The sequence below is a fragment of the Manis pentadactyla genome, chromosome 6, assembly GCF_030020395.1.
Source record: "Manis pentadactyla isolate mManPen7 chromosome 6, mManPen7.hap1, whole genome shotgun sequence".
Taxonomy (NCBI): domain Eukaryota; kingdom Metazoa; phylum Chordata; class Mammalia; order Pholidota; family Manidae; genus Manis; species Manis pentadactyla.
The window spans coordinates 64,261,850-64,367,649 of NC_080024.1; the positions used below are offsets into that span (position 1 = coordinate 64,261,850).

General features: G+C 36.9%; 1 protein-coding gene across 2 annotated transcripts; it reads left to right on the forward strand.

The window, feature by feature from the left end:
- Nucleotides 1-1,730: 1,730 nt before the first annotated feature.
- Nucleotides 1,731-92,778, forward strand: SLC25A12 (solute carrier family 25 member 12). 2 transcript variants are annotated; one of them, XM_036879124.2, is made up of 18 exons: nt 1,731-2,014; nt 2,951-3,004; nt 16,814-16,956; nt 24,520-24,635; nt 33,008-33,147; nt 46,627-46,773; nt 48,914-49,052; nt 49,714-49,807; nt 50,373-50,457; nt 61,936-62,017; nt 63,264-63,422; nt 66,506-66,558; nt 66,805-66,885; nt 85,908-86,048; nt 87,877-88,015; nt 90,497-90,655; nt 90,781-90,871; nt 92,145-92,778. In XM_036879124.2, exons 1-18 carry the CDS (start codon nt 2,003-2,005, stop codon nt 92,341-92,343), a joined length of 2,034 nt encoding a protein of 677 aa, XP_036735019.1. In that variant the 5' UTR covers nt 1,731-2,002; the 3' UTR covers nt 92,344-92,778. The 2 variants fall into 2 exon arrangements, with proteins under 2 accessions (XP_036735019.1, XP_036735020.1); XM_036879125.2 differs by lacking the exons at nt 1,731-2,014; nt 2,951-3,004; nt 16,814-16,956 and adding an exon at nt 29,223-29,326.
- The last annotated feature ends 13,022 nt before the right edge of the window (nt 92,779-105,800 follow it).

Genomic DNA, 105,800 nt, shown 5'->3' on the forward strand with positions numbered 1-105,800 from the left:
GCAGGAGCTGTAACTCTTATGGTTTTGTATTCTTTTCAATACTTAACCTATTTCCTACAATACGTACTTTTAATACCTTTGTCCATTTTATTGTTTATTATATTTGAACAGATGAAAAATCTAGCAAAATTTACATTTAGGAGAGCTGAGTTCTTCTAGCTTCTTCTCCACATAGCAGCTTTATTTAGTTTAAAATTTTATCATCTCCACTGCAACTAGATTGACATTAGTGAAGTCCTTGAACTTGCTCAAAGATTGACTATTTTTTATCAAGAAATTTTTATTGTGGCTTGGTACCTATACCTATGAATTATTATGGTGGGCTCTGTTTAAATGTAATGTTTTCTTCTCTAGGAATTTTCAGCCTCACCCTAAATTTTTACTCCAACAGTATGGATTTGGTCAACAATGTGTTCCAATAGAAAATAATCCCTTCGTTTTAAATAAATGCCTTCTTTCTCTCAAGTATTTTTATTCAGTCTGAAGGAGTTTGGGCTACTAAACAGATACCCTTCTCTTATAAAGTAACATGAAATAAACATCTTGAGATTCTCACTTAGAGAAACTTCATAAAGTAAGAGAACAGTATCAGGGACATACAGTACTAGTGGAACAAAATATGAATTTGTAAACCCTTATGTATAATCGCAATGTTGAAAGAATTTTGAACAGATTGAAGAAGATGTATTGATGGTAGTAAAATCAACTGCAGGAGAAAAGCTCATTTTAGAAGTACTAGCAATGTAGCATTCCTTATGAATGATTTCCATTTGCCATTCTTCTTTCCTCATTTCTATTAACTTGGATACTTACCACAAATATTATGATTAGAGAGAGTAGAGAAAACTGAAAAACCTCCTGTGTGGTTCAACATTGGAAATGTGAAAGGGGCAAGAGAGATTACAGAGCTGAGAGAGATTACAGAGCTAAGTGAGATTAAGACAAATCTTGGGAGTTTTTAGCCTTTTTTTTTTGAGGGAGCATGCTTGGTTTCAAGACACACACACGAAAAAATACGGTTATTAGGGTTGGGGAAGTACTGACCATCTGTTAGTTAGGGCCTATAGGTTAGGGACTATATGTTATTTGTTTTTGTATTCTTTACAAGCAGGACTGTGTCTGGCATATAATACATGCCCAGTAAACGTTTGTTGAGTGAATCAGTCTGTGGCTCAATATAGTCATAATGGCATAATACAATTTTGAGACATTTTAGTTCTAGGTAGTACTACTTCTTAGGATGGGCTGGAAATGTTTATGCATGCTCAAGTAGGGCCAGGATTCAGTGCCAGCCCTGTCGAAAACAAATGTATTTTTTTTCCCATATGCATGTGTATCTACACCTCTGCCCAAAGGATTTGGAAGACTAGGAATGTAGAGTCTACTAATAAAGCTTTATAATCAGACATGAAACAAAAATATTAGGCATATACATTTTATGCCAACTTAGGGTCATATTTCTCAAGTTATGTTTACTTAGGTTTTCCCTGGAGTGAGTGTTTTTCAATCTTTTTTATTGTCAGTATTTGCCATTAGTTGAAATTCATTCATTTATCATTCATTTATTATTATTAATGGCACATGTTCTTTTATCTTTCTAAATCTTGCTCATCTAGGCCCCAGGCGTTCCTTTAAGTCTCAGGGTAAAACGACTCTGGCCAAAGTCGGTGCCCAAAGCCACACCCACTAAGAGGCCTTAAGAAACCTGGGGCTTTACTGGAGGGACTCGGCGGCCCGCCACCGTCGGAACCCCACGGCTGGCACTCCAATCTCCGCCGTGGGTGCCGCGTCCCCTCCCTCCGCCGCACCCGCCCTCGGGCCAGGCTCCTTCCTGGCCGGGACCCGGGGCCGCCTCCGCCCCGCCCGCGCCCGGCTCCTTTGCGCGAGGACGCGCGCGGCGCCGGCGGGCGAGAGGCGGGCGCGGCCGGGGAGGCGGCGCGCGCGCGCCCTGACAGCTCGGCCCTGCTCGCTCACTGGCTCGTCCCCGGCTTCCGAGCACAGCATGGCGGTCAAGGTGACTCTAACTCTCTACAGCTGCCTTTACTGCATCAGAGACGTACCGGGGACCCTGCTTCCAGCCCCTCACCTGTTTCCCTCTCCTGCTCTGCCTGGCTCTTGGATGGCGTGTCCTGGGGCTCCAGCGCCCTGGCTGGGAGAGCTGTGCGGGGCTTGGACCGGAGAGAGGATGCCCGGCTGGGGGAGGGGGGGGGAAAGGGGGATTCTGAGTTGGAGGGGCTTGTAAGGACCACGGGTCGGTGAAGGAGGACGAGTATCTTGCCCTAGGGGCACGGGATTGCGAACCCGGAGTTGGAGGGCGTCAGAAAGGGAGTGGGGGGAAGGGGCCTGAAAAACCAGGGATACCAAAGGCGTCTGTGTAGTGCCGTGGGGGAGGGAGCGAGTCACCGAGTGGTCTGGGCCCCAGAGGGGCCGCGGGTGCATTCGTATCTACACCTCTGCCCAAAGGATTTGGCGTTTCTGCTGCAGGTGGAGGAATGTCGAAAGTATTTGGAACCGTCTTAGCAGCTTTGATGTTTTAGGTCGGGTGGAGAAAGAGGGGCACAGAGATAATTATATCTGGGTTGCTTTACATCGTGAAGAAAGGTTGCTAGGCGAGGCGGTGCGGTTATTTTGGGTGTTCAACTTTCCGGGTGCTCTGCTCTCGCGGGCCTCTGAATTGAAGGTGGGTGGGCTGCGTGTTGCTAGATAGGGTGATCTTCACTGCCTTCCCTTTCCGACCCAGAGGAGACCTTGTAGACTTGCTGTATATCTTAGGCTCTTCGCACCTGTCTTTTTACCCTATGTAACAGATCTTCAATTTGACAACTGTTATCAAGATTAGTACTTTTGGTTGGTTGAAACTAAATGATTGTTAGCATCTGCGAACTCTAATCTGAAGAGATTATGTGGTTTCTAGTGCAGCATTAACTGACTTTTTTTCTTTTTCTTACAGGTGCAGACAACCAGGAGAGGTGATCCTCATGAGTTAAGAAACATATTCCTACAGGTAAATTGGCTTATGTTGTGTGTTTTTACACTGGGAGAAAAAAGAGGTGTAAGTCTAGTACTTTTCAGGCCTTAACTTTCAGGAATGTTCTATTTTCCTTTATTCTTAAAAACATGGCTAGATAATATAGCTTATAATTCTTGTTTTATTAAAGTTTGAATAAAGGTTTTTCATTTTATTAAGGTTTTATAAAATATTTTCATCGTTATTTTTTTTACATGACTTAAGACATGGAAGAACACTAAAAAGAATTTCCAGTTTCCTTTAAGCACTGTGACCAAAGTAAAGTTTTAAAATGTATTGAGACTCTTGTGTAATTGATAGGTGTGGTGATTAAAATTTTCCTTGAAAGTTGCATGTTTATAAAGTTTTCCTACCTATAAGCAATTCTTTATGTAATTTGTTACAGAGATAAGAATATAATAGCTGTTCTTAATTTGTGTGTGTCTTTTCTCCCTCCCCTTATTTATATTATATCCATAGCTTTTGGGATTTTGTTATAAATGTTACTGTCTGTGATTCTTGCAAAGATCTACCTTAACCTGTAAGTTTTTAAGGAACAGTGAATGGCTGTAGACTTAAAAAAAAAAGTTGGCTTAGTTTTTTGTTTTGCTTTCTTTTCTTAAATTTCAAAAGTTCCTCATGCACGAAATTGTACTTAAGTAGATGCAAAGGGAGACAAGCTAAGGTGTTCCACTAATAATGTGTTTTTCTCTGAAAACTTTTGAGAACTTTCTGTTCTGGATGTGGGTTCTTATATAGAAACTTTGACCTTAGGCAGGTCCCTGTTGGGTGTTAGTTTTCTCTGTAAAATGAGAGGTGATCTCCAAGGTTCCTTCCAACTCTAAAAGTCTATGATTCTATATTAGGAACAGATTCTAACATATGCTGATCAGCCTGGAATAGATAACATTTTTATCTGAGACATGCGGATTGCTTAAGTTATTGTTGGAGAGCAGACCGCATAGGTGACCATACATATGTATAGTTTTTGGAAAAGAGTTAGTGAAAATGGGAGTCTTAAATATAAAATTTGATAAAGGGAAGCACCATTTCTGACACAAAAGTAATAGAAATGCTCTATTTATGGCTTGTAACTTTTATTTTTCATAAGTGTTCTTGAAAATAGCCAAAAATATGTCAGTATTAACCAAACCATATGATTATACTTAATTGTTTTGTGAGTTCATGTAGTATAGTTAATTTTATTTTCTAGATTAAGGAGGCATGGAAGAAATCAGTTGGAATGATACATAATTTAGTGAAAAGTTCACTAAACTAGGTGACAGGAGCACTGGATTCAATTCCCAGACCTGTCTCTATCTGGTTGTTGTACTTACAGGCGAATTATCTGGCCTTCCTCGCTGCCTCTTCTTTGTGGGACTCAGTGGGGTGCAGTTCTTCCAGCTTTAAAATTTCTGTGGAAAAAAATCTGTGATTCTGTATGGATTTGGTTTTTTGGGGAGAGAGGATGGATGTACAAGGAAAGAGCTGGGACTATGCCTAGCTTTTTGACAACTTTTATTATCTTTTTATGCATTATTTTGATGATCCCCTTATTATATTGAAAATTTGTGGAATTCATAACTGCATTCAGCAGTAAGTATAAAGCATTGACCCAAGAATTATTGATTGATAGGAGAGAGAACATAGACACATTCAGGAAGGCATAAAACAGCTAGCAAGATACAATATAGATAGTTTAATCAGTTTGAGGACAGTTACCAAATAACAATAGATTTTTTTATTCCTGTCTTGAATACTTCAGACTACAGTTATTTGAAGCTATAGGGCATTATTTAGAAACAGTTTTATTTTAGATGCATATGGCATATTAATATTTTAGAGATAATAGTAAACAAAAAATATATCCTAACTGCATACTTCTTTAGCACTTATTTACCTAAAAATATTTACTAAGGACTATTTACTGTGTGCCATGCGTGTGCTTGTACTTCATTTACTAGTAGACAATAAGTTGATTGATCAAAGAGAAGGACTGAGCCAAGACTTCAGTGGTAATGGGCCTGTGACTAGCTCCTCTCTGAGACCCATTCCATCTAACAGTTTGTGGTTGAGGGAGTCAAGAATAGTGAGGGCAGATGCATAGCTTCTGGTAGAGCAAATTGGTTTACCTAGATCAGACTGGTAGTATAGTAATAATGGCAATAGCTAACATTTATTGGTCATTCTATAGGGTGCTGGGTATTGGCCTAGTGCTTTAATGGCATTATATTAATTTTCATAAAAACATTAGATGGCAGTGTTAGTGTCTCTGCTAAATAGATGAAGTTAAATGACTTGGTTAATGTCACTTAGTTCATAAGTAATAGAGGCTGGAATCAAATCAAACTACAGTACTCATACTCCTAACCTTTATGCTATACTGCTTGTGAAATCTTGAGATGGGCTTATTTTTGAAAGCTAGAGGTATGTGAAGGGCTAGTAACACATGTTTGTTAAGAAGTTAAAAAAAATCTGGTTACTTGGGTGATGAAAAACACAAGTGCCTTTACACTACCTAGAGCATTTGGCCAAGGGGTTTGGATTTAAAACAGTAGCGGGGCACTGTGAGTTTCTGAGTGGGCAAATTAAAGTGAATTCTGGCAGCTCTTTGCATATGTTGGATAAAGTGTGGAGAGGTTGGAAGTGAGTAGAACCATCAGCTAAGAGGGTATTGAAATAAAACGTGTGGGAGTGGCTGAGGAAATAGAAAGGAAGGACAATACAGGGACTTTGTAAGGGATGAATCTGTTGAATTTGGTATCACATATGGAGGTAAAGAAGGAGTAATGAGTCTGGCATCTTTAGAATAAATGCTAATTGATAAGGCGTGTATTTGGGGAATTTTGGAGAGGAGAGATTTAAGTTTGGTTGGTAATAAATGTGTCCCAGTACAAATGCATACAGGTGTGATAGATGAATCCTTGTGGTTAGGGGGATTAAATATAAAATAAGCAAGAAAGGGAGTAAACAACTTATTTATAAGTGGTATCTACAGTTGAGGTGGGAAGGAAGAGGAGAGCAAGGGAAAATGGTCCCATGGGAGTTTAGAGTTTCACAAAAAGAATATAGTCAAAGACTAAAACATAGATTTTTCTGTTATTAAAGTAAAAGACTTCAGAGAAGATTTAATTTTGAAGTTTAATTTTTGAGTATAATTGAAAGTTCTTTTTTATAAAATTTAGATCTTTGACATTAACTGTCTAAATTCAAAAATAGTTGGTATGGCTCAAAAGTCATTTGTTTTGTAAACAGCAAAATATTCCTGTTTGAAAGTGCTAGTGTATCTTTGTTTAATGGAATTATGTGAGCAAGTTTGTGAGAAGAACTTTGTAAGAGTGAAACAAGTATTCATTTGAGTATAAGGAAATAAGTTTATTTTTTCTGTGTTTATTGCTTCTCAAATTTTGGTGAGCTGTATTTTCTGTTAGCTAAACAAAACCAATATTTACTAGGATTTCTTTTTCTGCCCCCAAGTTCATAAAATTGAAGTATAACAAATGAATTCTTACGTATTAGAGTGCTATAAATTCACAACCAGTTGTCAAGCTAAGATTTTACTATTATTACCTTTACAACAGTCATTTCTTGATTATCTCTTTCTTCTACCTCTTTCACCCACACACTGTCATTGACCCAGTTTTGCTGCATCAGAAGTATACAGTAGCAAAAGGCAACAATATAAGGAACAAAGAGGGGCGTGAGGTGAGGACAACAGGAATGTCACAGGCTGTTGTAAGCCTGACAAATTTCAAAATGAACAGTTAAATCTGGTCTGTGTTTTGTAGCAAAGTAGGTTTATCAAACTGTTCTAAGTAAATGATTTTTTTCAAGATCTTTTTAGTTGATAGACTTTGTTCATTTATCAGTGTGTTTTTGTATGGTAAAGGCAATACCTGTTGAGACTGTCCCGTTATGTATGCTAGACCAAAAGTATACTGCAATCTAGAACTCAGGTATTATTTTGATCCTATTTGATTCTATTTCTCATTATCACCAATAAAACATGGAGGATCATATTTCATATAAAATTATGAAAATGAATATTTTCCTGTCTTGTTATTTTAGATTAGAGAATAAGTAGAACAGGTTGCTAATGTAAAGCAAAGAGTGATTCTTCCTTAGGATTTTTATGATAATGTATTAATTTTTAATTGAAAGAAATGTCCTTTGATTCAATCAATATTTGTTTACATATTATGTATTTACTTACTTTTGACAGTAACCTGGGGCTAAGAAGGGGAGTAAGCAGGGCTTTTAGCAGGAGACCCTTCCAGTTTGTTGGAATATACATAAGGGCTGTTTTTAAAAGCATAGGATATATTCCACTTATTAAAGTTAAAATAAAATTATCAAGTATTAAAAAAATGATAATACCTATTGAAACTGAATGTGGAGAAAAAAGATGCTCTCATGAAGTATTTTTGTGTGTCAGATATGTTGTGTGTCAGATATTGTGCAGAGTGTTTGTGTAGTGAAAGGGCATGCATTCCTGACTAAACTTGGCTTCCTTTAGGAGTAGGAGCAGTAATAGTGAAAGACAGCATGAGGATTAGCTTCATATACTTAGCTCTTGCCTTGGTTTATGTCTTCCACTTCCATTGTTCATGTAATTCATTCTATATGGGAAATGCTCTGTGTGATATCTATAGTTACCTAATTTTGTGATGTTGCCATTCAAGAGATACTAAAATTGAAAGAATGTTAAGATCTGAAAATGTCAGTTCATCTCAGTCTGAACAGTTATGGGAAACAGTTTGTTTTGACTCATACTACAGTCACACGTTGGATTAAGCAGAGGTGAAGCTGCCTAGACCAGTTAGGACTGATCTCCTGGTAAACTGAAGAATATTGGAAGCAACCCCATGGAAATCTTGATGTGGAGAAAGATGAAGAGTTAGAATAATAATTAATTTCATGTTGGGGCAAAAACAGAAAAAATCAAGAAGAAAGGAGGGATACTAGGATCCTATACTTTTCAGTGTTTCTAAGTATTTTAGAATAACTCTTTCAATATGCATTAGCTTTATAATTTCCAAGTAGTTTGGTGTTCAAGATCTCATTATTTTCACTTACAACAAGAGTTTACAACTGTCTTTCTGTAACTTTTTGTTGGCTAGAGAAAAGGCATAGAGAAGCTATGTATTTTGCTTAAGAAATCGCAGCTAGTTAGCAGTAAACAGTACAGGGAATTAGAACTTGTTTTCTGACCCTGGTTTCAGTATCCATCATGCCATCATCTCAGAGCTATTTGAGGGCAGATACTATTTTTTTTTTGCTAGTACCAGGCATAGTGCCCAGCACACAGTTGGTGCTTAATAAATGTTTTTATGAATGTGAAATAACCTGATTTTATTTCAGCAGATTTTTGGCTTAAAAAGTAGTGATTCTAGATATATTACATATGTATGGTTTTGGTGTACATACCTGAGAGGAAAATCTTTTATCTTGATACACTATAATTTTCAAAAAATAACCAGCTTTCTAGTCACAGTAGATCAAAATTTTCCTATGTAGTCTCTGGGATATCTTTTTTAGAAATATTTAAAAAAAGGTCTGCTTTTGAACCTAACCCATTTAAATAGGCAATTTGTATCATTTAGACTTTCTGGGTTTTTTACTCATTCTTGTCATTGAATTTTAAGTTATCCTTTTTTTTCTTACCAGGAAATTTAGGGTTGTGTAAACTTTGTAAAGTCTACTTTATAGTAAACCTCTGATATAGGTTGACATTCTAAAGGTCACTTAAAGTTAAAACTCAGTAAATTGTGAAGGAGTTACTACTGTCCAGTTTATTCCAGCCAGGTGAGGCCTTGGTATGCTGATTTGTTGGCTTGTAGGCAAAACATCTCTAAATAATATATTCTCATTTGGAGCTGGAGATAGTTCAGAGTAAGTACAACATATATCTGTAGATGAAACGCTACCATCCTATACTGGCCATAATTTTGGTTAAATGTATAAAGATTCTAATCTTTCATTAGGATCCATTCTATTTCTCAAGCTTCAGAATGTCAAGGCTTTTTCAAGCATATGTGACCTATACTCAACCTAAATATAAATATTTCTGGAAATGTCAAAGCTATGTTCACTTTTACAAGTATTTGAGTTGTATTTTGGAAAAAGTTTAATCAAGCAAATAGAACAACTATTTTTGTTCAGATACTGTCAGCTACTTCTTCTGTCTTTCATGTGTCCTTGACTTCTTGCCCAAGAAGGATTTACAACTGCTTAAGAGACGTCTTTGAAATGGCAAATGATTAACTCTAAAGTTATTTGGAGCATGGATTCAATATTTAGTTAATTTCATTTAAAATCATTTTAGTTCACCCTTTGAAGTGATAAAAACAAAATGGAAATGATATTATGAAACTACTAAATTACTTGATATGAAATTTTTAGCATAAGCATTAGCCTAGGAGACCCAGAACTTTATTTTAATTCCTTTTTTTCAATTTTAGTATAAACACGCACGCAAGTCATTGTGATTAGCAGAAAGAGATCTCAATAAGGCCACCTAACCTTTTCTTATTTCTAGCCTTATGTGTTACTTTAGACCATGTTTACATTTTTGGGTTTGATTGTTGTCTAGTCATTTAAAATAAGCATTCATTAAAACAAATGGGTCATTCTTATTTTTAAAGTATTTTAAGAAATACTTTTGTTTTAAATATATCACCCATTTTTGAGGAACCTGTGTTTCTTTGTTAACATAAAATGTTTTAGCATCTTGATGGACTGTGGGTAGATTCTAGTTTCAGTTCTAAACTCCTTCTGTTTTGTCTGTTCAGGCAACAGGCTCACTGACATTGCCAAGTAATTGTCCCTAATTTAATGAGTTAATTAGTTAAATGTTTCCTGTAGAAGTCAAGTACTGACTCTTTGTGGATGAGAAGACTTGTGTTTTCTTCCTCTGAGCTGTCCACTTTATTTTTCATTTAAAATAAAGTTAAAATAGATGAGGAGGGTTGGGGAAAACACTAGCAAAATACCTCAGGGTAAGCGATTCTCTGGCATCATTTGTAACTCCAGATACTGGCAAAGCCTGTTCCATTGCATGTCAACAAAAGGGTTTGTTTTCCTTGTTGGCTGCTGTGTGCTTGGTGGTTGTGCTAAGGCTGCTGTCTATTTCCTGTTAGTTTAAAAGTCAAGAACATTATGAAACCCTGGTGATTCAGTAAGTAAAGTGTAGTTTGAAGTGTGTGTGTGTGTGTGTGTTGTGTGTGTGTAGTGGTGGTAGTCCTGGCAATCAAATTCAGGTATTAGTATTAGATATTAGATACCTCTGTGGCAAAAAGAAATGGACAATTGTCAAATTTTGTTAATACTGTAAAATGTTTTCATATTCTCTCTTTTGAGAATCGATATCTTCTTATTAAAGAGAAAAGTCAACACTGAAACAATTGTGGAGAGAGAGAGAGAACAAAGATCACCTTTACCCATCTCTAGTATTTTCTTATTTTGTATTTTGTGTTTAGCTCTACCTTCTTCCACAATTTTCACAGGCATCACGCCGAGGATTCCTTGTCAGAGGACATGAGCATTTTTATAGGTCTTTAAAAAAAAAAAATGTGTGTGTGTGTACATATATATTGCTAAATCACTTCAAAAGTACTGATTTGAAAAAAGTAAGATGTAAAGATATACAATAAATAGTATGTTATCATTTGTGTAAAAAAATGGATAAGAATATTCACATATACATATGTGTGTATGTATATTAGCATGAAATTTTATATATATATATATAATTGTTTATGTGTAAAACATCTTTGGAAGGATATACGAGAAATTGATTGCCTCTGGAATAGGGAATTGAATGACTGGGAACAAGGTGGGAGGAAGACTTCATTGTATATCCTTTTGTACCTTTTGAATTTTGAATGCTCCAAATGTAACACTATTAAAATCATAAATAAAATAAAAAGCCATTAGCAATGGGTGAAAGTAACCATTGTTTTTCATTTTCACTCCCACTGCCTTGGCCCAGGCCTCAACCTCTTTCCCCTGGATTTTTGCAGTAGCCACTGCTTGATCTCCCTGCCCCCATTCAGTTTCTCTCTTCTCCAGTCCGTCTCTCACATTGCCACCAAAGAGAATACAGGTCAGTCATCCCTCTCTCCTCCTCTAGAATTTTTAGTGTCATCCCATGGCCCACAGAATAAAGTCCAGACTACTCAGTTCAGCAGTCAAAGACTTTTACCGCCTGGCCTCAAACACCTTTTCAGTCTCACCTTCTTCTACGTGTCTTGGTATACTCTCTCTTTTCTAACATTTCTGTCTCCAACTAATTCTCTCCCCTCCCCTCCCCGAAAATATATTTTTTAAATTCCTGTATTTGTTCTTTTATTTTTAGCCTGAAATACTCTTTCTTTCCATTTGCAGTTGAAATTGAGTCTTAATGTTCAAGGCCTATGCCAAACATTACTTTCTCCCTCCTGCTAACCCCATCCCACCTGTCCTTTGTTTGAGTGAATGACTTCTTTTTGGTTCTCATACCACATTTCCTAGATGGCTGTTTGGCATCACATGTTTGTTGTTGACTTGTCAGTCTCTTTACATTCTCTTTTTAGACCTCCTTGTGTTGATTCTTCTTCTTGGTAGTAGTGGGTGGGCCCCCTGACGTGCCTTTCCCTCTCCTTCCTCCCCTTCACTCTGGTGGTTTTCTGATCTTGGTAAAATGTGTCAGAATATGTTATACACTGAAGAACAAGGAGGAGAAGGAACAATTGACGGGAATTGGCAGAATCCACTATTAGTATCAATACTATACATTTTATTTTTTCTTTATCCTATGTTTGCATAATTACTGTTTTGTGATGTCAAAGACTTGTTAACTTTGCAGAGGTGTGATACATCTTGAGCCCTGGGGGGAGAATGGAGTTGTGAAAGGACTCATAGCGACTTGGTGGCAGAGCCAAGGTTTAAACCCAGGACGCTTTCAAGCATGACTTTATAGCATGCCTGGAGAATATGACTTTATTTTGGGGTGGCATTTGTTAGGTGCTTTTGGTAGCATCACCTAGTAAAATTATGTCCACCATGGGCTACTTTTTGTACAGGCTGATAAAGCATTTCCTGTAATAGCCTCTGTATGTTTTTCAGAATATGACAAAGGAAACAATTTTTATTTAATTCTCTCCTTGTTGAAAGAACTGGTGGTTTAGTTAGATTCACAAATAAGAACATTGGAAATGCTTAACCAAAACCCAAACCAACAGTCCTTTGCTCTGATACTTCTCATCCCTGTCTTGTTTCCCAAAAGCAACCACTTGTAATTCTTTTGGCTATTTATTTTGGTATTTCCTTTCATTTTTATATACTGTTATTTCTTGGCATTATTGACTTTCTGTTACAGTTGTTGAGGACTTAGCTTCCTTATACTACTTCCCCATTCTCCCTCAACTCCTCTCAGAATAATTGTTACTAAATTAATATTTGGTATCTCTATTATTATGACTATAAATGTTTATTTTGAGGCAAGTCATATATTTCCTATTTTTGTGCAACAAAATACATTCAGAATTTACTTTTTCATAGAGTTAAAAATTTCCTAACATTTCATATTCTTAGTAATTTGTGTACTTATTACCAAATTCATTATTGGATCACAAACTTAACAAATACTTACTGAGTGCCTACTATGTACCAGGCATTTTTCTTGGTGCTTGGGATACATCAGTGAACAAAGAAACAAAGATTCCTTTGTTGACACATTGTAGTTGGAAGATAGACAGTAAATGTAATAAAGAAGTAAAATATATTGTATGTTAGAGCAGAGCAACTACTCTTCCAATCAGGAGATTATAAATACAGATACTTGTATCTATATACAGATGTACGGTTGTAATTCTAAATAGGGTGAAAAGAGTGGATCTCATTGAGAAGGTGATAAACTCCTCCCAGTGTTATTTTCTACATAGCCAAATGCCTTGGATAACCTGACATTTCATTTTCTCCAGTGTCTTTGCTTCTTGGAGCCTCTCTCTGTCCCAGCCAGACTAGGTATTTGTGAAGTGCGCAGGACAATTGTCCTGGGATTTCCCTTGGCCACTTTCCTAGGTTGGATCATCTATTACTTGGATCCCATATTTTGCTCTTATTTGGTTCAATGCCCTCTTTATTTTTTATTTTTACTCAGGTATTGTTACGCTCAGGTTTCACATGAGCAACAGTTGTGGTTACTACATTTCCCCTATTATCAAGTTCCTACCACATACCCCATTGCAGTCACTATCCATCAGCGTAGTAAGATGCTATAGAGTCACTACTTGTCTTCTCTGTGCTATACTGTGTTCCCCATAAGCCCCCCCTATATTATGTGTGCTAATTGTAGTGCCACTTAATCCCCTTCTCCCTCCCTTCCCACCCATCCTCCCCAGTCCCTTTCCCTTTGGTAACTTAGTCCATTCTTGGGTTCTGTGAGTCTGCTGCTGTTTTGTTCCTTCAGTTTTTGCTTTGTTGTTATACTCCATAGATGAGTGAAATCATTTGGTACTTGTTTTCTCCGCCTGATCAATGCCCTCTTTTTAATGGAGCAATTTCTCCTATAGCTTCCTGAGAAAAAGGGTACATGAAGGGAAAGTATTGACAGCATGGATCCCTCAAAGTACTTTTACAAAACTACCCTTTCAACTTGTTGAAAGTTTTGCTCCATTTAGAAAATAGGCAAAAATTATTTCTCTTAGAATTTTCAAGGCCTGCACTGTATTGTCTTCAAGCTTCCAGTGTTTCTGTTGAGAAAATATGGATGCCATCAGTCATAATTCCTTATATGAGACCTGTTTTTTTCTTTTTGAAAACTGTACGATTTTCTCTTTATTCTGATGTTCTGTAATTTTATGATGATGAGCCCTGGTGTGGGGTTTTGTTTAGTTTAACTTTCTGTGCTTGGCACTTAGTAGGCCCTTGTATTCTTCAATTCTGAGAAATTTTCTGATGTTACTACTTTGATAGTTGACTGAAGTGGCTAAATTGATCAACTGCAACCCAAAGAGGAGGGCTTTGTTTGTTCGTGTTTGGTCATGCCATGGTACATAACACTCTTAAAATAATGAGTCATTTATTTGATAGGTGGGTATTATTATTATATTTTTAAAAATTATCAACATATTTAGTGAAGACCTAATACCCATCCTCCTTAAAGTTTTCCAAAAAGGAGAAGAGGAGAGAATACTCCTGAACTCATTCTACAAGGCCAGCATCACTCTAATACCAAAACCAGGCAAAGACACCACAAAAAAAGAAAATTACAGACCAGTATCCCTGATGAACATAGATGCAAAAATACTCAACAAAATATTAGCAAACCAAATTCAAAAATACATCAAAAGTATCATCCATCATGATCAAGTGGGATTCATCCCAGGGATGCAAGGATGGACAACATTTGAAAATTCATCAACATCGTCCAGTACATCAACAAAAAGAAGTACAGAAAACACACGATCATCTCTTTAGATGCTGAAAAAGCATTTGACAAAATTCAACATCCATTCATGATAAAAACTCTCAACAAAATGGGTATAGAGGACAAGTACCTCAACATAACAAAGGCCATATATGACAAACCCACAGCCAACATTATACTTAACAGTGAGAAGCTGAAAGCTTTTCCTTTAAGATCGGGAACGAGACAAGGATGCTCACTCTCCCCACTATTATTCAACAGAGTTTTGGAGGTCCTAGCCACGGCAATCAGACAAAACAAAGAAATAAAAGGCAATCAGATTGGCAAGGAAGAAGTCAAACTGTCACTGTTTGCAGATGACATAATATTGTACATAAAAATCCCTAAAGAATCCACCCCCAAACTACTGGAACTAATACCTGAATTCAGCAAAGTTGTAGGATACAAAATTAATACACAGAAATCTGTTGCTTTCCTATACACTAATGATGAACCAGCAGAAAGAGAAATCAGGAAAACAGTTCCATTCACAATTGTATCAAAAAGAATAAAATACATAGGAATAAACTTAACCAAGGAAGTGAAAGACTTATACTCGGAAAACTACAAGACACTCTTGAGAGAAACTTAAGAGGACACTAATAAATGGAAATTCATCCCATGCTCTTGGGTAAGAAGAATTAATACTGTCAAAATGGCCATCCTGCCTAAAACAATCTACAGATTCAATGCAATCCCTATCAAAATACCAACAACATTCTTCAACAAATTGGAAAAAATAGTTCTAAAATTCATATGGAACCACAAAAGACCCCGAATAGCAAAAGCAATCCTGAGAAGGAAGAATAAAGCAGGAGGGATCTTGCTTTCCAACTTCAAGCTCTACTACAAAGCCACAGTAATCAAGACAATTTGGTACTGGCACAAGAACAGACCCATAGACCAGTGGAACAGAATGGAGAGCCCAGATATAAATCCAAGCATATATGGTCAATTAATATATGATAAAGGAGCCATGGTTATACAGTGGGGAAATGACAACCTCTTCAACAACTGGTGTTGGCAAAACTGGACAGCCACATGTAAGAGAATGAAACTGAATTATTGTCTAACCCTATACACAAAAGTAAACTCAAAATGGATCAAAGACCTGAATGTAAGACATGAAACCATAAAACACTTAGAAAAAAATATAGGCAAAAATCTCTTGGACATAAACATGAGCAAATTCTTCATGAACATATTGCCCCGGGCAAGGGAAGCAAAAGAAAAAATGAACTAGTGTGATTATATCAAACTAAAAAGCTTCTGTACAGCAAATGACACCATCAGTAGAACAAAAAGACATCCTACAGTATGGGAGAATATATTCATAAATGACATATCTGATAAGGGGTTGACATTGAAATTATATAAAGAACTCATGCACCTCAACAAACAAAAAGCAAATAAGCCAATTTAAAAAATGGGCAGAGTAGCTGAACAGACACTTCTCCAGAGAAGAAATTCAGATGGCCATGAGGCACATGAAAAGATGCTCCACATCACTAATCATCAGAGAAATGCAAATTAAAACTGCAATGAAATGTCACCTCACACCAGTTAGGATGGCCAACATCCAAAAGACAAACAACAACAAATGTTGGCAAGGATGTGGAGAAAGGGGAACCCTCCTACACTGCTGGTGGCAATGTAAACTGGTTCAACCATTGTGGAAAGCAGTATGGAGTTTCCTCAAAAAACTCAAAATAGAAATACCATTTGACTCAGGAATTCCACTCCTAGGAATTTACCCTAAGAATGCTGCAGCCTAGTTTGGCTGCCCTTTCATCTTTCTTTGTCTTTCTCATATTTCTTCTCTTACATATATACATATGTTTAATTGAGGTAGAAGTCATATAACGAAAAATTCAGCATTTTAACCATTTGAAACTATATGATTCAGTTTTTTATTTGCACTGTTGTATGACTATCATCACTATTTAATTCCAAAACATTTTTATCACTCCCAAAGGGAAACTTCATACATGTTACAGCAGTTGTTCTCCATTTCTTCCTCCTCCCAACTCCTGACAACTACTTTTTTACTTTCTGTCAGTATGGATTTGCCCACTGCGGACTTTGCATGTGAAGGGTCATGCAGTATGTGGCCTCTTGAACTTATAATGTTTTCACGGTTCATCCATGTTATAGATTTGTCAGTTCTTTACCAGTGTTCTTAAATCAAGCTCTGGGTGTTTGTTTTTTTCACTGTCCAGAGAGAAATTCTGCATTCATTATCCTTGTTTTGGTTTGAGATTGGCTTTTAATTTACCTTTTTATAAAACATTTGTTAGCTACAAAATGATGTTGAATAATTTAAATTTTTATGTACACGTTATTTATTTATTTTCTAGTATGCCAGTACCGAGGTTGATGGAGAACATTACATGACCCCAGAAGACTTTGTCCAGCGCTATCTTGGACTGTATAATGACCCAAATAGCAATCCAAAGATTGTGCAGCTTTTGGCAGGAGTAGCTGATCAAACCAAGGATGGGTAAGAACCTTTACACATCTTTTGAAAACTAATGTTCTGCAATATCTTATTAAGAAATAGGAAAACTGTAAGTTTACCTATGACCATCTAGGTCTTTAATATTAAGAAATCACGCCTTTTCTTAGAAGCTTATAAAATGTTATTTACTGCCATTACCAAGGATTTGGCATAACTAGCATTTATTTCTTTTATTTGGAAAGACAGTGTCATGTGAAGAGGTACATTTTATGTTGAATAATCTAAACAGAATGGTCTTCAGATAACTTAAGTGTATTTCACTAATTCATTGATTATATAAATATTGATCACCTATTAGGAATTGTTCTAAGTGCTAGAATTATATTATATCCATGAATAAAACAGTAAACACAAAAACAAAAAGGAAGTTAGAACTTGTTGAGAGGTTATAAGTGCTCTGAAGAAAAATAAATAAGGGAAGAATTTTGAGAGTGGAATTTATTCACTTATATGTCTACTCATGTATTGATAAATCGCCGTTTGCCAAGCACCTTTGGGTCTCAGAAATACAAACAAATAAAATGGGGATGGCTGGCCTTAAAAAGAATCTCATGGCTTAGAAGGAGTATTAGTAAACAAAGAAAAAAGTAATTCTTCAGGAATGAGGTGCTTTAAGAGAAGTAAGTATATGAAAGGTACAAAGGAGAGAGATCTGAAAAACCATGGTTAATGCTGTTTAGGGTGGTCAGGACAGCATCATAGAAGAAGCAGTTCTTGAGTGAAATCTGGCTGGGTGAATAGGAGCTTGCCTGTGGTTGGGCAAAAGGGAGGAGAATTCCAGGAAAAGGAGAAGCAGGGCATGTGTGTGTGTGCATGTATTTTGGGGACTGACAGCAGAGAGGCTGTGTTATAGTTGCCCTGGTGTGACTGTGGCATCACTTTATTGCTGTTGGAGTCATGGCTAGAGTGGAGCTGGAGCGTCTGTGTGCTAAGCTTTGACTATATCCTGTGGGCTCGTGACTCTCAGCTTGGAGGTATTTTTAGCCTAGCAGTGTATGGCACTGGCAATACAGAAATAACAAGGTACATATTCCGATAGTGTCAGTTTACTCAAATCGAAGGGGAAAAGCACACCATTTTTATATTGAAATCATATGACTGTATCATGGAGCAAATGGAGTATTTTTATTACTTACAAAGAAAATGTTGCCATGTTGTGTGACTTCCAAGACACACCCCTGGCCTCTCAGGGCCCAGGCTCTTTCTTCCATCTGTAGAGGTGCTTTGTGATAAATATTGTAAAACTAGGCAGTAAGGAGTCTTTAAAAGTTATTTCTGTTACTACAGATACAGTCAGGTTTGAGAAAAAAGGTAGGTTAGAGTAGGATGTGACTTGCTTGCTGCTGGGTTGTTTAGGAGGCTATTGTTATAGTTAAAGTAGAAATGTTGGTATCTAAGTTCTTTGAGTCCAGGGTTAGTACTGTATTCACTTGTGTTTTCTCACAAAATCTAGTGCAATGCATAAAATGTGCCCTAAGTATTTCATGTCTTGGAAAGATTTTATATAGTTCATCAATGGTAGATTTTGGGGAACTTGTACATATTTTGTCTTGAGTCTAATAAGTTACTGTGGACCATTTTTAGTCTTTGGGTCTCTCAATAGTGATTAGACAGTAAGACATATGAAAACTGTATTTAGTCAGATTCCTTCTTCAAAATTATTGAAAGTAACATATACATTTAGCTCTTTTAGAAACTAACAGTATTTATTGTCATTAACTGGGTCAGACACTTGTTTCAGAGTATCTGTCTTTCCAGATGCTTCCTTTTGTGACTGTCTGCTCTGTCCATCTCAGTAGTGTATCTTTGTTGAAGCTGCCGGTGGTTCTCCCAGACTCAGGTGTGTTTTAAAGTGGGGTCAAGTGGAATCAAGGATTTAAGTTGCCAGAGTGGAATAGGGCAAGATGGGTTTTGGCTAGTAAGGAATCTAGTAATGTTGAGTAGTGTTTAAGAAAGCACGCAAGCCTGTTTCTTCTTAAAGGTAAATCTGTTCTATTTCAAAATTTTAAAACTTTGCTTTTTTCTCTGGAATGAGTCAGGCTGGGATTGGGTAGAAATCTGATTCATAGAGTTAAGTCATAAAAGTTTTAAACAAGTTCATGAGACGTACAGATTATTTCTAAAAGCAGATAAAAGTGAATTTTTAAAGAAGCAAAGCAATTCTTAACTTCCTGTTCATGGATGGTCTTCAGAGGTTCCTGAACTTGCTGAAATATAATGCAAAGTGAGTCAATTTGTATCTGCATTTTTCTGGGTAGAACTTCAAAAGGGTCTATGACTTCAAAAAGGTTAAGTATCATTGTTAAAGTTTCCTTAATACTTTTAATTCAAGATAATCAAAGATTTGATTATTCCAAGATACTTATTCCAAGTAGTCGAACGTCCTCATTTTCACATTTGAGGAGAATGAGGCCCGTGAGGTTGATTGACTTGCTCAATAATAAAATTAGTTCACTTAATTTTTACTCCATTTTTCTTCTTGTAATCATCAAAAAAAACACCTCTCCTTTCTCTTTTTCTGTTTCCCACCCTTTTACCCAAGAGCAGTGATCAGCCCCAAGAGGTATTCCTTGGTTCTATTGTTTTTTGATGATGAGTCCTGAAATGTGTGTAACTTGAAATACCATCACCTAATATTGTATAATTATCTAAGACCAAATATGAATTAACAGAACTGTTACTGACAAGTTTAAATGATTAGTCAGGTATGAAGGAAAAGCTGGTTTAGGAGTCGTCAATACCATGCCCTTTTATGCTCTGCTCACCTGCTGTGTCCCCTGTCCCATGTTTTCTTAGCATGTAAACTGTCTCCGTATATTCTTCTTCCCCACTCCCTTTCCTCTGTTAGTAAAATAAGCAGGGGTGTTTTGATATAGGTACGTGCTGTGGAGAGCCATGTAGAAACAACGTTGTATGTTATAAATAGCATGATGGGTTGTCTAAAAGTAAAAGCCATTAGCCAAGTATTATTTGTGAGATTGTGGCTTAAACTTTGAAGTTCTGTTTATATAATGAAAAGCAAAATGATTTTATGCATCAAATGCAGATCTCTGGCTTTATTGTGTGATCTAACCTAAAATATTTAGACAGTTACTTGTTTGATACTGTATCTTCCAGAACCATACTTTCTGTATTTAGCTCTAGTCAAAATTTCATCTGGAGGCTGTAGTTTATAATGTGAAAAACTCGTTTTCCTCTCTTTTACTTTTTCACATGTTTTCCTTTAATATTCTGCATGCATATAAAAACATTTTTATGCAGAAATCCTGGTTGCTTTTAAAATTTCAAAATAAACAATAATAGTTTGAAATTTTATTAGTTTCCATTCAGTAAATTGAAAAGTAACTTTGTAGAAAAATTTTAAAACATCAATTTGATAAAATATTAGTATTTCAAATTGATACAATAAATACATGTTCTTTATAAAAATTTAAATAGCAGTTATATAAAAGGTAGAGTGCTCCTTCATCCTTATTAAAAGAAAAACAAACTCTTAAAGTATGAACTAAGCAGTGGTTTCTTCCCTCCGGTTAGTGGCTGGTGGTTTGCATTTGTCCTGCTAAAGTCTTGATTAGGTCCTTCTAGCAATAGGAGAATCCATGGCAGGATAAAGGGAAAAGAGCTTTAAAAATCACTCTGGAAAATGTTTGCTTTATGGCAGCTGATAAGCAAACTGTTTCTTGCTTGCTGAAAAGTATTGTTACATTATAATGTATGAAATGCCTTGAACTAAAAATAGATAAGGAGCATATTAAAGAGATTCAATGGCTTCTCCTCATCCCAGCATTTCCTCCCAATATTTTATTATGAAAAATTTCAGACATTCAGGGAAGATTAATTTTACAGTAAACATCCACATACCTATCTCATAGATTCTGCCTTTAATGTCTTCCTATACTTCCTTTTTCATGTATCTGTACCTCTTTGTATCAATCCACGCTGTATATGACAAAGTTTAACTCTGAGTATTACCCTAATACTTTCTTATAGTAATTGTCTACTTGCTATACCAGATGCCCTTTCTGTTTTTCAACTGTAACTTTAAATTTGGGGTGAGGGACAGTGAGGTAAATGCGGAATTGAAGGCAGAAGTTGAGGATCTTTGAGCAGGCATGCTGAGTTGCTGAGTGAGCAGATCACCTGACCTCTTTGAGCCTTCTGGAGGTCCTTATATCTCTGAATGAGTATATGATTTGCCTTTTGAATATAATGAGGGACAAAATTTAGATATTTAATAACATCCATGGAGTTTATTAAAGTGCTACTTAGTTGGAAAATACACAACAAGAGTCTCAAATCTGCAGGGGCTGGATGTGCATAATGGATGAGCCTTAGTCTTCTCTGTAGGAGATAGCTTTGGCTTGATTCCAGGGGGCTGGTGCTACCTGGGACCATAAGCCTGTTGCCCAAGCTTGCAATTTAATAAGATAAACCAGAAAACCAGCTATTTATGTTAAGTTTTATGATTTCCTAATGTTGGCAATTAATGTAACTTAAAAACAAATTTTAGCATGCCAAGGAAAACACATGGGCCAAATTCAGCCTGCCAGCTGACCATTTTTATGACCTTTGCTAGTTAAGGAAAAAATCTTTGACCTCTTCTAATAAATACAGAACATTTTACTACTGAGCATAAAATATGGTTTAAAGGTACATATTCTGTATTTCAGTGTAACTGTATTTTTGATGTATAAATTCTTAAGACTTGTCTTGGAAAACCCATGATGTTATGGGTTTTAAAAATCCATCAGTAGCCTACCTCTGTTTAAGTTTTATTCTTAAAATTATTCTTATAATCTTATAAAGTTTATAATCTCATAGTTTAAAATATAAAATATGATTTTATAAATTTATGAAATTTCTCTTATAAAAAAGAGTAAGGCTAATTCTTCATTATAAAAATTTCAGAAACAGATAATGTAGAAAATGTATCAGAAATATATAATGTAGAAAGTGAAGTTCTCTAATTCCTCGCATAGATAATTACTGTATTTGTGTCATACATTCTCATACTTTCAGACTAACCATACCATTGATCTTTTGTTCAAAGCGTAAACCCACATATTACTCGTTGTGTTTTAGGTGTATGTAGAAAGTCATGATGATACCTGATATGTTGTAACTTCATTTCCTTTTATTACCCTAAAATTTGTATAATGATAACTACACTTTGGAGTTTTACCCTGTGTTTTAGTAGCTCACCAATGCCTGTGTTGTAGTACCACATGTGGCCTGATAATCAGTTTTGACTATGAGACTGTCCCTCCCAGGATTTATTAGGTACTCAAGTTCATAATTTCATCAAGGATTCTTCAGCATGGGTACAGTGAAGGCATGTCTTCAGTGCCCTGGATAACGACTCTACAAAGACTTTCCCTCAATGAAGGGCAAAGGCTAGTGTACATCATTGCTTTGGATATAATGTAACTTGTGTAATGTAAACATATTTCAAAGTGTTTTAAGCAATAGAAAATGAAACTTTGAATGTAAAATGTGTCTTAGATGAACCGAGGCATAAATAAAATGCAAAATGTAGTTGTTTTCCTAATACCATGTTGGGAAACATGTCTTTCTAAAAAGTCGTGTATTCTAAATTGAGATTATTCAATAATATTTATGAGTTCCTACCCTGAATCAAGCCTGTGCTCTGTGACCAGCCTACCTTTTGGTGGGGAATTAGACTTTAAACAATGAGTTACATAATTATTTTAATTAGAATTCAAGGGGCAATAAAAAAACCACAGTGGGCTACTGTAATGGTGTAAAGGAAATCTGAAGTCATATGGGGATTCTGAGATGGTTCTCCTGAGGTAATGAGATTTGAGCTGAACTATGTAAAGATTGAGTACAAATTAAATGGGCAAAAGTTTGGAGATGGTGGGATCATTCCAAGGAAAATGAATTGCTGAGTGATGGTCCTGAGTAGAAGGAGCATGGATTGTTCTAGAAGTTCAGAATGAGTAGGCTGGAGTCAAGGAGGAAGGGGGAGGTATGCAGAGGTCAGATCCTGTGGGCCTAGAAGTCACGTCAGTCTGTTCCTTTAGACAGGGTGGTTGTAAATGAATCATTCAAACCAGGTTATTTGAGAATAAAAATGTGGCAGCCTCTACTGCAAAGAGTAAAACATTTTATAATGCCATTTCTTGGATACTAGCCACTTACCAATAGCAGTGATATGGTGTGGAATTTTTGTTGCAAGCTCACTATGGAAGATGTGAGCTTCTAAACTTGTATGTGACAGTCCCATGAGATTATTGAAGGCAATTTCAGTGTAATTTAGCCACTGGCTAGTTTCACAATCCTGAGTATGTAGGGTTCAATAAACTTTAGTTTTCCCCACTTTTGTTCTGAATTTTCCTTAAAATTTTTTTATTATTGACATTTCAATCATATATAAAACAGGGAATAGTGTACTGAATTCAATATTCTCTTCCCCCATTTAAAATAATTGTTAAAATAATTACTAAATTTGTTTGATTTATATCTCCACCCATTCCTCCATCCTTTGGATTATTTTGAAGCATATTCCAGATGACATATTTTGTCTGTAAATGTCTAAGTGTGTAACTCTTAATAGATAAGAAAAATTACCAAAAACAAAATAAAAACTTCCTCAGAAACACTAACATTGATTTGTCAATGTCATCAAGTATTTGTGTTATATCAGTATTTCCATTTCCTGATTTTCTTATAAATTAAGAAAAAAATTCTTTTACTTTCCTTGAATGAGAATCAAAATAAGATCTGTATCTTACAGTTAATTGCTGTATCTCTTAGGTCTGTAATAGGCTGTCCTCCATATCTTCTTTAAAAGTTGTTTTTCTTACAACTGCAGAATGTTTGCCCTTAAAAGAAGATTGTTAAGTGATAAATGAAGTTTGTGAGGCTGGCCCAGTCTTTAATTGCTAAATCTGGTAGCTACATATAGATAACTGCTCATTTAGGAGCTAGTCAATACGTGAGCTATTAATTTCCTAAAAGGTTTAACACGGATAAAATTAAAACAGTTTTCTATAGTCTGCATTTTTGCTGATTGTGTTTCTGTGGTGATGTTTAACATGTTCTTTCTCCTTTGTATTTTCTGTAAATTGTTGATTATGAGTAGTGGTTCTCAGCATGGTGGGTGCTACTAGCATCTAGTAGGTAGAGGCTAGGGGTGCTGCTAAACATAAAATGTACAGGAAGCCCCCACGACAAAGAATTATCCATATTAAAATGGCACTATTGAGGGCCAAATTTGAGAAACTATGATTTAATCAGATTCAGGCTTAATTATTTTTTATATAGCTTTCTCTCTTTTTGTGTTGCTGGGAGCTATTGCTTATTGCCCAGGTATATTAATTTATTAGGGGTTTATAAAAGGGATATATTCTAATTTTGTCATTCCTCTTTCTTTATTATCTGGAATACCTTTATAAAGAGAAATTCCCCTTTGTCAATTATTTGGTTACCCTGAGCTACAGTTTATGCAATAAAGGCATGTTAAATACCTGATGTTTCTCCTTTCTTCACCAGCCAATAACATTTTATGTTTTTAAATTCTAGGTTGATCTCCTATCAAGAGTTTTTGGCATTTGAATCTGTTTTATGTGCTCCAGATTCCATGTTCATAGTGGCTTTCCAATTGTTTGACAAGAGTGGAAATGGAGAGGTCACATTTGGTAAGGAAAAAAAAAGATTACAAGTGATAAATGAAGTTAGTGAGGCTGGCCCAGTCTTTAACTACATATAGATTGCTGCTTATTTAGGAGCTTCTCAATAAGTGAAGTGTTAATTTCCTAAAAGGATTTACACAGATAAAATTTAAATGGTGTTATTTCCTGCAGAGCTTTAGACTATTGCAAACAATTAAGGAATCTAGGAAAGCTGTTGCTTCAGCTCATTGAATCACTGACACGTTCACATTGCTAAAATAGGTGGTATAAAATGTTCTTGTTCTGGGCCAGCCTGGGCAAATTCTTTATGAAGTAGACCATGAACAACATCTCATTCTTTAAAGGATTTCATAGAAAGTTCAGAACTTTTTCTGTAGCATCTTTGGAAAATTGCTACTGTTGTCATTTTAACATTAAGAGTGGAATGAAGGAGAGAATTAAGGCAAGAATAGTTAGCATTCTCTGAACTCCCATTTTGGATTTTGGATTTTAGGAAACAAGACTAGAATATTAAAATTTCCATTTGAATTGGATGTAAAAAATTGATTTAAATCCTTTGATAGGCACATATCACAATACATTGTCAATGTTGCATGTGCATAGGAACCAGAATTTCTAAATGTAGCGATCGATGCGCTAGTTTTTAAAGATGCTTATTTGCCAAAATTAGTTTGTGTTTAGTAAAAGTATTAGCTAAAATCCTGCAACAGGCTTTCCAATAAAAGCAGTGTTTTTGAGGACCTTGACCCTTCCTCCCTTTTTTTTATATTTGGATTTTTAAAATTGTGGTAAACCAACACATAAACTTTACCATGTTAATCATTTCTAAGTATACAGTTGAGCATATTCATATTGATTTGAAACAGAGCTCCAGAACTTTCTTATCTTGTAAAACTAAATTTTGAGCCTACTTTATGGTACCATTTGGCATCAATATGTGGTAGAGAATCTCTAAAATCAGGCTTTCCCTGAACCACAGTGCTAAATATTTATTCACTGTAGTGTTTGTTATAAAACAAATAACCTTTACTTAAACCTAAAGGAAGAAGTATCACTGCTATGGTAAGGATGTTGAGAAAGTACAGGTATCCAGAAGGACTAGAGGTGCCTTTTCTGTGATCTTAATGGGATGGTGTTGATTGTTTCCTTCTCTCTGCCCACTGACCCAGGTGTTTTCTGTATAAGACAATTTTTCCAAATACCTTTGCAGAGCTCCTTAGGTTTCTATATGTTTCTTGGGATTCTCCCGGCCTTGGAGCAAGTTCTGGTCATTCTGCCTCCTAAAGAATGCTGAATTTCTTCAAAACACCTAGATTCTATAAAACCTTTACTATCTCATCATTTGGCATTAACTTTATACTAGGAATAATGCTGCATATTTGATTTTCAGTAGATCATCACACATGCTCATATGTCTCACTTCCAAATGCAGAGCAGAAATACTTGGGAAATGCTGGGGACTTTGTCCCCTTCCTGCCCTGCTTCTCTAGTTTTGAGGATATATTTTTTGACAGATTTTCTTAACTAAAAGTTAAATGCTTGGGAAATAATATCTGTATTAGTGACAGTGTACTTGGGCTTTATAATGTATCCATTGTTAAAGAATTATATTTCCCAAAACCAAATTGTAATTTATTTTGTTCCTTCTACCTTGGTATGATTCCTTGTGCCTCGTCCATTTGGTTGCTTTTTCAAATTTCTATTTTTAAAAATAAGTCACTCAAGTTAGTTCATCTAATAGATTAACAGTAGAGACTCATGCCATGTTGATTACTAGATTAAAATGAGTGTAGGAAGTAGCTGAGTGGTTAGTTGAAAGCTTGTAGTTATTAGATTCCAACTTTAGCATTTTTATAATTTTTTTGTTTTTCCCTCAGACTGTGACTTTATGAGTTAGAATTTCAAGAAAGTATAATTAGGGTTAAGAGCAAAACAAACCAGTTTCAGTTTTATAGCATCTGGTATGAACTGAAGAGCATGTAAACCCTCCACATTCCCACTTTCATTCTTCTCCATAATCTAGAGATAGGAAGATTCCTACAGAATAAGGTAAAGCTGAACCCCTTCTAGCATTGTTTCTGGGATCCCCAGCCAGCTGCGTGGTTCCTTGACGGTGCTCACTCTTTTCCTGGGGACGTTGGCTGTTTCCCCTTCCTCCCCTGCCTCCCTAGTTTTGAGGATCCATTTTTAGCCAAATTTTATTCACTAAAATGAAAAGTATCATAATGAGGGAGAGAAAATATCATTTTATATTCTTAAGAGGAAAAGCATTGAAACTGTTAGAGATGCCATTTAGTATGATTTTTAAGGTCCACTCATTTCAGGCTATATTCAGGACTTTGGAATTTCAGCTTAAGGAATTAATTAACTTGGAGTTTATTTTTATAGGATTTTGGATCTGTGATAAAGGTCAGTTTTAATGTTTGTACCCACTTAATAAAGTGAATTGTACTTATGTATTTATAGACACACGTTTAGATAAAAGGTAAATATAAATCTATTCTAACTCTAAATCATTTTCACCAAATGGCCTTATGTTTTCTAGTTCGAAGCTCATTTAAAGTATAGTTTTCTCTTGTGCACATCAGGTGAGAAAGGTGGGAGAGAGAGTATTGGATGCAAGTTGTAATAGTGTGGGGAGACTGTTATGCCAACGGTATCTCTCATGGACTATAATGATGATGTTATCTGTGCACTTGTATATATTCTCATCTATGCTTTTGTTTTTTTAGATATGCTTTTTATACACATCAAATTATGTATTTGAATTGTGTGCATCTTTGCACGTGTTTATATAAGTAGCAGTACTGAACAACATGTACTTGAGTGCTGGACAAGTTTTTTTTTTCATTGTTGGAGATGCTTCTACTCTCAGGGAAAGGGCTTACTTTGAGACCTTGGCAATCTGTTTCAGAATATACAAGCTCAGGAGAGGGTTCTGGAGTTTTTAAAGGAGTGAATGAAACCATTAGTTTCCTCTTTGATGTTCCTTTAATAAAACTTCTAATGCATGCTGTGGATAATTACTTTTAATGGTTTGTATACCTGTTAACTGCCTGGTGGCATGAGCCTTATAAAGGCCATTGCATGACTGGTGTGTGCTAGAAACAATGTTCACTTCCCTTGGTCTCATTGTTATCCACTAGTGTATTGGGTATTCTGTTTGGTAGAATTAGGCTGAGGTAACCTAGATAACCAGTTATACTACATTGTGTTGTCAATAGCTGCTATAGATTTGTCCCAAATTAAAAATAATAAAAGCCTTTTGTTTTAACAAGGATATAATCATTCTAAAACAAAACAAAACAAAATGAAACCCAAACTCTTATCTATTAATTAACAAATGAATATAAAACATGTTATATATTCCAAGTTTCTTATTAAAATCTCATCAACATTGGGTTCCAAAGTGTTTGCCTAGGAAATGGAAACTCTCCACGTGACCTATTCCAAGGGTATATCATCATTCTTTGACTGTAGAACCCTCAAAAAGCAGGGATTTCTTTTGATTTTGTATTATGTTTGGCCATCATTATGTATGACAAATAAATTTTCTTCTGATTGTGCCTCTAAAATGCACTCTTTTTTCCTAAATGGAAGAATTGATTGGGGTGATGTAGGCATGATCATTGCTATTATTAAAAGGTTCAGGAAATGGAAGTCTATATATGAAAAATGTTGTACCTTCTGTCAGTGGAAACGAAGCTCTAGACATAGAATAATATGACATTCCAATGGTAATAAATATCTAGTTTAATCTGGTAAGAATTAGAGCTTGACCTGGGCGTTCAAATTAAATCAGGAAGAATTTGTGAGACTCCTTTCAGATATCACAGAAAAGGTTATAGTAATACTCAAGATTACTGGACTAGCTTAGAGTTTGAGGTAAAAAAAGGATATGGTGTCAGTTTTGATGCCATTTGGTGATAGATTGTGCAGCATCTCATTTCTTTAGTAACAGATGCCCTTTCAATGTAAACTCACCTTACCTGAGAAATGGGCCTTTACATGTATTTGGCAGCAGGACTGCTCTATTGGCTGATTGTGCAGTAGTCCCTTCTGGAGGTAGGTAAAGGGTTAGCAGAAGTGCCTGCCTGCAGAGAGGCAGGTGGTCGCCCGGGAAGCTACTGGCCCAGCTGGAAGTAAAGCCTAGAAGTCGGCCAGAGTCGACGTGCCACGCCGGCTGGGATGTCCTCCTAGAGCTCCCGTTGTCAATCTTTTTTTGTTGTTGCTTGTTTCCCTTTGTTTTCTTTTTCTGGTCTCTTAGTTGTTCCTCTTCTTTCCCCCTAAATTTTCCTTCACTGAAAAACTCTTTACTTCTACAAGTCTTGCCATTGTTTTTGTTCAGTTACACTTAAGGATATTCACTGTTCATAGTGGAAGTCCTTCTAAAAGCCTCTTTGACTTCACTTTAAGAACCATGCAGGTGAAACTCAGCTGTTGAGGACTTTTTCCCCCTGACAGTACATGCTTGGTCTCAAGCCTTTAAGTCGGAAGCAGTGGCTCCTGCTGGGCTGGAATCCCGGAATCAGGATGTTGTGGGCTGATGGTAGGTGGGCTGTGTCACAGGGCTGATGGCTTGTATACCTACAGGAGGAGTTCTCTGGCCACACCGTTGGTACAGCAGCTCCTTCCAGGCTCATTCATGGAGCAGGCATGGTGGCAGTCTTGGAGAAGAGTGCCAGCCCCGGTCAGAGGTAATTTTGTACTGCAGAAAGGTGAACCAGACCAGTAGGAAGCTCCCATAAGGACCAGGGGAAGGGTGAGGGTGGATGAGCTGGGGAGACACAGTGTGGGCTTCTGGGGAAATTACAATCTCTATTAAGACGTATTTACCTAATGTATTTGCTTCAGTGTGTATTTCATCTAGTCCAATCATCATAAGTGACTGATAGAGCTAAACTGACTAATGTTACACATCTGTGAACATTTTAACTTAATCAGACTTGTGACCATTACCTGCCTCCTTGACAAATCATTGTGCTCCTCTCCTGTGAGCAAAGAGAACATAATGACAGGCTACTTTTGTATCTTGCCCCAGTTCCCTTCTGAAAAGAATTAAAACATCACTTTCCTAAGCCCATGCTCTGCAGGAAGTGAAAAAGTGGTCTTTTGTTTTCTATATGTCAGAAAACGAATGGATTCCTATTTCTCTTAGCATGCCAACCTACTACAAAACACAAGATCATGATCTTGCTGCCAGTAAGATGTGACTGCCATATTCCTTTCATCCAGGCCAGAAATACAGCCACTGAAATAGCACTCCAAGGAGTACTGTTTAGAGCTAAAGACCCTTGTTTGCCACTGGAAAGACGGGATTCTCTCTGGGGGAAAACTTGCTAAGCAGTTTCAGTTAGCTGTATTGGGTATATTTGAGATTACTAGGGTTCCCTTTCATGTCATGCAGAACCTGATGAAACTGGGTAAGATAAGAAAAACATCAGTATTTGAGCTATTGCTTCACAAAATTATAGGCTCTTCAGTCCTGGAGCTTTTGTACAACTTTTTTTGATAAGCACACCCTGGTATAAGTAAAGTGGTAGTTATGAATTGGTTTTCAAAACAATGGTTGGACTAATTGTTTCTATAAGTTCTCTGAGTTAGCCTTAGGCAGTTGGTAGTGGAAATAACAGGATATCAGTAGGGTACATCAAGAGGTACTGAAGTAGGTTTGAAATTTTGTTAGTCCTAGAAACTCAATTGTAGCCTGTGACATGGTTAAAATGATTAGAAGCATGGGGGTAGTGAATAAACCACAGTACATAATAATGGTCATAATAAAACCATATGCAAAGTTGTCAACTGACCACTTTGGGAGAAGTAGGAAATGTTCAAATATATACTCATGGAAAATGACCCTTCAATATTTGGGGAGATTACTGAATAATTTAGGCCATCATTTGTTTCATAGATATTCTGAGATCTTATTTAAAGGTAGCTAGGAAGTTTACAAAATAGGATTTTAGTTAAGGTATTATGGAGCTATTTTTCTGAATGCAAACTATACATTGTATTTTTTGTTTATAAATATCCCTTTTGTGATAGCAATTTTCATAGTTAATTAAAATTTCCATAGTTTCACACTTGAGATTCTGATGTTTTCATATAGAGATTCTGATGTTTCATATAAAGGGAATTCTGTTCTACGATTATATATAATGTATCTAGGTAGCAATATGTATGTTTTTTTATCAAATAGTTGAGTTTTGGAAGTTGTGATCTTTAAAATAAAGGTTATCATAAAATAATTTATTCCTTTAATAATCTTAATATTACTAAATTAAATGTATGTAATAATTTAAGTTGTCCTATTTGGCTTTTAAAATTTCTTCACATTTGCTTAGTCTGACACCTTGTTAGGATTTAAAAATAAGAAATCTAATTTGAAATAGAAGTGACTAAATTAGGATCCTAAAAAGTATTGATCTGCCAAATTTTTAGCTCTATTTTTTGCAACCCATTATTTTAATTAATATGAATTAATTCATGTATGTTAATTTAATATTACCATAAACTAACATATTTTACAACTTGTTGATGTTTCATATAAATTTAAGGGTAATCTTTTGTTGGTTAGAAGACAAGATCCCATGTATTGCTATTGAGTTAATTCTTTGCTTTTAGAAACAAAATCCCATTTACTTAATTTGTGTTTATGGAAGATGAAAATAATTTGACATGGTTTGAAAACTCTGAAGTACTGTTGCGACTTAGGGAAGAAAAAATGCTCCCTTCCATTTGAAAGAAAAGACGAGAATCCCATCTCGCCAGTGACATCCAATGCCTTCTTGCAACTTACTGATTGTTGTGCCCTATTCAGAGCTGATGTACTGAGCCCAGACAGGCAGGATCTCTAGTTAGGATTCACACACACACACACACCATAGCAATGCTTTTATCCAGAAAAAAAGATATGTATATACACCACACACACACACACACACACACACCATAGCAATGCTTTTATCCAGAAAAAAAGATATGTATATACACCACACACACACACACACACACACACACACACACACCATAGCAATGCTTTTATCCAGAAAAAAAGATATATATATACACCACACACACACACACACACACACCATAGCAATGCTTTTATCCAGAAAAAAAGATATATATATACACCACACACACACACACACACACACACCATAGCAATGCTTTTATCCAGAAAAAAAGATATGTATATACACCACACACACACACACACCATAGCAATGCTTTTATCCAGAAAAAAAGATGTAAAACTGAAGGGAATCCATTAAACCATTAATATCAGATCCATATCTTGCTCAAAGAATTTGCAGAAATTAGAGAAAATAGCTTAGTTGGAGATTATAAAGCATTAAACTTGTATTTACTAATTCTTTAGTATAATTTATAGCTATTGATGGTAAAACCTTTTCACTAATATAATTGGCTTAAATTTGAAAATAATTTTGTTCTTAAGACATCAGTAAAACAGGCTTCCTGCTTTCTTAATTAATTTTTTTTTTTTGGCATGAGCTTCTAAATTAGTCTATCCAGTCTATGCTTGTTAAAGAACCAGTCATTTGTGAATTGACTTTTATAGTAAGTGTAGAAATGTGTAAGAAAGTGAATGACACTTAGTGCATGAAGACAAGCTGTCAGAGGGTCTGGGTTTTATATTACACCAGGACTGGTTCCTATATAAAAGTTAGTGTACTGTGTTTAGTACTTTATTTAAAAGTGAATCACTAATTTCATTTATCTTAAAACATTTTAATAGTTGAGACTAATAATCATGGTTTTTATGGGGATTTTGAAGTTTTGTGTCAAGACCATATTTTTGACAATATCAGAAGCTTTTAATAAGGTGCTTGCTGCTGAGCTAATAATACGCTTTTGGTAGTATTTCTTATACCTATCTTCAATAGACATATTCAGACTAGTGTGAATGTAATAATCAAGCCTCAATCAAACCATACTTAGTATGACAAATATTGCATTATACTGTAATTTAGGTATTCATGCTTCTGATAAAGGGCTTAATTCGACTCCTTGAGGAACTGGGAAAACACTATTGATTTTATACTGGAATGCAAAGTAGCAGCCATTTATAGTGCAAGATATAAATCACTTCCTAATTAAAATTAAATCAAGAGAAATTAAGAATCTCATGGCCTTATATGTAATGGTACACAATCTTAAGTGTAAAATTATATTTTGTATCAATTGTGTTCCTGTGCATGGGTTTCTGGGCACAAAAAATTGCAGCTAATCTTAATAGGAGCAGATAATATTGACTTAAAAAATTTCTCTTAATTTCTTTCTGTAGGAACTTTGCAGTGGACTAAACTACTTATTCCAGATATAATTTCTTTATTTTTGTTTTCCCTTTTAAGAAAATGTCAAAGAAATTTTTGGACAGACTATTATTCATCATCATATCCCTTTTAACTGGGACTGTGAATTTATCCGACTGCATTTTGGGCATAATCGGAAGAAGCATCTTAACTACACAGAATTCACCCAGTTTCTCCAGGTAAGCATAGGTTTCATAACTGGTGTAAATATGCCGTTCCTTCTCCACCTCCTTCTCTTTTGGTTTTATTAAGTTTATTACAAAAAGTAACAATTCTCTGAGGCATTTCACCCCCATTTTTCATTTCCCACTCTCAGAGATAACTTCTTTAAACTCTTCTACTTGTTTCCTTCAGTGTTTACTTCCATAGCTTTAAATATTAGACTTGTGCTGTGCTTCTACTTTTCAGTTTTTTACTTTTTGATATTTTTTATTGAATTTCAAGTAGGTGAAGCTAGTTTCTTCACCTCTCCTTCTCTACCACAGAGTAGGATATTTTCTGTCCCCACCTCCGTGTAATTATGTCATGATTCTGCTTGGGTCAGTAATTGTATTTGAGTTACTATAATTTTATAGACACTGTACATGACTAAAATGATTACTTAGAGTTTCTAGTTTTTCTTGTTTCATTTTCTATATATTAATACTAGTTCATTCTCAAATTTTGCTTCAGTTACTAAAATCTCATTTTAATATGTTTAAAATATATTAGGTGCTATCAGTTCCATCTTCTTGGAGCTCTCCAGGAGCTTTCTTTCTCTTTTAAAAAAATTGAGGTAAAATTCACTTCCTATAAAATTAACCCTGTATAAGTGCACAATTGAGTGGCATTTAATGTACACAATGTTGTGCAGCTATCACCTCTAATTCCAAAACCTTTCATCACTCCAGAAGAAAATCTGTGCCCAGTAACAGTCACTCCCCATTCCTGCCTCTCTTCCAACCCTGGCAACCACCAGTCTACTTTCTGTCTCCCTGGACTTACCTGTGCTGGATGTTGCATATACAGTCATCCCCCCTCATCCGCGGTTTCGCTTTCCACGGTTTCAGTTACCTGTGGTCAGCCTCACTCCAGGAGCCAAAGGTCTCCTCTGACATAGCGTCAGACGGTCAGCAGTAGTCTAGTGCTACGTCACTCCCCTTGACTCATCTCATCACATAGGCATTTTGTCATCTCACATCATCACAAGAAGAAGGGTGAGTACATTGCTGGTATGATACTTAGAACACATTCTCATAGCTTTCATTATACTATATTGTTGTAATTCTTTCATTTTATTGTTGTTAATCTCTTACTGGAGCTAGTTTATAAACAGCTTTATCATAGGTATGCATGTAGAGGCAAAATAGAGTTTATGTAGGGCTCAGTACTATCTGTGGTTCCAGGCATCCATACTGGGTATCTTGGAACATATCCCCCACAGATAAAGGGGAGACTACTGTAAATGGAATCATACAGTATGATATTTAGTATCTGGCTTTTTTTCTCTTAGCATAAGGTTTTCAAGGATTATTTGTGTATTAGTACTCCATTCTTTTTTAGTGGCTGAATAATATTCCATATGTGGATATACCATATTTTGTCTAGACATTCATTAGTTGACAGACATATGGGTTCTCATCTTTTGGCTGCTGTGAATAGTGCTGTTGTGAACACTGGTGTATAAGTACTTGTTTGAATACCTGTTTTCAGATCTTTTGAGTATATCCCTAGAAATGGAATTGCTGGGTCATATGGTAATTTTATGTTTAACTTTTTGAGGAATCACCAGACTCTTTTCCACAGCCTCTGCACAGTTTTCCTAGAACTTTCTGACCTGCTTCATGTTTGGGGGATGGACATTGTACCTGTTGCAGAGTTGTTAGTCTGTGATCTCCCTTCACTTTTATCCTGGGGAACCCATTTGCCTTTCTGTTAACATTGAATCTCCTGTTTGCTGGATTTCATGTGTTACTTTATTACAGTTTATTTCTGCTTGGTGGAATACTTCCTGAAGGAGCTTCCTGAGGAAAGTACAATAGTTTTTTGTGAGACTTTTCATATCTGAAAACCTCTTCTCTATCATTACACTTAGTTTGGCTAGGTACAGAGTTCTAGTGGGAATTAAATTTTCTTCCTGTGGATAAAATGAGAGTTCCTGTGGCCAGGATTCTCACCTGGCCCTGGTTGGCTAGCTCACTGCACACCTGTGGGCAATACATGGCTGTTAACTCTATAAAAGGAGCTCCGCCCAGTGCTCTGCGTGCTACACGGCAGGGCTGCAAGGCTGCAGGAGAGCAGAGCAGAGGCCCAGAGGACGGCTGTGCGGGACAACTGTGCAGAGAGACCCAGAGGATGGCTGTGTGGGACAACTGCAGGACGCCTGTGCAGGCAGAGAGGCCCAGAGGATGGCTGTGCGGACAGAGGGGCCCAGAGGCAGAGACTGGCTTGCTGCATACAGACTTGCTCTGAGTGAATGGGATTTTAGTGAGTGACCTGCCACTGTGAGAATAAAGTTGGGTATAACCCTTTCACCCCAAGAACGTTTTGCTGTCATTTTCTTTGGTCACACTGAATCCATAGAGAACTTGCCTGGGGCTCAAACCCATTGGCAAGACATTCCTAACTTTGAAAACATTTCTCTTTTGTTTCTAGCTTCCATTGTTGCCACTGAAAAGTTCAGTGCCATTCTCATTCTGTTTTGAAACATTTTTTTCACTCTGGAGGGTTTTAAGATTTTTTTACTTCAGTGTTTTAAAATTTCATGGTGATATTCCTTGGTGGGAGCTCATTTTTTATTCATTGTGTTGGGCATTCAGTGGGCTCTTTTCATTTGAAATCTTCTGTCCTTCAATTCTTGAAAATATTCTTATTACTTCTTTAATTATATTTTCTTCCTTTCTAGAACTATTTAAATCTAGTAAGTGAATGATCCTTTAGTTTTCCTTTCTCTCTTACTTTCCTTCTAAACCTTCTATTTTTAATTTTAACTGTATTTCTAATTTTTGAGTTCTTTTAGGTTTTCTGAATATTCCTTTTTAAGGAATAGTATTCTGTTCTTCTTTCATAGACGTACTATTTTCTCTCACTTCTCCAAAGATTTTAAAAACAGGGTTTTTGTTTTTGTTTTTTAAAAACTTTTCTTCTTCCTGAAGAATGTCTGTTTCCTCCAAGTATCTTTCTCTTTGCTTGGGTCTTTGTTTTTTCATGTCAATGGCTTTTCTCCTATGACTTGTGGTCCTTGGTCCTCGGTCCTCTGCTCAGATTTAGGATTGAAGCTTCTTTGGAGCTCTCAGTTCATGATAGGATGTATAACTCTGGACCTTATTATAAAGTTCACTGGCTGGGCTATTTTATTTGGGACTGTCTTGCCAATGAGTGTCAGCCCTGGTCAAGTTCACTATGGATTCAGTGAGACCGAGGAATAACAATGGAACGTTCTTGGGGTGAAAGAGTTTATTACCCAGCTTTGTTCTCCCCATAATAGGTTGAGCACTGGAATTACTTCTGCATCCAACAGTCTGCAGGTCCATAATCCTCCTTCATCTCTGCCTCTGCCCAGAGCACTTTTATAGTGACTCAGTCAATAGTGACTTACTGCCTACAGGTGTGGAAGCAGTAGCCTAGCAGTAGGCCGATTACATCATCAAGTAATTTACATTCAGGTGAGGATCCTGGCCATAGGAACTTCAATTTTCCCTACAGGGACCCTCTAAGGTCTTTATGTTCAGATCTTTTCCTTTGGATCGGGGAATCATAATAATCATGTGACCTCCCATCTGGTATGTTAGATCTGGCTTTTGATATTCTGGTTGCTGAGTAAGACAAGAGGGTTGTAGGTATCAGCATTCAATATGGAGATGGACTTTCAGTTAATTACCTCTTCAACTGTGCTGTTCTTCCCTACTCCAGAGATCATCTGTTAAACTCTCCAGGCAGTGAATTCTAGTCTGCCAGGGTTGAGAAAGGGCCAGAGGCCTCGCTGTGGTGCAGTAAGACAGGTAACTGCTTTTTAAATGGACTGCCATCTAAGCCACCAGGTTTCAGTTTTACCTCCAGGTGAAAGCCAATCCCCGAATCACTTGCTGGGGAAGTTTAAGGGGTCAGCTGTCTGTTTTTTGGCTTTCTCTACCAATTTTCTTGGGCATATTGAGTCATTTGTCACTTGCCCTTCTGCTCTCTAATCTTAAAAAATAGTTGCTATCTTCTCCTTTCTGTTTTCTTAGTCCTTGAGTTTCTATTTTGTTTTGTTTTTAAGTTTTTTGCTGTGATTGTAGTGGAGAGTAGAGTTTTGGAAGACAGCAGAGTTGAATGTACCAGTAGCTCAGTCTATAGAAAGCCACACTATACCTGAAGCTCTGCTATTTTTACCTCACAGTTAGATGAAACATATTTCCAAGTGCATAAGATCTTTAGCTTTAGCAAACTTCCATTCTTTTCCCTTTCCCTCAGTTCCCCTACCTACCCTTTGATTCCAGAAGCAGATTTATTTTTATCCTTTAAAATACTGTATCTTTTCAGGTGAAGTATCTTTTTAGAGGATCTTTATTTTATCTTTTACAAGCCTAGAGTATTATTTTTCCTTATGAGCATGATCACAGAAAACTGTGTCCTTTAGTTATGGCTGTTTGTAAAGTGCAGTGCTTATTCTAACACTTTCACTGTTAGTGCCTAGCTGTCTGACCTTGTAAAATGCTCATACTTGAAAGATTTCTCTAAAGAGGGCTTGCTCACATTGTTGGTTTTCTTTCATTTAAGGAAGATATTTTACAATATCCATTCTACCCTGGTGTTAATTATACTCCATAAAATGGGAGCTTTATATATGAAACTTCTTTTACTCTTTGTTTTGCTTCTCATTTTGAAGTCCTTAATTTTAATTTTTTATATTTTTTGTTTTGAAATACTTCAAGTATATTTAAAAATACAATAGTATAATGAACCCCCATGTATCCATCAACCAACTTCAACAATTATGAACTATTGGCCAATCTTGTTTTATCTGTACTCTCCACTCTTCCCGCAGTGCATAATTTGGAAGCCAGTCCCATACACTGTTGTTTGATCTGTGGTACCTCAAATATATATCTTTAAAAGATATGTAAGAGACATTCTTCAGAATAGATCACATATGAGGCCACAAAAAGAGCCTCAGTAAATTGAAAAAGATTGTAATTGTTTCAGGCAACCACAATAGTATGAAACTAGAAGTAAATTACATGAAGAAAACAACCCCATAAATACATGGAGGCTAAACAACATGCTTCTAAATAATCAATGGGTCAATGAACAAATTAAAACAGAAATCAAGCAATACATGGAGACACATGGAAATAAAAATACAACAGTGCAAAATTTATGGAACATCACAAAAGCAGTTCTAAGAGGGAAGTACATAGCAATACAAACCTACCTCAAGAAACAATAATACCAAATAGTCTAGATTTACCATTAAAGAAAGTAGAAAAAGAAGAAAAAATGAATCCCAGAGTTACTAGAGGGAGGCACATAATAAAGATCAGAGCAGAAGTAAATGAAATAGAGAAGAATAATACAAGAGAAAAAAAAATAAATGAACCAAGAGCTGGTTCTTTGAGAAAATAAAATAGGCAACCCCCTAGCCATACTAATCAAGAAAAAAAGAGAGAGTACAAAAATAAACAAAATCAGAAATGAAAACAAGTCTGAACAAATACCACAGAAATACAAAGAATTATTAGAGAATTCCATGAAAAATTATATGCCAAAAAATTGGACAATCTAGAAGAAATAGACAATTCCTAGAAAAATACAGCCTTCCAAGACTGACCCAGGAAGAAACAAAATCTGAACAGACTCAATACCAATAACAAAATTTAATTAGTAATCAAAAAACTCCTAATAAAAGTCCAGGATCAGATGGCTTCACAATTGAATTCTACCAAACATTTAAAGTAGAGCTAATACCCATCCTTCTTAAAGTATTCCAAAAAGTAGAAGAGAGAATACTAAACTCATTCTATGAAGTCAGCATCACTCTAATACCAAATCCAGACAAATACACCACAAAAAAAGAAAATTACAGACCAATATTGCTGATGAACATAGATGCAAAAATCCTTAACAAAATATTAGCAAACTGAATTCAAAAATACAACAAAAATGATCATCCATCATGATCAAGTGGGATTTATTTCAAGGATGCAGGGATGGTACAATATTTGCAAATCAGCCAATATCATACACCACAAATTACAAAAAGAAGGATAAAAACTGTATGATCATCTTAATAGATGCTGAAAAAGCATTTGACAAAATTCAACGTCTATTCATGATAATTCATGATAAAAACTCAACAAAATGCTTATAGATGGCACATACCTCAACATAATAAAGGCCATATATGAGAAATCCACAGCCAACATTATATATAACAGTGAAAAGCTGAAAGCTTTTCCTCTGATATTGGGAACAAGACAAGGATGCCCACTCTCACCACTTTTACTCAACATAGTACTGGAGGTCCTAGCCGCAGCAATCAGACAACATAGAGATGAAAGGCATCCAAATTGGTAAGGAAGAAGTTAAACTGTAACTATTTGCAGATGATATGATATTATACATAGAAAATCCTAAAGACTCTACCAAAAAACTATTGGAACTAATAATTGAATTCAGCAAAGTGGCAGGATACAAAATTAATACATGTAAATCTGTTGCATCCCTATATACTAATGATGAACTAGCAGAAAGAGAAATCAGAAAAACAACTCCATTTGCAATTGCATCAAAAATAATAAAATACCTAGGAACAAACCTAATGAAGGAGATAAAAGGCCTGTACTCTGAAAACTATAAGACACTCAGGAGAGAAATTAAACACAAATAAATGGGAACCAATCCCATGCTCATGGATAGGAAAAATTGATATTGTCAAATGGTACCCTGCCCAGAGCAATTTACACATTCAGTGCAATCCCTATCAAAATACCAGTGGCATTTTTCAACTAAAGCAAATAATCCTAAAATTCATGTGGAACCACAAAAGACCCTGACTAACCAAAGCCATCCTGAGAAAGAAGAACAAATCTAGAAGTATTATGCTTCCTGACTTCAAGCTATACCACAATGCTACAGTAATCATGGTATGGTACTGGCACAAGAATAGACTCATATATCAGTGGAACAGAATAGAGAGCCCAGAAATAAACCCATGTATATATGGTCAATTAATATACAGTAAAACAACCATGAATACACAATGGGTAAAAGACAGTCTCTTCAATAACTGGTATTATTGTGCCTGGTGTTACAAGCTTTTGTACAATAGAGGATACCATCAACAGAACAAAAATTCAACCTACAGTATGGGAGAATATATTCATAAATTGTTTCATGATTTAGCTGATAGGAGGTTAACATCAGAAATATATAAAGAAGCCATACACCTCAACACCAAAATTAAATAACCCAATTAAAAAATGGGTGGAGGACCTGAACAAACATTTTTCTAAAGAAGAAATACAGATGGCCAACCAGCACATGAAAAGATGCTCCACATCAAAACCACAATGAGTTGAACCACTGGTGTGTTGTATACTCAGACCAGTTAAAATGGCCACTATCCAAAAGACAAGAAATAACAAGTGTTGGGGAGGATGTGGAGAAATGCGAACCCTCCTATAATGTTGGTGGGAATGTAAATTGGTGCAACCGCTGTGGAAAGCAGTATGGAGAGTCCTCAAAAAACTAAAAATAGAAATACCATATGACCCAGTAAGTCCACTTCTAGGAATTTACCCAAAGAAAACAAAATCCCTGATTCGAAAAGATTTATGTACCCCTGTGTTTATTGCTGAATTATTTATAGTAGCCAAGACATGGGAGCAACCAGTGTGTCCACCAGTAGTTGAATGGATAAAGAAGAAGTGGTACAGATACACAATGAAATATTATTCAGTCATAAAAAAAAGAAATCCTGCCTTTTGCAACAATATTGATGGACCTAGATAGAGGATATCATGCTTAGTGAAATAAGCCAGGCAGAGAAGGACAAATGCCATATGATTTTACTTGTGGAATCTAAAAACAAAACAAAACAAAATGAACAAAATAGCAATAGACTTATAAATCCCAAAAGTGACTCGTGGTTACCATGGGGAGAAAGTTGGGGTGGGTGGGTGGAAAGGGAGGGTGAGGGTGATAAAAAGGCACAAAATTTTCAATCATAATATAAGTTGGTTATGGAGATGGTAGTACAGCATGGAGAATATAGCCAGTGATTCTGTAACATCTTCCTTTATTGACATATAGTAGCTGTACTAGTTGGGGTGGGGATTTAGTAATATAGTTAACTGTTGATGTTGAACCACTGTGTTGTATACTTGGAACATAAGAGTACTTCAACTGTTGACCTAATGTAAAAATAGAAAATCTATTCTTCTAACATTACTTTTGCAGTGAGAATTCTGCCTTGTCTTTAATATAAAGGTCCACATATTCTTTAGTACTGAGTCACATTAATATTACTGAGTCACATTAATATTACTGATTAATAAGCCAGTATGCTTATGGTTGCCACTGGATATCTCTGAGAGGCTAAGACATGATATTTCTAAGAGAATACAAAGACATGAAGGAGGGAAAAAAGGAGTGAAGAAGGGAAAATATATATATGGTAGAGAGTGGACCTGTGTCTACTTCTGATGCTGCTCAGGAATATCCTTTTTGTGGGGAAAACGTTCAACCATATTTTAAGGTTAAAATAAAGACCAAAAATTCCTACTTCATTTGAAAGATGGTGTGGGCTGGAGTTGAGGTGATAGGAAGATGGAGTTAATTAGGGAGAATGATCAAATCAGAAGAAGTGAAAATTTACAAATATGTGAGAATAAAATAACATGCTCCTGAACAATCAATGGGTCATAGAAGAAATCAAGGGGAAAAAAAAACTTCTTGAGACAAATGAAAATGGAAACACAACTACAAAGGGGGTTTGGTGGAGTACTGCTTGTGGTGTGGTGGAGTACTGCTTGGGGTACATCCAGTGCCTTTCTCAGAGGGAAGTTTTTAGTGATAAACACCTACATTAGGAAAAAAGAAATATCTCAAAGAAAAATACTCTACCTTTACACCTCAAGGAATTAGAAAAAGAATAAAGTAGGCCCAAAGTCGGTAGAAGGAAAGAAATAACAAAGATCAAAGTAGAAATAAATGAAATAAAGAGTAGGAAGACAATAGAAAAGATAATGAAAGTAAGAGCCGGCTTTTTAAAACCTACCAAGACTGAATCATGAAGAAATAGAAAATATGAACAGACCAATTACTACTAAAGAGATTGGATCAGTAATCACAAATCTTTCAACAACAAAAAGACTAAGACAAGATGGCTTCACTGGTGAATGCTACCAAACAGTTAAAGAAGAATTAATACCAATCCTTCCCAAACTCTTCCTCCCCAAACAGAGGAGAACACAATTTTTCCAAATTTATTTTATAAGATCTGTGTTGCCCTGACACTATAGGAAAAGAAAATTTTAGGCCAGTATCCCTGATGAAGATAGATGCAACTATCTTCAACAAAATATTAGTAAACTGAATTCAGTAGCACATTAAAAGGATATACACCATGACCAAATGAGATTTATTCCTGGGATGCAAGGATGGTTTAACATGTGTAAATCATTAAGTGTGATACACCACATTAACAAAATGAAGGATAAAAACCATCTGATCTTACAATAGATATAGATGCAGAAAAACATTTCAGAAAATTCAACATCCTTTCATGATAAAAATGTTTAACAAATTACTTGTGGATGGAATGTAGTAAAGGCCCACCACTAACATCCCAGTCAACAGTGAAAAGCTGAAAGCTTTTCCTCTAAGGTCAGGAACAAGACAAGGATGCCTACTCTCACCACTTTTATTCAGAAAGTACTGGAAGTTCTAGCCAGAGCTGTTAGTCAAGAAAAAGAAATACAAAGGCATCGCATCAAACTGGAAAGTAATTATCTCTGTTTGCAGAGGATGTGAAAGTATACACAGGACACCCTTAAGATTCCACATACAAAAAAATGTCAGAATAAATCAATTCTGGGAAGTTGCAGGGTACAAAATCATTATACAAAAATCAGTTGTATATCTACACATTGACAATGAACTATCAGAAGGAGAAGTTAAGAAAGCAATTCAATTTACAATAACAGCAAAAAGAATAAAATACTTAGGAATAAATTTAACCAGTGAAAGATCTATACACTGAGAACTATAAGCAATTGAAGAAGACAGAGAAATACAAAGATACTCAGTGTTCATTGATTGTGACAATTTAATATTGTTAGAATGTGCAGTCTACCTAAAGCAATCTATAGGTTCAACATAATCCCTATCAAAATTCCAATGACAGTTTTCACAAAATAGAAAAAAATCCTAAAATTTGTATGAAACCACAAAAGACCCCAAGTAGCCAAAGCAATTTTGAAAAAGAATGAAACTGTAAGCATCATACTTCCTCAAACTATCAATAAAGCTGTGGTATTCAAGACATTATGGTGGTGGTGTCATGAAAACAGACACATACATCAATGTGCAGAATAAAGTGCCCAGGAATAAACCCATGCATATATGATCAATTAATTTTTGATAGAGAAGCCAAGAATATATAATGGAGAAAGGGTAGTTTCTTCAATAAATGGTACTGGGAAAACTGGAAATTCATATGCAAAAGAATAACACTGGATTCTTGCACCATACAGAAAAATTAACTCAAAATGGATGAAAAATTTGAACATAAGACCTGAAAGTTTAAACCTCTAGAAGAAAACATAGGGGTAAGCTCCTTGACATTTCTAGCAATGATGTTTTTGAATTTGACACCAAAAGCAAAAATAAACAAGTGGGATGACATCAGAACTGATAAGTACACAGCAAAGGAAACCATCAACAAAATGAAAAGGCAGCATGCAAATGGGAGAAAATATTTGCAAACTACATATCTTATAAGGGATTACTATCCAAAATATACAAAAAACTCATACAACTCAGCAAAAAAACCAAAAACAAAACCCAAGTAACCCAAATAAAAAATGGGCAAGGGGCCTGAAGAAACATTTTTCCCCTTAAAAAAAAATACAGATGACCAACAAGTACATGAAAAGTTGCTCAAAGAGGTGTCTGTACTCTCATGTTTATTGCAGCCTTATCACAATAGCCATGGTATAGAAACAACATGTGTCCACAGACAGATGAATAGAGAAAATGTAGTGTGCATACACACACATACACACACAAACTGGAATATTATTTACCCTAAAAAAAGGAGGGAAATCCTGCCATTTGCAACAGTTTGGATGAACTTGGAGGGCTCTGTGCTAAGTGAAATAAGCCAGACAGAGAAAGACAAATACTGCTAGGTATTACTAATATGTGGGATCTAAAAATATGTTGAACACATGGAGAGTAGAATAATAGTGGTTGACAGGGACTGGAGGGTTGGGGAAATGAGAAGCTGGAAAAAAGGTATAAACTTCCAGTTATAAGCTGAATAAGGTATGAGGACCTAATGTATAACACAGTGACAATGGTTGATAAAACTGCATTGTATAACAAATTCACTGACAGTAGAACTTAAGCGGTCTCATCAAAAATATATACATATACATGTGAAGTGATGGGTGTATTAATTGATGGTGGGAATCCTTTCACAGTGTATACATATATCAAGTCATCAAGTTGTACAGTTTAAATATATCACAATTCTATTTGTCATTTGCAGAAGAGAGTTGAAATTTTTAAAAAGTAGAAGTGGGGGGAAGAGGAAACTTTGTCAAATCATGGTAACTGTTTATTTTGTACTGTTTGTCCTTCGTACATATTTACAGTTGGGTTTTAGTTTTTCCACTTGTATTGCTCTTTGCTAGAAAATCCAAATACAGGCATACCTCAGTTTACGGTGCTTCACTTTATTGTGCTTTGCAGATGTTGTGATTTTTACAGATTGAAAGTTTGTGGGAACCCTGCAGTGAGAGTCTGTCAGTGCCATTTTCCCAACAGCATTTGACACTTCATGTCTTTGTGTCACATTTTGGTAATTCTTGCAGTATTTTAAACATTCTCATTATTGTTATATTTGTTGTGGTGCTCTGTGTTCAGTGGTTATGAGTTGCTGAAAGCTCAAATGATGGTTAGCATTTTTTAATTAAGGTATGTACATTGTTTTTTAGACATGATGTTGTTCACACTCTAAACAACAGAATAAGCGTAAATCTAACTTACATGCAATGGGAAACCAAGAAATTCATTGGATTCCTCTTATTGTGGTAGTTGTTTTACTGTGGTGGTCTGGAACTGAACCCACAGTCCCACAGGGTATGCCTGTATTTAGATGTTGAAAGGTAGATATTAAAATATTCAGATGTTTTCCTCATTGTCATTTAATTTTTTAAAGTTAAAATTATTGAAAGATTTAGTAGGTTTGATATACTTGTCTCTAGCCTTCTAATCTAAGAAAAAGTACTTTCAGATTTGTTTTATTGTCAAATACAAATCAGAAAGCCATAAAACAAAGGTATAGCTTAATGAATTATTATAAGACAGACACCTGCTGAGGAACTTTTTAATGTCTTTGAATTACATCAAGATATCACAAGTCCCTAGAAAAATATAATTAAATAAATTAGTAAAATAGTGAGACTTCTACCAAAAGCCATTTTAAATGTCACAAGAAAGATAAAACAACATTGATTTATAGGCTTTCATAAATAAGTGGTAATGAGTTGCAATATTTAATTTTATCTGTGAATATTTTTACATTTAGATGTGAATATTATTTCAAGAGTTGGAAATAGTGTGACAATAGCATCTAATGGCACCATTATTATGTTGTGTTAACAGATTTATTTGGATATGTCATGGGTCCTCAGGGCAGAAATGCTCAAATTTTGACTTATGTATAGTATTTAGGGTATTAATGCCACATTTTATGTTTTTATTGATATCACTTACTACAAAGTTTTGGCTGCTCAGCAGTTCAAAAATTCAGAGAGATCCTAGATTGTTTTAAGTTTATAAGTAACTGTGCCCAAAGCCAGATGCAGTGATAGTTAAATACTGGTTATGCAGTTTGTTATTCATAACTTTCATGTTAGAATTATGAAGTGCTACATTTACCAGTCAGTAGACTTTCTCACTAAATTCCTCAATTTAAAAAATTGTTTGAAAAGTGGTCTCTAATTCTTTGACGGAGAGTGTGAGAGACAGCTTGATTGCAACATTTAAAATTTAAAAAACTGAAAATCAATCTAAACTTTTAATTCAAACAGTACTCTTGGGGGACAAGAATCCCTTCAAAAAGGAAAGAATAAATTACTACTTACTTTAAAGGCTGAAATAAACCTGAAAACATACTCTGTTTTCAGTGATGAAAGGTTTTCAAGTAAATGAAGGATTTTTTTCCTCCTCCCTTTTCTTTGTTACCTTGCTATGATTCATTCTTCTTTCTGAGGAGAAGTGTGTAGTACGTTTTAGGAAAGCATGTGCTTTTCAAAAGAAATTTAAAGTTTCGTTGTAAATTCAGTGCTGTACACTTCATTTCCGTTGCAAATGCATGTAGGGGAAGAATGTTTGTCCTTCTTTCCAAAACATATACTTGGGATGTGCTTTAAGCAATCGAATGCCCTTTTTCTGACTTTACCCTCCAGGAGCTACAGTTGGAACACGCAAGGCAAGCCTTTGCACTCAAAGACAAAAGCAAAAGCGGCCTGATCTCTGGTCTGGACTTCAGGGACATCATGGTCACCATCCGGTCTCACATGCTTACTCCCTTTGTGGAGGAGAACTTAGTTTCAGTAAGTAAAAACCAAGTACTTCCACTTTCTATTTCCTTGAACATTTTGAATTATTGGATCCTGGATTGTATCCCTGGGCCCATCTGACTGTCAACTATTCTAACTTTATACTTGCCTTGGTGGAAGGTAAACAGGTGTGGTTAAGGGAGGTGGGGGTCATGGTGAATAGTTTTTTCCCAAAACATAGCTTTTTCAGAGCCACCATTTTGCTCTCTTATATTTCTAAGTTGTTTATTTCCATTTATGGAGTCCAACTAAACAAACCAAGGGAGTCTGTAGACAAGAGTATGCAATTACTTTTTCCAGTGGGCGGTACCTCTCCCAGATACTAATGCTTTCACCTTGCCTTTTTCCATCCCACCAGGCTCCCAAAGCCTTGCTCGTTGTAAGGATGGCTCCTTCTGTTGTTGCCTGAAGGGTGCTGTTTGCTAGAGGGATCATCACTGGCCTCTACACTGTTTTAATAACCATGGTCATGGCAGAAGGTGCCAGGGAAATATGGGCATCAGCCTCTGTGGCTCACTTCTCTCTCTGCCCCTTCACCTATGCATTCAGTCTGCATGGACCAGACAGTTTTTTGTTATGTCAAACTGCTAATCTCTGTAAAGTAATCAACTGGACCAATAGCAAACTGATGTCATCCACTTCCTCACAAAGAGTGGTGAAACTTTCCTCACTTAACAGTTTTCTTGTTCATACATTGTACTTAGTGTAAGTTTTTGATTGCTTCTTGTTTTAAATGGAGGGAAGCCAATGGGTGCATTTGTTGTTTCAGCTGAAGATCATTATCCCTGATTTAGATGGGGTAGAAAGATCAACTTCTGTTCTTTTTCTTCAGTGAATTTGAACATGGAGCATGTCACTTTCTCCTACACATTTCACCTCCTTGATACCCATCTCCCACTCCCACACTCTCACCTCATACCCAGCCAAAAACATAAAGGAAGGAAGGAAAGAAAGAAGGGGAGAGAGGGAGGGAAGGAGAAAAGAAGGAAAGAAAATCTGAGTGAGAGGGTCATGTTTAGTGCCTTGCAGTGAGGAGACCCATTCATTCTTTTCCAGTTGGGTTAGATAGACCTGCTATTGCCATGGTTTATCTAACACCATTTCATTCCCCTGGAATAATGTATTAAATAATTTGAATCCTGCTTTTGGATCACTTTGAACCAAATTCAAACTAATAAAATACCATCTGTATTTGGGTTAAGGCCTGTTTGTGAGGGGTGGTGAGGGTGGATATATTTGTAGGTAATAGTATTGCCTACACTATTCTTAAAAGACTTTTGTGATTAAGGTTCTCATACTTGTATACCATAAGTGTTTTTTTGAGTTTTATTAGAGAATATTTTCAGTCATATGGGTTCCTCTGACTCCTGGTTTAGAAATTAGACTTTTACAAACTATGAAAAATAGTCTTTTTGGAATTTATGCCCAAGTAGTGGGCAAAGGGAGAAATTACCTCCATCCTGCAGAGTAATGAAAGCCACTCAGTACCCCATCCCCCCAAGACGTTAGAAAGCCTCTTTTGTGCTGTTTCACTGATGACAGAGCTAATGATAAATAAGTCTTCCCTGGATTTGCTCTACATTTTTTGGAGTTTCGGTAGTTGTACCTTTCATGATACAGATTCAGAGCCCAGCACAGACTGTTAAATATCTTAATTATAACAATGGCCTTTAAAAAATAAGATTAGGAAAGTAGATATTGTGAAACAGTCTTAAAATTTAAAGTTACCACTGGTTTTGTGTATGTGGGGGAAAAAGGCAAGTTTAAAAAATGCTTCTTATATTATACATTGATGTTTAGATTATCCAGAGCTAGCAGGAGTTTCATAGTTGAGGATCTTGAAAATCCTGTTTGAATACCCATTGTTTTTGATCTATGATAATTATAATTATTGTTTCTGACCTTATAGGTAGATGAACCATGAAGCCCAACTTCCAGATGTTGCTTTCTTCCTTAAAACCTAAACTACATAGACCTCCCCGAGGGCATGAAATGTTCTGTGTCAGTGTGGTATTGCCTTGTATGGACTGGTGGTTAATCACAGTGAACACTCTCTTGGATCTTCTTTGAGAGAAGTACAGTGTCCGTAAAAGTGTTTTGGTTTTTCTTTAACTTTTTTTATTGTCATTTCTAGGCAGCTGGAGGAAGTATCTCACATCAGGTTAGCTTCTCCTACTTCAATGCGTTTAACTCCTTACTGAATAACATGGAGCTTGTTCGTAAGATATATAGCACTCTAGCTGGCACAAGGAAAGATGTTGAAGTCACAAAGGGTAAGATTTTGAAAATCTGTATTGTTTTGGATCTCAGCATCTTCACTTTTCTTAGTCTAGGCTATGAGGTTGACCTAAGTTCACTACTCTGAAGCCAGATCTAGAAATGTTACCATTTGCATATGTGTCCCTTGGGCCATAATGGTCTCCAAATATCCAGGTGGATCTAATGGGATGCTGAGGTTAGGAATGGAGAAGTGGCTTTGACAGTTTTGAAAAGAACCTTGGCCCAGTCTGTGGAACAGATCAGTGCACTGTGGCAGCAGCTTGTTTATAGTAGTGAGAAGTTGCCACAAAAAGCCGAGCAAGCCTACTTCTTTTGCTGAATTGTACTAGGATGTTTTAGGTGACTGGAGAATAGCCAACTCTTTTATCTGGAGACCAAAATGAATAAGTAAGAGAGAGGATTCTGAAGACATTTTTTTATCTTTGAAGTTAATTTATCTTTATCTGGTTTTCCTGTTTCAGTCATCTTAACATTTTATGTTTTGCCAACTTTTAGAATTTCATAGTTACATAGTTCAACTTCGGCACTTAAATTCAGTTTTAGATTTTTAAAATAATACTAAAATGCCTTTAGCTTCCACATTATAGTTAAGATAGAAGTTTGTTTTATGTGAAGAATCTTTTAACATTTTTAAATATTTTCTTTTTCTTCCAGAGGAATTTGCCCAGAGTGCCATACGCTATGGACAAGTCACCCCACTAGAAATTGATATCCTGTACCAGCTTGCAGACTTATATAATGCCACAGGGTAACTATTCCAATAATTCCTCACAATGTTTATTATAGGACAATTCTGTGAAGCAGTGGTGTGGGCTTTCAGTTCATTTTAATAATAGTTCATTCATTATATAAACTCCAAGAAAGAGCATGCTGTAAAAAAGTCTCCCTTTTACCCTTGTGCCTTCCCTTAAAGGCAACTAGTATTGATCAGTTTTGTGTTTATCCTTCTGAAGGTACTTGCACCAATGCATTACATATGTATGCTAAAGGGATACGTGCAGTATGTATGAACTGTCAACATCTATACTTTGCTTTTGGCAAGAATTATTTCTTTAATTTTAATATGTTTTATTCGAGTCTTATTAAACTTGTATACTCTACATTATTTCTCTGAAGTCTTTTGCTTTTGTTGTGGCAAGCAGGATCTGAAGATTCTTTTTCCTCACTAAAATGGTCTGTGTGAATAGGGAAATCGTACTTTTAAACCATAGCTCCCCCGAACCCCCACCTTTTTTTTCTGAAGAAAGTTGATATTGGTATGAGGAATTTGTTGGTGTCTAACAGTTCTTTCTTTCCCATATATTTGCCTGAAGGCGCCTAACTTTGGCAGATATTGAGAGAATAGCCCCATTGGCTGAGGGGGCCTTACCTTACAACCTGGCGGAACTTCAGAGACAGGTAGGAGGAATTTCATAAGTAGAATCACCTTCAAAAATGCTGAAGCAGTACCTGACAGGATAGAGCTTATGAGTGCTATGAAAATTGAAAACGACTTTCCAGAAAAATACTTAATGCTTAGCTCAAAGATTACCTTTACAGAACTGTTACTCCCATCCTCATAGAGTATTTTTATGGGGTAACTAGATTTGTTTGTGGGTTTTTTCCCTTTTATCTTACTAAGATAAGGAAAATAAAAGTGGAAACATACATGGACTTGGCTTTCTTTCTGCTAGAAGTAGCAGTCTTGTCCCTTTATTTGTCTAGTCACATTTAAAGATTAGTGTTAAGTTCACTTTGTATCATTAAACTGATATTTGTAGGATTTTTACTATAGCAGATATCCCTTTAATGAAATAAGTCCTTCCCTGAGATTGTGCTTATAGATTACAACAGTAACACAAGGAAACTATCTAATTAATGAATCAGAAAGAAAATTGTGACTATTATTACCTTTTTGATAAAATATTAGTAAACTTTTAATGTTGAGGATGATTAAAGCAATAGCTTCAGAGTCTTATAAAGTTAGTTCAGTCCCATTCCTGATTTCAAAAATGCTATCTTGATAGGAAAATAAATCCTATGATATTACCTTGAAGTGGAATAGAGCAGTTTTTAAAAAAAATCTTCTTTCAAACTGAAATCCCTACTTCTGTAGCACGTGGAGGAAGCTTCAGTTGTAGTGACGGTCACATGGCTTTGTGTGTGAAGGTTTGGAGGGCTAATCCTGTCCTGGTATTTCCCTGCTCTAATAGACACGGGACTTGTGTCCTTCATGTTTCCTTAGGAGGCTATGATGCCCTCTGAGGCTAGGAGACATGGGGAGGGCATGGGTAGAGGGAGAAAGGAAACAGGAGACAAGGAAAGAGAGAACAGAAGCTCAATGGGCATGCCATGGAAAGAGCCGAAATCCACTTTTTCTCATTGCTGCCACATTGGTGAATACCCATGTGTGCTAGTGAAAGACCAAGGTATGTGAGTATGGTTCATTTGGGAAGTTTTGGTAGGAAATCTCTTCCTCTGTGCCCTTACTTATTTTCTGTCTGGTTGATCTGTCATTTGGAGTGAATTGTGTATTGAAGTCTCTCTAAAATGAATGCATTGCATTCTATTTCCTCCTTTAATTCTGTTAGTATTTGTTTCACATATGTAGGTGCTTCTGTGTTGGGTGTGTAGATATTTATAATGGTTATATCCAGTTGTTGGATTGACCCCTTTATCATTATGTAATGTCCTTCTTTGTCTCTTGTTACTGTCTTTGTTTTGAAGTCTATTTTGTCTGATTCAAGTACTGCAACACCTGCTTTTCTCTCCCTATTGTTTGCATGAAATATCTTTTTCCATCCCTTCACTTTTAGTCTGTGTATGTCTTTGGTTTTGAAGTGAGTCTCTTGTAGGCAACGTATAAATGGGTCTTGCTTTTTTATCCATTCTGTAACTCTGTGTCTTTTGATTGGTGCATTCAGTCCATTTACATTTAGGGTGATTATTGATAGATATGTATTTATTGCCATTGAAGGCTTTGAATTCGTGGTTACCAAAGGTTCAAGGGCAGCTTCTTTACTATCTAACCACCTAACTTAACTCACTTATTACGCTATTATAAATACAGTCTGATGATTCTTTATTTCTCTCCCTTCTTTTTCGTCCTCCTCCATTCTTTATATGTTAGGTGTTTTATTCTGTACTCTTTGTGTTTCCCTTGACTGATTTTGTGGATAGCTGATTTTATTTTGCATTTAGTTAGTATTTGGTTGGTCTACTTTCTTTGCTGTGTGGTTTTATTTTCTCTGGTAACAGCTATTCAACCTTAGGCATACTTCCATCTAGAGCAGTCCCTTTAAAATACACTGTAGAAATGGTTTCTGGGAGGCAAATTTCCCTTAACTTTAGCTTATCTGGAAATTGTTTAATTCCTCCTTCATATTTAAATGATATTCTTGCTAGATACAGTATTCTTGGCTCGAGGCCCTTCTGCTTCATTGCATTGAATATATATCATGCCATTCTCTTCTGGCCTGTAAGGTTTCTGTTGAGAAGTCTGATGATAGCCTGATGGGTTTTCCTTTGTAAGTGATCTTTTTTCTCTCTCTGGCTGCTTTTAATACTCTGTCCTTGTCTTTGATCTTTGTCATTTTAATTATTATATGTCTTGGTGTTGTCCTCCTTGGGTCCCTTGTGTTGGGAGATCTGTGGACTTCCATTGTCTGAGAGACTTGTTTCCTTCCCCAGATTGCAGACGTTTTCAGCAATTATTTCTTCAAAGACACTTTCTATCCCTTTTTCTCTCTCTTCTTCTTCTGGTACCCCCATAATGCGAATATTCTTCCATTTGGATTGGTCACACAGTTCTCTTAATATTGTTTCATTCCTGGAGATCCTTTTATCTCTCTCTGCCTCAGCTTCTCTGTGTTCCTGTTCTCTGATTTCTATTCCATTAACAGTCTCTTCCACCTCACCCAGTCTGCTCTTAAATCCTTCCGTTTCTGTTATCTCCCTCCTGAATTTATCCCTTAGCTCTTGCATATTTCTCTGTAACTCCATCAGTATGTTTATGACTTTTATTTTGAATTCTTTTTCAGGAAGATTGGTGATTTCAGTCTCACCAAGCCCTCTCTCTGGTGTTTGAGGGATTTTGGACTGAATAAGGTTCTTCTGCCTTTTCATGGTGATGGGAGCGGTCACTGGCCAGTGGTGCTTGTCAGCTGGGAGAACAAAGTCCCTTTCTGCTTGCCGGACACCTTGCGTGTCTCCACTGTCTGTGCTGGTTACCCACACACAGGGAGCAGCCTCTGGGTTAATCGCCTAAGCTGCGGTGGGTGGGGCGGCCCTCGGGATGGCCTGGGGCAATGGCGTGGGTCACAGGCAAGTGGCGTATGTTCTGCCTCGAGAACAAAGCCCCTTTGTACCTCCCGGACCCTGTGCTGGTCTCCACTGTCTGTGCTGGTCAACTGCGCACAGGGAGCAGCCTCTGGGTCTGGGCCAGTTAGCCGCATGCAGGGAGAAGCCTTTTTGTTGATCTGTGTGGTTGCTATAGGCAGGGCTGCTCCCTGACTGTTCCACAGCAATGGCTGATCAACCAGTTTGCTTGCAGTACCAGTGGGGAGGAAGGAACAGCAGGCTGCTTATTGCCATGTGGGTGTTTGGATCTGTGCTGCCACGTAGGGGGTCAGGGCACGTGAAGTTCCTTAAAGTTCCCAGCCTGCTGGGCTGAGTGTGCCAGGATGATTTAAACCCTTGTTGCTTTAAGACTTTTAAAACACCTACTTTGCTTTTGTCCCAGGGCAGCCGGCTGTGGGGATCTATTTGCAGTCTTAATCTCAGATTTTGCTTTTCCACTCCTCTAATATCCAGTGCACCATGCCATGTGTGTCTGTCCTTCAGGGGCAGATTACTAGGGCTGGTTATTTAGGAGTCTTGTGCTTCCACTCCCTCCCCACTCTGATTCTTTTCCTCCCACCAGTAAGCTGGGGTGAGGGGCATGCTCGGGTCCTGCTGGGTCACAGCTTTGTATCTTACCTTTATGTGAGATGTTGAGTTCTCAGAGATGTAGCCTGGCTCGTGTACTGTATCTTCTGGTCACTCTCTTAGGAATAGTTGCATTTGCTGTATTTTCAAAATATATATGGTTTTGGGAGGAGATTTCTGCCACCCTACTCACACTGCCATCTTGAGAATCTCCTACATCTATATTCTTTAGGTAGAAGAGGATAGAAAGTAAGGAAGAAATTACATCTTTTTATCTGGCAGAAAGATTATTAATAAGTTGAACTTCATTAAATGTACAAACTTTTGTTTGTTAAAACCTATTACTAAAAGGGTGAAAAAATAAGCTACACATAAGGAAAATGGAGGATATCCAAATAGAAAAAGGAAGGAAGGAAGAAAGAAAATTTTGATATCATTAAGTAAAGAGAGAAAATATGCATTCAAACTATAATCAGATGCTATTTACACTACTCAGATTGGCCAAAATTATACTGACAATGGCAAGTGTTGTTCAGGAGGTGGAAGAATTGGTAACTGTCATAAACTGCTGGCATCATGACTTTGGGAACTATCTGGCATATTAGCTGCAGTTAAAAATACATATACCCAGTGACCTAACAGTTCCTTTCCTGGGTGTAACAGGAATGACATGTTGATTAAAAGACATATATGAAAATACATATAGCAGCATTATTTGCAATAGCAAAAAACTGAAAACAATTTTCCAATATTCTTCACCAGTAGAATGGGTAAGTATGTTGTGATGTAGGATGACCAGTGAGAAAAGTGGATATGTTCATTTGGGAAAAGTGAGTTAAATAAAGGAGACTGGTTTCAGAGAGAAGAGGGTGTGACATTTTTGGAGCATGAAGGTCTTTTTTTTGGAGGTTAAAACCAGGTCAAAGGGAATGGGTAAACAAACTTCTTAAGTGTATATCACGTAATTACTTTTTCAACTGTATGGGATAAGTGATCTGTGATAGACCTGCTTGGGCATATACATACTTTGAAAAAAATTTTTGTTTGTATGGAAAATTGTACTCAAGCTATAGACCACTCACACAAAGAACTTTTGGTAAGCTGGGTTGGGTTTTGCTAAAACACTCTTAGAATGATTTTCCTATTTCATGTATAACATTCCTTAAACATAGGACTTTATCTCTTTTGTGTATTTTGCATTCTCATGGACCTTCTTTGAACTTTGGATTCATGAGTAAAGAGAAAGCATTACAGTTCACTTACTAGTTCCCTTTTTGGGGAACTTTTTACTTTTTCACCTGTGATAATTTTACCAAAAATGGAAGTCTAGTCTCAAAAAAGAGGAAATTGGGTTTATATATTAGTTTTATTAGCCACTTACCTCATTTAAATTATTAGTTTTAAAGACTTATTACAGTCTTAATTTAACTCCCCTCTTTACTGAGAGAAAAGTATGTATTGTTTAGCATTAGGGAGAAATTTCCTTTTTCTTTTTTTTTAACCCCCGTCTCCTAGACTTTCATGCCTTTGGGTTTAATCTTGTTTGTAAGGCCAAGAATATTGAGTTCAAATCTAGGCATGCTAAATTCATAGATGTGATTTGCTGACAAAATAATTTTATTTTCTCTAGCCTTATTTTGCCATCCCAGTCATACACTTTAGTTGGTATAAAATCTAGCCTTTTTTCACCACTCCAATGTTCAGTATGAAAGACGTCAGCTTTTCTTCCCTTTTCTTCCAGCCATTAATAGTGTGCCATTCAGAAAGGCAGCTCTCTTTATTGGGTCAGCATCCTACATGAGACATCTCGGTTTGGGCAGGCCGCTTGCCTTGTTAAGTGGCATGGTCTTGCCTTGTCTAATTCTCATAGAGATTTATATTCTCATTTCAGCAACAAAAGTAAAAGAACTTTGTCTTATCCCAGTGAGGTCTCAGGTCATTTCCTATCATACACATGCTTAGGGAGCAGGTTGAAAGTCATTTAAAATTCTCAACTCTTATTTTGCTTTGAAAAACACTTAATTAATCTTGTTAAATATCACCTTCATGATCGTAATCATAATTTTAAGGGATAGAGTGCCTTTTCCTTTTGCCTATTTGTTCACGGTAGGCGATCTTAGTGCTGAGTATTTTCTTTCAGCCTAAATGCTAAAAATGCAGTACACAGTCATTAATAGGGATGACAGCTACAATAGCATTCTAGTTAAGAATATTCATGAAGTGAGATCCATAGCATTAATTACATTCATTTACATACCTGAATACAAGTGAACTGTAAGTTATAGTGATAGCTAAGCCTAAAAAAGAAAAAAACCTTAGTAGCCGTATATTGTGTATTTTTAAAATTAAGTACTATTTAATAAGGGCACAGGCCAAAAGGGATTTGGGTGTTACAGTTAGAAATGTTTTTAGCTAAGAATTAAAGCACAGTATAATCCTTTAGTTTTCAGAAGATTTTGTAGGACTAACAAATAATCTTTAAAGGAAGAGAGGATAAAGAAAATATATGTTGAACATAGGAGAAACCTTTTACATGAATAAGGATTTGTATGACCCCTACAAGATCATGATTAGTGGTTACCTGATTCTTATTTGGCATTACAGCCCTTTTATTCTCTGCGTCTTAATTCAACATATTCTTTTGAAATGAAATATGATTGAAAATAATTTATAATCTATGAGAATGAGGTTTATTTTCACCCAGTTGTGTGACTGAGTAATTCAAGTTTTGGAAAAAATTTTTTTGTACATGTTAAAAAAATGTAGGCTATCTGTTTAAAAGGTGGCATAACAGCCACATTCTTTTTTTTTTTTATTTTTTTAAATTTTTTTATTGAAGGGTAGTTGACACACAGTATTACATTAATTTCAGGTGTACAACACAGTGATTCAACATTTATATACATGATAATTCTAGGTACCAGCTATCACCATACCAAGTTGTTACAATATTTTGACTATATTCCTTATGCTATACATTACATCCCGGTTACTAATTTATTTTACTATTGGAAGTGCATGTATATATATATATACATATATATATTTTTTTTTGTGAGGGCATCTCTCATATTTATTGGTCAAATGGTTGTTGACAACAATAAAATTCTCTATAGGGGGGGTCAATGCTCAATGCACAATCATTAATCCACCCCAAGCCTAATTTTCATCAGTCTCCAATCTTTTGAAGCTTAACGAACAAGTTCTTACATGGATTACAAATTCTTACATAGTGAATAAGTTACATGGTGAACATTACAGGGGCAGTCATCACAGAAGCTTTCAGTTTTGTTCATGCATTATGAACTATAAACAGTCAGTTCAAATATGAATATTCGTTTGATTTTTATACTTGATTTATATGTGGATACCACATTTCTCTCTTTATTATTATTATTTTTAATAAAATGCTGAAGTGGTAGGTAGATACAAGATAAAGGTAGAAAACATAGTTTAGTGTTGTAAGAGAGCAAATGTAGATGATCAGGTGCGTGCCTGTAGACTATGTGTTAATCCAAGCTAGACACGGGCAATAAAACACTCACGTATGCAGAAGATTTCTCTCAGAACGGGGTGGGGGAGGTTCTAAGCCTCACCTCTGTTGATCCCCATTTTCTCACCTGATGGCCCCCCTGCGACTGTGCCTGTCTTAGGTTGTTCCTCCCTTGAGGAATCTTACCCATCTCTGGCTAACCAGTCATCTTCCGGGGCCATACAGGGAAATGTAAAGTTGATCAGTGAGAGAGGAGCCTTATTGTTTGAAAAGGTTAGCTTTTTACTTCTTTGCATATTTATGCCCTGTGGCTTCTATGCCCAGTATTTGTCTTGAGGTGTCTTTACCCCTTGGAAGAATGATGATACTCGGTAAATTCAATATATGGCATGAATTCTATTTAAGGGTTGTAATTAGGAAGGAAGAAGAAAAGCTATAGAAGTAGCAGGCGGGAGGAAACATGGGAAGATTGATTATTTCTTTGACATATCTTCTTGTAGAGTAACTTCAGCATGTATAGTTTTTAAACTACTAAGTAAATTGTGCACACACATTAACATAACAGGAGTACAGTTATGTAACCAAGCATACCTGTAATTACCAGCCATCTCCAGTGAAACCAAGAAAACCAGTTAGGCACCTTAGGCATTTGTGAAAACTTATCTATGGTATGGTGGATAATGTCCAACTGAACTTGAACAGTCTGAGAGAATTCAGATAAATTAAAACAACCCATTCCTGGGGACTGTTCACATCCCATACGTTCTTTTAACAGTAAATAGTCTGTAGTTGTAAGATTTTGGAGTGCTACAATTTGCACTTCTCCTAATTCTTGGTTGAGTTCCAACCGTATAGATCCAGTCAAATTTGTTGTTTTACTGTATGCACAGGCCAGCTTAGATATCTCCTTCTTCATTCCCATGGCAAGTCCAGGAACTGGTGGGATGAGTGCATCTACAGCTGTAGCAGTGCGTGGATTTTTGTTGGGGTTTTTTTGATGATCATCTTCTGGCATGAGTCCTCCCAAGAGTGCTGATGTTGAAAGTTCTTTTTCATATTGTATCTTAGTTCATTTTTGGGGTAGCCAAATTAGGCTTTGATTCTCTGTATAAACACAAACAGACCCTTTGCCCACACTTTTATATGCCCTTTATATCATTGTGTAGAGCTCATTGGAGGTCACCACACAGGAACTGCTTTTTTTTTTTAACATTAATCTACACTTACATGACGAATACTTTGTTTACTAGGCTCACCCCTATACCAGGTCCCCCTTATATACCCCTTTACAGTAACTGTCCATCAGCATAGCAAAATGTTGCAGAATCACTACTTGTCTTCTCTGTGTTGTACAGCCCTCCCCTTTCTCCCACCCCCCTATGGATGCTAATCTTAATACCCCCCCTTTTCTCGCCCCCCCTTATCCCTCCCTACCTACCCATCCTCCCCAGTCCCTTTCCCTTTGGTACCTGTTAGTCCATTCTTGAGTTCTGTGATTCTGCTGCTGTTTTGTTCCTTCAGTTTTTCCTTTGTTCTTATACTGCACAGATGAGTGAGATCATTTGGTATTTCTCTTTCTCCGTTTGAACAGCCACATTCTTTAAAAAAGTAAAATTTAAACCTAAGCCACAAAGTCATAACTTGGTTTCCTCAAAATACTTGTTGTTTACCTTGAAGGATGATGTAAATACATCATCTTTACCTTGAAGATACAGATTGTGTTTTCAACTATTGTTGTTTTTGAAACAGAGTATCAGAACTGGTTGGCCTCACTGTGTTCAGCAACATTTAAAAAATTAACTGAAGCATATTCAGTCAATATAATACTTTAAAGTGATACCAAAAAGGTTTTTGAATTAATGAATGAAAAGTAAAAATTTAGAAATAACTTAATCTCATTCTTTTATAATTTTTATTTTTGTATATGTTTAAAATTTATATGTAATTTTCTAATATATATTAGATAAATATATGTATATTTTTATAAATCTGTCTATATATAACTAGTACAGTAGAACATGCATATAATTTATAAACTGAATAATATTTGGGGAGTAAGTCCTTAAAATCTTTGCCTGACCAGAGTGTTCAATCATAAAGAGTTATTGGAGACTGTTAACTTAAAGAATGATGGAGAATGCAGTGGGGTGACCAGGGCCATCACTCTGCTTATTCCTCATCTCACAGACGTTTGGCAAGTCACCTGGCCTGTCCACAGTATGGCCACCCTGCCTTTGCATGTGCAGTGGACTGACCGACAAACTAGTACAGTGTTATCTCACTGTGCGTAGAAATTGCTGAGTCAGCATCCCCCTGATGGTCTCACAAGGGAATTTATTTACAGGAGACTGAAAAACATTGGACCCCTGAGGGCTGCATTAGGGTACAGGTCCTGGGTGCTGGTAAAGTATTTTCACCTTTGGGAGACAGCAAATCTCTAAGCAGACTAAAATTATTATTATTGTTATTATTATTATTATTGTGGTAGTAAACAAAATGAAAAGTAATTATCTCTTTGGATGGCACATTTTTTACTGTTCTGTGAATGTGTCAAAATTAGGATTATATACAAGGTTTTGTTAAAATATCCTGCTCTTTTCCTTATTAGATTTCAAATAAAAATGTTAATTTCAAATTATTAATTGTTCACTTTTGTTACAGCATATAAATCCAACTTACTGGATGGCTGTGCAGTTGCTTGGGCTAACTTGATAAGAAAAAAATGTATCCCCTACAAGATCATGATTATGTTGTAGTGTGTGAAATTTCTACCTTTTTTTATGATGGCTTCTTCCAATGTTTTGAATTCAGTTTTGGATGTAACAGACATATGCTTTCACCTAATTTGATTATAATAAAGTTGTTATTTAGGATAGTTGACATTTATAAAATATGTAGTGATATTATTTGAAGTAATGGTGTTTTACTAATCGCCAGATTTTCTAAGGGTTTCATTTTGACTTTTCATCAAGTATTACTTATTTTCCTTTTTACTATAGAATTTATTGAGCGACAGCACTATGGCAAGCCTAATGAGCTTTTAAAAGATGTCTATCTACAGTGATTACAATCAAACATTAAATATTTAGATATCTGATGCTTTGGTTAAAACAGAAATGGTGCTAATTGTGGTAAAAAATTTAGAAAACAAGAAGGCAGATAAAACCTTTCAGTAGGCTGCTTCACAAGTTGTAACTATCTGGCTTTGTCATGTTTAGCTTGGTTAATTGAGCTTTGAAGAGATTGTACAGATGAAAGTCAATCAGAATAGACTGGCTTACTTTTCTCCTTCTAGATTTTAGGCTTGGATTCTTTCTCCTCTAAATTATTCCAATGAGACTATCTAAATAATTTCTTTTTTTTAAAAAGCTCATCACGAGTTAATGTTTTTCAATTTTTCCTTATGATAAATGGTTTGTTTCTTCATTTCAGACTCTATATAGTATAACTACTATTTTCATAATGAAAATGTTAAAGAACAAGACTAACACACCAATACAAATTATTTCGGATTCCTCATGCGGTGGGATACCCATGAAATTAAATTCTGAATCATAACGGATTTTTCCCTTTGCTTTATTATCATCAAAGATTTTGTGTTAGAACTAGATGTGGCTAGGACAGTGATTCTCCAACTGATTACATAACAGAATGATTTGAGGCCTTTAAAAAACACATAAGCTCCAGGGATTTATTTTTTTTAAGATCCTTAGTTGATTTTGTTGCATTGGTAGATTTGGGGAATACATAGGTCTAGGGACCAAGTGCTATTAGGTCAGAAATACTGTATTTATGTAGCAATAACTTCAGTAGTTGAACTGCAAAGCCAGAAATAAGGGCAGCAAGACTCTGAACCCTTGAAACAGTTGATTAAAAATTTTCACTTTAGCTCAAAAGAGAACTCCTTGACTTGACTTTACATACAATTCTAAGAATCCTAGTTATTGTGATTTCTCCAGCCCTAACAGATGAGAGGTGGCAAAATCAAATTAGGTGGCTATTGGTAAAAGACGCAATAGCTTCAGGCATGGGAAGATAGTACATCGGCTGTATTAGATCTTGATGCAGTAATTGATGGACATATGAATATGAGGTAGTAATTATGATCAGTATTCTGATTTGAGAATGAAGATAATTTTTGTACATTTTAGAAACATTTAAAAATTTTCAGTTGGTTAAAGCAAAGAAGCGGGGAAAGATTTTATACCTGTAATTTTTTTTTACCTGAAAGGTTCACTTCTGTAGAATGATAGCATGTATTCCTTAATAGTAGCAGATAAATGAAACATTAATAGGATTGTAAAAAAGTGTGTGTGTGTGTGTGTGTGTGGAACCCAACTGTGTCAGTTTAGCTGGCTATGGTTTTAAAATGCTAGTAATAGAGGTATCTACTTAAAAATCTTGAAATAGCCAAATTGTAGCTTTTTTCATTGATAAGCTTTTACAAAACTTTTCACATGTTTTCTTTCTCCCACCAGCAATCTCACGGTTTAGGCAGGCCTATCTGGCTCCAGATTGCCGAGTCTGCTTATAGATTCACTCTGGGTTCAGTGGCTGGAGGTGAGTGACCTGTCTGTGTGCTGTTCCAAGCTTGTGTTAATGTAATACTATCTCCTAGGCTGGGACAGATTGGTAAAGGTGCAGTTCATTGTTCCCGTGGGTCATGACTACAGGGCTTTCTGAAGTGTTCTTTATTTATACCTATGATCAGAGGACTTGTCATGGCATGGCCACGGCCCCTCTGGCACCAGTCCGTCTTCAGAGCAAAATCTCTGTGATAACATGAAAATCTTGGAGGCAGTGCTGCACTAACCAGTAATGAAACTGGTTAAAGCTAGTATGAAGAAGTGGAGAGTTAAGACTGTGTGTGTGGTGCTGGGGGTGAGGATAGGTAGGAAATCAAGATTTGGGGTATAAATTCCAGAAGGTTATGAGATAAAACCACCTCTTTTTGCTTTTCTGCTTGGTTTTTTTTTTCCCCTTTCCCTTTCATTGGTTGAAGAATTACTAGACTTCTACTTGATTTTGCTAAAATCAACTTCTCCTCCCTGCTTTGGGCAAAATTTGAGAGATTTGTTTTTGCGAAAAATCTTTACGTAGAAAATGTGTAGAATCTGAAGTTGCTTTGTTGAGAAGAACCTCACAGGTGTGGTTAAAATACGATTTTTCAAAACAAGCCTGAACTGATGAAACTACTGTTTTTTCTTTTCAGTCTCAATTTTAGAAGTTGCAATGCATATTTTGGTTTTCAACAGTTGAAAACTATATTTTATGTTATAAATTTTTCAGTCCCTAAGAAATATTAAAGCCTGGTCTTTTTTTAAGAAAACAAAATTCTGTATATAGGGATAGGGTCACATTGAGATTTGTTTCCAATATAAGGTTATTTACCAAAATGCTTTAGTGAACTAAATTTTAAAATCACAGCCACCTGTGTATGTACATATATAGTCATTTTTAAGGGGTAACTGGTATAATATATAAGCATTTAGTGGAAAATATAAAGAAATATGTTATATAGTATTTTGATATTGTCATAAAAAAATCAAGTGTTGATTATTTAATGTTGGTGATGACTTGAAAAACTCCTGCAGTTGTTCTCTGTAGCAGCTGTGTTTGTGGATCCCAGTGTTGCCGGCCTGTCATCCTTCAGCTGTGTATGAGTGATGGAGAAATAACATCAAGTCTCTTTTGTGAGAATAGATACTGTTTTATTTTCTAGTCCTTTGAGATGAGATTTGTTGTCCTTATAGATTCTTTATTTAATTGTGCTCTCTCTTAAGCCTACAAATTGTTTTATTTGTAGCTGTAGGAGCCACTGCAGTATATCCTATAGATCTGGTGAAGACCCGCATGCAAAACCAGCGTGGCAGTGGCTCTGTTGTTGGGGAGCTGATGTACAAGAACAGTTTTGACTGTTTTAAGAAAGTCTTGCGTTATGAGGGCTTCTTTGGACTCTACCGGGGTAAGTAAGCAAATCTTACTTACTGAATTTAGTGATCCATCTCACCAGCAACGGATTTTAACTCATTCATGAAAATCAGTGTGTAGCCTGCCCAGTCAAACTAGGGCTTTTTCTCTCCTTTTATTGTCTCATTGCTTGTTTCCAGGGTTACATTCTTCCTGGTAACTAGCAATATTAGTTTGCAAAAAGGTCTTCATTTCTTCTTGGTGCTATCTGTATTTCTTGAAATCCAAATCCTGGGTTTGTCCCAATGTGGTTCTATGGTCACTGTGCTAGTACAAAGTAAGGCACGTGTGTGCAGGTGGAATACGAGGATGATAGCTAAGAAATAGAGAGCTCCTTTTCTCATAGAATTGGGGAGGAGAAATATACCTCTTCTCTGTGAAACAGAAACCAGGCTGCTACTTGAAGGTGAGTTTACCCTCTATCCACTTGTTCTAACTGAAAGTATCACGTGTTTTTTCTCTTCCAGGGAGACCATTTTCCAGTGAGTCATATAAAGTTTAAAAAAAAAATAAAAGAAAACCTTTTGGCTACATGTCTCATTTTTGCTCCTTTCCTCCCCTTAGCTGAGAGGCGCTGAGTGAAAGAGATATTTTCTTTTGCAGAGAACGTTACCAAGTCCAGGCTGAGCAGTGCTGTCAGCATCAGAGGCAGCAGCCCCATGCAGAAATCTGCCCCCTCCCATTGGCTTTGTAGGAACTTGTTCTCTTTGGAGAGGGAATGACTTTCATGTACATATTTTCACATTAGAATTTAGGGTTTCCTTTGGGAGGAAGATTAATTTTTTAATCCCTTTGGGCGCCACCTGGAATTCTTTGAAAATACTCTTTACGTGCTCAAGTCCAGAGCGTTTATATAATTTACTGTACTTGTTTGTTTGCCCACAGTCTCATTAATCCCTAGCTCATTCTGAGCTCTGTAGACTGTTTGGCTTAGAACCTCCTCCTTCGAAAGAAAGACTGGACCTGAACAAAGCTTTGTGCTCATGGACAGGAGAAATACACCTCTGTTTAGCATTATGTGCAGATATTCAAGTGAAAAATGTAGTTCTGGTAACTTATATTGGAAGGAAGGGGAATGGTCATGATGACGATCAATTTTGGCATTATATATAGAGAAAAAGAGAGGAGAATTGTTCTGAAATCAAGCTAGATTCAAATACCCTTCTCCTGAGAATGAATATAATTTAATTTTGCTCAGATATTCAGAACTCTGTCCTCTCTAAATTCTAGCTGTACAGCAGTACTCCATGGGAGGAGGTGTGCATTGTCCAGAATGTAGATCTGTGCATGTGAATGCTTGTTTTAAAGTATAGTAATCCCTGCATATGTAGATTTTATTTCATAGGGAATCTGAGGGTTGGATATGGTACGAGGCTGTTTTTTTCTTTGCCATCTTCAGTCTTTCTTTGTTGAATAAATGGCCTTTCTTCCTCCTTGGTATATACTTTTAAAGAGACTGTCTTCTGTTAGAAGAAACCTAGATTACTACTGCACAGTATAGCCTCCTCAATGTATGGGTGCTTACAGATTTCATTTGGGAGAGATATCATGTTAATTAAAAGGGTCTGCTATGGCAGGTTGAAGGAGAGGGGAAGCAGAGGGATTCTGAGCTTTATTCAGGATGTGAGCTGATAAAATCAGTCCTTTAAATGAGAGACTCTTGTATTAGGGAGAAGATTGTAGGAGTCCTGTATGTGAACACTATGATTATTGAGATTGTCATATATTGCTTAGAACCGGTCCATTATTCTGTCAGATGACAGACAAAATTGTTGACAGATTAGCCTAAATTTCTTTGCAGGCAACAATGATAAAATGATTTAAATCAGTACTTTATTAAAATTCCATGAGCTTTATCGAGGCAGGTTGTAAAACAAATACACATGCTGACATGGTTGTATGGGAAAGTAATCGGGCCTGGTAATCATGAGGGTTAGAAAGTTAAGACTGCCATCTGCTGATTTATTCTTTTAAATCAGGCTACTACCCATTAAAGGTGTGTGCAGGTTTGTGTTTGTCATTGATAATTCAGTTTGACTGACAGTAGCCTGTATGTAAGATTATTTGCTGTCTTTCAACTCATAGAAAATCACTCAGCAGTATCCTTAAAGTAGGATTAAGATCAGCAGTAAGCATGAAAACACATACATAACCCCGCCTTGGCTGGGTGATTTAAAGGATATAAAATGTTTATTGTTAGCATCTTTAAAAATGTATGCAAAAAATGTATGCTAACAATTTGGATAATCTGTGTGCTTTAGAAAGCTGATCCCTATGAGTATCTACAGATGTTGGATTGTTTATATATTTTTTCTTTTCTGGTTTTCAGCCAGCCGCGGAAACGTAGCTTTCTAACAATAATGATTTCCTTTGTTTCAAAAGAACTCTTTTGAAATGTCTTAAGTTTGACATGTATTAGTAAATAGGAATACAGTAGGTGTATGTTTTTGCTTGTAGAAGACATACATTAAATGATACTTAAAATTTCATTTTTCTCTGCAGTTTTGGCTTCCCTTTAAATAAATGAGTACTGAATTCAGAGTTTCTCTAAGGAGAAGATTATGGGAGTTGGAATTCTGTAAAAACCAAGCCTGCATAGGCTGTTACATGGGTGGCATCATTTATGGCAAAATTTGGGTCTGCTTAACAGCATGCTTCGCAGAGCTTCTCCAAGCATAGAACATGGCTTCTCTAAAGTGTCTGTGTGTATTTGTATGTTGTTGGTTGGAAAGGGAAGGAATTTAGTTACATTGTTAGTGACAGTGTTCTAGGAATAGAGAAGGTCCATGGGCTCCATTCCTTCCTCATGTAATTTTTGGGAGGTGTTAGATAACTAAGCTTTAAAGAAGCATGCTTAAGAAAAGGATTTATAGCCTCAAGAAAACATAAAATTTTATTTGACACAAATAATTATTACGTACATATAGAGCGTTCTTGGGGTAATCTGTTTTTTCCCATTTTAATGAAACCCCTGAAATGTTTGATGGGTAAAAAATATGGGGAAAGCTGTTTCATGTTGAACTTGTGTATTCATTTTTAGTGCATTGATATTCCTAATAATTTTCTCAATTTACCTAGGTCTGATACCACAACTTATAGGGGTTGCCCCAGAAAAAGCCATTAAACTGACTGTAAGTTTCTTTCTCATTGAATTTATATCATTTGCTTAGATAACCAGTAAGCCAAAAATTAAAACTGATACTGCTGAGACTGGCATGCTATCAAGGCATTTGTAAAATTTTAAATTTATATGTAGACATTTGATAATTTTTAATTTTATCACAAGCCAGGTGTTTTGCTGCCTTAGAAAACCAATAATGTGCCAGTAGAGGAAATGGTTGGGAATTCTGATTAAATGGTGTTACCTTTCTAATTAGGTTAATGATTTTGTCCGAGACAAATTCACCAAAAGAGATGGCTCCATTCCACTTCTAGCTGAAGTCCTTGCTGGAGGTTGTGTAAGTATTAATACGGGATATTTCTCATACCAAATATGTTCCTTTAGCCTTTTTTCACATTAGATAGAGTATCTGAGTGATACTCCCCTTGAACTCAAGGGATTCTGAGATTGCTCAGTGATCATATGGAATGATTTTTAAATTTCATTTCATAATCCAACTCTTAGAAGCTCCTAAAGCAATACCATCCATACTTTTTAAAGTTCTAATTCTAATTCTTCTTAAGAATCACAGAAAATAGAGTAGGGGTAGAGTTACCCAACATTTATATTGATTGGAACTTTCAAATAAGTGTGAGATGGCTGGCAAATTGAGCGCTTATATTTTAGGTGTGGAACTGAGTAGGCCAATGTGGCATTATAATTTTCCTTCTGTAGGGACCAGAGAGTAAGCTTAACTATGTTGAGGCTACTAACAATTCTGAATGCAGAGATTCAGATTATATTTACTTAGAGCATAAAGGTTTCTAAATTTTAAGTGTGAGCATGACATTGGATTTAGACCAATTCTCAGATCTAAGTATGTTTGCAGCTCAAGTAATTTTATATGTAGTGTTCATTTCACATTTGGTAATATATTATTTGTATAAGACTATTTAGTTTGTTTTGTCCCTGAAACCCTTAATAACTTCCAGTTGAATTGGCTGACAGTATTGGCTAAACCCTCCTCAGTTGCTTGTGGAACCGTAGGTGATGAGGTTGATGATCTTTGCAGCTTTTACTTCAGAGAAGATGCCCCAAGGGTCAGAGAGAGAGGGTGCTCTGGAGTCTTGTTGAGATTTGTCAGCCTGGTGTATAACTGGGTCCTCACCTTTCTGCAACCAAAGTTCTAATGGAAGAGGTGGCTTGGGGAGTGTGTGTGTGTACTTATGTATGTGCATTTGCACGTGTACCTGCTTGCATGAGCATGTGCATTCTCAGGAGGACACTTGCCTCTTTGGCTAACTTTCTTTTTTCACAAAGGACAAATAATGGACATAGAATAAAGCCTTTGTTTAGGCAGATCACCAAAAATGCAGATCACCAAAAATTCTTCTCTTCCTTTACCTCAATTAGATTCTATAATTGTTCTCTTCTAGTGAGAGAATCATTGCAAATAAGTAATAAATGTTCTTTTTCTCAATGGTTTTAATTTCAGTTTGGTTAAGAAGTTTCCTGAGTTTTGCCACAGCACATGCATACATTTGCCAGAAATCTGTCATACTCTCTCTGTTCCATGGAGCTAATTATTTTTGTGTCTGTTTGTAGTATTCAGAGGTATTTGCCCATGAAACTGATCTGTTCCCTTGTCTGGCATGTGACCTATGTGGTTAAACCATAATCGAATATTTGGCTTCTTTGTTCTTCCTAGGAATGGACCCTGTTTCTAGGTTTGAACCTTGGGAATTTCTATTGAAGTCTGGGGTGCCTGGAGGGTTTAGCTGACACTCTAAATCTCTTCCTTAGTCATGACTCATTTCTGGAAGCTTTGATGGATTGTCTAGCCAGAAATTGACAGCACAAAAAAACAGGTTGGGCTCTAGGCAGAATGATTAGGTTGTCGTGCTTCTTCACCTTGAACATTTTCTGCTTCCCTCTTCCCTCTAAATCTCTTCATGAAGGGAGGAAAGAAAATGTGTAATTATTGAGTTTCTACTGATGAATTCAATCACAATACAGTGTAAATGATTGTTAAACCATAATCTCTACTTCTCCCAAAAGTCTATGTATTTCAACAGAGAATAAAGCCTTAAACAAAAAGGATGAGCCTCTCTTATAGAATATCAGGTCCTGTGGAACATAGAAATAGTATCTTTACCGAATGAGACTTGGTAAGCAGCCACTAGATACACACTGGGGAGCCTGGCCACGAGAACCCCCTCAATCCTGCGTGGCGGGGTGCTAGAATGCGCAGCAGCCCGGGGGTGTTTGGTGACGCTGTCCCTGCCCTCAGCGAGAAGAGTGCTGCTTTCTTCCAAAAGTCACTCCATTTTAAAGACAGACCTAACGTGTTAACCTAATGCGGGGTAATTCAGAAGAAATGGCTCAAAGTGAGTGTTCAATATTGGCTCTATAGTTTTTCTTCCCCAGCTAAGACCTGGGCCTTGAGTTCTCAGTGTATCGAAGAGAAGTTCCACTGCTGCAGAAATGCCTGCGCTGCCCTTCAGGGAGAATGGTGTGCACCGACTAGGTCGCGAAGTGACCAAGAAGTAAAAACATCCAGTCCTTAAAGCCGTATATGTTTTGTTGTTGGGTGTTTTGTTTTATGATGTTTTTAAAAGTATGTGATATTTGGTACATGCAAAAGAGTAGACTGTATAGATATAAAAAGTAATAATAAAAAGGGCATCCATGAACCTGTCACTCAACCAAATAGTACTACTCCCAATGACACTGTTTTTTGCTTTTAAAATAGCTTGAATCTGTTAGGTTAAAATGAGCATTAAGGACTTTTCCTACTAGGATGAACATTTTATAGGAATTATCACATTATTATTCCCAACTAGAGTTGAAGAAATAAAATCCAGGACTTAGTAAATGAAAAAACTGAGATTCAAACCACTTTGGTCTCCAAATCCATATTTTTTCATTTTTGGTATATGTTCCCTTTAATTCATTCTTTCATTTATTCATTCTCTCCTTCATTGAATGCCTGTGTTCCAGGAAAATTTTTTGAATAACTATTTTATTGAGATATAATTCACATACCATACAGTTTCCCCCATTTGAAAGTGTACAATTCAGCAATTTTTAGTATATTCACAGAGTTGTGCAGCTATCATAACAATCAATTTTATAACATTTTTATCACCCCAGAAAGAAGCCTGGTGTCCTTTAGAATTTGCTTCCCAATCTTCCCTTCCTCCCCTGCCAAGCTTTATACAGCCACTGATAAATTTTCCATCTCCAGAGAGTCACTAGTTCTGGGCATTTCATATAAATGGAATCATACAATATGTGGCCTTTTATGACTGGCTTCTTTGACTCAGCATGTTTTCAAGGTTCATCCATGTTGTAGCATGTATCGTACTTCAGGCCTTTTTATTGCTGAATAATATTCCGTTATATAGATATATCACATTCATCCGTTTTTATCCATTCATCAGTTGTTGACCATTAGGTTGTTCCCACTTTTTAGCTGTTATGAATAATACTGTTGTGAACATTAACGTAAAAAGTTTTGTGGGGACATATGTTCTCATTTCTCTTGGGTATATATGTATACCTTTTGAGGAACTGCCAGACTGTTTCCCAAAGTGGCTGCACCATTTTGCATTCCTGTATATGAGGGTTCTGATTTCTTTACATTCTTGCTAACACTTTTTATTATCTGTCTTTTCACTATAGCTATCCTAGTGGGTGTGAAGTGGTATCTTATCATGATCTAATGACTGACAGTGTTGAGTATCTTTTCATGAATGTATTGGCATCATATTTCTTCTTTGGAGAAGTGTCTGTTTAGAATCTTCACCCATTTTAAACCTTTTAAATTGTTTGTCTTTCATTACTAAATTATAAGAGCTCATTATATGTTTAGAGTCCCTTATCAAATATTTGATTTGTAAATATTTTCATTTTCTTGACTGTGTCCTTTGAATAATTGGACTTTGATTTTAATGAACTCAAATTTATTTATATTTTCTTTGTTGCTTTGTGCTTTTGGTGTCATATCTAAGAATTTATTGCCTAATCCAAGATCATAAAGATTTTTTAAAATTAAGGCATCTTTGATATACAGTCTTATGAAGGTTTCACATGAACAACATTGTAGTTTCAACATTCACCCATATTATCAAGTCCCTCCCGCCACAAGATCGTAAAGATTTATACCTGTTTTCTTCTATGACTTTTATAGTTTTAGGTCTTTGATCTTTCACACAAATTTTTAACCTTAATTTTTCAGGATCTTTTGCCTTGAGCAGAGAGATTACCAAGTAACAAGTTTATTTTTCATTGTCACTATTTTGATGCATTTCTTTCTGATGTTTTCATGTGCACACACACCTGCTTATGCACATGTGCGCACAGACACAGACACAGACATTCTTTTTAAACCACAGAAGTTTTGTTGACTCGACTTCCTGACTGGAAATGCAAACAGATCTCCCTTTCTAAAGGCTGCAGGGAATCACAGCAGAACTCACTTTAGAAATAGAATATAACCTTTGGGAATAGGCATATAAATAGGGTGGGCCTTTTCAGATTTTATATCTTCATTGTGAACATTAACCAAATTTTAAAATTTCTATATGGAAACTTTCTAAAAAAGAGTTACCAGTTCAGAATTTATGGTAATTGAGATGTGCTAGTATACTTTTTTTTGTTATATCTGAACTTTGGGCTTAATAATTGCTTGATCCTTCTTTAGGTGAGGATGGGATAAGAGTACATGTATGTGTACACAGTTAATCAGTATATTATCTGTTACGGATGCTGTATGTGTAGTGTATATGTAACAATAGGTTTCAAATGTTTTTTTTCCATTGTTTTCATAGGTAAACCATTCTTAACAGGCCAGATGTCTTTATTTTTCTATTAGAAAGTCTCTCTTTGAATATGTATAAATGCATACATTTATATATACACACATGTACTAAATGTCCATATCACAATAAATGTAACAGTGTTTAATTATGATGTTCGTTGTGGACAAGAATAATACTTATAAGTGTCAACTTAGAATTTTCAAAGTACATTAACGTAGTGTTGTCATCTCCTCTGAAATAGGTGGATGCAGAAGAGAAGTTCAGAAGGATTAATTCTGTCACCCCAAATTACACAGCCAATATATGCTGCAGGTTTTATATGAGCCCAAGTGTTTTGATTTCAAGACCAATTCCTTTTATTCTCTAATGTTGTCTTGGGAAATCAAATCAAGGCCTTCTCCATGTGTCAAATAAATCTAGATGAGCCCATTCACTTCTTAGTAACTTTTCTTTCTTTTTCTTTATTATATGGATATATAAAAATATATATACACAACACACACACAGAATGAAAAAATTGACACCTGAATTTATGCACCAGCTTATATGTTTCTTTTTAGGTATAATTAATGCAAAAACAGATCTTAGACATGAGTTTAATAAGTTCTTAAAATTTGAACTATCATTGTTATATAATCTTATGTTGTTTTCAAGTATATAACAATTATATTACCAGTTACCCACATTATTAAATTGTTACCCCTAGTGCAGTTATTATCTGTCAACGTAGAAAGATATTACAAAATCATTGGCTATATTCTCCATGCTGTACTGCCATCCCTGTGACCAACTTACATGATGACTGAGAATTGTGCCCTTTTGTCCCCCTCTCCCTTTCACCCACCCTTTTGAACCCCTCCCCCATGGCAACCAACAGTCACTTCTCAGTGTCTATGAGTCTGCTGCTATTTTGTTTATTCTATTTTGTTTTGTTTTTAGATTCATGAATAAGTGAAATCATATGGTATTTGTCTTTTTCTGCCTGGCGTATTTCACTTAGCAGAATACTCTTTAGATTCATCCATGTTGCACATAGCAGGATTTCTTTTCTTTTTATGACTGAATAATATTCCATGTGTATGGAATATTCAATAATATCCAATAATATTCCATATGTAGCACATCTTCTTTATCCATTCACCTACTGAGGGACATGTTGGTTACTTCCGTATCATGGCTACTGTAAATAATGCGGCAATAAACATAGGGATGCATATATCTTTTCAAATAAGGGACTTAATTTTCTTTGGGTAAATTCCTAGGAATGGAATTACGGGGTTGTATGTGATATTTCTTTTTTAGTTTTCTGAGGAACCTCTGTACTGCTTTCCACAGTGGTTGCATCAATTTACATTCTCACCATCCATGTAGGAAGGTTCCCTTTTCTCCACATCCTCACTAACACTTGTTATTTCTTCTCTTTTGGATAGTGGCCATTCTAACTGGTGTGAGGTGATATCTCATTGTAGTTTTAATTTGCATTTCCCTGATGATAGATGGGGGTCATCTTTTCATGTGCCTGTTGGCCATCTCTATTGCTTCTTTGGAAAACTGTCTTCAGATCCTTGGCCCATTTTCTAATTGGGTTATTTGTTTTTTTGGTGTTGAGGTGTATGAGTTTTTATATATTTTGGATGTTAACCCCTTATCAGATAAAACATTTATAAATATATTATCTCATACTTTAGGTTGTCTTTTTGTACTGCTGATGGTGTCCTTTGCTGTACAGAAGCTTTTTAGTTTTATGTAGTCCCACTTGTTCATTTTTTATTTTGTTTCCCTTGCCCAAGGAGATATGTCCAGAAAAAGTGTTCATGCTTATGTTCAGCAGATTTTTGCCTTTGTTTTCTTCTAAGAATTTTGTAGTTTCATGTCATACATTTAGGTCTTTAATCCATTTCAAGTTTATTTTTGTGTATGGAGTAGATAGTAATCCAGTTTCATTCTCTTGCATGTAGCTGTCCAGTTTTCCCAACATCAGTTATTGAAGAGACTATCTTTTCCCCATTGTACTTTCATGGCTCTTTTATTATATGTTAATTGACTGTATATGCATAGATTTATATCTGGGCTCTCTACTGTGTTCCATTGGTCTATGGGTCTGTTCTTGTACCAGTACCATACTGTCTTGATTACTTTAGATGTGTAGTATAGCTTGAAGTCAGGGAGTGTAATACTCCCAGCTTTGTTGTTCTTTCTCAGGATTGCTGTGGCTATTTGGGATCTTTTTGTGGTTCCATGTGAATTTTAGGATTATTTGCTCTAATCCATTGATGAATGCTGTTGGTATTTTGATAGGGATTGCATTGAATCTGTAAATTGCTTTGGGAAGGATGGCTATTTTGACAATATTAATTTTTCCTATTTATGAGCATAGGATAGATTTCTATTTGTGCATTCTTTAATTTCTCTCATGAGTGTCTTATACAGGTCTTCACCTCCTTGGTTAGGTTTATTCCTAGGTATTTTATTCTTTATGATGCAATTATAAAAATGGAATTGTTTTCCTGATTTCTCTTTCTGCTAGTTCATTGCTAGGATATAGGAATGTAACATTTCTGTTTATTAATTTTGTATCCTGCAACTTTGCTGAATCCAGCTATTAGTTCTACTAGTTTTTTTCATGGAGTATTTGGGGTTTTCTATAAACAGTATCATGCCATCTGCATATATTGACAGTTTAACTTCTTCCTTACCAATTTGGGTGCCTTTTATCTCTTTATCTTGGCTGATTATCATGGTGGCTAGGACCTGCAATGCTGTGTTAAATAAAAGTGGTGAGAGTGGATATCCTTGTCTCCTGATTTTAGGGGAAAAGCTTTCAGCTTTTCACCGTTGAGTATGATGTTAATATGTTGTTGTATATGGTCTTTATTACATTGAGGTACATTCCCTACATACCCATTTTGTTTATAGTTTTGCCTTTATGGTTTTTTAAAAGAGAAAGCTCACGTAAAATTTGTTAGACATATCCATCACCTTAAGTGAGAAAAATTTAATTTATTTCCAAGGCAACAAAGGAGAAAGTTTAAAACTGTAGACAATCTGACATATATGTATTTTCTTTTTTTTTCTTTTTTTCTTATGGTATCATTAATATACAATCACATGAGCAACATTATGCTTACTAGACTCCCCCCATTATCAAGTTCCCACCACATACCCTATTACAGTCACTGTCCATCAGCATAGTAAGATGCTATAGAATCACTACTTGTCTTCCCTGTGCATTCCCCCACTATACTATGTGTGCTAATCATAATGCCCCACAGTCCCCCTATCCCTCCATTCTTGGATTCTGTGAGTCTACTGCTGTTTTGTTCCTTCAGTTTTTGTTTTGTTGTTATACTCTACAGATGAGTGAAATAATTTGGTACGTGTCTTTCTCCACCTGGCTTATTTCACTGAGCATAATACCCTCTAGCTCCATCCATGTTGTTGCAAATGGTAGGATTTGTTTTCTTCTTATGGCTGAATAATATTCCATTGTGTATATGTACCACATCTTTTGTATCCATTTATCTACTGATGGACACTTATGTTGCTTCCATTTCTTGGCTATTAAATAGTGCTGCAATAAACACAGGGGTGCATATGTCTTTTTGAATCTGGTATCTTGAATTCTTAGGGTGAATTCCTAGGAGTGAATTCCTGGGTCAAATGGTATTTCTATTTTGAGTATGCTGAGGGAGCTCCATACTGCTTTCCACAATGGTTGAACTAATTTTACATTCCCACCAGCAGTGTAGGAGGGTTCCCCTTTCTCCACAACCTCGCCAACATTTGTTGTTTGTCTTTTGGATGTTGTCCATCCTAACTGGGGTGAGGTGATATCTCATTGTGGTTTTAATTTGCATTTCTCTGATGATTAGTGATATGGAGCATCTTTTCTTGTGTCTGTTGGCCATCTGAATTTCCTCTTTGGAGAAGTGTCTGTTCAGATCCTCTGCCCATTTATTAATTGGATTATTTGCTTTTTGGTTGTTGAGATGCATGAGCTCTTTGTATATTTTGGATGTTAACCCTCTATCGGATCTGTCATTTATAGATCCATATTCTCCCATACTGTAGGATGCCTTTTTGTTCTACTGATGGTGTCCTTTGCTCTACAGAAGCTTCTTAGTTTGATATAGTCCCACTTGTTCATTTTTGCTTCTGTTTCCCTTGCCAAGGGAGATATGTTCATGAAATTGTTCATGTTTATGTCCAAGAGACATTGCCTGTTTTCTTCTTAGAGTTTTATGGTTTCACAAGTTACGTTCAGGTCTTTGACCCATTTTGAGTTTACTTTTGTGTATTGGGTTAGACAATAATCCAGTTTTGCCAACACCAGCTGTTGAAGAGGCTGTCATTTCCCCATTGTATATCCATGGGTCCTTTATCATATATTAATTGACCATATATGTTTGTGTTAATTTCTGGAGACTGTTCTGTTCCACTGGTCTTTGGGCCTGTTCTTGTGTCAGTACCAAATTGTCTTGATTACTGTGGCTTTGTAGTAGAGCTTGAAGTTGAAAAGCGAGATCCCCCCCACTTTTTTCTTCCTTCTCAGGATTGCTTTGGCTATTCGGAGTCTTTTGTGGTTCCATATGAATTTTAGAACTATTTGTTCCAATTTGTTGAAGAATGATGTTGGTATTTTGATAGGGATTGCATTGAATCTGTAGATTGTATTAGGCAGGATGGCCATTTTGACAGTATTAATTCTTCTTACCCAAGAGCATGGGATGAATTTCCATTTATTAGTGTCCTCTTAAGTTTCTCTCAAGAGTGTCTTGTAGTTTTCAGAGTATAAGTCTTTCACTTCCTTGGTTAGATTTATTCCTAGGTATTTTATTCTTTTTGATGCAATTGTGAATGAAATTGTTTTCCTGATTTCTGTTTCTGCTAGTTCATTGTTAGTGTATAGGAAAGCAACAGATTTCTGTGTATTAATTTTGTATCCTGCAACTTTGCTGAATTCAGATGTTAGTTCTAGTAGTTTTGGAATGGATTCTTTAGGGTTTTTTATGTAGAATATCATGTCATCTGCATTTGCCTTCTTCCTTACCAATCTGGATGCCTTTTATTTCTTTGTGTTGTCTGATTGCCATGGCTAGGACCTCCAGTACTATGTTGAATAAAAGTAGGGAGAGTGGGCATCCTTATCTTATTCCTTATCTTAGAGGAAAAGCTTTCAGCTTTTTGCTGTTAAGTATGATGTTGGCTGTGGGTTTGTCATATATGGGCTTTATTATGTTGAGGTACTTGCCCTCTATATCCATTTTGTTGAGAGTTTTTATCAGGAATGGATGTTGAATTTTGTCATGCTTTTTCAGCATCTATGGAGATGATCATGTGGTTTTTGTCCTTCTTTTTGTTGATGTGGTGGATGATGTTGATGGATTTTTGAATATTGTACCATCCTTTCATCCCTGAGATGAATCCCACTTGATCATGGTGTATGATTAATCCCCTTGATGAATTTTTGAATTCGGTTTGCTAATATTTTGTTGTTTTTGCAACTATGTTCTTCAGGGATATTGGTCTGTAATTTTCTTTATTTGTGGCGGCTTTGCCTGGTTTGGGTATTAGAGTGATGCTGGCTTCATAAAATGAGTTTGAAATTAGTTCCTCCTCTTCTGTTTTTTGCAAAACTATATTATGTCTTCTCTAAATGTCTGATAAAATTCAGTGGTGAAGCCATCTGTTCCAGGGGTTTTTTTCGTGGGTAGTTTTTTGATTGCCAATTCAATTTCATTGCTGGTTATTAGTCTGTTCAGATTTTCTGTTTCTTCCTGGGTCAGTCTTGGAAGGTTGTCCATTTCTTCTATGTTATCCAGTTTGTTAGCATATAATTTTTCATAGTATTCTCCAATAATTCTTTGTATTTATGTCGTATCTGTGCTGATTTTTCCTTCCTCATTTTTGATTCTGGCTATGTGTGTTGACTCTCTTTTTTTCTTGAGAAGTCTGGCTAGGGGTTATCTTGTTTATTTTCTCAAAGGACCAGCTCTTGGTTTCATTAATTTTTTCTATTGTTTTATTTTTCTCAATTTTATTTATTTCTTCTTTGACTCTTGTTTTGTCCCTCCTGCTGCTGACTTTGGGCATCATTTGTTCTTCTTTTTCAGTTTCAGTAATTGTGAATTTAGTCTATTTATTTGGGATTGTTCTTCCTTCTCTAAATAGGCCTGGATTGCTGTATACTTTCCTCTCAAAACTGCCTTCTCTTTGTCCCACAGTAGTTGGGGCGTTGTGCTGTTGTTTTCATTTGTCTGCATATATTGTTTGATCTCTGTTTTAATTTGGTCATTGATCCACTGATTATTTTGGAGCATGTTGTTTAGCCTCCATGTGTTTGTGAGCCTTTTTGTTTGCTTTGTACAGTTTATTTCTAGCTTTATACCTTTGTGATCTGAGAAGCTGGTTGGTACAATTTCAGTCTTTTTTAAATGACTGAGGCTTTTTTTGTGGCCTTGTATGTGGTCTATTCTGGAAGATGTTCCATGTGCACTTGAGAAGAATGTGTATCCTGCTGCTTTTGGGTAGAGTGTTCTGTAGATGTCTGTTAGGTCCATCTGTTCTAGTGTGTCCTTCAGTGCCTCTGTGTCTTTACTTATTTTCTGTCTGGCTGATCTGTCCTTTGGAGTTTGTGGTATGTTGAAATCTAAAATGAATGCATTGCTTTCTATTTCCCCCTTTAATTCTGTTAGTATTTGTTGCACATATTTGGGTGCTCCTGTGTTGGCTGCATAGATATTTATAATGGTTATATGCTCTTGTTAAACTGACCCTTTTATCTTTATGTTATGTCCTTCTTTATTGTTACTTTCTTTTTGTTTTGAAGTCTGTTTTGTCTGGTATAAGTTCTGCAACTCCTGCCTTTTCTCTCTAATGTTTGCATGAAATATCTTTTTCCATCCCCTGACTTTTAATCTGTGTATGTCTTTGGGTTTGAAGTGAGTCTCTTGTAAGCAGCATATGGATGGGTCTCGCTTTTTTATCCATTCAGTGACTCTATGTCTTTTGATTGGGGCATTCAGTCCATTTACATTTAGGGTGATTATCGATCGATACATACTTATTGCCATTGCAGGCTTTGGATTCGTGGTTTCTAAAGGTTCAAGGGGAGCTTCTTTAGTATCTAACCATCTAACTTAACTCACTAATTGTGGTATTATAAACACAGTCTGATGATTCTTTATTTCTCTCCCTTCTTTTTTTTCCTCCTCCACTCTTTATATGTTAGGTGTTTTATTCTGTACTCTTTGTGTATCCCTTGACTGATTTTATGGGTAGCTGATTTAATTTGCATTTGGTTAGTATTTAGTTGTTCTACTTCCTTTACTTTGGTTTTATTTTCTCTTGTTACAGCTATTTAGCCTTACACACACTTCCATCTAGAGCAGTCCCTTTAAAATACCCTGTAGAGGTGGTTTGTGGGAGGCAAATTCTCTCAACTTTTGCTTGTCTGGGAATTGTTTAATCCCTCCTTCATATTTAAATGATAATCATGCTGGATACAGTATTCCTAGTTCAAGGCCCTTCTGTTTCATTGCATTAAATATATCATGCCATTCTCTTCTGGCCTGTAAGGTTTCTGCTGAGAAGTGTGATGATAGCCTGATGGGTTTTCCTTTGTAAGTGATCTTTTTTCTCTCTCTGGCTGCTTTTAATACTCTGTCCTTGTCTTTGATCTTTGTCTTTTTAATTATTATATGTCTTGGTGTTGTCCTCCTTGGGTCCCTTGTATTGGGAGATCTTTGGACTTCCATTGCTGAGAGACTATTTCCTTCCCCAGATTGGGGAATTTTTTAGCAATTATTTCTTCAAAGACACTTTCTATCCATTTCTCTCTCTCTTTTTCTTCTGGTACCCCTGTAATGCAAAAATTGTTCCATTTGGATTGGTCACACAGTTCTCTTAATATTGTTTCATTCCTGGAGATCCTTTTATCTCTCTCTGCCTCAGTTTCTCTGTATTCCTCTTCTCTGATTTCTTTCCATTAACAGTCTCCTCCACCTCATCTAATCTGCTTTTAAATCCCTTCATGGTTTGTTTCATTTCTGTTATCTCCCTCCTGAATTCGTCCCTTTAATCTTCAATCTTTTTCTTTAGCTCCTTCAGCATGCTTATGACTTTATTTTGAATTCTTTTCCAGGAAAATTAGTGTTTTCTGTCTCACCAAGTCCTAGATAGTGTTTGAGGGATTTTGGATTGAACAAGGTTCTTCTGTCTTTTATGGTCCTGGAGCAATGAGATTGGTCACCGGCAAATGGCGCCAATGTCAGCTGGGAGGACAAAGTCCCTTCCTGCTTGTCGGTCACCGTGCCTGTCTCCACTGTCTATGCTCGTTAAGCTCGCACAGGGAGCAGCCTCTGGCTTAATCCCCTAAGCTGTTGTGTGCTGGGTGTCCCTCGGGATGGCCTAGGATGCTGGTGGCGGTCACAGGCGAGCAGTGCGGGAGTCTGCTGTGAGAACAAAGCCCTTTTGTGCCTCCCTGTGTCAGCGCCCATCTCCTCTGTCTGTGCCTTTCAATCACGCGCAGGGAGCAGCCTCTGGGTCTGGGCCCGGTTAGCCACATGCAGGGGGAGCCTCTGCGTTAAGCTGTGTGGTTGCTGTAGGTGGGGCTGCCCTCCGGCTGGTCTGCAGCAATGGCAGGAACAGCCGGTTTGTGTACAGGTGCCGGCATGGAGGAAGGAACCCCAGGCTGCTTATCATGGTGAAGGGCCTTGGGGCTGCATTGCCAACCAGGGGGATAGGATGCCTGAAGCTCCTGAAAGTTCCCAACCTGCTGGGCTGAGTGTGTCGTGATGATTTTGTCCACCTGTTAAACCCTTGCCCCTTTAAGACTTTTAAAGCCTCTGCTTTTCTTTTGTCCCAGGGCAGCCGGTTATGGGAACCTTTCCTCAGTCTTAGTCTCAGCCTTTGCTTTTCAGCTCAGCTAATCTCTAGAGCACCATGCAGTGTGGGTCTGTACTGCTGGGGTAGATTTCTAGGGCTGAATATTTAGCAGTCCTGTGCTTCCACTCCCTCCCTGCTCTGATTCTTTAACTCCCAGCTGTGATTGGGGGGAGTGCTTGGGTCCTATCGGATCACAGCTTCTTACCTTACACTTTTCTGTGAGATGTTGACTTCTCCCAGATGTAGACTGGCTGTTGTACTGTATCTTCTGGTCAGTCTTTTAGGAAAAGTTGTATTTGCTGTATTTTCAAAATATATGTGTTTTTGGGAGGAGAACTCCACCACACTACTCATGCTGCCATCTTTCAGGAAGTCCCATATATGTATTTTCTAAACATCTCTCTGGTACATACTTGTTTTTACATTGCTAAATTCTAGCCAGAGCACTTACAGAGGTCACATTACCTCTTTTAGAGAGCATATAATTTTGAATGGATAGAAGTCATTAATCTCAAAATGCATTTATTGTTCAGCAAAGGGCTAATGTAATCCCATCATGTTGCAGGTGTTTCCTTAGACCTGTGGGAACATTCCTCCTAGAACACATTCCTTTCCTTGATATCTTGTTTTCTAGCAGCTTAGCATTCTCACATTAGTTAGTGCACAAGTGCTGTGTGAGGTACGTAGGGCGGTTGTTGGGATCCACATCATCATTAAGAAACCAAGGTCACAAAGTTAATATCAAAATAGGTCAATAGCTTTCCAAACCTAAAATCTTTCCACTCTTTCATGCTTCCTCTCTTCAACCCATGCATGCATATGCTATACCCATATAGGTACAGTATGAGGCCCTCTTGGTATTTGGGAGCCTTTATTAATCCTGGGAGCCAAGATATGTAGCTAGCCAGCTCCCTGTTTTGTGTCTTCCTCAGTAACCTGACTTTGCACATCACTAAAGAGTTTGGAAATAGTTTCTTCAACTTCCATCCATAGGAATCAGCATGGTCCCAACTTTATGCTTGCATACAAGTACGCACACACAAGTTAAAAGTCCATACATATTTATGTCTAAGTGGTTTATGATAGGTACACAGGATTTTGATTTTTCCTTTACCCTAGTTAGGGGTGTGTGTAGTTTTAACTACTTTACATACTAAAAACCTGGCATATATCATCACTCAGCAGTGCACAAATTGCAGTTTATTCCTTTTAAACTATCACTGTCCTGGATCATTCTAGAAAGAACCATAGCATTTCCTATTGCTTTGTAAAATACCTAAGAATGGTTGCTGGGGTGTGATGATGTTCCTCTTCCTTTTGAGTCAGTCCTAGTGACAACTAGTTCTGTGACTTTTATTAGTTTGTCTGGTTATTGTAAATGCACATATTTTGTACATCTGTTCAAGTTGCTGGTGTGGCCTTAAATTGGAATTAAATTTTCAACTGTCTTTGTAAGGTAATACTTAATAAAGAAGTGTTGAGATTGGATGTTGTATGTTTGGAGGGAAATAGTTCCAAACTACAGGAGACAACAGATCAAAGAAGAAAGTAAAGAGGGGACTTGGTGCAAGCATGGCCTGGTCCCTTGCCACTTTTTGGACTCTATCCCTGGGGCGGATTGTGAGGGCAGGAGGGTGAACAGCCCTGAGCCTGTGGGCAGCCCCTTGGCCTTAGGCGCATCAAGGGCATGCTGACACCTGGATATCGCATCCTTCTCCACCTAACTGTTGATGTCAGCTTTAGTTAATTAATTTTTTCATTAAAATAAGTGACACAAGTTTAAATGGAACTTTTTACATTCATTTCATTTCTGTTATATATAGGTACCCCTCAAAGTGAGATTTGTTTCTTTTTTAGTGTGTCTTTTGTTATTCAGTTCTAGAACAAAGAAATGACAAAATAATGCTGAAAATTGAAAGCATCTAAGTCAGTTTTTATGTTAATGCTTCCCTCTCTTTAAAAAAATAAGCGGCAACCTGAAGATGGAAATTTAGCAACTGGGGGGGTAGGAGCTAATCTGGTGGTTTGGTGAGTGACAGAATTCACTGAAGGCATTTTATGGGCTGGTAGATTACCTTATATAAGTGTCAGTAGAAGCAGTAGCAAAATGTCGAGTTAGTGTCTGTTAAGACTATGTAGCTGTGTATCATCATGGTTCAATTTGAAATTTTATGTATCTATGTGTTTAAATCAGATCACTAGCTGTATTTTGGTTAGATTTTCTTGATGTGCATATATACCTAGGTAGATAAACCTTTTTAAAGTTTTGGATCCGCAGATAACTAGTACTGATTAAAATATATTTAAAATGCATGTAAAATATATAAATTACCAAATATGTGGAAGAATGTGAGAGAGAGGACCCACTCAGTAAAAGAAGCCATAGTTTCTAAGACCAGTTCTCTTGTTTTTTTAATTTGGTGGTGGTTAGGGGGTTGTTTGTTTTTTGTTTCTGAATAGTTTACATTCATATGATTCAGAATTTAAAAGGCACAATAGGTTATATTTTGAAATTTTTTTCTAGCTACTCGTTTCTCTTTCCAGAAGGCAGCCAAAGTTTTAATCTCTAAGATATTCTGATTTTGATAAACTTGGGTAAATTTTGGCATATTTGTGATGAAAGAGTACCTAATATTTTATGTTCTTGTGGCATGATTTTATTACCTAATCTTACTGCTTGATTAACAGCATGTAATTGCTCCTACTTAATTATTTCCTTACTGGGCATTTAAATTTTTTCTGTTTAATTTTGTTGCTTTTTAAAATAGCAAAAGTAGTATGTTTGTGAAAATACAGGTATTTTATTTATTGAAAAGTTACCATATTTTTATTTCACAATTTAACACTTCTGAAATTCTATAAATTCAATGATTATATTTACTATAGGCAGTGCTTTTTCCCTGTAAAAATCTGTTATTAAAATAATGATGTCACTTATAATCAAGAGTCTTAAAATAGAGAAGAATGATATTTTCTTCTCCATTCCACCTGTCCCCAGTGTAATATGTATGAGATAATAGTGGTCAATCTCAGAGTTTAAAAAAGGACAGTGCGTATTTGCCATGTATGTCTCTATTTAAGTGTTTGTTATAAAATATCCAAAGTTTTAGACAAATTAAATGGCAATCTTTTTTTAAAAATTATTCAATGTTTCTGGATAGTATTTGCCTACATATTCCTAGGCTATCAAAGTTTAAAAAATGTATATTCATATACAGACTATGTAATTGCTAGTTTGCTCCCTGAAATACAGTAAGTACATAGGTGTGAAACTCATAAGTGTATGCTTTATTATAGTCATTGTTTCATTGTTTATACACTCACTTGTCAAGTTATATATATAAAAACATAGTGTGATGTATATCTGTATGTGTGTATGTATATAAATGCACATGAATTTAGTTTTGTTGTTACATCCAAATTTATTGTTGGGACTTAGTATGTATTCCAGGTAACAAATCTTAAAAGCATGTAACAGTTAGACTGTGTTTATGTTTTCAAATGTAGTCATTTCATCCTTAATTGGCATGTTTTATGAGAAAGCCTATTACATGTACACTGAGAAAGAAACTTGAAGAGTACAAATATTAAAAGGGTACAAACTCAATACATTTCCGAAAGGGTCTGAGAGAGGTGAGGTGGAGGGCCTGGTAGGGCGGGGGCAGTGCTGGCTGGAGCACTGCTGCTCTGCAGGATGTGACCCTTTACTAGTGACTAAACACAGGAAAGAGCTTTGTATTTATTTAAACACAGTGTCTACATTTAATAAGTGACACTCATGGTTGACATCATCTGGTGGTGGCAGATTTTGGGGATTATAATAAAAATTTGTGGTTCTGTTCTTTTTTTAAGATCTGCTTTTTAGTATTTGAGAACATAAAGTGCATTCTCTCACAGACGGTCTTGCAACCATTATTTAAACGAGATTTCAGGGAAGTATGAGCTTTTTCACTTGGTTTGGTTTTTAATACTGGCTCCGGGAGCAATTACTTGGATTATCATTTTAACATAATTTTTCACCCAGCAATCCTTTTGAAAGTGTTGTTTGCTTAGATTGAAACATTGAAATACTTCTTCCTGCCTGCAGTGCAACAAATTAAAAGAGAAAGAAGTATGGCAAACTCAACATGTAAAATTGGGTCAGTTGTTGCTCAGGGCCCCGTGTGCCTGTTGTCTGGCTTGCGTTGAGCTGGAAGCTGCAGGAAACCCAGAGAGAGACAGCAAATCACCACACCCCTGCGCTTCGTGAACGAAAAGGGGATTAGGTCCCTGGGGACTCCAGGACAATTAGCTTCCCACAAAGAGGAAGGGAATCTTGTGTCAGTGTTGTCATTCGGACGTCGACAGGAACAAGGGGTCAGGACTGGAGCAGGAGTAGCTGAGCGAGTTATAGCCCCAGGCCAGTTAGGAGAATGGGCTGGGATGGTTTGCTGCGCCCTGGAAGGGGGCCTGGCAGGGCTGTGAGTTTTAGAAAAATGAACAGGAATATGATTGAAGATAGAGTGTTGAAGTGGCATTGAATGCTGCACATGAGTTTTGTGGGTATTGTTTGCAGGTTTTCTATACCTGTGGAATTGCAGTGCTCCAAAGAGGAGGCACACATTCCCTATTCCACGTGTGACATGCTACTGTAGTGAAGTGATGATTATATAATTATGATATGTAATATAAAGTTACAGTTGCAATGATGTGCAAATGAGATTTTTTCACTTTATGAGGATATATATGTTTTTTAAAATGTGTTTCTTATATATCCATGTACACATATACAAACACATTTTCTTCTTTCTTACAGAAACCAAAAGGAGTTGGTAGCAGTTTCGCTGAGTGTTCCTCCCCCCGCCCCACCTCCGCCCTCCCCCTACTAGTTAACAGGTTTCAGATGCAAATACAACCTCATTATCCAAATTCAAATCTCCTTCACTCACGACTAGAGAGTGTGGAGTGTGACTTTGATTTGCTGGTGGTGTACTCACGGAAACTAGATGTTCCATTTCCCAGTTCTGTGTGGAAGTTTTTCTGGTTTTGTCTTGAAATGATACTGAAATTGTCTTTTTAAATTCTCTCCTTTTGTGTGGGAGTAGATGTGTATCTGTCTTGGAGTTCTGCTCAGGATAATACATTTTAGAATTTGAACCAGAAGAGACTTTCCCCTCAGAGTTAAGGTACCTCACTGGGGCAAAGTTGTGTTAATTGCTGTATAATTTAAGGAAGTGGAAGCAAGTGGCTCTGCTAAAGAGTATGCTTGCTAAGAGGAAAGAAACTGCTGTAGGTCTGAATCTTAGCTCCAGCTTGTGAAAGAACATCCAGTCTTCTACTGTGTATCTCCTTTCACTGGGGAGTTCTGACTGCCACATCTGGCTCCACTTCTGTTTTCCAAATGTGTTTATTAGTTTTGCCATTTTGGATATGCTGGGTTGACCCTGGAAAGGCTGGTCTGAGAAACACTCTTGACATTACAAATAGAAACAAACCCAAACATAGAATGCCTTGAGACAGAGGTTGGGACCGTCCCTGTGGGCCCCACCAGCATCAGCCAAAGCACCAGACTCCCGTCCCCCCAAAATAGGAAGACATGTGATGTGGGGGCTTCTCTGAGTGTTTCTCTGCTGCACTACCAGTCTGGCTCTGATTTGCAGATCTGCTTCCGTCTGTCCTCCTCTGCCTGCAGGCTGGCGGCTCTCAGGTCATCTTTACTAACCCCCTGGAGATAGTGAAGATTCGCCTGCAGGTAGCAGGAGAGATCACCACAGGACCCAGGGTCAGCGCCCTGAACGTGCTGAGGGACCTGGGACTTTTTGGTCTGTATAAGGTGGGTAGATTTCCCTGGTGTTACCTCCATAGAAAAGTTGTGATGTACTCACAAGAAATGTGAAAGGATGTGGAAACTACACTTCCCCCACAAGTGGAAAAGCAATTTGTTCAGCAGGGTAGTCCCTGGGTAGGAAAATCGAACAAAAAGAAAAAATCAGGATACTTTATTAGAGGCAGTGGGGTATCCGCACATGCTCTCCTGTTATTATTGGCTTCAGGCTTTCGTGAAGCTGGCGGCAGGGAGGCCAGCACTGCAGGCACCCTGGCTTCGGGCTCACAGCCTTTTATTTGACGGCGGGTTTGGGAAAACTTTCTTTGGTGTTCTCCCTGGGCTGGTTGAGGGCTTTAAAACAGTCTTATGTTTATGTTGTGTCTGAGTTATTTCTATTGTTGTCTTCCTCAGTAGGAGTTTCCCTTTGTCTTAATTATTTGACCACAGTGAAACAGTAGTAGAGTTTGGTAGCATTCAGGTCTTTAAGAAGTTAAGTGGTGGGATTTGTCAATAATGAATTCCATTAAAAAAAAAAAAGCCAGAGTGTACTGTACTTTAGCAAAATGCCAGTCAACAGATTCCTTCCCTGCATGTATACTTAAACTCCCATCATTATAGATCAGATGTAATGGAGCAGAAGCCTATTATTTTTCTTAAACAAGGAAGGGTATTTCTTTCTATTCTTTTGCCTGGTATACAAGAGGAATAAGTAAATTTAGCTGTTATGGACAACTGTGGTTCCACAGCATCTCATTTACTTATCTATCCACCATTGCAGAAATGTGTAAATTGGCTTCTGTAGCTGCACGTTAGAAATCAGAAATTCTGTAGAATCACAGAGCTCCAGGGCCTTTAGGAGACGAGTAAACCAACGATGTCTGTCTCGAGAGCGTTTGGTGCACACGCCCTTCCCGCAGCCCCCAGTGTCTGTCCTTTTGGACTTCTCTTTCAGAGCTAAACTCATTAGTGTTTCTCTCTGTATCATCTTGCAGAGAGTCCCTGGAATTTTATTTAATGTTTGAGTTTGTCTTTTAAAACATAAAGCCATTAGGGAAACAAGTGCGCCAAGGGTGGCGTAGTCGCCGTGAGCTGATGCCCTGGGCAGGCCGGTGGGGTGGGGCGGGTGGGGGGGGTGCCGACCGAGCTGAGGACGGCGTCTGTTGAGCCCTGGGTCACTGAGACGAGCTGTCCCTGGGTGGCTTTCCACTCCCGGAGAAACCTCTTGCGGAGGCTTTTGGTCTGGGTTCCTCCTGGTCCTCAGCTGTTTAGAACATGGGGAATGAGAAGAAAGAAGATTGGTGGGTCCTTTTTCCCCTGCCTGAGGACAGTCACCTTCCATTCCCACAGCCGCTGCCTGTAACTTTCACCTGGCGCTTCAGCGCTGCTAAAGCGATGTAGGTTGGATTGGTGATTGGGTGGTGGTGGGAGCTGCCCTTGCTGGTTGCTTTGGAATCAAGCTATGAACATTAGGTTTCCAAGTCCACCCATGCCTCTTCCCCTTCACGCCCATCAAGGCCAAACAGAACAAGCAGCCTGGAAGTTTGAGAATTGAATTTTTATTAACCTTAAAAACTGAATTGATACTGGGAATGCCACAAAATTCTTAGTTGTCAGACTGACATCATTACATAGTTAACACCACCAGGATACCCCGGCCTTTCCCAAACTTTGAGCCACGTGGGTTCCCTGATGGCTCATTGGGTCTCCTCATTTCCCCTCCACCTCAGTCCCAATGTTGTTTGAGCGACACCTCAGGCTTGTCCCCAAGGGTCCCTTGTGAGCATTCACATCCTGTTTACACAAGTGCTTTGCACTATTTTCTCACTTGTGACAGGGTGCCAAAGCGTGTTTCCTCCGAGACATTCCCTTCTCTGCGATCTATTTTCCTGTTTATGCTCATTGCAAGCTACTTCTGGCTGATGAAAATGGACACGTGGGAGGTGTGAATCTCCTTGCAGCTGGAGCCATGGCAGGTAACTCTCATTTGTTTAAACTCCCTGCCCCCTGTTCTCTTTAAGAAGTACAGACTCTCTATGTATTTTTCCCCTTAAGGGTTATTGTTTATATCTGACTTTAGTTTAAATATGATCACTTTTTCTCTTTTGTGGGGTGTGCTGTAATTCTGATGAGAGTTAATTTTTTGCATAATGTGGATAAACAGCTTAGTGCAGCTTAGCAACTTGGAGGCAAACTAGATGTGCCCGTCTAAATTGGGCTGTCGTCACTGACATGTTTCTTAACCCTCCTGTACGCCTGGAGACTAGGGTGCAGCCAAGCTAAGCACTAAGATGGAAGAATTCTTCATCATATCAGTTGCTTTGTTGTATCTCATGCTGATGCACCAGTCTAGCATGCCCTCAGTTTCTCTTTCTGTATATTGCAATCTACATGATTTGGCTCAAAATTGACTTTTCTTCATGAAACCGTCCCTGTTCCTTCTACCATCATCCTTATTAGACCAAAGGAAGTCATACTTCCCCAGCAAACTGCCTAGTGCTCGACTGGATCTCTTCTCTGTCCCTTAACCCTTTTTGTCTTTTGGTAATTGTTGTTTGCATAAGTTTTATCCCCTTACTAGACTGGCCGCTCCAGGGCAGGAGTCTCATTCCATTCATCCTTGTTTTCCCTCCGCAGTATAGTAATAATAGACACTCAATAAATGTCAGTGGAAAAAATGAAAACCTTCATTTGGTCTAAGATACCAGATTAAGCACTGAAGAGATTTTATCAGAAAGAGGAGCCTAAAAAATGCAGAAAGGTCCTAAGATGCTTCTTTCTGATCTCACAGGTCTAGCCTTCTTCTAGAGTTGTGAAGGAGCTGACTTGAGGTAGAATGGGAGGGCCAGGCATCCTTGGCTCCTAAACGGCAGGGGATGGAAAGTGCGTGTTGGCTCTCTACTGCAGTTAGTCAGCAGGGGGAACGGAAGGCGTGCACACAAACCCAAGCGTCACCTCCAGCAGTTCAGGGCAAGTGCCTGCCCAGGCTCCTGGTGCTGCCCATGGCTCCCACTGGCTTCCTTCTGGTGCGGTGGCCAAACGCAGGAGGGTGACCTGAGCCCTTCCTGAAGTGTGGCATTTGTGGGGTGGCAGGAGCCCTTCGTTCTGAGTGTGTTGGGGCAGACCACGTTGGTGTCATTGATGAAGACAGGGAGTGACTTGTGATAAGATACTCTTCCAGGGAACTTTGAGCCCTAATTTAGGGTCTGGCAAATCCCTCATCTTCTGGTGTTTGTAACTTCAGTCAGCTGTACATGTGGAAGCCAGTAAAACTACCTGCTCCAATCTAAGCAGTATGTGCTCTTCCAGCCCTTTTCCAGTCCTCACCAAAGTCTCCCAGTTTTAAATGGGGGCCATGAGATTTTCCCTTCAATCTCTCTGTGCTGTTCATTCAGTAGCAAAAAAGAGCCCAAACCGGTTCAATCATGGACACGCATTTTACCAGTGTTCGATGGAACCAGGTAAACATCTCCATGCAACTGCCAGTACCAACTTCTTGCCCAAGGTATCTGATACCAGTTTTCAGAATGACATATGAATTCCTCTAATTTTTTTTATCAGGAAAGCTTTGCTAATAGACATTCCAAAGGCAGACAGTTTACCTAGTTTCTTCCAAGAAAGGTGCAGGGCTGTGTGGAGGGGGGATGTTTGCATTGTTCTCTAACAGAGCCCCCACGAGCCTGCCAGCTCCGTCTGCCTGGTGATGCTTTGGTGATGCTTGAGCCAAACTGAATTTCTTCCCCCTGAGGAAGATTGTCTTGCTCCTTGGTTGCAAAATCCATCCTGTGTGCTTTGCTGCTGCTCAGTCTCACCATGACCCCAGGGGAGCTCCAGGAGAGGGGATGAACAGTAAAGCCTTTTGATGGTCTGTTCTCCTATTGTTTCTCACCTGGTTGCCTGGCCGCCTCTGCTCCAGTTGTAGTGAGCTTTGTCTTGTAAGCATGTCTGGAAGGAGTCACAGTCAGCTTTTAAGTTAGCCCCTCAAACAGGTGAGTGTATATGACGTTCACCTCACACAGTAAGGTGAGAAGAATCAGCAAAAAACACTAGTCTGGTTTCAGATATATTTAGCAACTCATTAAGTTGACATTATCCTCATTTCTTATTACACATGAAAACACTTGTATCTTATTTAAGGAAAAAAGGAGCTAAAATAATTGAAACCTAAAGGGGAACATGTGGGAATTGTCTTAGTAATTCTGCACCATTTTTTTTTTACTGTGACAGTTCTTTGAGTTCATACAGTGTAAGTCCCCTAATTCAGAGTGGGAAGAGAATTTTGCCCTGACCACGCTGAATCAGCTCATAGTCTTATACATTGCTTTTTCCATTAGCGCACAGACATCTATTTAAGAAGCTTTGAGTTAAAGTGGTTTAAGTTGCTAATTGTATTTTTTGACATTACCAGTATTTCTGCCCTTATGCTGGATGAATTAAATGTGTCATTCTCCTGAAAGGTGTGCCTGCTGCTTCTTTGGTGACCCCGGCCGACGTCATCAAGACAAGACTGCAAGTGGCTGCCCGTGCAGGCCAGACGACGTACAGTGGTGTCATTGACTGTTTCAGGAAGATTCTACGGGAAGAAGGGCCCTCCGCATTTTGGAAAGGGACTGCAGGTAGGGCTGAGGCTGTATGGAGTGGCTGGCTGCTGTCAGGGGCCTGCTCCCTAGACGCACTAGGCATCTTTCTTTGCCCAGCCATCCTGGTGCTAAGCACCCCGACTCCTGTCCCTCTTTTTCAGCTCGAGTGTTTCGGTCCTCTCCCCAGTTTGGAGTTACTCTGGTCACCTACGAACTTCTCCAGCGGTGGTTTTACATTGATTTTGGAGGCCTGTAAGTGCATCTTTTCAACTCCTTTATAGAGAAAGCACCAAAACCAAAACAAGTCTGTTTGGCTTGCAGAGGCATTTTGGGGACTCTTAGAAATCCTACAGGACCGATGCATGTAAAACAAATGGGGGGCTTGAGAAGCTTTGGTGATGGGGGTAAGACCCCAACAGGGTAGCTTCATCCACATTATTAAGCAGCTACTTGGGGAAAGTTTAAGCAGGTAGCAAACTAAAAGGTTATGTAAATAATTGTCTTTGTTAGATTAAGAAAACACTAAACTTCATGGATTCAGATCTTTATTATTTGGATTTTATTATATGGCCTTTTCACCAGAAATCATGTAAATTTGTGTTAAGAACACTTCTGTGAACTCTTTTTCGAAGATTCAATCACCTTTCACACCACCAAGATCTCTTTATGCATCATACTTTATTATTAGAGAGGTGTAGATGTTCTTAGAAATAATAAAAAGAGAGTTTCAAAGAGAGGTCATGCCCATGGACATAATCACTGGAGAGATCTAGGCCAGCAATTAGGCCACTGGGAACTTGTGCTGGAAAGTCGAGGAATCACCTGTTGAGTGTGCTGGGTGGGGGAGGTTGTATCCAAAGCAAGCAGTTATCAGCTCTTCAGCAGATCAGATGCCATATCCTGAGTCTTCACCTCAGAATTCTGTCAACTGCTTTCCTGCTTAAAGACCAAGTAGGGAATTAGCTGTTGAACCGTGAAGTAGAGGGACTTTTGCAAAGAAAGAATAACAATCTTACACTTTTCCAGGCTTTTCTGTGCTTTCACTTCTGTAAAAGTAAGAATTGCACCTATTTCTCTTTAGATAATTTTTGTAATGACCTTTATGAGTCTACAGTTTCAAAACTTAGGTTTTAAAATTGTCAAAATAAAATACAATGTAAACTTTTTATGATGAATTTATGATCAGTGCTGAAAACATGGAAAACAGAAAAGTACAAAAATCATCCATAACCTTACTTCCCAGAGAGTGTTAATATTTAAGTGTACTTTTTTCTGACCTATTTCTGATTTGTTTGTATATAATTGCATACAAGCATTGAAATTGAGGCCATTTCAGTCTCAATCAAATGTGTGAATGTGTTGCTTTCAAAGCAGCTGTAAATCATGACTAATGCAGCGTAGATGACAAGGAAATAGTCGACACCCTTCTTTGTGGCACGTGGGTCGGACTGAAAATGTTCTGTCGCGCCGTCCTCCTCAGTCCTCATCCTGCTAACTGCTGGCTTTGGCCTTTTCCTGTCAACAGCAAACCCTCTGGCTCAGAACCAACGCCTAAGTCACGCATTGCAGACCTTCCTCCCGCTAATCCTGATCACATCGGTGGATACAGACTTGCCACAGCCACTTTTGCTGGTATTGAAAACAAGTTTGGCCTTTATCTCCCCAAATTTAAATCTCCTGGTGTCGCTGTGGTTCAACCCAAAGTGGCGGCCACAGTTCAGTGATGAGGAGACCATTGAGTGTGGCAAAAGGGCGCCCTGGAGAGAAGCCTAGGCCAGCAACTCCAGCCAGCTGCATGGTGCTGGCTGAGCTGAGGAGTCAAACTTCTTTCTATACGACATATACATATATTTGTTTATAAAGTAATCATTTGTCTGGGAAAAAAACCCAACAACAAATGCAATTTCAAGCTTTAGTCTTTTGTGTTGAAATGTTTTCTAAGCCTTGGCCTGAATTAGTGTTGTAGACTGCTATGCACAGCTTGCACTTACAGCGACTGTACATATTGTACATCTTTGTACAGAGACGTCTTGGCACCTCATCCCAACAAATCACATTTACAGAATGTATTGCAGTTCTGAGTGGTTTGAATGTACAGAATGTTTTGAAAGTGTTTTATTAAGAATCACACAAAAATAAATGTATTAAAATTAAATTCATTCTCTTGTTGGTGACTTATGGAAATAAAGCATCAATATTGTATGTATTAAATTCCTAGCTTGTTCACCAATCTGGAATAAAAAGGTATTTGCTGATAAGGGGCATAACTGAGAGCAAGTGCTGACACCATTGAATAAAAGAGATTCTTTGGAAAAGATGCATGCCAGTGATGCTAGAGGACCAGGCTAATGACTGACATGTGCTGATGTATTTCCATTTGTACTTAATGTGTGTGATCCGTCTGTGTTCATCAATCAAAAGGCATTTCCTAGACAGCTCCTCTCCTGTCAGTGTGCATATGGAAACAGGGATGTCAGCAGCATTCCTGCTTTAATTTTGCCTTCCTCTGACATGGCAAGGGCCTGGCCTTCAGAAGAGTAAAGAACACTTTGGTAGTTTTCCTTCTCATGAATATGATTCCAATAAAAAATAAAGTGCACACCAAAATGTATGCATGTAGTTGACTTTTCTTCATAAACAAAACAGTAGTGCTTTTTATTTTGATTGGCTGCCATTGCCAAATAATTCACTATCAGGTTTCCCTCCCGCTTTTATAGGAAATAGTTTGATTTGGAAAGGGCTATGGTGGAATGAGGGGAGGAAGAAGAAAGAGAAAAGCTCTTTTTTGTAATTTAGTGAGGGTCTGAATTCTTCCTTCTGAACCCAGACTATTTACTCCAAAAGTCACTCACCAAGAGTGTGATTACTAATTTAGATCTAAACATGCATCTTGACAGCCACATCTACAGTTTGCTATGGTTGTGATTTGATGTGTAGCATCAGAATTTATATTAGCAAAGTGCTTTGGGAAAACATTATTGCTACTGCCAATGAGCTGGGATATGAGAATGTATGCAAATATGTTCACGAGGTAAGCCTGAAGATGGACCAACTCACTTAGTATCCTACCCAGGGCTCATCAGTTGATGGTTGACAGCTCTGTGACACAGCTATAGGCTCTCTCAGGGCCCTCCAGGAACAAAAGAATTAGCTTTGAAAGCAACTTACTTCCAAATGTGTTCTGTTCTCATTAGAGTGAATAAATAACAATACAGTTGTTTTGCTATTACCACCTGTTAAAAATATGCAAGTAATCCATGGATATGTTTTTACAAAATATTCATATAATAGATGTGTATATAGAGTAAGATGTGAAAATGCTGTCTTTGCTTCTCCCTTTGCCACTCCCTGCCCCAGAGGTAATCACTGCTGACTGGTTAGAATATAAATTTGTAGTTTGTTTTTCATATATCTGTCTATATAAATATATGTACATAGTTATACTCTAAAAGCAGAATAATGCTATATATATGTGTTGTTCTGTGGCTTACTTTTGTTCACTAAATGTCTTTAAGATCTTTTCATGTCAGTTTGTAAGATTTAATTTTTAATAGCTGCATAGTATTCCATTGTATAGATCACAGTACTTCTCAGAAATACTCCCGGATTGATTTATTCACTTTTTTCCCACTATTTCAAGCAATGCCGTAGTGAACAGTAATCATTTTTGTACACATATTTTGAGTACATGTGCTTTTTCATTAGGATATGTAAAATTGGAATTGATATGTATGGGTTTTACACTTTTATATGTGTTGCTGTATTGTTCTCCAAAAAGGCTTTACTAATTTATTTTTCTACTGACAGCGTATGAGAAGGCCTGTTTGCGACCTCAGCAAAAACGGGTCTTACCAGTCTTACATTTTAGGTAAATCATGATAGATGATCACTATTTTAATTTTCATTTTCCTAATTACTAGTGAGGTTGAATGTCTTTTCATATTTACTGGCCATTTCTATACTTTCTTATTGTAGAATAAAGAAAGTACATGTGGCACATATATAAGCAGACACAGACACAGACACACATATATGTTTCAAACAGTTGTGAAGTGACCACCCAGGTAGAGACAGTGTTCCCAGAATGCCTCCGAAGGTCCCCCACATGCTCTGTCCTGTCACAACCCCCCTCTCCTCTTCACCACCATTCCTGCTCTTCATTTCTTTGCTTTTCTTTTCAGTTTTACACCCATATACATCATAAACAATATTAGGTCATTTTTGAAATTTGTATGAATCAAATTGTATACATTTGAGACTTGTTCCTTTTGTTACCATTGTAAGATTCATCCATATAATTGTATGTAGCTACAGTTTGCATATTCCATTGTATATTATTCATTATTCCATTTTGCTCCAGACATCTGTGTTGTTTCTAATTTGGGGATATTACAAACAGTGCTGCTCTTTATGTTTATGTTGGAATACGCCTTTTTAAAAAGGAAATATACCTATGAGCAGAACCACAGAGGCACAGGGGGTATTAGATGCACCTTTGCTAGATCATGCTGAACTATTTTCCAGAGATCTTTGTACTGATTCACATTCCTCCAAGGGTATATAGGCTTTTTAATTTTTACTAATCTGTTGGGTTGTATAATGTTATCTCATTGAGTTTTAATTAGTATTTTCCTTATATCAATTATCAAATGAGGCTAAACACTTTTCAGATGTTCATATATATTGCCATTTTGTTCTTCAAAAAGACTTTAACTTTCCTATTGGCAGCATATGAGAACGCCAGTATGTTTACTGGCTATTGGGCTTTCATCTTTGGTGACTGAGGTGTGTGTTGAAGTCTGTTGTACATTTTCCTTAGTAGTCTGCAGCGGGTTCTTCATATATTACCCCTTTACAATTTTAGTACTGCCTCTCTCACATTGAAGATTCGTCCTACTACTGTGGCATGTGGCCTGAGGTAAATTTTTGTGCTTTTTATGGTTGACTTGTTGTCCCAGCACGGTTTATTGAAAAGAACTTCTTTTCCCTACCGCTTTGAAAAGCCTTCTCATATATTAGGGGTTGATATATGCAAATATCTACTTCTGGACTTTTATTTTGACTTAACTGTGCCTTTTCTGTGCCAATATACACTCTCTTTGTTACTCTAAAAAAAAGTTTTAATACATAGTATAGCAAGTTGTTTCACCTAGTCATTCAAGAGCTTGTGACTGCTCTCGGCTGTTTGTTAATTTATATCCATTTTAGAAACAGCTTGTCAGTTTCCTCCTCAGTACTAAACACAACAAACACATTGAGATTTTTTTTATTAAAGTATCATTGGTACACACTTATGAAGGTTTCACAAGAAAAACAATGTGGTTACAATATTCACCCTTATTATCAAGTCCCCACCCATAACCCTTGCAGTCACTGTCCATCAGTGTAGTAAGATGCCACAGAGTCCCTACTTGTCTTCTCTGTGCTACACTGCCATCCCCATAACCCCACACACACCATGTGCACTAATCATGACACTCGACAATCCTCTTTCCCTCCATCCCACCCACCTTCCCCCATCCCTCCTCTTTGGTAACCACTAGTCCCTTCTTGAGAGTCTGTGAGTCTGCTGCTATTTTGTTCCTTCAGTTTTGCTTCATTGCTGTACTCCACAAATGAGGGAAATCATTTGGTATTTGTCTCTGCCTGACTTACTTCACTGAACATAATACTCTCTAGCTCCGTCCATGTTGCTGCAAATGGTAGGATTTGTTTCTTTCTTATGGCTGAGTAGTATTCCATTATGTATATGTACTACCTCATCTTTATCCATTCATCTACTGATGGACACTTAGGTTGCTTCCATATCTTGGCTATCGTAAATAGTGCTGCAATAAACATAGGGGTGCATATGTCTTCTTGAATCTGAGTTGTTTTCTTTAGGTAAATTCCTGGGTCAAATGGGATTTCTATTTTTAGTTTTTTGAGGAACATCCATACTGCTTTCCACAATGGTTGAACTAGTTTACATTCCCACTAGCAGTGTAGGAGGGTTCCCCTTTCTCTGCATCCTCACCAGCATTTCTTGTTCCTAGTATTTTTGATGTTGGCCATCCTAACTGATGAGGTGATATCTCATTGTGGTTTTAATTTGCATTTCCCTGATAATTAGCGATGAGGAGCAACTTTTCATGTAACTGTTGGCCATCTGAATTTCTTATTTGGTGAAGCGTCTGTTCATATTTTTCGTCCATTTTTTAACAGGGTTATTTGCCGTTTGGGTGTTGAGGCATGTGAGTTCTTTATATATTTTGGATGTTAACCCCTTGTGGGATATGTCATTTACGAATATATTCTCCCATACTATAGGATGCCTTTTTGTTCTGCTGATGGTGTCCTTTGCTGAACAGAAGCTTTTTACTCTGATGTAGTCCCATTTGTTCATTTTTGCTTTAGTTTCCCTTGCCCAAGAAGATACATTCAGGAAAAAGTTGCTTATGTTTATATTCAAGAGATTTTTGCCTATGTTTTATGGTTTCATGACTTACAGTCAGGTCTTTGATCCATTTTGAGTTTAGTTTTGTGTATGGTGTTAGACAATAATTGAGTTGCATTCTCTTGCATGTAGTTACCCAGTTTTGCCCACACCAGTAGTTGAAGAGGCTGTCATTTCCCCATTGTATGTCCATGGCTCCTTTTTCTTATATTAATTGACCATATATGCTTGGGTTTATATATGGGCCCTCTATAGACTGTTCCATTGATTCTATGGGTCTGTTCTTGTGCCAGTACCAAATTGTCTTGATTACTGTGGCTTTGTAGTAGAGTTTGAAGTTGGGGAGCGTAATCCCCCAGCTTTATTTTTCCTTCTCAAGATTACTGGCTATTTGAGGTCTTTTGAGGTTCCATATGAATTTCAGAACTATTTGCTCTAGTTCATTGAAGAATGCTGTTTGGTATTTTGAAAGGGATTGCATTGAATTTGTAGATTGCTCTTGGCAGTGTGGCCATTTTGACAATTGTAGATACCCAGAAGTTAACTTTGCTGTAATTTAGTTCCTGCTTAAGCTTAATCTATAGCCGAAACTAATCTAAGAGAAAAGAACATTAGGTGCTGCGTCTTGGAATCTGGTGTGAGTTATGAGCAGTGTGACAAGAACTGCAAACAGTTCTCCTGATATTTTCTGAGGCAAACCTGGATAAGGAACACACCATGAGATTCACATGGCCGGATGACTTGATGAGAGATAAGAGAAACTTTAGAGGTGATAACTTGCAACTGTTTAGCTTGATGAAAAAACTCATCCTATAATCATTAATCGATGCCTGTCTTTTTGCTTGCTGTAACTTAAAAGCACAGGGGAGCACTGGCTTGGTGCTTAGTCTACAGAGGAAGTCTAAGCCCTCTGCTTAAAATGTCATTCTCACTTGGTTTCTCATTTTTGTGGTACCTGACTGCAACAGATAAATTCTTCCTATCCAGCATGGGATATGTTTCTATTTATTAGTATTTTCTTTTATTTCTTTCAGAAGTGTCTTCCAGGGTATAGGTTTTTTACTTCCTTGGTTAGGTTTCTTCCTAGGTATTTTATTCTTTTTGATGCAATTGTGAATGGAATTGTTTCCCTAATTTCTCTTTCTGTTAGTTCGTTAGTGTATAGGAAAGCAACAGATTTCTGTGTATTAATTTTGTATCCTGCAACTTTGCTGAATTCAGATATTAGTTCCAGTAGTTTTGGAGTGGATTCTTTAGGGTTTTTTATGTAGAATATCATGTCATCTGCAAACAGGGACAGCTTAACTTCTTCCTTGCCAATCTGGATGCCTTTTATTTCTTTGTATTGTCTGATTGCCGTGGCTAGGACCTCCAGAACTGTGTTGAATAAAAGTGGGGAGAGTGGGCATCCTTGTCTTGTTCCTGATCTTAAAGGAAAAGCTTTCAGCTTCTTGCTGTTAAGTATGATGTTGGCTGTGGGTTTGTCATATATGGTCTTTATTACGTTGAGGTACTTGCCCTCTATACCCATTTTGTTGAGAGTTTTTATCATGAATGGATGTTGAATTTTCCCGAATGCTTTTTTGGCATCTATGGAGATGATCATGTGGTTTTTGTCCTTTTTGTTGATGTGGTGGATGATGTTGATGGATTTTCTAATGTTGTACCATCCTTGCATCCCTGGAATAAATCTTACTTGATCATGATGATCTTTTTGCTGTATTTTTGGATTTGGTTTGCTAATATTTTGTTGAGCATTTTTGCATATATGTTCATCAGGGATATTGGTCTGTAATTTTCTTTTTTTGTGGTGTCTTTGCCTGGTTTTGGTATTAGTCATGCTGGCCTCATAGAATGAGTTTGGAAAAGAGGAGTATTCCCTCCTCTTCTACTTTTTGGAAAACTTTAAGGAGGATGGTTATTAGGTCTTCACTAAATGTTTGATAAAATTCAGCAGTGAAGCCATCTGGTCCAGGAGTTTTGTTCTTAGGTAGTTTTTTGATTACCAATTCAATTTCTTTGCTGGTAATTGGTCTGTTTAGATTTTCTGTTTCTTCCTGGGTCAGCCTTGGAAGGTTGTATTTTTCTAGAAAGTTTTCCATTTCTTCTAGGTTATCCAGTTTGTTAGCATAACATTTTTCATAGTATTCTCTAATAATTCTATGTATTTCTGTGGTTTCCATAGTGATTTTTCCTTTCTCATTTCTGGTTCTGTTTGTGTTGATTCTCTTTTTTTCTTGATAAGTCTGGCTATTGGTTTATGTATTTTTTTATTTTCTCAAAGAACCAGCTCTTGGTTTCATTATTTTTTTCTGTGCAGATTTATTTCTGGGCCCTCTATTCTGTTCCATTGATCTATTTGTCTACTCTTTCACCAGTACCACACTGTCTTGGTTACTATAGCTTTATAGTAAGTCTTGAAGTCAGGTAGTGTCAGGCTTCCAACCTTGTTCTTCAGTATTGTGTGTGTTGGCTTTTCCCCTTTTGCCTCTCCATATAAACTTTAGAGATAGCTTGATGATATCCCCAAAATAGATTATTGGGGTTTTGATCAGGCTCGCATTGAATCTATAGCGCAAGGTGGGAAGAACTGACACTTTGACAATATTGAACTTTCTGTTCATGAGCTTGGAACTTCTATTAATTTTGATTGTTAATCATTTTGTCATTTTCCTCATGTAGATCTTCTGCATATCTTGTTGAGTTTATACCTAAACATTTCAGTTTTGGGGGCACTAATGTAAATCACATTGTTTGTTATTTCAAATACCACTTGTTCATTGCTGGAACATAGGAAAGGAATTGACTTTTGTACATTAACCCTGTATATCCTTCAACCTTGGTATAATTGTTTATTAGGTCCAGGGTTTTTTTTTTTTTTTTTGTCACTCCTTTCAGGTTTTGTAGAAAGCCAATCATGTCATCTGCAAAAATAATTTTATTTCTTCCTTCCAAATCTGTGTGCCTTTTATTTCTTTTTCCTGTTGCATAGCTAACACTTCCAGTACAATGTTGAAATACAGTGGCGAGAGGACATCCTTTCCTTCTTCCTCTTAGTGGGAAAGCTTGATGTTTCTCATCATTAAGTATGATGTTAGCTGTAGGATTTTTTTTTAAATCAAGTTGAAGTTCTATTCCTTGTTTACTGAGAATTTATCAAGAATGAGTGTCAGATTTTGTCAGGCATTTTTTCTGCATCTATTTATATGATCATGTGATTTTTTTTTTTTTAGCCTGTTGTGATTGATTACATTGATTTTTGAATGCTGAACCAGTCTTGCATGTCTAGGATAAATCCCAACTGTTTGTGCTGTATAATTCATTTTAATACATTTTCGATTTGGTTTCCTAATGTTTTATTGAGGACTTATGTATCTATGAGAGATACTGGTCTATAGTTTTCATTTCTTGTAATTATTAGGATAATGCTAGCTTTATAGACTGAGTTAGAAATATTCCCTTTTTCTGTCCTTTGAAAGAGATTGTAGAGAATTAGTGTAAAATCTTAAAAGTTAGGTAGAATTTGCCAGTAAGCCCTTCTGGGTCTTGTGTTTTCTGTTTTGGAGGGTTATTAATTGTTGATTCAATTTCTTTGATATAAACCTATTCAGATTACCTATTTCTTCTTTTTTAGTTTTGGCAAATAGTGTCTTTCAAAGAATTAGTCTGTTCATCTAGGATATAAAATATGTGGGCACAAAGGTATTCACAGTATAACTTTATTATCCTTTTAGTGTCCTTAGGATCTGTAGTGATGTTTCCTTTCTCATTTCTAATATTAGTTTCTTTTTTCCCTAGCCTGGCTAGAGCATTATCAATACTACTGGTCTTGTTAGAAGATAGTTTTTTTGTTTCATTGATTTTTTTCTATTGATTTTGTTTTTATTATTTTTAAATGCTTACTTTGGGTTTAACATCCTCTTTTCCTGGTTCCTTAAAGCAGAGTTTTAATGTTCTTGTAAGCACTTCTTTTTCTGCATTCCACAAATTTTGATAAGTTGTATTTTCACCTAATTAAAAATACTTTAAGATTTATCAAGATTTCTTTTTTGACCCATGCGTTATTTGAAGTGTACTATTTAATTTCCAAATACTTTGGGATTTTCCAGTTATCTTTCTGTTATTAACTTGTAATTTAAATTACATTGTGGTCTGAGGGCCGACATTGTATGATTTCTATTCCTTGAAGTTTTCTTCATGTGTGCTTTATGGCCCAGAATGTGCTCTGTCTTGGGGGAATGTTCATATTAGCTTGAGAAGAATGTGTATTCTGTTCTGGAATAAAGTAGTCTGTAGGAATTGATTCTATCCAGTTGACTGATAGTGCTGTTGAGTTCAGCTATGTCCTTCCTGATTTTCTGCCTGCTGGATCTGTCCCTTTCTGAGAGAAGGGGTTAAAGTCTCCAACTATGATAGTGGATTCACCTATTTTCTTTGAAAATTCACCTAATTTCTCTTTGAAATTCTAGGTTTTGCCTCACAATTTTATCCTCTGCTAAGTGCATACACACTAAGGTTTATTAGGTCTTTTTGGAGAATTGATCCCTTTATCATTATGTAATGCCTGTAATCCTGACAACTTCTTGAAGTCTGCTCTATCTGAAATTAATATAGCTACTACTGCTTTCTTTTGATTCGTGTTAACATGGTATATTTTTCTCCACCCATTTACTTTTAACCTACATATGTCTTTACCATTAAAGTGGGTTTCATGTAGACAACATATAGTTGGGTATTATTCTTTAATCATATCTGACAATCTTTTGATTTGTGCACTTAGACCACTGATGCTCAAAGTTACTATTGATATATTTGGATTAATATCTACTATATTTGTTACTGTTTTCTATTCCTTGCTCTTCCTCTTTGTTCCTATTTTTATCCTCCTCTTTCCTGATTTTTTAAATGTAGTTGGGCATTTTACATAACTACATTTTCTTTCCTTTCTTGCCATATCAGTTACACTTTTAGTAACCTTTATAAAAATAAAGGATGTGGTGAAGGGGGAGAGTCTAGTAAACATAATGTTCCTCGTAATTGTAGATTAATGATACCAAAAGTAAAAAAAACTAGGGTAGAGAATAAAGGAGAGGAAACACACACACACAAAAAGGATGCCCTAGAATTTGCAATATAAATTTACAACCTAAGTCCACTTACAAGTACTACTATATCACTTCATGGGTAGAAAGAGTACCTTATAACAAAATAATCCTAATTCCTCACTCATCCCCTCTATCATTGCTGTCACTCATTTCCCTTGGACATATTCAGACACACACAAGCATACATGGGTGAATACAGTGTTGCTCTTATTTTGAAAAAACTTAACTGTTAGATCAAGTAATAAGAAAAATGAAGCTTTTCATTTTACATTCACTATTCCTTCACTGATGCTCTCTTTATGTAGATCAGAGTTATTGACCTGTATCGTTTTTTTTCTCTAAAGAACTTCTTAACATTTATTGCAAGGCAGTTCCACTGACAACAAATTCCTCAATTTTTTAATATTATCCCTTTTTCATTTATTAGCTGGTATTTTTTTGTTGTTATCATTAATCTACAATTACATGAAGAACATTATGTTTACTAGGGTCCTCCCTTCATGAAGTCCCCCCCACAAACCCCATTACAGTCACTGTCCATCAGTGTAATAAGATGTTGTAGAATCACTACTTGTCTTTCTGTGTTGCACAGCCCTCCCATTTCCCCCACCCCATATTATACATGCTAATCGTAATACCCCCTTTCTTCTTCCCCGCTCTTATCCCTCCCCTCCCTTCCATCCTCCCCAGTCCCTTTCCCTTTGGTAACTGTTAGTCCATTCTTGGGCTCTGTGATACTGCTGCTGTTTTGCTCTTTCAGTTTTTCTTTGTTCTCATACTCCACATATGAATGAAATCATTTGGTATTTGTCTTTCTCTGCTTGGCTTATTTCACTGAGCATAATACCCTCTAGCTCCATCCATGATGTTGCAAATGGTAGGATTTGTTTTCTTCTTATGGCTGAATAATATTCCATTGTGTATATGTACCACATCTTTATCCATTCATCTACTGATGTACACTTAGGTTGCTTCCTTTTCTTGGCTATTGTAAATAGTGCTGCGATAAACATAGGGGTGCATCTGTCTTTTTCAAACTGGAGTGCTGCATTCTTAGGGTAAATTCCTAGAAGTAGAATTCCTGGGTTAAATGGTATGCCTATTTTGAGCACTTTGAGGAACCTCCATACTGCTTTCCACAATGGTTGAACTAATTTACATTCCCACCAGCAGTGTAGGAGGGTTCCTCTTTCTCCACAACCTCGCCAACATTTGTTGTTGTTTGTCTTTTGGATGGTAGCCATCCTTACTGGTGTGAGGTGATATCTCATTGTAGTTTTAATTTGCATTTCTCTGATGACTAGCGATGTGGAGCATCTTTTCATGTGTCTGTTGGCCATCTGAATTTCTTGTTTGGAGAACTGTCTGCTCAGCTCCTCTGCCCATTTTTTAATTGGATTATTTGCTTTTTGTTTGTTGAGGTACGTGAGCTCTTTATATACTTTAGATGTCAAGCCTTTAGCGGATCTGTCATTTATGAATATGTTTTCCCATACTGTAGGGTACCTTTTTGTTCTATTGATGGTGTCCTTTGCTGTACAGAAGCTTTTCAGCTTGATGTAGTCCCACTTGTTCATTTTTGCTTTTGTTTTCCTTGCCCAGGGAGATACTGTAGGGTACCTTTTTGTTCTATTGATGGTGTCCTTTGCTGTACAGAAGCTTTTCAGCTTGATGTAGTCCCACTTGTTCATTTTTGCTTTTGTTTTCCTTGCCCAGGGAGATATGTTCATGAAGAAGTCGCTCATGTTTATGTCCAAGAGATTTTTGCCTATGTTTTTTTCTAAGAGTTTTATGGTTTCATGACTTATATTCAGGTCTTCAATCCATTTCAGATTTACTTTTGTATATGGGGTTAGACAATGGTCCAGTTTCATTCTCCTACATGTAGCTGTCCAGTTTTGCCAGCACCATCTGTTGAAGAGACTGTCATTTCCCCATTGTATGTCCATGGCTCCTTTATCAAATATTAATTGACCATATATGTTTGGGTTAATATCTGGAGTCTCTATTCTGTTCACTGGTCTGTGACTCTGTTCTTGTGCCAGTACCAAACTGTCTTGATTACTATGGCTTTGAAGTTGGGGAGTGAGATCCCCTCCACTTTATTCTTCCTTCTCAGGATTGCTTTGCTATTCGGCATCTTTGGTGTTTCCATATGAATTTTTGAACTATTTGTTCCAGTTCGTTGAAGAATGTTGTTGGTAATTTGATAGGGATTGCATCAAATCTGTATATTGCTTTGGGCATGATGGCCATTTTGACGATATTAATTCTTCCTAGCCAAGAGCATGGGATGAGTTTCCATTTGTTAGTGTCCTCTTTAATTTCTCTTAAGAGTGTCTTGTAGTTTTCAGGGTATAGGTCTTTCACTTCCTTGGTTAGGTTTATTCCTAGGTACTTTATTCTTTTTGATGCAACTGTGAATGGAATTGTTTTCCTGATTTCTCTTTCTATTGGTTCATAGTGTATAGGAAAGCCACAGATATCTGTGTATTAATTTTGTATCCTGCAACTTTGCTATATTCCAATATCAGTTCTAGTAGTTTTGGACTGGAACCTTTAGGGTTTTTTATGTACAGTATCATGTCATCTGCAAACAGTGACAGTTTAACTTCTTCTTTACCAATCTGGATTCCTTGTATTTCTTTGTTTTGTCTAATTGCCGTGGCTAGGACCTCCAGTACTATGTTAAATAACAGTGGGGAGAGTGGGCATCCCTGTCTTATTCCTGATCTCAGAGGAAAAGCTTTCAGTTTCTCGCTGTTAAGTATGATGTTAGCTGTGGGTTTATCATATATGGCCTTTATTATGTTGAGGTACTTGCCCTCTATTCCCATTTTGCTGAGAGTTTTTATCATGAATGGATGTTGAATTTTGTTGAATGCTTTTTCAGCATCTATGGAGATGATCATGTGGTTTTTGTCCTTCTTTTTGTTTATGTGGTGGATGATGTTGATGGATTTTCTAATGTTGTACCATCCTTGCATCCCTGGGATGAACCCCACTTGGTAGTGGTGTATGATCCTTTTGATATATTTTTGAATTCAGTTTGCTAATATTTTGTTGAGTATTTTTGCATGTTTGTTCATCAGGGATATCGGTCTGTAAATTTCTTTGTTGGTGGGGTCTTTGCCTGGTTTTGGTATGAGGGTGATGTTGGCTTCCTAGAATTAATTTGGGAGTATTCCCTCCTCTTCTATTTTTTGGAAAACTTTAAGGAGAATGGGTATTATGTCTTCTCTGTATGTCTGATAAAATTCCGAGGTAAATCCATCTGGCCCGGGGGTTTTGTTCTTGGGTAGTTTTTTGATTACCGCTTCAATTTCGTTGCTGGTAATTGGTCTGTTTAAATTTTGTGTTTCTTCCTTGGTCAGTCTTTGAAGGTTATATTTTTCTAGGAAGTTGTCCATTTCTTCTAGGTTTTCCAACTTGTTAGCACGTAGGTTTTCATAGTAGTCTCTAATAATTCTTTGTATTTCTGTGGAGTCTGTTGTGATTTTTCCTTTCTTGTTTTTGATTCTGTTGATATGTGTTGATTTTCTTTTTCTCCTAATAAGTTTGGCTGGAGGCTTATCTATTTTGTTTATTTTCTCAAAGAACCAGCTCTTGGTTTTATTGATTTTTGCTATTGTTTTATTCT

Coding starts and splice junctions, on each gene's coding strand:
- SLC25A12 (XM_036879124.2), top strand. Junction 50,458..61,935: donor TGGCGGAACTTCAGAGACAG/GTAGGAGGAATT, acceptor TTCTCCCACCAG/CAATCTCACGGTTTAGGCAG. Junction 66,559..66,804: donor AAAAAGCCATTAAACTGACT/GTAAGTTTCTTT, acceptor CTTTCTAATTAG/GTTAATGATTTTGTCCGAGA.